General features: G+C 42.6%; 1 protein-coding gene across 1 annotated transcript; it reads left to right on the top strand.

Moving 5' to 3' along the window:
• Window positions 1–21,246: 21,246 nt before the first annotated feature.
• On the top strand, window positions 21,247–72,369 carry UMODL1 (uromodulin-like 1). The gene is made up of 21 exons (XM_010580295.1): window positions 21,247–21,322; window positions 25,964–26,206; window positions 35,154–35,315; window positions 35,722–35,828; window positions 37,784–37,976; window positions 38,906–39,046; window positions 39,839–39,958; window positions 41,696–41,950; window positions 43,379–43,491; window positions 45,627–45,846; window positions 48,328–48,465; window positions 48,888–49,622; window positions 52,787–52,899; window positions 59,489–59,702; window positions 60,848–60,985; window positions 62,601–63,058; window positions 63,732–63,874; window positions 65,042–65,278; window positions 66,143–66,302; window positions 69,380–69,464; window positions 72,182–72,369. Exons 1-21 carry the CDS (start codon window positions 21,247–21,249, stop codon window positions 72,367–72,369), a joined length of 4,239 nt encoding a protein of 1,412 aa, XP_010578597.1.
• The last annotated feature ends 50,997 nt before the right edge of the window (window positions 72,370–123,366 follow it).

Below are 123,366 nucleotides of genomic sequence, written 5' to 3'. Positions count from 1 at the left end.
TCCCCGTCGGCCCCTGCCGCCGTTGTGGGGCCGGTGTCACCGGTGGCGGTGGGGTTTGGTAGGGTGCCGCTGTGGTAACCCGCACCTCCTCCCTGGCCTGGGCACCGCGTACTGCGGGAAGGGGTGACGACCCTCTGCGGGCAGCGTTAATTTGCAGTTCGCCTAGTTTAACAGTCTGTTTCGTTGTGGTTTTTTAATTTTATTTTCTTTTAACCCATGTTTTTTCTGAAACGTAGGGGGGAAGGTGCAGTGCGGTTTGCGAAGAAGCTCGGTGTCTAGTGGCATGCACGTGGCGGCCTCGCGAGCTAGTCCACCGTGGCCCGGTATTAACAGGGAGGCACATGGCCGGGCCCTGGTGGATTTTGGCTCCGACCCTTTGTAACTGCTGTACTCGTTCATCTTGATGTGATTCGAAAAATTACAATGGACATTATCGTTGCTTTAGGCTTGCTTCTCATGGAAGTTATCCACTTTGAATTAAATACCTGAATAGGGCTTTGTGCGTCAAAATACAAGTATTAAAACAGAAATCAGAATTATAAGGTTTCTCTTGTGTTTTTTTGAAAGCTAATCTGGCCCATTATCTTTTCATTAAGGACAGCTCAAATTCTAGAGATTAACATCTAATCCGCGTACACGTTTTCAAACAGTGTGCTTTTAGATATTCCGCTCGAGTCACAAATACTCTGAAGCAGCTGCTAGAATCTCTGTAATGCGTTTAGTGCTGCATTTAAACCTTTTTGCCAAGGTCTCGTTGCAAATGGGCTAAACCCTGTGTAAGAAAAATGTGATGTACCTCACCGGGTCCAGCTCCTCTCTCCAGATGTATTTTTTGTCATTGCTGGCTTTTCTGGTGGTTTTGCAAACTTGCTAAGCTGCCTGTAAAAGGAGTGGGTTTCTTCGTTCATGGAGTTGTGCCCCTGCTGCTTCTGTCCTGACGTGAGTGTGGCTGCGTGATGAACCGGCACAAAACCCAAGCAAGCTGCTTGGTTTCATCTGGAATGGTTCCCCGATCGGGTTTGTTGCGTGGGTATGCAGACAACTGCTCTGGCACAATAGGGCCTACTGTCGTGGTAATGGGAACAAACAACTAGGAAAGCAGTTGGATCTGTTCGCATAAACCAGTTTATGCAGTGACACTGGCTGTGCTGCCAGTGAAGTGTTTGTGAAACTAACCTGAGCTCGTAAATCCAGCAAGGCCCTGCTGACTTTTTTCATATGTACTGGGATGTTTCTCAGCCAAGCAGAAACAAACTGGTCTTGCATAATGATTTTCTTGTCCACCCTTCTCCAAAAGGGCCTGTGTCACACACAGATGGAGAGCCTTCATGCTGGAATTACCCTGCTGAAAAAATTGTGTTCTTTGAGGTGTACACACAGGTGTATAAGTATGTCTTACTGTGCAGGTATTTATTATCAGTATTTTTAATTTGTCAGTTTCCCTAGTGAAAGTGCAGCCATTAGAGTAGAGCCCATGTAGTGGCTCGTATAATACTGGCACCAGATAGCCGTTATTCTCTGTAGTTCTTACCTTAAGCAGATGATTTGAGAAAATTTTGAACGTAATTCTCAAAGATTTTGTGGTTTAAAGGGACATAAGACAGTCTGACTGTACTTCATGATTGAGTCTGATTGACTTGAGGTTATTAAAGTTGTGTGGATGCCTTAATTCCCTGCAAGTCAGATTTTTCTTGGTTCTAATGAAATCTAGGCAAGGAATTCGTGCTGTAGAATTATTTGGGGTTTAAGTTGTCTCTAAGTAGGTTAATTTTGTCAAGGATACCATTCACAATTATTTGAATACTTTCTCGTTCTTCAAGAATAGCTTGTTTATGAACATTTTTTTCAAACATTTCTAATTTTAAATGCTTTAATGGAGCGCTTAGTTTGATATATTTTTCATCTACATGTGTGTGGTTGCAGCTGTTATTACCAGATGCATGTTTGTTGAGTGTAAGGTTTGTTTTTCATTCAGAGTATCCAATAGCTGCTCAGATTAACTTTTGATCATACTTGCCAGCAAGCTTAATCACTGGAATTTTTGTCAAAAACAACCCCTGCAAAACATAGAATGTAAAGCAAACTATTTTGAAAATGTGGAAGATTATACATGGACTTTGTAAGAAAATTTACATGTAAAAACTGAAACACTTGCATTGGTTGTATGTGTAAGTATGAGAAGTTACTATTTTTTGTGATGCAAATGTTGTACTATACGGCTAAGTTGTGTACTCTGAATAGTTTGGGGTTTTTAATGCTAACACTTGTTTCATTTTCAGTATAAAAATATTTGGAATAAAGTCATATACTGGAGCTAGGCTGTCTTTTTCTAGATCTGTAGTCTCATCCATTTTTTGATTTATAGACCCCTAAAAATTTTTCAGTGATGGTTTGGACCTGATGTGATTAAAACTGATGACATCAGGTTATTTTATTTTAGAGAGCTTTAGAAGTATCTCAGATACCCTTAGGCACTCCTATATTAGCAGCTGAGAAAGAGTTTTGTAGGGAAAAGCTTGGTTTGGGGGAAGAGAAGGGAGAGAGGTTAACCAAAGAAGAACGCACCTCAGAAGGAATGTCATGCAGTCTAGTTTTGCTTCGTTTCAGTGGGGGAACCTTGACCAAATATAGATGCTAAGATTTTTCATCTTGGTAAATTTCTTTGAGTCTTGTGTCCGTATAGAGAGGTCCCTTCTGTACTTTGATAGCTTTAGAGTATATGCTGCTGTGCATCCCCTCCTCCTAGGCTGCAGGGCTTTTCAAACGTTAAGGTTCTCCTGTAGCTGCTGTAATAGCAGAAATGCAGTACTTGAGGGACAGAGCGTTACGTCTTTCTTGTTTCCCACCAAAACCTCTGGAATTACACATATTGCAGAGGAAGACAATTAATCTCTAAGAAACTGCCTCCTCTCTCAGTTGGCCCTTAAAATCTTATCAGTGGAACAAATGCTAATGCTGCAGGACATGCTATGGTTGTTACCATGTTCCTTCAGATACCGGCTTCTATCCCAGAACTTCTGAGAAGTGATGCGCTGTTACTTGTGATCACAGAAGACACTTGAATGAACCAGTTCCTTTCAGCCACTATTGAATGCAGAAAATGTTTCTGGAAACACTAGAGGTCTAGCTTTATCGATTCCAAATAGTCTGCCAAAACACAGGTAAATTAATGACTTGCCAAAATACAGACACACAATTTTCTACCAGTTTCTGATTGCTAACAGCTGTGCATGGAAAAGGGTGCCTAGATTTTTATTTTTTTCTTTTTCTGATATGTTCATATGGAACCTCCCGTAATGAATGCTAGCAGGTAAAAAGAAATCTTACTTTTTCTAGTTAAAACCTGTCACTTGTCTTGTCACAAAAGTATGGACACTTAGAGACAACCAGGCAGTAAGGTACACAATGAGAATATTACAAAAATCGCAGTGTTACCGTAACCGGTGTGGAGCAAGGTACACAGACAAGACTCCTCCTGAAGATTTAAATTTCTTACCAGGAAAATAACTATAATACAGTATAATGTAAAACTGTTTTAATTCCTGGTATGGCTGTTTCTGAGTGCCAAGTCTTGAGCTTTTTTAGCTGTCACCCTCATTCTTCTGCAAATAGCACAATCTAGTTAATATTTTCCACTCAGAATCCGCATGCTTAGTGGCTTGGACAGTTTCAGATAAATGCTGCCAGACAATGACAAGAAAACGGCTAAGTAGTAGTAAACACATACCTACTTAAAAAGGCGATAGTTCCACAGGTCAGACAATGATTCAGATCAAAATACGCTACAAATATTAAGGCATGCGTTCTCTAAGCAGGCAGATGGTTATGGTACTATGATTGTTGTTTAAAAGAATAATGTATCTTCATTTGCAACTAGTAAGCCATTTGTGGGTGCTTTAAAAAACACATTGATAAAAAGCTGCAGGAGCAACTGAAATACAGAATCTGTCACAGTGCAGCAGATAAGGGTGCAATTTCATGTTATCAGTTTTCACAGCTCTGATTAACTTCAGCTGGAGTTCAGTGTCTGAGTCTTCTAAAAATAAAATCCTGAGTGTTCTGATTACAGTGGAAGTGTGTAAGACAATATTAAAAAGTGGCTTTGATGTCCTAGTTACAAGTGTGTGCATCCTGGCTCTTTATTTCAGACAAACTGTAAGTAAAGACATTCAGGAAAAAGCAAATGGAAAGACAGATGATATGGCAAGCATATTCTATAATTCTGTCCATACGCTAACTCCAAGCAAAGAAAAATTAAGCGTCTTGTGCTTGTTATAAAAAAAGGAAGGCTTATGCTTATGCTTTTGTTCATGTTTAGCAAAGTTTATTTTCAGGAAGAATAAATGGAATAATAGTGCAAAATTTTGCATTAGTACTGTAATTATGTTTATCGTCCTGTTTTCCTGTAAATGTGGCTTTAGGGATCCAGTTTCTTGGCAGAAAGCACTGTGACTGTAGCCTCAGTTCTCTAGAAGGTTTATATAAGTGAATCAGAATGAGCACCAAAGAGCTATTACTGCTATGGTATTTCTTAAAAGTCACCTTGATGCTTTAATTCCTCAGTATCAGTCAGACAGTTTGGCCTCAAACAATGGTCTTCTGGGTTAGAGATTACAGAGAGATGGATAGCAATTTTCAGAGTTGCAGCAAGTGCATTTCTGTTTGTACATTGCTAAGATGCTGGAAAAATGTGGTGTGTTGAGTAGATAATTTTTCTTTTCAGAAGATTGTATCCAAATGTTAGAGGTGATTTGTGGTAAATTCTCATAAAGGAAAAAGTGCAAGTTAGGAAGTAAACGGATAAAAAATTGTGTCTACATTTCTTTGTGTCATCGAATAGTGCCAGAAATGTTATTTCTAGATGGTATGTTTTGGTTTGTGCAGCCAAAAAGCTATTTTTTGCTTTGTGCATGTACTATACCCAAGGGTGCTGTAGTGTCACTAAGTAATTTCATATATGATGTTAACATGCTGGTTCTAAAACTAAAAAATGTGTATTTCAAGGAGAGGTTGCAATTTATAACAACTTTAAACTTACTCTCGTGCCTTTCTGTGCACTATAAAGATACAACCATGATTTTAGAAGAGGAACTGAAACTTGCTTTCAGGCCGTGAATACAGAAATACTGCCCTGTAACAACTGTGGGTCAACTTTTGCATTTCTATGGCCTGTGCAGTCTTACTGATGTCATCTCCGTACCAATTTATTCATTACTGAGTAGAAAGTTCAAGTGGCATAGCAGAAATAACCAGGATACTGAATTATTGATGCCTTTACATTCAGGCTACTGACTGAATTTATTGTCAATTCTGTGCTGTCAAATGCCATTCTTTGCATGATGAATTCAGACCCAAAATGGAATGGAGGTTTATTTAGTGAATGTTGCTTTACAGTTCTGTAGTATAGAAGCAGTGCTCTGGAAGAGGCCTTTTCGCCTGACCTGCTTTTCTGTCAGCTTGGCACTCTTCCCCCCCGTTCCCTGTGGCAGTTCATTATATATGAGCCAATTATATATGGACGACAGAGAGGCTGGTTGCCTCTCCAGTACAAGCATCTTGCTTGGGGCCTAACTGGCTGTAGCGTGTTCTATTCTAGGGGTTTGGTAGGTACATGCGTTTACACAGCACTATGTATACATGTCATTTTGAATGCTGAATGTGAAGAGGCAAAATTTGGCCATGCCATTGTACAGTTGGCTTCCTCTCCCTCAATTATACAAACATTACTCTCTCCAACGTCATCCTCTTAGTTATGTTGGCAGAGATCATAGCTCTAGACTGCAGGTGACCAGTACAACTAGAATATATCCTGGAGAACAACTAGAATATATCCTGGAGAACCACAGGACAAGTGTTTCTGCTTGAAAACAACTCTGATGGTAAAATCACACACGTGAGCTGCGCCGTTTTGTTTGCCAGACTCTTTGCAATCTGATGACATCTTACAGCATCTCCCTTGGTGTTGTCATGGGCCTTCTTGGGCGGAAAAAAACCCCACAACTTTTTTTGAAAAAGGTTTTTTAATGGGCAGACTACCTAGAGTTTTAACCAAATTTGAAGACCTGAGGGAGGTCCCTACACAGCTAGCTAAGCAGCAGGTCTCTCACCAAGGATCCTCACTTGGTGTCAGACTTGGAAAGAGCCGGGGTCAGCGAGATGGAAATGGTAGAAAGGAGGACCTCGGGCAGTGTAGCTCAGTTCTCCAGTCTGAGCTAGGGTTGTATGGTGGTGCAAATGCACGTGGACTGCACGTGTCTCAGCGCACAGCATCTAAGTGTCAATTTTGCTGAAACTGTGGACTTCCACCTTGCAATTAATGTTGTTTTGGGCAGACTGCAGTGAAGCCTCAGCATTATAGTGCATGTGACATGCATTGCCACAAGACACCGAGTATTGACATTTTTCTGCACAAATTATGAAGCTAAACAGAATCATAGCAAAAAGGATGAAGATATGCAGACAAATCTGTCTTTAAACTTTTTTATTTTTGTACTTTGTGATGTTTGTATGTGTGAAGCATTACTGTTTGTACTGCACATATGTGAAGACGTTTCACTAGCTGTGATATCTGATGGTTCAGGACTAGAGAAATGCTAGCTCGACATTGGCCCCAAGGTTGAAATTGGCTTTAAGTTGATGCAGGTGTATTTTGACACTGGATTAGAAGATGGTGGCACTTACCAGATGGCTAATTAAAGCACAGAGTGGCGTAGAAGGACCTAGCTATTGCGTTTCAGTGTATGTGGCCGTTCTTTCTCCTCTTGACGTCTCCTCCTAAATCCAAAGTAGTACAGAGTAGTAAAAGTTGTCTTTAAATACAAAAGGGAGGTTCCCTGTTGGAGACAACCTGGTGAAAATACAAATTTCCCTTTATATGTGAACGATGGAGGTAGTCCGTGGGGAAAGGCAGGGAGTGCCATGCTGCCAGGATGGCATATGGGGGAATTGCTGCTGGAACCTGACACACTTGCAGGGGAGATTAGTTCAGCATTTTCCAGGCTAGAGGACAGGGTAGGTTTGAATGATTTAGAGCTAGTCTTAAATCCTGACATCCATGGTTGAGGAATCTGACCCCTGCGGTCTTGTCAATGGACTCTGGAATTACTGAAGGGGTGTATTTGTTCCCAGGAATCTGCAGAAACGTGTGATGTGGAACAGAAGTTCTGTCCTCTCCTCTCTGGCAGGCTGCTCAGCTGCCTGGATATGTTTTTTTCCCCCTTCAGCTGAACATTTTTTCATTTAAATTAGGGTTGTAAAAGTTCTGGGATTATGTGCAGGCTGTCTGCATTGGAAACTTTTTCTCCATTGCTTCAGAACTGCTGCAGACCTACATTGCGTTGACAGTTAGTTTGTGGTCTCGTTTTATTTATTAGTACAACACTGACCTGGAAGAGAGAAGGTGAGAGAGGATTCTGTAATTCATGACATACTTGACATCCTATTTAAAAAAGTTGATAAATTGATCTTTAGATTATTTTGTATCCTTAATTGGCAGTGTCACTCTTGGAGACTGGCTGGCATGTGTGGTAGTTTGGGTGTTGCCTAGCTTTTGTGTATGAGACCTGCAGAAGGGCAGACCTGTCCATTTTAAACTATAGCTTTTAACAGATAAATTCTCCACTGTACCTGGATAAAGCTGTAGTAACCAACGCTGTGTTGTGGTTTCTGTTGGCCAAACATTTTTGAAAGATTATATAAAGATTATATCTGGAATTATTTTTCTGTTAAAGCTAAAATGACACACTTTCTTCCCTTATATGTTTCATCATTCCCTCTATTTTAAGTCAGATGATTCATCTCTGCATTACTGCTTCTGCATTTCCATTGCCTTAATTGGGTCTTTCGGAGTTATGGTCTATATGGAATTGACAAATGCTGTTTCTAACAAGATACAGATTTGTCCCCTTCCTTCCTCCCTTCATCCCTTCCTTCCTTCTTCCCTTCCTTCCTTCCTTCCCCCCCTCCCTCCCTCTCTCATCTCTGCTTTCCCTGATTCCCTCTCATCACCTTCCTTAGTCCCAGGTGGTTTCTTTCTTCTTGCCCTTACTGCACCACAGCTTTTCAGGGAGTGAGCTGGAGGGTTTTGCTCTCTGCTGCTAAAATGTGACTTTTTTTCTTTAGCCATGAGGTAGTTCAGAGGAGAGTTCTCATGACTTTTCATGCAGTTTTAAGTTACAGCCAGGTATCTACAAAAACCTTTGCAGGCAAAGGATGTCAGGAGATGTCCTGGACCACCACGTTGCTGTGTATTTCAGACACTATGTCCGCAGTTATTGCTACTCATTTTTTAGCAGCAGGTCCCAGCACACAGAGGGTGACGTGGTTGGTTTTCATCCCACTCTGACCTTTTCCCACCAAGCTGTGCCTTCAGCCACCAAGAACAGCCTTCCACCCGAGTGCATACCAACACAGGGACAGCAGTTGCTTCTGTGTACAGTGATTAAAAACTGGGCTCAACCTAATTGCATCTCCATATGTCAGTTGGGTGCATCTGGTGGTTATGGAGAGGCAGATGCAAGTGTTGTAGTTAACCATGGTTTAACAGATTAGTGCTTGCCACCTAAGCTGAAAAATCTGTCTGAAAATGTGTTTCTAACCAGTGGTGAACAAAATAAAATACCACTAAGAATGGTGAACATCAAAGTATTTAATATTTAAAAATGCTGTCTATGATGCCAAGTTGTTAATAGATTTTTGTTCAAAGATGATGTATGCATTTGCATTTTAAAGAAGGCATTTGAAAATGAAGTAATTTGTCATTACTACTTACACAGAACTCTCTGTTTGGGATTTTAAAATTCTGAAGTTAAAGAGGGCTATTACAATCATGGAATACACCTCTGCATGTAAATAGTCCACAAAGCCCTTCATTAACCCTGCACTGAATTTATAGCTTCTGGTAGAGCTTTACCTTTTCTGCTTGCTTGAAAGACTTGAACCTTTCAAAATCATCTCCTCTCCAATTAAAAAAAAACATTAGGAAAGCAAGGAGCATTTTCGCTGAAAATGTTTTAAGCAAAAAAGGTAATTAATGTTATAGCAAAACCCTGACAAGTTTCCAGGACTGGAAGCCGTAACTTCAAGAAAGAAGAAAAAGGCAGGGTTATTTTAACAGCGAGGATTATTAACCACCGGAAAAATTTGCTGAGGGTTATGGCGGCTTCCCTGTCGTCAAGACCAGGTTCCTGTCCCGAGGTTGTGCCACAGCCCGTGCATATGCCCGGTGCATTCCCGCAGGTGTGGTGGTGTGTCCGGAGCCCGTGGGAGAGCTTCAGCAGGGAGCTCGACCTCACAGGTCTTCTTGAAGCTCTGAATGGGGCAGCCTTAAGAGTAATGTTGAGTGGCCATAGCAAAAGTCTTAATTCCTGCTAAACTGCATACTGATTGTTGCCCCTTCATAGCTACAGATTTCAGTGAACTGAAGAGATTTGTTTGTGGTTTTTGATCTACTGAAATTTCTGGACATCTGCTTAGCTTCAAGTATGGGCTCATTGGAGTAAAGGCTTTGCATTGTGTCACTAACAGATGACCTAAAAATAATAAATTCAGGGCATTCTCTCAAGATATAGCAATCATTTCCTGTTGCCTGGCAATACCTCTGGCACTGAATACAGAGCTGGGAATTTATTTTATGATGCTGTGCAGAAAAATTTGTTTACAGTTTTGCACTGTGATTCCCCCAAGAGGAAGAACCCATGGCTCATACAGAGAGAGCAAACGTTAATGACACCTTCTTTTCATCTTGGCAAATGTATGACCAAGTTTCTGTTCCTCTTTCTATATTTCCATACATATTTACTGAAAGACACCCTTGTGTTTTTTCAAATTCATCCCACTTATTTTCAGTGGGGATTAGCTTGAACTTACTCTAAATAGCTTATTATAGCATAATTTAAATTTTAGGGGTTTTTTAAGTATCCTTTTTTAATAATCCTGTCTTCACATGGCATGCAAAAATCTTTTCCCTTTTCTTTAAGGAGACTTAAGAATTTTTCTGTTGTATCTCTAGATGACATTTTATATACCCATACAGTGTTCATGATTTGGTTTAAAGGGAACCTCATACACCCACAATGTCCTGCACTTGAGAGAAGAATGTGGAGACCCTAATTTCGTAGTATGCTTCAGGCAAGTAAGGGATAAGTTTTTCCTATGACCTGGGATACACCCAGTGTATGGCTTCAATCTGCATTTTGGGGGGAATACATTAACACTGGAAATAAGCTTGTATGAACTGACTCCATGAAGAAGGTCATGAAATAAATCATGCAGAGCCATTCCGATGACAGCCACGGTGGACCTATTACACATTTAGAAAAGAAATGCATGCTAAAATCAACAGTTTCAAATAGTTTGAGTTTCTTCTTGCCGTTGGTATTTTAACATGTGGTCAGTCCCTCTGATAACAGTAAACCCCCCGATCTCCTTTTATGGTAAATTCTATTAGAATGGATCCTGCTGTTGATGGGATAGCTAATCAAAATTAAGCTTAGCTGGTGATGAGCTCAACTGAGCGAGTGAGATTTTGTTCTTGTTTTTCTTTTGTTTACATGGTAACTGTCTCTTTCCTTTTCCCATACAAATAAATGTCATGTAGCATAGCTGAGACGTGCTGCCTTTTATTTGCCAGAAGAAGCTGCTAATAATTGAATCACTTGAACACTGAAATTTAGAAGGAAGACTTTTCAATGGGAAGAAAAATTAATATGCTACAAGATGAACTTTGTGGCATGTCAAGACAACCCTGTCACACCTACCTCCTAAAAATAATGAATTCTTTTATTCCTGTAGGAAAGGTGATGAAGTTGTCCAAATCATCAACATCGACTGTTCGAGTCACAGATTTTTTTGCACCATCTCAATGGTTTTAAACATAACAGCAGCAGCAGCTTCTTTTCATAGTACAGGAAAATAATTCAGACATCAAACTGATCCTAAGTCAAATAATTTTTTAAGTGAACAGATTTTTAACTGATCCTTAAACACACAAAAACAAAATAGGTTTCATTTGTTTTCATAGCAGCTAATTGCATAATGTGATTTAGTGTGAATGCAGAGAGCTGGAAAGAATAAACAAGTTAATAAGCTGCTATGGGACTTGTCTTTATGGTGCTCATGTAAAGACTTGTTCAGAATAAAAGCTTAAACTAAACTGATAGATAAAAGCTTCTAGAGGGTGTTTACAACATCCAGCTCAAGCATCCAGTGAGCAGAGAGCCGTTTCCCTCCTCACTGATTGTACACAGATGCCAGAGACTGCAATGCAAGCCACTGTTTCTACTTTTTTTCTCCTTTGTCTCATCTACCTGTGCCAGAACTGGTCCTTCCTTGTCACGACTGCTTTCTGTATAAATTGCGATGCTTGAAGAGTGTAATAATCATGGTTGAAAAATGGGTTTTGTAAGAACAAGTTTCAACAGGCCAATAGTTCCATCATTTTTAATTTAAATATTAACAGTGTTGAATCAAATAGAATTCCTCTTGCAATGGTTGTATCTTTGTACACGTGTATATACACATATATATGTATGCCTGTACCTGTATGTATCTGTTTATATATGCATGTGCATATGTTTCTGTGTGAATATAAACATACATGTATATAAAAATAAATGTATATAATGGCAGAGACTTAATAAGAAAAAACCTAAGCAAAACATTCATCTGCATTTACTATTCAGACTGGTAGAAATGTAAAAGGGGAAAGACAGAAGAGGACCTAAAAGTAAATTTTATTAAAAAGACCTTTCTGCTTGGATAATTATTAGTGCTGTTTGTAGGAATGCAGAAAAGATTTTCATAAGTGGACATTGAGTTATGTGCATAACCCTTACCCTTTTGGGAAAATGGTCCTCCCAAATTTATTTTTAGACAACTCCAGATTGAAAATCAGCCCATTTTGTCAGGGACTAGGTAGTTGCATAACGTAGCACATGACTCCTCAAAATTCAGATGTTTGCTTTTAAAAAATGAAGCTAGACCTTCCATTTTTGTACTTGGCACAGCAAAAGGAAAGGGAATACCAGCCAGTATTGTTGGAATTTGCCTTTGCCTCCTCTTGATCTTATCTCCCTTGGAGATACGGTGTTTCAGCAGCATCTTAAAGGCAAAAAAGTTCTGACTATTCCTTTTCTCTGCCCCACGGACCAGAGAATTACACAGAGCCCATTTTTCCGGGTCTGCATCGCCCTTGTGCCAAATGAAACTCCAGGTGATTTGCTGAGGTTTTGGCTGCTTTACTGTCACTCACTGCCAGTCTTCAGAGTGCCAAACTGCCCCAGCCATGCCATTTTTGACATGGAAATATTGCTTTAGTTGTTGACCATATGATAAATGCTTTCTTACTGCACCCTTTTTACCATAAAGATATACTTGTTACCATGAGGATACTTTCCTGTGTCCTTCCACAGCATGAGGTTTCCACCTTGCTGGTAAGGAAACGTGCTCACCACATCCTGGAGGAAGCATCAAATTCCAGCACTGACATCGGGGTGATTTTCTCAGACTGATGATTAAGGGTCTACCCATCTGCTGCTGTTTATAAGCCCTCAGGGCTCATCATGTGAGCTTTTCCAGTGCCTAAAGTTGTGTTAAGTATTCTTGTCCTTCTTGCTTCTGGAAGTACAAGGTCTGTCAAAACCAGATCTTTAGCAAGCAGGGAATGACGTTGCCCTTGAATGTTTTTCCTCTTAGGTGCATGATTGCTTAGAATCAGGGGCATATAGGCAAAGCATTCATTTACTCTTGTCATCAGCTAAGGTTTTGCTTTCTTAAATCCATTGCAGCTAAGGCATGGAAGTTTTGTAGACTGTCCTAAAGCCTTTTCTGACTTTGCCAGTGGGTCCTGGTCCATCCATCCCATCAGATCTCTGAGAATAAAAGAACAGTGAACTAAATGAAAATGTGCTAGATGCAATCCTATTTCATTTCCCTCCCACTTTTTAAGAAGTGCATCACATTCTCATATCTCTCATTAAACTGGTGTAACTGATGCACATAATTATATCAGCGGTACTATCTTTTGGAGGAGACTGACACACCCTTGACTCACCTTTCAGTGAGAATTTGAGGCATTAGACCAGTTCATGAGCTCCATCTCTCGAGTAGGACGATATTCAGTAGTTTTTAGAATATGATAGAAATTAATTGCAAAAATGAAGAGTGACGGAATATGCGTGCTGATATTTATACTTGGCATTTGAATGGGAAATGAATGTTAATCATGATAACAATCATGTTCTCATTATCCTTCAGTGGTAGCATTATCATTATTATATCTATAAACTGAAGGCCCTATCATTTTCAGCAGCAAATAACAAAGAAAATACTCCCTGCCCCAGAGCACTTGCAATCCAAATATCACAAAGGACAGGGTTATGTGCATCCTTAACCAAAGCCAGATGTTTGATTTCAGGGAGGGAATTAAAATCTATTTTCACTAGGGAATTTTTCTCATGCGGAAGGTCAGCATGGGAGAAAGCACGCAGGAAGTTTCCCTGCTGGCATTTGTGCTAATTAAGGGTGCAGAACAGATTCAGTAAATAACCCACTGTTTTCACAAGCCAATAAACATTTTGAAAAACATCTCCTTTTGAGCTTTAAATACCAGCTCTCAATATCTGGCAAAATTTCATTTTTTTTTTAAATTTTTTTTTTTTTTTTAGTTAAAGAGAGATTATTTTAGCTGGGGTTTTTGTGGTCTGAAAACTGGAAGGAGAGAAAAATTAAGAAAATTCTTTTCCTCCTATTTTACAGTGCATGACCACATACTTCTCTTCACCTTAGAATGCCAAAACCTGGTGTGAAGTCTCTTTGTGCTCCAAACAGCGAACCTCCTTGCCAGGCATGTCTCCTTTTTCCTGATTATGTTTGCAAAGAAGGTGATCGATTGCTTCTTTTATAGATTACCAAGCCAGTGGTGCAATATAATCTTTATTCCAAACTAAGCATTTAGATTTCTACATCCCCTTTCAGCACTATGGTATCATAGAGAAACTGCCACTGTTTGTGTCAGCAGTTGATGCTGTTAGGAGGTAGGAATGATTTTCTTTTCCTGAGTACCTGGAGAAGCAGACGGTGCTATCTAACTGAGGCAGGGGCTGCACGTGGGAGAGGGTGTAGAAAAAGCAGCAGTTTTCCTGGCATCTGAAGTGGAAATACCAGTGCTGAGAAACTCTGCTGAGCGTGGTTCTTCCCCAGTATAATGTAAAACTAATGCTCCAAGGATGGAGGCTTCCTTCTGGCTGCACAGTCCTGCAAAGTGACCCCCTTGCGAGAGACCTGTAGGCTAATACTAGACTTCCACTCTTCCATTACTTAATTCATGGGTACTGATGAAATAAATTCTGCTAGTGTGCTGGAAGACACTCTGCAAGCTGGAGCTGTGCTCTCCTCTGTTGAAGCAAAAGCTTGAACTCAACAGATGCTTCAGATGACAGAAGTCACTTGGTGGGTGAAACCATGGTGAATGTATACTTGTCAAAATGCAGAGTCAGAGTAGGATGCTAACAGCCTCCTGCTGAGTAATTCCGAGGGCGGTTTAGCCCTGTAGTGCCTTCTGGGCAAGTCTGAATATTTGTTCAGGCTTGGCTTGGTTCTGACAGACACCTGGTGCAGGGGTTCTTAAAAGTAGTTTGTAGTCTTTATTTGGGGGAAGGGTGTGACCAAGGGCGTGGAAGACCCATAGATCCTTTGATTTTAATCACACTGATGATTTACCATCAATCTCAAAACAGAAATAATTTCAAAACAACAGTTACACTTGACAGCAGGCCAGGATTTTCTTTAAAAAAAAGGGAAGAAAAAAGAAAAGCATTTCCTCACTGTATACAGTGAGATCTCTGAAACTACTGGTGAATTTTCTGTTCAGATTGCCTCAAGAGACACAGATTTGGGTTCATAACTTGTCTGGTCATTACATTTTGGCAGAAAGATTAAAACTCTTATTCTTTTTCTTGCAGCCCAAGCTTCCCTTTACCCCAAACTTGACTCCGTATTTCTTTTAATCATTTGGTGTTTTAGTCATTTGGTGTTTTTCTGTGGACTTAAAAAGCTCCCTGCCTCCTTTGTACTTAGTAATCCAGTGTTTGTCTGGGTTGATCACAATTACTGGTATTAATGGGGAGAAAAAAAAGAAACAATACACCTCCCCAAAACAACTTACTGCATTCCTCCTTCTGAACAAATCTATTCAAGTGTTTGTATCTTCTAACCAAGTTAAAATGTGCTGGTTTTTTGCAAACCTTTCCTGAAATCCTTACTCAGTATTCACATAGTAGGAGTGGGGTGCCGTCACCTGCCTTGTCTGTATAGGAGGTTCCCTTAGTCCAGCGTTTCTGCTTTGAAAGGCTTCTCTTCCTTATGAGCTTCTGTGCTTTTAATTGAGCTGGCTCAGGAGCACACCGAAACAATTTTCCTTCAGGTCCTTCAAAGTGAGAAACTTCCTATAGGCATTTAAATCTAATGCATCAATAAAAGATCTTACACAAATTGTGAAACGTTTTCTGGGGTTTGGGCTATAGATTAGCATCTGCAACAATTTAGAAAGATCTCCCATCAGAAAGGTGTGCTTGGGGGTGTGTGTATATCGCTGTATCTCTTAGCTGGAAGTAAGGGCCAAATCTTATGCTGACTAACAGCGAAAAGCAGATTGTATATTTTGGTTGGTTTATTTTATGCTTCAAATCTGCTTAACAGAGGCAGGTTTTTCACGTGTATGCAAGAGGCGGATTCACAAAGTGACTTGCCAGTTGCATACACAGTCCTTTGTCCTTCCCATCCATATTCTGGCTGTATGTCGGATGGGTTTAGGAGGAATAAGAAATGGGGAGCCATCCTTCTTCCAAGAGGAGCAGCAGTGGCCTTCAGTCAAAAATGGTTTACAAGCAGCGGCACTGGCACAAACCAGTGAAGCCTGGCCACATTCGTGGGCTGGTCGCTGGTGTTTGCAAGACATTGCCAATCTTGAGCCCTGTGGTATCGGCTCAGCACGGAGGTGTGAGACCAGTGTCGGTGCTGTGTTCCCAGCCCTTTTCTGCTGGGAGCTGATGGTCCAGCCAGCCAGCCAGAGCGGGGAGGGGGCTCCGGTCCCATCACCAAGTGCTGATACAGGCCAGACACGATACTCTTTGCTGAATGGGACCTTCAGGTGGACTTGGCCCTCGTACCCCATGGGGGGATGCTGAGCCAGGGAGCCTCTTTCCAAGTAAGCCTTCATAGCAAAGGGCAATACCCGCTGCCCAGACTGCTTTCTTTCAAAAACGCCTGGCTTGAGAGTTAAAAGCAAGAAGTACACCACGAAATGTCTTCGATGGGATTTACTTCCCTGCAGCGCTGCTAAATCATGTATGAGGTGTGATCATCAGTCTCATCTGGTACCAAACTCAGTGTTGGGAATGGGACCGTGCCATCAAAGCACTGGAGCAAACAAGAGCTTCTCTGTGCTGAGATTGCACAACCGGCGCTCGCTTGGAGGAGCAAGGCCAGGCAGAGGTTCAGCATGACCTCCGCCTGACTCATATTTTTCCTCCTGTTACCAGTAAGAACTTTTTCCTCATGAGTCACTTTAAAACAGTTTGTGCATGTTCAGGGAAAAAAAACAAAACCCGAAGATTTTCCTGAGGAACAGTTTGTTGGTGAGACAGAAGAATCACTGAGTACAGTCAGGGGGGGTTCTGCCTGCACAGTTGAGCTAATTAACTCCTGGGGCTTTAAGTGAATGGTTTTTTACTCTCATTTGTATATGTCCTTTCATCTTGACTGCATTTTTCTCTGAAACACATCAGCGAAATAAGCAAGTGTTATTATTCCACTGTTTGGATATGTGTCTGAAGGACCCCTTCAAAAAATCCCAAGTTTAGCTGTTGTCCATGCTAACATAGGCCTAGCATATGCAGGCAAAACAGTGCTTTTTCTGTTCTACTTTTTTCTCGGGTAACATAAGCAAAAGCATATTTACAGTGTTGTAGCTGTGGCTTTCAGGAGGTCTGAAATACTGGCCTTTCTGCCTCCCCATGACTTCATTGCAGTGGCACATTTGACCTGCGTGACTTGCTTGTGGCTGCACAAGAGCTCCGTGGCAGGGGCAGGGACTTCAAGTCCCTGGAATTGCAGACCAGCATTTTAACTCTGAGAACTGAATAGTTAAAGTTTCTGAGAAGTTCAGTTCTCTGTAGGGAGCGGACATTAAGGTGTCCATTATATGTATTGATTTTCAGAAGCTGGAATAAGTTTGTATCCTCATGGCAGGAGTGATTTATTTTGTTTTGTCTTTAGCCACAAAAAGGTTACTTCTGGCCAAGTCAGCCTGTTCCTCTCTTCTAACACCTTTTGGCCTTGCTGACCTATTTAAGCCAGTTTTGACAGATCAGCTGCAGGCTCAAAGGCAATTAAGTTTCTGCAGGCTTTGCAAAGATCAGGAGTGGAGAGGAGGAAAGAAACCTTAGCAATGCCCCACCAAGAGAAAGACTGGTTTGAGCTCAGCCCTGTACCAAATGTCTGAAATATCACAGCAGGGGCAGTTTTTAAGACTGCCCTGATGGTGAGAAAAAAATCACTGGGAGTCACGGGCACTAGGGGATGCAGTCATGGGGCAGAAATCAGATGGAAATCAGGTCTTATCTGAACAGCTAGCAGCATGGTCTTGCCTTTGCATTCCTGACCTGGATCAGTTTATTTCCACTGTGAGATCCTCAGGACTGGTGGCACCTCCATCCGTTCCCACAGTCTGCTGTGGCCATAGTTTGGGCTTTCTCAGACTGACAGACTGTAATCAGGTTGAAATGGTGGGGGTCTGGAAGAGGTATCTGGGAGAAATTTACTGACAGCTGATCATGAGAGGTCAGGTTAAATGATTTAATGTTTCTCAAGCTTTAGGTCCTATACATCTATGGGAAGGCTTGCTGGCTTCTGGAGTATGGAATGGCTTTTGTTAGATTCCAGTGGAGCCCAAATGCCTAGTCCTGTTTCCTGCATGCAAACCAGTCTGTCTTGAAGCGTCATGACCATTTTGGGCATCTGAAATAGTGATTACTTCATAGACAAAATAATACAAAGCAAAAAGAAATGTTCCAGCAACTGAACTTTCTGTGTCAAACTCCTAGCCGAAAGAACATCAGGATCTTCTAAGTGACTAATTAAAAAAAAAAAGTGAATCCATCTAAAGAAATAAATGGCTAAAGAAAGCTTGCTGTCAGCCATGATATTCCAATTACTGATAGTACAGTCTAGGAGAGTCAAATCCCACCTCTAAAAATCTGCTTCTTGATCCTGAAAAATTATCCATGAATGGATTTTGACATAGCTTTTATTGGCACAGCCCTTCTTTGTATAAATTGCATACTTAGGTCAATTCAGACATTACAAATGTAACTGCAGAAAATACAAACAACAGAGCCGGGAGAACTGATCAGCTCCAGGTGACTGGGCCAGGACGACTGTGATGAGTTCCTTCCAGAGCGGAGTCCAGCTCGCTACCAGCACCACACAGCCAGGGCTTTTATTCCACTAACATCTCCTTCTCCGTTCCTCTCTCCATTGACCTTCCTCACCACCAAAGCAAGAGTGAGCAAATTTTCTACTGGGGTCCTAAGATAACACCTAGTTGAAAGGAATAAGGGAAAAAAGACCCAAAATTTATCTATAAAATACATCAATGGTTACTTAAAATATAATTATATGTAATCAGCCATGCATGTACACGTGGTCATTTTTCCAAAATGATCAATAAGTCTATCTAGTTTTCCTGCAGGAGACTGTATGGACTTGTGCTGAGTAAGCGCAACTCCTTACAGCAGCTGCAGTAATATGAAGAGCGCATGCTACTGCCTGGGATGCAGGGCATCATCTTCAACTTACTGCAGTTAACTCAGTGCAATAGTATGTCTGGAAGATGTGAAAATGGTTGTTCAGGACATGGGATGCATACTTAATTGCCTGAGTGGTCTCTTCCAGTATCTGCATTTGCTAAAAAGTAGGTTGCTGTGTGCCTAAAAGATTGTAACTGAAGAAATAATGCAGATATGAATCAGAACCTCAAAGAATTTGCAAATTACAAGGTAAATCCTTAAATACACATGACTTCTGTATCCATTTCTTGTTTAGATTAAACACCCACTGACTTTTGTTTGAAAAGGGGGTTCTACATATTCTGTATTTAGGAACCGTTTCATTCACTACTGCAATAAAATTGCAACTCACTGTTAGTTGCCTCACCCTGAATGTAAGCCCGGTGCAGCTGCCAGCCGTAAGACTGAGCTGTAAATGTGCAAAGTTTTATCCATGTTTTTTCATAGTCCTAAAGATCAGTGTGTATACTTAAGTCTTTTGGAATGGGGATGTTAGTCCTTTACTGCAATTTGGAGGATCATACTTCAGTCACAGAAGTCCTCAGTGGTGAAGATGATGACTTTTGTTTTATAGCTAACTCTGGAAAGCAGCAACAGTTTAAGATATACAGCAACCCTATCCAGCAGTTTAGGATTGTAAGTGGGAGACCTCAGATGCGATCCAATCCAGATGCCAGCCTGGCATTACCTACATTTGAATTTGGCCAGGACATACGCTTCTTACAGAAGGTGCCAAGTAATTTCTAAGGGCTAAAGATCTTATTTTTGTGAGTGCTAGCTGAAAAATTTCAATCAAGATATTTTTTCCAGAAAATTTAGATGGTTTAAAAAAAATAGATCACAAAGAGAAATATTTCTATTTGCAAATTGAATTTCACTGACTCAAGTCCTCTTTTCTATTTATTTATTTATTACTGGGGGGTTTAAGTCAGATGGCATCCTTTGTACAGCCTACAGCCAGGGTCTCCCTGTTGCCTCCCTGTGCTGACAGGAGATGGTGCACCTGGGGGATACAGCCTGACTAGATATCCTGGTGTGTGCAGGAGAAGGGGTGCTAAGGCACACGTTCTGCTTAGACACAGCAGAAAGGTTTCCAAACCAAAATATATTTTGTTTTTTTTGGTTTTTTTTGTTGAAATGTTCTCTGCTACACAAAAACATTTTTCAATTGAAGTCTGGGCAAGCCTTATTTTTCCTTTTTTTCTTCTTCTTCTTTTTTTTTTCCCCTGATGAGCTTGATATTTTATTTTCCAAGCCAGAAAAACAGCTCACAAGTGCCTCGACACTACACGGAGCTCTGGCTCTGCCCTCTGCCAGAGGATCTGAACCACCCTGCGACTCCCCTGTTGGCCCCGCATGTTCTCCAGGGCCCCAGCTCTCCTACCTTGTGAGTGCCAACATGGTGATTGCCTGGCAGTGTTTTACAGAAGCACTATTACTGATTTTCTGAACATGCACAAATGAGAGTTTGTGCTTCCAGCTCCCTTACATCTGGCTCTTTCGTCCACGTGAAATTGTCTACAATAATGTAACATGTATTTAAGTGCTGGTCTGAACATATTGCCTCAGCTCCAAGAACTGTACCTGTGATTTTCCATACTTTAGTGTCAGCTCCTTGTAAATATCATACTGTGTTTGCTCCTTTTCTTTGCATGAGCCAAGTGATATTGCACTGAAGTTATTTCCTGTGTTGTAAAGCTGCAGGCACGTCAATCTTGGGAACATGCCTTCATGATTTGCACAATGAAAAGAAAGGGATTTTGGTTTCTCAAATCTCCTGATTCATGCCCTGCCTAGTAAGGGTCTTGTTTGCCTAGCATTGCTCTGGTTTATGTGATGCTGAAATTGCAATGAAATGAGGAGCACAATGAAAGCAGCTAGTGAAACAGCTTAAATTCAGGAAAAAACATTGACATAGACATTTGCTTATACTCTTAGGTTTTTTTCAAGGTACAGAATTAAAGACCTACAAAATGGTATCACTTGATGTGTGGACAGAAACAAAATTCAGGATACATATACCTGGCATTCAAGGTATGTAAATCTGGCTCCTAGCTGTCAGGTATTCAAGGTGCGAGAGGGCATAAGTGCTCAGAAGGATAAACATGGACTAAACCAGCAATTTGAAATGCCTTTTTCTCAAAGTCAGGCTGGTGGGAAGCCAAGCTGAGCAGGCAGAAGATGCAGGTTCCCCAGGGAGAGTGCGAAGGAGAGAGAATTGGCAAAATTCCCACTGGAGCTTCTTTGTTTCTGTTGCCAGTAGTTATCACCCACCTGCAAAAGGTAAAAAAAACCCAGAGCACCTTTTCCCCTAATCCGAAAGCCTACATGTAAGGACGATCAAGCTCTACCACCTTGGAAACGAAGCAGTAAGAAGGGCTTATCCAGGACGGGCGATACAATGGCCAGAATCACTCTTTTTTTTGTTCTCATCCTCTGGGCAGCCACACAGCAGGGAAGGGGAAATGAAATTACAGGTGAGTGATGCAGACTTGGTCAGAGGACCACGGTTTTTATGTAGGACAGCTTAGTTTGGATGTGGGATATCTCTTTATTTGAAATAAACCAGCCAAGGTGGCCACTCTCCAGAGAACTGGCAATGTCTCAGGGACTCTTTAAGAATCCTCTGTTGATAATTTAACAAAGAAAATCTAACCAAACCAAATTCCTAGAGATGCATAAAATTAAGCTGTAGAAGACACGTTTAACTTTCATCTATGGTATGGGCTGTAATTTGGAAAAAACCTAACCCAGTTGCTAGGATGTAACTGCTAAATTAAATCCTAATTTGCTCTTAATTCCTGGTTTGATTTATTTAGATGAGAAAAGATTGTGATTTTTGGCTGCTTTTTGTTGCATTTTTTTACTTAAGTGGTTTTGCAAGTCTCAGTTAAAATACAAACTATATTTCTTAAAGCCTTGAACACTTTTCTGTTATTCTGTCAAAGTCACAGCTGAAAAAGAGGTTTCTACAGATTGGGGGTTAGCAGAACCCCCATTCTAGTGCCATTTAAAGTCAATGGTGTTGACTTTAAAAAGAATTTGGAATACCCAGAAAAATTGAGCCCTTAATCCATTTTTCTTCATGTTTCAGAGCCTTTGCCTTTTAAAGCTGAGTTTGAATCTGCCCTCTGTGAACCTGTTCAACAGATTACTTTTAAGGTTACGTCAAGACAAGAAAGGAGCTTGTCTTTGGCTCTTGCTGTTCTCCAGCGAGAAAAGATTTTGCAGATCCTAGCTCACAGTGGCTTTTCTGGCACTTGAGCAGTGAAGTTTCCAGAATTGCAGCTAAGTCTGTGGCATAAATGCTATCAAGCATTTTTTATTGCTGATTTTTTGATCGTGCTCTCAGTTCTGATCTGGGTTTGACCTTGAGTTATAAGCAGCCTGCTCCTAAAGACTTTCCTTTCAGACTTTCCTCTCAGTATTTGTTTCTATTAATAAAGTATTTGCTTTAATTGTTTCTGCTCTTGCTTAACATAATAAAATTTATACTTTCCCTGACAGTTCTGAAAGCTGGTGGTTGCCAAGATAAAAACCTGAAGTCCAGAGATGATAGGTGTAACATAGCCCTACTCATGTCAGGTGACTGCCTTCTGCTTTGCAATTAACTTCAGCTTTATATTGCTGGAAAGAACAGCCAGTGCATTTTAATTCCATTTGATAGTGCCATAATCCCGTAGATGGGGGTAAGGAGAACAGAAAGCCAATTTGCTAAAGAGCCCAAATTGATCTAAGCCACGTTGCTCAGCAGGAAACTGCTGTCAGCAAATAATTGAACACTGTGACTGTCAAAGCTTGTTTTAAACTGTATGGAAGTGATGGATGATGGCAAGGTTGGTGGTGCTGCACCTTCCCTGTCACCTTTGGTCTAACCTCTTCCAGCAAGGGTATCTTTTTGTACCACCATAGCCATATCTCAGACCTTCTCTTTGGCTTTGGAAGCCTCATTCTATACCTAGTATCAATGTTTAAGTATGAAATATGATTTCATATCTGCGCCGACAGCTGTAGCTTCTAATAATAAACTGTGTCTAATTCTACACTGTTTTATTCTCAGTTTCATACCTGTATTTATGTTGCACATTGCTGTAGAGCCTAAGCCAGCTCAGCTGACTCTGGAATTTTTAGCTTTCCAGTGCTATGTCCTCACTGCAGCCTCAGCTCTGCACGGACAACACGAATCTTCAGTGCTCTCCCTACTTGGTTGTTCTCTTCCAGTCCTTGCTTTGCTCTAGCCATGCTAATACGTGAGCTCTGGAGAAACAGAGGGATCATAGTGATGAGGAACCAGGCTCAACTCTTCTTCCTTACCTGCCCTACCGTCCTCCAACAAAATTTTATACTATAACAGTATGATTCCTTAATACAATGGTTTCTTTTTCTCGTTTTCATAGAACAAAATTTGTCCTGCCTCTCCCACCATCCCTGATCACCAACAGATGTTTGTGCACTTTCTCCAGATAAAGGCTAGATCCAAAATGATTTAGGTGTTTTTCCATTCCACTTTGGGTATTTAGCCATTCAGGTCCCAAACTAATGAAAAAAAAAAAAAGCTGAAAAAAGATTTTTTTCTCTTTTTTCCCATGCCTACATGCCTAGAAGCATTTGCTGGGGTAGGTATTCTTGGAGCACTCTTAACAAGTGGCAAGGGAATGCTTTACAAAATGCAATGAGAGCTACCTGTTTCTTGTAAGGCACTTGTGCCTGATGTGAAGTGATAGCCGATCAAATGCGTTGGATAAAAAGCAGCCCTTGATCTCTGTTTTCTGCTCCAGAACCCACAGAGGGATGTCCTAAAGTTAACCAGAGGAGGGAGACCACCTTACTTTCTCTGGCTCGCTTCACCTTCAGTTCCCTCCTGCACAGCCACCTACGTGCCACAGCTAGGTATGGGCTTTCGTGGTCCTGGTCAGACCTCTGTCCTGGCCATTGGGGTCCTCTCCTGGGCCAGGCAGGGTGTGGGTTTCAGCCGCTCGGCTTGAGACAGGCTGCATGTCTTCCCTCCTGTCCCTCACGACCATCTCCTTTCACTCTCTTCTAAAGGACTACATTCCTGGTGCTTTTTAGGGAAGTGAAGACCTTTCAGCTGCTGTCTCTGGAGCTAGCTTCACGGACTGGACACACTGGTGCCCTGCTTGAGGCTGGGGAGGAAGAAGCAGGGAGTAGGATTTCCAGATATGCCAGATATTTCTCATTATTTTCCTGCTGACCTGCTCTAAGCAGCAGCACAGGGCTCCCTGGAGCCCGCTGACAGGTCTCTTGCCCTCACACGTCCTCTCTGTAGCATGCCCTGACATCGAACTCTGCCTTTTGTGCGGGAGGAAGGCACGATGGATGGGTAAGGCAGAGCAGGGCTGAACTCCCAGGGGCCCGATGCTCTCCCTGGGTCTGGTCAGATGCAAGGTATTTATGCTGGGGGTGGTCTATGGTCAGTCCCAGCCCTCTCTCCATCCTTCTGCTCTTCCAAAGTGCCCTTCTCTGCTGGGAGGTGTCTGTGCCTCGGTTTGGGAATTGCACCAAGCAAATCCATTTTTCTTCACGGCCTTTTGAACAAGTAAGGCAGGGGACATCTTTCAGGCTGTTATTATTTGAGCAGTAGCTAGGATGAGGGCTGGAGGAAGACCTTCTGGGTGACTTGTTTGAGCCAGCTTGAGGGATGTACTGTGGCCTGTGGTATCTATCCCATGCTTTCTTCTGGGCTGTCCTTGCACTACAAATGGATCATCCTGTTCAAAGCTCTTTTACCAGTCCTGCTCAAATTGCATGTATCTCTTCTGTTTAGCTGGAAAGCTAAACATGATAAAAGCACATGATTCCTAAGAACCTGACAATTCTTTTTTTCTTGAATTGTTTTTACATGTTTCATTTTTTCAGGCAGGAGATAAGTTGTACAAATAAGCTAAGCTGTAAGTATTTTAATTGTATGCCTGTTGTGTATACTATGTTAGCTTCAGTCTGTCTGTTGACTGGCCCTGGTTCCCTCAGAGCTCTCAGAAATAACAATCCTGCCATACTTGAATCTCTGCAGCTAACTCATGTTTATCCTTATTGAAGGTTTTTTATTGCTTTGTCTAAAGGATGATATAGGTGTTTTAATTCTAGCCCATCTATTTCCCAAAGGGGACACAGACTGACTCAGCCCCTCTGGCTTCTAAAACATCTCATTAGGAGACAGCCTGATGTCTGTGACATGGTTGTAGGTTGCTTACTGCTAATTCTTAAACTCCATCTGGTTTTGTTGCTGTTGTTGTTGTTTGGGTTTCTTTTTCTGCTCCTTCTCAAGTATTTCAGTTTTAAGTAAAGCATTTAACAAGCTCGCTCCTCATCATGACTGGTTTCAGAGATCCAGCAACTGAGTCCCATTCCCAGACCTGTGTGAAATTATGTAGTTAATGAACTTATCACTGACTTTGTTTATACTGAAGTCAATGAACCACTGCAGCTCTCAAAGGGCCTGGTCTAATACGGTCTGCTACAAATGCAGATAGGCAACATAGGAGCTTCAGGAATATGTTTTGTGTCAGATACCTGAAACTCCTTCCCAGTGACGTATGAGTACCCAGTTTTAGCCTAGGGTGATGTCTGAAGGATGTCTTATTCCAGACATCTACTGTGACTCATCTGCCCGTGAATTCATTGCCCTTTGTTCCCTTTGTAGTCAACCAAGAAAGATGAACACTTTGGCAGCATGAGCCTGGAGTGGACATCTAAAGTACTTGGAAGAGTCTGCCCTGGAAGTGCCTATTCTGCTCTACTGTTAATTTCTATTAATGTATATTAATTTCCTTTATGCTTACTTGAGTTAAATTGCCCTTTTTCTTCTTTGCACCTGAAGGCACTGAGAGCTTTTTGAATTTTCTGCCAGTCTGCATCCTTTTATGGCTGAAGTGCTGCCTATGACAAGCAGTCACTACTAATTCTTTCTTCTGTCTGTTTTCTGAAGTGACATTCTTCCTAACATCAGCCTTCCTGGAAATCATTCATCTGTGTTCGTTCTGTCACTGCTTTCTCATAACAGTATTTTTAACTAGCTACTGCAGGGAACTTACGCTCTGTGGTGACAAGTTAGTGCTGATCCCTTTCTTTCCTGTGTTTTTTTTTTTTTTCCTCCCTAGAAAAAGGCCTCTCTTTGCTAGGGTACCATCTGTGCAACTATAGCCTGACCAAAAATGTGTTTAAAACGGTTGCCTACCAAAAGTCCTATGAGAAGAGCACTTCGTGTGGAGGATGGATACCATGGATGGTGTGTCCCCGGACGTACTATAAAACACAGTATCATACTGTTGAAGTCCCTGAAACCATCACTCTTACAGATTGCTGTGAAGGATATGAACAAGTTGGACTCTACTGCTCTTTAGGTAAGTTTTAGTCAGATTAATAGTTAAAATAAATGCTTCTGGTGGAAGAGGGTTCACTTAAACTGAGATGTGTAAAGGCTTAATTCAGTTCTGGGCAATAGGTTCCTGTTCACTGAAATCAGTGAGTCTGCAAAAATCTACAGTAACCTTGGTCCAACATGGTAAGGAGTAGTCATGAAAGACTGATTCTTGCTCTTGGCCACCCCTAGTCACAAAATCACTAAAGTTCCAGGTGAGCATGAAGAAGGCACCTGCTTGGTACCCCTACAAGGGCTCATTACTTGTCCTGGTTTAGTCCAATATCCATGGCCAAGGGCAATAACTCACATAGCCTTGCTTGGTGCTGTGTCTGCTCTGAGCGTGCTTGCATTTACAGTAGGAGCTTTCTTCTCAAAAATAATTCAGGATGCACTTAGGATAACATCTCCTTTGATTTGGAGCAGAGTCAGTTCCCAGGATACAAACCCAATTTTGGTGTTAATGTAAAACAACCTGTGGCCTCCGGGCAAGCTGGTACCAACTGCTTTCCAATCAAAAGTACATTAGGGCCCATTTTCTCAGGGCTTCCTTGGTTACCTAGGGCTATGTTGGAGGTCTGGAAAAGCTGGTGAACCTTTTGATGGATCTGATCTAACTTCTGAGTTTTAATAAGACTCTACTCAGGAAGACTTAATCATCTTTGACTCAGGATGGAAGCTTTTTCCCCTTCCCACATCAGGGCTACCCGTTGTCAACACTACATTCCCAATTTTAGCAGAAAATGTAAATGGAAAGGATTTCTTGGGGAAAAGGAACTTTTTTTTTTAATGCATAAAGCCACATGCTTTTAAGCTGAACAGGGATCTTGGATTAGCTAGGCCAGCATTGGACTGTTCCAGCATCCAGAAAACTTCTGCAGAACATAATTTTGTCTCCTATTTTCAGTATGATGTTGTATTGTCTCCATTTCCCCTTTTCAAGTTATGGTCCTGGGAATTTACGTAGTCACAACACTGTCACAGAAGATTGAAAAGGAAAGGTCCTGTTGCAGCCCTGGCCCTTGCTTTGGGTCATAAGACTTGGGTGACTCAGATCTATGGGAATGTCCCGGAACTGGCTCCTGCATCAGATCATATAACGTGACATGACAGGGTATGAGCCATATGTCTTGTCATGGGATCTGTCAAGAACAATGTGTTCATCCTACTTGTAAGTTGCTTCATAACATTGGAAAATGAACCTCCAAACAATTTTTGCCATGTGTTTTCTCAACAGTTACTAGTAGAATATTGTGTCTAGCAGGAAAATGCTTTTAACAGAAAGATGGGAACGCAGAAGTGGTCGTGTTTTACTTGTTCTTAAAATGATTTGCTAGAGAAGAGAAATGAAAGCATAATTAGAAACACATCATTCTTATATTTATTGTATTCTGCTATTTTTTGGCTCTGTGGCTGTTGTGGAATGTCAGCCAGGGCAAAATTTGACCTGCAGGTTATGGTGTGTCCAGGTAATCTTGTCAGACTGGCAAAGGACCCACTGTTGATCATGTGTATTTTCCAAGCATCAGTTCCATGCTGGGGAAAATCTCCAGTAGGTCTAATTATTGTTTAAAAGTTACTTCATTAAGGTCTTTCTGATATATATGCATGTGCATACATGCGTGCACCTATGTATCAAATGACAAGACTGAGAAGCAAGTGGCGAAAATTGCTTTTTAATTCTGTAGTACAAGGAAATAGCTGTTAGTGTTGTGGTTTAAACCCAGCCGGCAAGAAAGCACCATGAAGTCACTCTCTCTCTCCTCCCATCCCCTGTCCCCAATGTCATGAGGAGGAGAAAATACAGAGGAATGCTCATGGGTCGAGACAAGGACAGGGAGGGATAACTCACCACTTATGGTCACGGGCAAAAGACAGGCTCAACTTGGGGAAAAAACAAAATTAATTTAATTTACTACCAATCAAATCAAAACACCAAATCTTAAAACACCTTCCCCCCACCCCTCCCTCCTTCCCAGGCTTAACTTCACTCCCAATTTTCTCTACCTCCTCCCCTCCAGCAGCACAGGGGGACGGGGAATGGGGGTTGGGGTCAGTTCATCCCACGTTGTCTCTGCCGCTCCTTCCTCCTCAGGGCAGGACTCATCACACTCTTCCTCTGCTCCAGCATGGGGTCCCTCCCACGGGAGGCAGTCCTTCACAAACTTTTCCAATGTGGGTCCTTCCCATGGGCTGCGGTTCTTCACGAACTGCTCCAGTGTGGGTCCCTGCCATGGGCTGCAGTCCTTCAGGCACAGACTGCTCCAGCACAGGCTTCCCATGGAGTCACGGCCATCTTCGGGGGCACCCACCTGCTCTGGTGTGGGGTCCTCCATAGGCTGCAGGTGGGCATCTGCTCCACTCTTAACCTCCACGGGCTGCGGGGGCATCACCTCCTCCAGTGTACCTCCTCCTCCTTCTTCAATGACCTTGGTGTCTGCAGAGGGGTTTCTCTCACATTACAATCTTCTCCCCCACTGCAGGTTCCCCTTCTTAAATCTGTTCTCCCAGAGGTTCTACCACCGTCACTGATGGACTCGGCCTTGGCTTGGCCCGGTCCGACTTGGAGCTGGGGAAGCTTCCAGCAGCCTCTCACTGGAGCCACCCCTTCTGCCCCTCCCTCACTACCAAAACCCCACCACACAAACCCAAAACAGTTAGCTAAATGTTGAAGAGTCACTAGCTAGCTATGGTTTGTCTCTATTTGCACAAGTAATCTTGATTTTCAAGGTGTTTCAGAACCTCTGAAAATCAAGAACATCTTCTTGGGTGGAAAAAAAAAGGCATCCTGGTATTTTTCCCAGTATAATTCTATGCCTTTTAAAAGCATCTCTAGGGATATTTTAGGCTTGAGAGCTGTTGATGAGCTGATTTCATCTAGCATTAACAAATCTGTAAATCTCTTGTAAAGCTTAGCTGCAGAATTTCCGCTCTGCCCTTGCCACGTTGTCGATGGGCACGCTGGGCAGGTTTGTCCATGAACTACTGTGGTCACCTTGACTGTTTTTCCTGTCAAAGTTAATTTGGGAATATTTTAAACCATAAAAGGATTTGTATGGCTTCTAGGTGATTTCTGTGTTTACATTATTCTGGTATCTTTGATTTTCAGCGCATTAGTCATAAATTCTGTGAATGGTAATGCACTGTCTAGACACAGTCTTAAATAAATGATGAGAAGGGAAACTGGAACTGCTGAAATTACTGCACAGCATGCTGTTGAACTACTGTTATTTTCTTCTTGATGTTATCCATGCTGGCATGCTCTCCATCCTACTAGGAGCGGAAAGGTCTCCATGACCTTTCACAGCAACCCGCTCCTGGCCGCTCCCTACCTTTTCTTCCCAGAAGAAAACATTTACCCTTGCCTGGAATATGGCAGGCCCCGCTTTTCTTAATTCTTTACTGTTGGAAGAAATGTCTAGATCATTAGCCAAGTTACTCTGGTAGTTCTCAATAGTTGCCCATCAGTTCATTAGGATAGTATTACGCACACACAAACTACTTTAACTTTTTAAAAATAAAAATTGAAAAGCTAAAGTATCTAAAAGTTAGGAAGTGCTAGAATTAATTCTAGAGGTACAATTAAATAAAACCACCTTTGCTTCCTGTCCTTGTGCCTGTGCATACAGATTAATAAACTCTTTTAATTGCCTGATTCGGCGCTGCCTTGCCCCAAGGACCACGTTTCCCTGAGGTGCTCAGGGAGGACAGAGCCCCTCTAAGGAGATCCCCAGCAGTGCGGCATCTTGGCCTCCGCATTTGGTGCGTGGTGCAGAGCTCTGCTGAGCCTCTCTCTGAATAGAGAATTATTTATCACCTCTTGAGGTGATAAACAGATAGCAATTTGTCTTCACAAAGCCTGCGGGAAGGGAGCAAGGTTCTCTGTCCTTGACAGCTGGGCAGCTGAGCTGCAGAGACACTGACATCAAACCATTTTGTGTGCCCACTCTCAGACACCTAGGGTGCAGGTTTAATTTTTTCTTAAATTTATTTTGATTTTGATTTTCAGAGTGCTTAGTGCTGCCTGTAACAACTTGCGTGGTTGGCACGCAGAGCCTCGTGTCCTCGATGGTGACTGTGAGCAGTCCCCTGATTGCTAAGCAGGTCCCAGGGCTGGCAGGTCTGGTTCCTGGACCTGCAAAACCCACGGTTCTGAAAGGTTGTCATGAGTTTGTTGTATGAAACTTTCCCAGCATCTTGCAGGATTTTTTTTTTAGGTAGAGAGTCCAATTCTCCAGGCTAGTTTCCAGCTGCTTGAATCAATGGTATGGTTACTTCTCCTGGTGAGTGGTTTGCTGCCCACCTTCCACCTTACTGCATAAGATGAAACCAGAGAGCTTCCTTATCTGCCATCTAACCCTGCTTGATACCCAGCTAGGGAGCAGAAGAGTGCATCAGCATGCGATGAAGGCTGTTTTTTAAGCACACATATACAAAAATACCTTGAAATAAGAAGGTCCAGGTTACTTTAATCCTGGAGTTTCTTGACTTGAGAACACCTGATTTGCAATGTTAAGGCCATGCTTTAATCAGAGAATGCTTTGCATAACTTCCTAAGGTTGTCAGAAAAACAACTGTAAACTAAAAAAAATGTTCATTTTAGGTGCCCAGGTAGCTCCTCAGCAGGGCTGGGACCTTCCAGAGCGTGCATGCAGACATCTGCATGCTGAGTCTAACCGGAGCAGCGGGGAGATGCGGCACAGCTGCTCCCCCTGCCTGGGCTGTCACCAGAAAGCTGTGGGACATCGGTGTCACCAGGGGCACGTGGGCAGCACCGCAACATCCCACTGGGGTGGGAAAGTGCCAAAATGCCCTACGGGACCTCACGCAGAAGCAGGTGTCTCTGGCTGCCCTGTGGTTTGGGTCCCTTGTGTGCCCTCAGCTGCTGCAGAAATGGGATGACGGGTGTCAGAGGGTATGTCTCTGCCTATTCCCCGTGGTGTTTGCTTATGGACCTCCTATGTGGGAACTGTCTTGTCCCTTTTTTGAGCCCACCGAAGCTGTCTGCCTCCACACCCCCTGTGCCAACAAATTGCAGAAGTTCACTCCCATTTGGGTATAGAAGTGTGTGCTTTTACCCATTTTATTATTGTGGGCTCTGGTGAATACCAGCTCCGCTTTCACCTTACCCTCTGCCTTTGCGATTTTGTAAACCTTGACCCCCAGCCTTCTCCTCTCCACACCAAAAAGTCCCAGCCTTTTTAGTAGTCTTTCCTTGCAAGTTATCTGCTCCATTCAGTTACTCACCTCATGCCTTTCCCGACCACGTTAACCCCAGGGGGAGCAGGGGTACCTGGAGTCGCATCCAAGCTGCGGGTTCACCACGGGTCCCTGCCAGCTCTCCAGCGACTGCTGGTGCGGGCACGGCCACATCGCAGTGCTGCTGGCAGGATGAACCCGCTGGAGGTGGCAGTGGCTCAATTTCATTAAGTTTCTTCTCAGCACGCACAGACTGGTTTTGTGCTTCAAAGGCCATGATCCCCATTGTCCAAAAGCTGTGTCCTTGCCAAATTTCAACCCATGGCTCCTGAATATGTTCTAGTGAATGACGTGGCTTTTCATAGGGAGGGGTGTTAAATATTTGTCAGATGCTGAACCAGCACACCCTGACACTGCCCTCCATCCCGATTAACCCCCAGACAGGCAATCAGGCTGGAAAACATCCATCTGAGCAGGTAAAGTCTAGCAGTGCCCAAAGACCCCCAAAACAGGGTCATATGATGAAAACTGCCAGTCTGCCTTTGTAACAGGCTTTGCCAGGGGCTCCTTCTATAATCTCATAGATTTGTCTCCACCTTCTGATGCCTGAGATGAATGCAGGGGTTTGGTCCCTGGCTCTACTGCACCCTCTGGATGAAACCCATCCCCTCCAGGTGGAAGGAGGGAGAGGAAGGGGGTTATGGCTGAGCTAGTGGTGTCCCTCAGCATTTATCTCCTGGGAGATCCCCCTCTTCTACAGTCACAGCAGACCCGGCAGTTCTCGTGTGGGCAGGCTGGTAACTGAGCTTTCGTTGCTAAGCACTAGGTGCTGCATTTCTGCTTCTGTAAGTTTATGCAAATAGCGGAGGAGAAAAGCCTATACTTTATCCAACTGACAGAGGAGTTAGCTGGCTTGCTCCCCAGTGCTGGCAGTGTTGCTTGGTAGGTGACTGTCCCCGAAGTGATTGAAGTGGAGAGCATAAATCGAATTTTCAAAGTGCGTCTGGTACAATGGGGCAGAAATGTGATGTGAATCCATCTCTGTTTCCGCTGATCTGAAAATGATGACCTTCTGATTTTAGATAAATGGCTAGTGTGGCACTCGGCCAGGATTCAATAGAGTTTTCTGAGTTTGCATGTGACTCATTAAATCTTTTACACTGCAGTTAAACATGCCAAAATAAGACCTAGGTGGAAAAAAGCTGCTTTGAACCTCAAACCTGCTTGAACTGCACCTGAATCTCAGAACTAGAGCTAGAGGCTCTGGACATGTTTGAGTCCGGCTTACCAAGATCCACCTGGTTTGAATAGTAAGGAGCACTGGTGATGTACCAACACAGGGAAATCCCTTGGTGCTTGTGTCTGTGCAAGCTCCCGGTGTGAGAGGCTGCTTAGCCTCCCCGCACAGGAGGCTGGGACAGAGCAATCGCATGAGACTGGGAATGCGTGGGAGACTCATCTAAGGGCAACTGAGGCCGTATCACACCTTATTGTGGCTTTAGACTAGAAATCAGGAAGAAGCTTTCTAGCAGTAGGGCGCGTTTGGGGGAGCGACCCATAGTGCCAGCCCCGGAGCCAGAAGCGGAGGTTCTTGGTCCATGCTGGGAAGCAGAATAGGACTACTGGGGCTTGCTGGACCCAGAAGTAACTTGAGTCAGATTGCACAGGGTTGATTTTTTTTTTTGCCTCATCCTCCCGCTGCAAACCTAGGCCTATGACTCAAAATGAACTTTGGAGGCAGAGTTGGTCCTGGGGAAGACTAAGGAGTGTAAGGGCTCTTGGTTTCCAGGCATGAAGGGGCCCATACTAGGCTGCATTAGGTAGCAGGACAAATCCTGCTCCCTGTAGGACAGCCGGCTGTTCATTGGGGTTGGGAGCAGAGGTAGGGTTTCCTAATTTGCTGCCCAGAGCTCTCGTGGGTCTAACACCAACTCTACTTGAAAGATGCTCGCAGCCCTGTTAAAGCATGTGCTCATTGACTGTGTACACACGAAGTGTACACACACAGTGTATCAAATACAATATAAAACTGTGGGAAAGTGCTGCCTCATGTATTCTGCATGAAAATCTGTAAAAATACACGTGCAAGTAACCTGCATACTGCTGAGAGGTCTCAACTCAGTGCTTTCCCTGTTTTCTAGCTTGTGGGTTTTGGCATGTTTTTCAGTAAAGGTGTGGAATCCCATCATTAAATCATGATTACTCTTCTTAATTACCTTTCAGAGACTGTTGACAAGCATACTGTGGGCTCCCAAAGAGACACAGGCCATAGTCTTAAAACCGCTGGTCTTAATAGTCTATTTCTTTGTGCAAATATGACTGTATGTCCAGTTGCAGAAGTGGCTGACAATTTTACATGCTGAATTTTCCATGCCCCATTTTGAGCTCAATCCCTGAACTGTAGATTGGTCTGGGGATTTGGAGTACTAGAAATGAGATCTGTTATGGAATGTGCTAAAAAGCTGAGGTTCTCTGCTTGCAATAGCCTCCAGTCTCCCATGGACTGGCAAAGAGGGGGAACTAGAATGTGCATGTAGCAGCAAGTTACATAGATTTAGTTTAAATCTTGATTAATCACGATCATTTACCTGTTTAAGAAGGTTACTTTGCTGAGGCCAAAAGTCCTAGATTCAATATTCCCTTCTGCTTCTCAGAAACCTCAGGTTTACTATTATTCAGAGCCTTGGGATAAGAGAAACCCCACAGAAATGAGGGTTCATGAGAGATTTATAGTTTGCTATGGACCTTTCATTTGCTATGGATTTTATTATATTGAATGTGGTTTTCTTGCACTACAACCTGTTTCTGTTGCAAGAATAATTTTCATTTTCCTGCTGGCTGACTTTAATTGCCCAGATCAAGAGTTCGTAGGACCAAAAACTTGTAGGTCCAAAATGAAAGGAAAAGAGAAATCTTTTAGGTTGATTGGAAAGACCAGAGCTGAGCATTACTTGGACCTATGTTTGAGACTGTGGGTAAAAGCAATGTTCGTAGAGCTTAGAAGTATTTCCTCTTCTCCTCCGGAGAAGAGTTATGTGCTGGCATTGAGCCAGGACTGCTGTCTGCCCTTGGCTTGGGAAGCAGTAACCTTCTGCCTTAGCTGCCCTCTCTGCAGGGCTGTCCGGCTTGGGCTAGCGACCTCCCCGGGTTGGCTAGCTGATACAGAGCGGGTGCTGCCAGGCTGCAGACCATGGGCTCAGTTCTGCTCCCCAGTCCCTCTGTGTAACCCACTGAACTGTACCTGAGAACAGCCTTGTGTCTCCGCTCCCATGTAACATCTTCAGTTCCTATAACTAAAGGTTAACTTTGTCACAACAGAAGGTTAAATGAAAGCTCCCAATTTCTAGCTTAGACATTACCTGTTTCTTTGATCATTATATTTTATTTGGATTAGTCCTAGATGACATCAGGCACATTTTCTGTTTTGCAGTGCTTTCATTTAGAAACTATCTATCTATCTATCTATCTATCCATCCATCCATATTATTAATGGAAAATTATCAATTCAAAATTTCTGTAACAGAAATGTCATGAAAAAGAGAAAAATTTGAGAACATTTGCACTCTTGAAATGAAATAATGGTATTTTAGGCTGCTATTTTCTCTCCATGAAAACCTCAGAACAGACACGCTTCTAAAATGAGGAGGAGGTGTTTGCTATAAATTAAATAGCACGATTTTATGGAAACAATTTTCTATATTTTTGTTCTCAGAAATGTTTTTGTTACTTAGCGCTCAATAGATCCAGTGTGTTTGCCTCAAGACCTGGTATTTGTCCAATGGAGAATATGGAAACATCTGATTATCCTTGCACGTTCGATACTGAATGTCCAGGGCTTAAAAAATGCTGCAATTCATCCAAAGGAGCAGGCTGTGTAGATCCAATGCCAGAGGGTATGTTACTGATAAATTCAAGGCTGCTTCTAATAGAAATATGGTTAATTTTTCCTTCTGAGGGTGGAGGGGGCAGGAAAACTGTTACCATAGCTCTTCATAAAACAAATACGGGAATCTGCTCTGGATCAATTCCAGGATATTCAGCTTCAGTACTCGCACCCGTGAGCACTGAACGGTGCGTGGGTGCTGTGGGTCCAGCAGACCTCCCTTGGCTTCTTTTTCTTCGCTGGCACCGCTGCCAGCGGCATATGGCGAACGAGGCCATAGCTGATGGCTGTACATGGGCCCTTCATATTTGCCAAGTTAAAGCTTGCTTCGGTTGCTCAGAGCCTTCCTATAGCTCTGTCGCTTTCCATAGCATCAGACCTCAGATGACTTGGCTGTTTTATTTTGTACGCTTCAGGAAGAACGTTCTGGTACAATGTGACAGTGCTTGTGAAAATGGATTTTAATGAATTAATCAGAGTGGATTCCCACCTTCTGAATCATTCGCGCCTTTTGCACTCCATGGTATGTACAAACACAAACGCTCCCCTGTGTTGCTTGTTGTGTCTATGTTTCTGTTACTCAGGAACCACCACTTGCTTCATAGTCCTCTGTGCTGGGCATAACCTTGCCAGCCCGTCGCGCCCCAGTTTGTTCTGCCACATTGATTTTTTTGGCCCTAATTTATTCCTAATTACTGAATGTCAGCTGCATCCTCAAGCAGCTCAAGTAACATTGATTTATCAGCTTCTTTAGTAAATTTTTCAGCTCTCTTCCAAGGGCAATTTAAAGACATTCTGAAATATAGGGGTTTTTCCTACTTAAGTGATGCTTGCTCCAGCTCTGGCTCAGTTCAGTTTTGGGTCTATGACTGACTGGGTCTGGATTTCAAGACCTGCAAAGCGTGATGTTTTCTGATAAGGAGCTTTGAGTTAAACCTTTCAAGAGACAAGCCTGATCTACGGCGCTGGGACCTACACGGCAGGTGGACTCAGCAGTGCCAGAAGCTTCACTGTGAAAACCCAGGCTTATGGCAGGGGGACCGTGTCTGGGTCAAGGGCGTTTCGTTGTCATTCTTGCCCCAGAAGCAGGGCTGGGGGAGACAGCAGAACGTTGCTTTTGCTGTAGGACCGAGGCTCTGCCTTGTGCATGGATTAGCAGCGGCCAGGGCACCAATGCATGCAGGGCCATGTGACAGCAGCGCGGCACATCTCTCCCTGTCCCCGACATGGCAGGCAGGAAAAGTCCCAAGAAGAACAAAGTCCTCACAGAGGCGTGAGGCACGTTTCCTGAAAGGAGGGTCTGCAGGAAGAACCAGGCTACAAACTACAGCCGTGCCCAGACAGGGCGGCTCTCTCTGTCCTCTCAGTGGTAGTTAGGATAATGGATTGATGAACTAGGATGAAGACCCTCCGGGTCATAAACCCGAAGCAGTTCCCTAGTACATATCACCATGCCATGGAGAAAACCAGGCTTGGATGTGGCCTTTGAAAGGTACCCGAGAGGGCAGGTCCCTATTTCCCTCCATTTTTATTTCTGCTCCTCCCCAGTTTCCAGCTGGGAGTGGGCAAGTAGCAAAGGAAACCCTTCTGCCATCGTCAACTGGCACTGACGGGCCCAAGAATAGAAATGGTAGCAGTAGCATGGGGATGTTGCATGAGTGTAGTTCTTCCTCCTACCTGAATTCCCCCTTCTCATATCCTAAAAAAGCGAGAAACCCTGGTCCTGTTGCTGTATAGTAAGGAGTAGAGGGCAAGGATCTACCCAGACTTTTATATCTTGGTCTAAAGCAAGCTATGGCAAAGTCAAACACTCAAGAAATAGGAAATACAAACCGAAGCTTTGCAATAAGCCGCTACTCAGAGGAATGTCTTCCAGGCCCTGTCTGCTTCACTGACTCATAATGCTCAGCCTACCACCATGTCCCTTCTCTCATTCCTGACTCACAGTTGTGATGACTTGGTCAGTCCTGGGGTCTCTCTGTGGCTCTTAGTCCCAGCTTTCTTCATCAGTCTATTGCTTTTCTTCTTTTTCTTTCTATTCCCTTTGCCAGCAGTCTTTTTAGTTGCTTAAAGTAAGAAGTGTTGGACAGCTTTATTACAGATGCCCTGTAATAGCATATCTCTTATATATTATGTCTATTGAGATTTTAGTGTTTAAGCATTACAAGCCAAAGAGACTTTTCCCATATCTTCCTGGCTTGCGTCCTCCTGCCTACGAATTTGAGATCTGACATGCAGCTCCACATCTATCTTAGCTTGGCATGACTATATCATAACTCCATTGTGAAATGTGATAATAGTAAGAACTCACCTTGCATAAATACAGGCTTAAATGTTGCCACTTTGCTATGGTTTCTGAATTTGTGCTTTCTGCACTCAGGTTATGATGATAATCCTTGCATAAGTTATGCCTCTTTGGCATACAGCTGTGCTGAGAAAGGAATGAGATACTGAAGTGTTTTTTCCCCTGTTTTCCAGATTACTGGTGCGTTACAGCCCTTGAATGCCTCCGTGCACCATATCCAGAGTAACCGTGCAGAAGTATATGCCGGGACGGTGGCCTCTTGGGTTCTCATTGGACTGCATCAGCCAGCCCCACTAGCAGAGGTTTCTTCTTCCTTGAAGGACATTGTCAAGCGCACGTATGAAGTGATTGACACAGAAGTGCAAGGTTATTATAATCCTGTCACAGGGGGAAACATTTTTAGGGGGTTTCATCCCTCTTCACTTGGGATTTCATCTATATGACTGTCAATTTGTTTTCAAAAATAACATAGTGGATCTTGTAAAGTTTGCAAATATAGCCCTAACCTTTCCATTATAGAATGGAGAGGTTTGTAGATCATAATGAGTGAATAGTTTGGAGGGGAATACTCCTGATTGCTCAATTAAATTTATTTTCTCATAATACCATAGCCCATCTTCAGATGAAAAAGCAAAAGTGTCTGTATTTGTAGCACAATCATTAGTTGTACTAAACAGGTTCTTAAAAAAAGTGTTTTCTTGGGAAGCAGATACACTCTGTTTTTATAGACATGTGTTACAGTAGCTTGCAGGAAACTAGTCGTATTTATAGTCTGTTAATTACTATAGCGCATTACCACCTACTTTTTAAATATTAGGTAAATATTTAAATATATTCAGTTTAAATTATTTTAATCTACTTACTACTGTGTGGTTACCTGAACATTTTCACTCCCGAAATGCATCGATAAGCACTGTTGTCATCACTTCTTATTCTGTGTTTACTTTTGAAAACTCAGTCCTCAGTCCAAATTTCAGTGAAATCACTGAGTAAAACTCCTTTCTCCTGTCACTGATGTCTCTTAGGTTTGGATGGCATCCTGCAACTCTAAGCAGGAGCTGCCACTAACTGTCCTCTTATTGCAAAGAATTGGAGTAAAAAGTGATAGGGTTATAACTGTTTTGGGGAAGGGCAGCATTCTGATTTCATTGCACCCCTATACATCCAGAATTTCTTCAGCAGAGTTACTGCAGATTTACACTGTATTTATCATATCCAAAGCCTGGTCTACACACATTGCAGATCAAGCTTGATGCTGCTATCAATATCTGTGCAAGTTGTGTTCCTCTTCTTAGATGTCAATGAATGTTCCTATGCGGAATTCAACGCTTGTCCTGAGAAAAATACCTGTGTAAATCTGGAGGGTTATTACAGCTGTGACCCTCAGCATGAACATGCAGATGTCATCTCTCACCAGCTGACCCAAAGAAAGGAAGGTAAGAGACACAGGTCTCACCTTGGGAAATACCAAGAATGTTTGTGGTCTATCACAGGAGTCACCTGCAAGGCAAAGATTTCTGGAACACACAGTGCCCCTTCTCCTCCTGTTGGGAGAAGATGCCACATAAGCCAGCTCTTAGCTATGTCTGACTGAAATGCAGTGTATTTATTTCACTGTTCCTTGCTGTTTCTCCTATCTGACCCTCAGCTGTCCTCACTCACCTGCCAAAATCTCTAGCTTCAGACCCTGACTGCTTCTCAGAGCAAGTCATTCATTGTCGGTACACCTCCCCAGCCTCCTGGGAAGGTGCAGTTAATGACACTATTTGTACACAAAGTCTTCCCATTTTGACCGTGTGACTGCAGCCAGGACTCAGTGGTTGTATAATCCCACCCTGAGCGGCTGCACTGCCGCTGAGTCCTCTGCTGGACTGAGTTTGGCAATGGGTGAAATAATCCTTTGTGGTACTAGCTCAGCAAAAGATAGAGGCATGCACTTACAGCCCACAGACATCAATGGGCCTGCTAATAGGCTTTAAGTTAATGAGATAGATAAGTGCTTGCAGATTCTATGCTTTACTTAAAAAACAATTTTGCAATCCTTTAATCTCAAAAGTTGAGATAATGTATTACTTTATGCTTTTGTAATAGGATAATATGTTTATTTTCATTCCTATTTATATTACTTCTACTGCTGCTTTTCAGCTGCAGAAAACATAAATGGTATTATTTTGGATTTACTTTGTTAGGAATACTTTAACTCTTTGATAATACTATTTTTCCCCTAGGCATGGCAGCATCTACTCCAAGTTCAGCATTAGATCCCATTAACACTAGCAATAGCTCTCCGTCTATAAGCAAATCAAGTCTCTTGTCCATAACTAACCAATCTACAGATGCTGGGTGCTGTAAGTAACCTTGGATTTGAATGAATATTGTCTTACTTTTAATTCAGCCCCTCTTTGATCCCTTTTTCCTGGGGCTGGCTGAGTGACAGGAGGGTGTTCACAGAAGCTGTTAATAGTTTTGGAGTGAATCGCCACCTATGGAAATGAAAGAAAGAGGCTTCCCCAATGGGACATTCAGACTGGGGGCTGTGGTGCTGTGAAGTGACCACTGGAGAAACCCCACTGTTATCCCCATGGCTACTGAAGGGAACTGGCCTTCTGGAAGTGGAGGTGGCCACAGTGGGCTTCTTGAGCCACTTGTGAGCCATTCAAGTGCAGGTCCCATCACATGGCTTGTGCTGGATGATCCTCCAGCACAAGAAGCATGCCAGTGAGCGCTGTGTGAGGCCAGCACCACTCACTCACCCTGGACTCAGCTCACTGCATGTCCTAGGCTTGTCCTGGAACAAGGTATGAGAGGATCTGCTACCAACCACCGGAGCTCCTCCTCCACCACAGCCACTGGGGGATGCTTTCGAGTCCATGAAGATGTTTGTTGGTGGGAGACATGAGTCAGGGAGGTTGGCCACAGCTACCCTGCACTGGAGTTAGCCTTTGTGAATACTCTCCCTGCAATACATTAGAGCTGTCTGAGGGACTATGATGGGAACAAACCCATTTGTCTTGATATGGGTGACTTTCAGGCAAGAGTTACCACAATCCTTTTAACAACATCCTGCTCTCCTTGTGGGAGGAAATAGCTTTAAGTAGTTCTTTGCCTAGCTCAGAGAGACAGACTGGATATTCTTCATCTTCATCCACAGCTGCTGATCCAAGGTGAAGCTAGAGGAATTAAACTGCAGTCCCTCTAGTGCAAGGGGCGGTTTGGCTTTGGGGGTATTTGGCAGCCACCTGGCTCAGAGTCCTGGAAACAATTATGTCCTATTGAAACAATTTAAGAAGACAAACTTTCTTCTCAGGCTAACCATTAGCATGAAAGAATTGAAGTTGTGGCAGCAGCATGCCATGGTCTCTAGGTTAGCGTGGGGGATGATGTTCATCTCACCTGACCCCAGCTATCTACAGGAGAGTTGTCTAGTCTGGGCTCTCTCTCTAGTTAGTGGAGACAGACAGGCTCTGCTGGAGGGCAATTCATCCTACCCAGTTTAGACACCTCCTCCTCCTCCTCCTCCTTTGAGGAGAGAAATCATCTCTGAAGGGTCCTGTCTTTTCCCGTTGACATGACAATGATTGCACTGGAGTAGAGTGGCATAAATAGGTGAAATGCTGCCCACCACTCTGCCCCCAGCCTCTATAGGCTGCGGTCTGTGGGGTTTTTCCAGGCAGAAATCAAGGCAGCCTTTGCATGAAGAGGTGCATTTTGGTGATTAAAGTGACAAGTGGCAAAGCAGGTGTCAATGTATGTAGAGTACACAGATCCACTATTCCAAACTTACTCCTGCTGCTTGAACCTGTAGCTCACTGTTTGATTATTAGTGTTACTAGACATTCAACACAAATATGTATAGTAAAAGGAAATAAAAAGAGTAAGCACCCAATTAATCAGTCTAGTGGAATGGTTCATGGATGGGGGGACCTGGTAGTGTGAGAGGGGCAGATTCTGTCCTGACATAAGGTAAAGAGGAGCTTCCCCTATTGATTGTCAAAGTGCTTGTCTATAATAGATTTAGAATAGCACAATGCTTTACAGACGTAATGTTGCTTTTTCTGTGATGACTTTTCCTGGGACTGCAATAGCTCCTTCTGCGGTTAGAAATCACCGAATCTTCAGTGTTACCAGCAACAGTTTTGAAATGTCCTGGCATGTCGCTTCTACTCTGAACCATACTTTCCAAGTCCAAGTGTTCAAGGGCAAAGAGATTGTACAAAACCTGAAGACAGAGGAAATGAAAATGGATGTGTCTCAGCTGGAGGCAGGTGTGCTCTATTCAGTAGAGATCAGCTATGAAACCTGTGGAAAAACCAGCATCTCCCGTCAAAATGTCAAAACAGGTAAATAGCCACTTTAAAATATATATACATTCTCTTTCTCTCTCTCCGCTCTCTCTCTCCATTCACTCACAGTTCACCAGTGATCCATTTGGTCCTCCCTGAACTCCATTTCCCACCTCCTTCAGCACTTTTTCTTTCCTCTGCCCCAGCATTTATGCAACCCAGATTGTCAGGCAGCAGAGCTCTGGCCTTAGCTGATAAAGCAGTGCTGGAGCTGACTCAGACTATCACAGATATCAGGCTAAGCTAGAATACTGTTTTGTTTGGGGGTTTTTTGTGCCTGGCACTGCATTCTGCTGCCATCCATCTCCCATCAAGCCCCATTTTTCCTGGTTGATGGCTGTGGCTATTGAAAAATCCAGTCAACTGGTTTGTCAAGGGCTCAGCTGAGCTAACAAGAGTGCCCAGGGGAAGGCCGGATTCAGGTGAATATTTGCGAGTGACCAGGATTAAAGGGAATAACAAGGGCTGTGTAAGAAAGCTTGCAGAATACCTGCATAATTTTGTTCAATTAGCTAGGGATGCTAGCTCCCTGTGACCCTAGTGGGTTGATCAAACATAATTTTGCTTTTCCATTATCCTTAAATTATTTCCTAAGCCTTCATGCAAATAAAGAAATCAATCTCTCCCCATTTTCTTCAAAAAGCAGGCAGTGAACTATTTAATACTGGCCACAGTGAGAATGCTGCTGTTTATGTTTAGCCGTAAGAGCCTTCCCTTTGATCAGACGAAGGATGACTCCAGTTTGGGTCAGAAGGAAATTACTCCCTTTGTAGCAGGAAAGTAGGAGATCTAGTGGTTATGGAAAGAGGGGGCTGAACTTCAGATTATAAAGTTGGAGCCCTTGAGAAAAAGAAAAGTTTTCCAAAGGTCAGTCCAAAGAGTAACAACCTCAGATTGTTTATACAGGTTAAAGTGGTTATAGATTCTTTGGCTCTTGGTTTTGGCTCACATGCTCTGTACATTATCTGTCAGGGCTTACCAGACACAGAAGTGGCATGCACTGGTTTTTGTTATTATTTTCAGTTTAAGAATATATTTACTATCCATGCTACCAAGATCAGGAAAAAAATAATAATTGTGACTGGTGGACCAGAGATGAGCTCACAGGTGATTCAACCCTGGTGTAACTCAAATGCAGGAGTTATGTAGGGTCAGGTCCACAAGGATATGTGTATACCCAGTTCTCATGCAGTTGTAATCAAGCACCGAAATATCTTTATTGTCCTGATGTAAGTGCATCTCCTCAATGTATAGGAAGCTTGTAGCAGAATATTGGCTTTATTTTCTTGGTTTAATACCAAACTCTCTCAACCTTTTCCTCCTTCTCCCTCCATCATCTGAGATTTTGGTCTGGGTACATCATTTTTGACTGAATCCTTTCCTCTTCCACTTTGTCATTGTGTATTTTAATATTGTGTCCTACAGAGGCCAAGATATTTGGTGTTACTGCAAGAATTCTCAACTACAACTTCACTGATGATTTCCATAATGCCAGCAGCTCAGCTTATGAAGAATTTTCAAGACTGTTGCTTACAGAGGTAACGCTAAAATATCTGTGGATAATATTTTTTTTTTAATTAAGATTTATTAAATGTAATGGAGGATTTTATGCCTGGCTGAAATATCCCTTGAAAATCATCATACTGTTTCCTGTGACCTTTCTTAATAATTAAAACAAAATTCAATTGACTAGACACATCAAGCCCTTGGCCTTATTAGCAATGGAGCCAATGAGAATTTTCCCCTACAGAAGAGCAAAGGAATTAAAAATGCAGGCATGCAACAGGGACTCCATTCCTTGGATCTTTAGTTTGGCAATAAACTCACACTGAATTGACTTCAGGCTTTTTAATGGATTATTGAAATGACATTGCTGGCATTCATTTCAGCACTGTCTTCTCAATAAATGTCTGACTGCTCTCAGAGCTCGCTCTTCTTTAAGGAAAAGTGACTGGGTGAGGCTTTCTTCTCCAGCCTCATTCATTGCATGATGCACACATATAGCCACTGTCCATGCTCAGGTGTAATCAGCCATAAACAAAACTTGAGTCATGAAGTCTATTACCAGCTCTCAGCTTCCCAAACAGGGGGAACATTTCAGATGCTGCAATATCTCACAGTTTTGCTGTAGAGAGCAGGGCCCATACAAAAGAATTGGGATCTCCATCCAAAATGAGACTTTCCCAAAACAAGGGGGGACTCATAAACATATGTGAATATAAAGCCAAGGAAAAAAAAATAATAATGGAGCTATACCTTCAAAGGCAGCACAGAAGAGGCATTTGCTCATGAGAAATAGCAAGTTAAACTTCCTGACATGGTTTTATTTCCAATAGGTGCAAATTCCTGCTTTTGTTGTGCAGAAGGACTTTTGTCAGTGAATCTTCTCTGAGACTAATGCAGACCTAACTGGCATCATGAGGCTGGGAAGGAAAAGGAGCATTGCCCATTTGTGTTGCTTCTGCATCCTTGGGTGTTTGGGAGCACAACATCCCCCTCTCACTTCCTCTCTCCTCTCTTTTTCTTGCCTCCTCACCCTGATCTGAACTTAGACTAGTTAAACAGCTTATTTATAGGAATTTTTGGAGCAAACTCTGGCTGAACATGAGGAAAGTTGTGTTGATTTATGGTGCTGCACTGCGTGCTTAGAGGCATGTTTTGAGGTGGATGTAGGAGCAAAAGGCTCAAGCACGGAGGTGCCTTCTATAGATGTAAGGTGAAACTGCCAACTCCTGCACAGCTCAAATATTGAACATCAGTATGCCAGCTTTAATGTTCAGAGTAACACCGTTTGTTCAACCGATGTGTCTACTTACCGGATTGGTAATCAACCATGGCGCAATTGTGATATTGCCTTGAAACTGGGCTGTCTCAAACACATTTTCTTGAAGTCACCCATCCCCAATTTTCTTGTCTCATCCTGAGATTTCTTTGTCATTGGACTCAGCTGCAGGCTGCACTTGGACTGGTGAGTTTCAAATAATTGCTGGGAGCTAAAGCTATGCCCATACTCGCAAATGAAACATTTCCCAAATCATTCTCTGGCACTGACACCAACTGGCACAAACCATCCTGTACCCATGTGGCTGGGTCTTCCAAAGTACGGTGGTCACATTCAGATTGCCTATTGGGACTGGCCCCTGGCTGATGCTAAGTCTGCCTGGGTACTGCCTGGGGGACTGCTAGCTGCTAGTAGTCAAAATCAAACCAGAGTCTGCTCCAGCAACAGTGGAGTTGACCAAGTTCCACTGTCTGGGAGTGCAGAGGTGAATATATAAGAGGCTTGGGACAAAAAGCTTATGTGACATACACAGCTAACATCAAGGGTCTGATGCATGCAGACTTACTGGGCCAGTTCAGCTCTGATGCAGGCAAACAGGGGCAGAAGGAATTTTGATCTCTTGAGCCAAAATGAAATTTGGTTTGTAAGACCAGTGGTCAGATGGGTACAATTTTTACAGGTACCTAGCTGCACCAAGGAGACTTACACTTCTCTGTGCCTCAAAAATCTCTGAAAAGTAAGATTTCTGAAACACTTTGAAACTTTTCTTTTTACAACATTTTCTATGTTGTGCATATATAAATCTTTAAAATGGTACCGCCATAGTTCAGTTTTAAAAGGAGCTATTCTTGTTGGGTTCCTAACTGTCAATGCTTCTCTCCCTTCGCTCAGCTTGAAAATTCATTTCCACCTAACATTTCTGCTTTATACAAATCTGGGAAGCTGAAAGTGCAGACTGAATCCCTGCAAGCTGGAAGCATCATTGTGAGGCTCAGAATCACTGTGCAGGATCCCGAGTTTCCAGTTGATGCCTCTACATTTGACCCAGTGCTTTCTTACCTGCACAATGGCTCTGTGCTTTTGGTGGATCAGCAGAACACTGCAGTGGAAGGTAATTTTTATTATTTTTTTTCAAACAAGAACACAGCATTTGTGTTCTGATCACACACAGTATTACCAGCATTCTTCACAAAAGGTACTTTATAGAGAGACCAAGTATGTGGTTTGTTGGAGGGAAAAACCATGACTTAAGAACTCCTCCATGGGCTTTTATCCATAAGCCCAGAAGGGATTGGACGAAGGAGCATTGGCTGTTCCCAGGTACCTACAGGAACAGCTTCCCTCCACTGTGTTTAAGGAGGAGTGGAGCCCTTGGTTTCCCTATTAATTTTCCTCCCTCTCCTCTTTGTGAGAATTTGGAAGTTTGCCATATCTTTCTTGAATTGAATTGCAGATGGGGTTACTGTGGAATATTTGTAGCCTTTGGGTACACGTGCCCTCTAAACAGTTTTGTGCTTCAAGGCTGTGGGGCTGCGTTTGGCCCAGGGTTTAAAAAAAGAAATCTAACATCGTCACTACAGAAATCCAGCCAGAGAAGTTCCCAAGGGTCCTCTCAGTGAAAAGGACTAAAGAAACACGCATGGACTTTATGTTAAACTAGGCCTTTGTTTGATCTTCAGTAATCACCATTTTTATCTTCAAAGGTCTAAGTTCTGGCTTCAGGTTTCCCAGCTGGCAGAGCCAGTTAGTGTTCAGAAAGTTGCCAAAGCCGACAGAATGGGTTATTCTCTTCTAGTGTATTGAGCCCTTAAAAGCTCATTTGCTGTGATCAGGGAAAACTCCCTTTGGAGTTGTGAAGCATATGGAGGTTAAGGAGAACAGGACAGGAAAAAAGCCAGGAAAGACAAATTGCACCTGAAGCCTACAAATGTCACAGTGGTAGCAGATACTGACTTGCAAGATGCTGATGGGTCTTGCCAAAATACTTTACAAATACTTTACAAATGTTATTGATCCTGGGACCGAAAGGGTGGGGAGGAAGAAGGCAATAGCTCTGGACTGTTACTTTAATAGCAGAAAACCAGGTGGCTTCCAGTAGCACCACTCTTAGCCAGGAGCACAGCCAACTCCTCCTTAGGAGTAGAGCAAAGGGGTCTATTTCTTAGCTCTGCCCAAACAAGCATTTGTTTGACACAAGTTTCCTAGAGTCAAATGTGGAAAATAAGGCAGAGGAGTGAAGCACATGAAGAAGAGATTTGTATAATGGGCTGTTTTGCTTCCTGGCCCCTGAGAGACCTGGGACATGCCCTTTGACAGTAAGCCTGCACAGATCCTCTTGCACCAGTGGAGCAATGCCACCTGGATCCTCTGTGGAGCCTGGCCACCAAAAGGCTAGGTGCTTGGTTTAGTGACAGTGGCAGAGCAGGGAATTCAACTTTGAAACAGCAACGGTGACGAGTCAGAAGGAATAGAACAACTGAAGGGAGTGGAACAATTGCATCTCTCTTTGAAGATTCATAAATTATTAAGTTCTAGAATGGGACTTTGTTTCAGAGAAATAATCACAGTGATTAATGTCTGCATGTTTTCAGAACAAGCACTTACGATAATGCATTGTTCAAAACAATTTTCTAGCCTCTGATCAGAATTATTTGTCCCAAGACGCAGTTTTCAGTCTAGTTTTCAGCTCTCCCTCACTTACGGCCCTGAGGCAGTGAAGGTGTATGCACAAGGGAGTGCACACAGGGAGGGTTCACATGGGATTCACCAAGATTATTCGTGTCCAAAGCATTAGCTCAGCCTTTGCATATTTGCTGGAACAGGGTGTGAACGGTAATATAAGACACCCGATCTAAATCCCTCAAGACTGAAGAGACTTGGCAATAAAATAGGTCTATAACTCCATGAAAGAAGCATCTCTAATTGATTCAGAGGAGCTGAAGTTAGACATAAGGAACACCCTTAGAGCATATTAATGCATTGATGAACCAGGATCTCTTTTCTGACACTACCAGAAAGGGGGTCATAGTTTTACAGTATTACCTTTGAGAAGAAATCTTTTATAAAAAGAGTTTTTGCCCTTAGCACTTCCTCTGTTAAGAACTGAAGAGTCCTTCCCGTGGGAGTTACTTGCATTTACCTTTTATTTGAAGCAGAAGATTATTTGGATTAAGTCTCTATTTAATATTCTATCTACTGGTAGCTAGTGGTAACAGATCTATTCATTACCTGATGTATCTGGAGGTACTGTGTGCAGAACTTGGTATAATATATGCTTTTGATATAGCTATAGTACAGACATACAATATTTTTTTCACTTCAAGTGTTTACTTCTAAAAAAAATTATTAAAAAAATCTTTACCTGGAGAAAATACTTTTCAGAGTACAAGGGCAAAGGTTGATTTTTTCTGTGAGAGAATAACAACACAGATAGCGTTCTGCATCACTCAGAGCTTGGCTGTCAGATAAATGATGAAAAAAGACCACATTCATAAGTTCAAAAACTGAAGAAAGGACTACTTTATGATTGTTTCTAGTTTAATGCAGCCAGAATGGAGGCTATCTGACTGATGTTCTGGTTTTGGTCTTACAGACTGGGATGAATGTGCTTCTCATGCTGAGAATGACTGCTCTGTGTTTGCTGAGTGTATCAATTTGATGGGCTCGTACCTGTGCAGATGCAAGACAACCATGGATACCAATCCATCCCGACCTGGAAGAAACTGTGAGGGTGAGCAAAAGACTGGCATGTAGTTTCCTGTTGCCATGAAAGGTTGGAATAAACTGTGGGTTTTTACCTCTGCTTTTATTGCACCTGTTTATATAGCAAACAATGTATATATAGACGCACCTTTGTAGTACATGAGGTGTACTTTCTCCTCTTTTGGTATGTCTGGGGCTAATTTCCTCCCACTGTAATGATCCATGGCCTGAGAACCAGAAAAGGAGACCCAGGAATCAAATATGCTTCTTTGTATAGGCATAAACCAGATTCAGCACCATAAAAATCATGTGTTAATGAAATATCCAAGACATGTCTCTGTAATGCTATTACGCGTGGCTGAGTGGTCTCAGTCCCATTTTCAGGCCAGACCCTGGTGCCTCCTCACCCACTTTGAGGTCCCATTTCAATGTGTGTTTGCTGCGTTGCAGGTGAGATTGTGGACCCTCTCACCGAAACGGTGGCTCCTGAAATAACAAACAGCACAGAGTTTTCTGCTGAAGAAGTAAGCCCTGCAGGCCCTGCTTCCCCTGCCACCACCAAGATGGCGGCTGCTGTAGGCTCCAAGATGAGCACCGCCGAGCACCTCCCTGCTGCACCGACCCTGGGTGACCAGCAAGCACCCCACGGTCATTCTCCCACCAGCGCTCCTCCAGCCCCTTGGAAAAAAGGCCTGGCACCACAGGCGGGCTTCCTCGGGGACCACAGCCCCACGGCCACGGGGGTCTCAGCCAGCAAGGAACTGGCCATCAGCGCAGAGCGACAGGCGGCCGTAAATCCATCGCAGCAAAGCTCGGCGGCAGAGGCTTCCCCCGGTGCACTGCAGAGAGCGGCTGCTCTCACAAGTGGGCCCACGGGCACGGCCGGGCAAGACCAACTCAGTTCGCCATTGCTGGTGTTTCCAAACCAAACAGCCTCTGCTACCACCAGAAGTCACACAGCTTTTGGTGTGCCTGAAGCCGACTCTCAAGGTGGCCCTGGTAGAGCTCTGCCGGCCGCGGGGGATGCTGGCGTTCCCACCCTCAATGTCACTCTTAGAGAGCACGTAGAGATGGGAAGGGAGAACAGCTCTTGGTCTGAGAAATACACTGGAGCCCTGGGGTCACCAGCTTTGCCAGGAGTCTCTCCAGCTCCCAGCCTGACGCCAGGCCCAGCCACGGACCGCAGTGAGTATGCGTTCGGCCGGGGCCTGCACGCGTGGTAATTCGGCCACACGAGAAGCAAACCTCACTCGGAGTTGGGAAAGATACACAGTTGGAATCAGTGGTCTGGGATGAAGGCATCTGAAACTAGTTTTTCTGTGTCAAAACTATTTTCTTGCAGGAATTGGCACTTTTTTCCTAAATCAGCATGTCAAAATAATTTCTCTTCCTGGTAATTTGGCAGTTAGCTTTGTCGATGTTACATTTCTTCGTCTCAAATCACGCAGTGCACTGAGCGTGGCTCATCGAAACATATGCTGCTTGTCCCTTTGCCACTCGTCTTGGTTTCTCCTGCATGCTCTGGCACCAGGGTACTGCAGCAGCAGCAGTCGCCTATGGAATTACTTGAAAGGCCTGGGAAGGCAAACGACCTGCCTTCCTCTTCCTCTCAGCGGAGGGTGGATTAGGCACAGCCCCGCAAATCCCCTGTGGGGCAGGAGCTGTGTGGAAACCTGTAAGCCACTTTTTCAAGGGCTGTAATTGAGAATAACTAGGCTGGCAGGGAGTGCTTAATCTGTTTGGGTTTGGGCAGATGTATTTGAGCTAATTGGGGATTTTTCTATTGATTGGAGCTGAATCATATTTCAAGGTTAGAATCAGATTTGGTCTTTAAATTATGGTTTTGTTTGGGATATGAATGCTACTGTCTCTGCCCATCACTGAATGTATTTTTCTTTAGTGTGTTAGTAGGTGATACCTATTTCAGTTTTGTTTCTGCTTGTCTTTATTGTGCCTCTCATGCCGTCCATATCTCTCCAATCCCAAACTGCGCTCCCCTCTGCTCTTTTCTCTTCCCCTCCTCTATGGTCTCCCATTCCTGGGGGGGTCTCCTCTCATCCAGCCCCACTTCTTGTTCTCCCTCATTCCTTTCTCCCTGGTAAACCTCTTTTTCAGCTGTGTAAGGCCAGCTCTGCTGCTTCTCCAGCCTCTCTTGTACCACCAGTCCTGATCACCAGTGCCACAGTGTCCACTTCTCCAGTCCTGCTAAGCTCTGGGCTGCCATGCTGATGCCCCTGTTCAGCTTTTGTCTTCTCTCTTCTTCATGTTGTGTCCTTAGCTCTTTCTGGCATGGGTGAGACCTGGGAACAGAGCTGGGCAAATAACTGATTTGGGACCTTGGTGGCCAAATGGAGGAAAAAAATAACTTTGGACCGAACAACATGTTGACCTGAATGAAAAAGCTCCATTTACTGCTTTGCTTTGTGTTCCCCATACCCCCTTTCAATGCAGGGAAGAGTTAAAAAAATGTGGGTTTTGTTTGTTTTTTTTTTTTTTTTTTTTTAAATTAAAACAGAAAATGTTCATTTAAAAAAAAAAATCAAAATAGCTAATTTTAACTGACAAAAATAGCAAAGGTCGTTTTCTTCCAGCTGGAAAACAAATTGAAGAATTCTACACAAACAAGTTCAGTTTATACAAGCTTGTTTTTTTCTCCTGATGAATCAAATATTCAGCCAAGTGCTTTTGCTGGGAAAGAAGCTTGTGAAGGGATTATGCCTGGGGAACAAGAGGAAGAGCCACCAAAGTGGTATCTCACTAGACCGGAGTAGGAAATTCAGAGGGCAAAAATCCGTGTTTGGTGAAGTTTAATATATAGCTCCTCCTTGCGGCAACGTCTCTGACCTGGAGGGTCAGCCTCAGCCAACTCTTCATCGCCTGTCATGTCTTTTAAATACTGATTTTTTTTTTGTTTGCTTGAAAATTGTTCAGAACATTTTCCCCTCTCACCATCAGATAACTGAATGTGGTTTATCTCCTAAGTACCTAGGCTCACGTGACAGGAGAACCCATAGCAAAAAGCAAGCCCAAATCCTTTGATCTGACTGGTGGTGGTGAGGGTTCCTTTGGGATCACAAGTATGCTGGGATAAAGGAAGCCTGCTTTGGTGGCTTGCTTTAAGTGGGCACGACTTTCTCCATTCCCTTCCAAAGCTTTACTTGATGACTATTTCTTTTCCTCTACTATCTGTCCCATTTCAAAAGATTATTATCCCCAATATGATTAGAACCAACTTTGACGTAACATGGTCCACAGAGTTTATGCAGAGCCCTGCTTTTCAATTCTTGCTGCTTCAGAAAAAGCAGCTAATATGGGAGGCTAAAACTCAGTATAGGAGTCTGACAGTCTCAGAGCTGGAACCTGGTGCCTTATATACTGTTGAAATCAGGACAGATGTGTGTAAGGAGGAAAGCAAGCTGATACACCAGAAAGTAAAGACTGGTAACTTGATTCAGAAACAATTTTAAACTGAAGCCTTAGCCAGATGATAGGGCTCTTGAAGTCTTTGGTGAAGACTATCCTATATTTATATAAAACTTTGAAACACCAGATCTTGGTATGCTAGGAGTGATGTTCTGTTAGCAGCTGGAAGGCAGCGTGAAGACAACTGGCTGGCAATGGTCACAGTATAGGGTGGTGGCAGTCAGGTTGCCTGGCTAGGCACTAAAAGGATGCTAGGGGTATGAATCATGTCTTGAGAAGCTCTTTCTCTCCTGCTTGTGATCACCTTCAGTGTCTGTAGTAACAATGTCAAAACCAGTGATTTTGAGAAATAACTTAAGACATTTGAGACTACCTTAATATGATTCAGCAGATACAACTTCAGGGCGGAAGCGTACACCCTGTTGGGGTTCATCTTATCTTACAATAGCTGTCTAAAATGTAGATGTTTAATCTCAGGCAGCTGTCTAGCCTTCCTCTGAGGGTGGAGGGAGGACCTTGGTGCTGCAGTGATTTGCCCTCTGGAGGCACTGGTGTCACCTCATTGCGTGTAGAGGGAGCTGGGACAGCTAGCTGAGTCTAGGAGAGCAATTCAGGTGCCTGAACATAGCCATGGAGCAATATTTCAGATGCCCTGGAGCATCCAAGACAGAGCTGGCAGATATAAGACCTACAGGAGGTCAGTGCCCTTATGAGAATCATCTAGGGGTCAGAGAGGGCAGACTAAGGTGCTGGATGCCTATGTTTAGGCATTTGGGGTTTTGGCTACATTTCAGAGGGCTGGCTTTCTGCTGTTTTGAGTTGATGCACACTCCATGTGGCCAGACATGCTGGTGACTGTCACACACTTGTCCATGGACTACAGTCCACAGAACACGCATTTAAATTGTCTTCTTCTTACTTTGCAGCTGTCCAGAAACTTAGTGGCACAGTACGGATAACAAATGTGAAATACTCCCTGGGCTTTAGCAATACGAGCAGTGAGGAATACCAAACCTTTGCACAGCTCTTTCTTGATGAAGTAAGTGGCTAAGAAGGACATGACCTGTTACCAGACTCAATGAAACCACGTGTATGATCTTTTTCCCATGAAGGCTGTACGCCACATGTGCGCCCCTTGACCCATCTGTAAGGTCTGAGTTCCCCTGGCTGTCTGAGACTGCAGGATGAGGGTGCAGCTGTGGTTTAGAGTGAGATCAGGATTTGGGGATTCTCTGGTACCTCCATTTCTTCTGCTTCTCATACCTGGTTATACTGGCTTATTGTTTTCCTCCAACGGTGTGGTGGAAAGTTAATGGATATTTGCAAAGCGCTCTGATATCCTTGCCCTGCACAGCAGTATACTAATAAACCATGATTGTTATTACCCTTTGTGATAGTACCTTAAGGCTGACATTTCTTATAGTTATCCTTGGTTTTGTAGCCCTGTATCTGGAAAGGGAGTGGTTTCTTGATAAGTCACCTCTGCCCTCACTTCTAATTAGAGCACAGGGTATCAAAGCACACTGTAATATCAGTTGTGCCTTTAATGCTCTCATAATTCTCAGGCATCGCCTTTGACAGTATCACTCTTCTAATTTCTTAGTTGATTTATCAGAAGTTTGTTCCTGCTGGTGTTTCCTCAAACACAGCTGTGCTTGGAAAAAGGCTGGTTATGCTGGGCTGCTTTATTGCCTTTCTTATCTCCCCTTAACTGTCTGTGTTGTTAGAGGCCTTGAAAACTATGATGATAAATCCATTGCTGACAATCGTATGAATTTTCAAATCCTGCAGAGGCCTCCCCAGCCTCTCACCATGTACAGAGTTACAACCTGTCACCAAAATACAGCTGTCCGCAGCAGATGCAGTGACAGCAGCGTGTGTTTGGGCAGAGGTCGGGCCAGCGTGGGGTTAGAGACGACTGCAAGGAGGGAAAAGCGTGATCCCTTTAGCTGTGCATGATGTTTTCTTGGATATCGAATAAGTTTCCCACTGGTTGTTACCGGTTTGCACCTTTCTGGATGTGTTAGCAGAGCACAGCTTCCTTAGACTTGTTTTGGCCCCAAGCTGTCACATCAGAAAAACAGTCACAAAATGAGAGTGACGTGGTTAGCAAAGTGAAAGGGGAGCAATTCTCCACTGACCTCACTCTCATTCAGCATCACTTTCTGCCTGAGGCTATTTTGGAATAGCATACTATTAAAATGGACTAAAATGAATATATTTTCTTCATTCAGTCAGATACCTTAGTTCAGAAAATCATGGATACAAATGTATTTGGAAAATTTATAAAACGATTGCATAAAGCAACTACAGCAAGTTTTGCGTCAGTTTTACCCGGTTCTCAAAGTTTCAGGCAGAAAACAGTCACTTACGATTATAAGGAACTAACTCCTTTTTCCAGCGCACTGGTTTTGTGGATCAGCTGGCGAGATGTGTTAGTGTTGATTCCATCTGCCGCTGAGCCACTGTATATAGGCTACTGCATATGGCAAAATATATTGTCTTTTAATATAAGCATTGTGTTTCTAGATGCCAAAGAAAAGGAAGTTTAAGAAAATAGAAAGATCTGCATATATACTTTTCAGGTCATAAGGGCCAGAAATTGATGCTTTAAAGTAAGTGAGGAAAGTTTCATGGACTTTAAAACCACTACCAGGTTCCAGTTAAATAAACTTTGCCAGAGATTTTGTTTTAAACCTCTCTGGAGTCACCATCTACAATTCAGAGGATTTATAAATCCTAATATGTATAATGCTCTTTAGCATAGAGCTGCCCCAGCGCTTAAATGCCATGTGGTTAAATTGGCAGCACAGCAAATGGAAATACTGTCCGTTAAATAATATGTAGATAAGAATGAGGTAAAAACTTGATGTGACAACTTGCATTGTCATTGTCCAGACTAGTTTCACCATCCTCCTTGCAATGTAACTGAAAAACAACACAGCTAAGGGCAAGAGAGTATTTTAGTCTTCTTGGGTTTTGCTCAGTCTGTCTTTTGCAAGAGCGAATAAGAATATCATGACAGCTAGGGCTTGTCCTCAAGAAAATGAATCAGGAAAACAAAAGGTTTGAATTGAAAATGCATTCACTGAGGTGCATTAAATTCCTGAGGGGAAAGGTTGTTTTGAATTTGGGTGTCTTAAACTTAACTGAGTGACAAAAAGTGTGAAACTGATAAATGATACTGCCTTATCAAGGTGACCCCCTCATTTGGAAGTGACATAGCCTTTGTTTGATGTAGCTTAATGCACTTAAAATGATAGCAGTTAAAGCTATCTGAATGTGGAATGAGTGTTGATACAGGGATTAAGGCAGTTTCTTATTCCAGTGTAATTTTACCCCTTTTGTTAATTTGAGTTTATCCGCAATTTGGGACACGCTTAAAGCTGCTGGTAGTGGTGGCTGGGCAGATATGTGCTCTAGTACCTTCTCTCTGAAGGTGCAGCCAAAGCACAGACAGTGAGGAGGTTTTTTTTTTCTCTTTGAGTGAAAAAACAGGCTTCATGCAGGATTGTTCAAATTAATGTACCTTTTACTTACTTATTGCCAGTTTCCAGACCACCAGTGCATTCCCTGCTCTGCCGGCCATGCAGGCTTCTGTGCAGGTACCCACAATAGCTCCAAAGAGCTGCTGACATTTTGCCTAGGACCTAGGGATGGGTGGTCCCAGAAAACCCACCAAACATGCCACAGCCATCCGTGGGGTGAGCCTGGCTGCCTGGGTCTGCCACTTTCCTTTTGCTCAAAAAACCTATTGGCCTTTTCCGTCCTGTTAAATTGGTTTTAGTGTGGCTTCCATCTGGCCGTGACTTTATTTGCCTCCTGTTTTTCTTGCCTGAGCAAGGGAAATTCCTTTCCCTCGTTGCTGGTGTTAATTTTGCTCATGTTCTCTCTTTTTCTCATGGCTCTTCTTCTGGCATACTGATTTCTCCTGGTCTGGCATTGCTCATGTTTCCTTTGTGTGCTACAGAAATTGTAGATACAATGATGGATCCCAAGATAATTTATTTGCCTAGTAAGAAAACCTTATACTCAAGGGTATTAGATATTGAATAAAAGTTCAGTCTTTCTTCTCCTTTTTTTCTAGCCCCAGTTCATCAACCATTATTTTGGTAACCTAGGGTGTGGTACCTGTTGTGAAATCATGTAGCCTTCTGGATAAAGGGTTTTGTAGTGTCACCTAGTGGCTAAATACAAATACCATGAATGTCCCTTGACACTTTTCAAGCTCCGAGTCCTGCTTTGCAAGGAAAAATACAAATAAGGATGGAAACAAAATAAACAAACAAAAAACAGACAAAAAAAAATTCCCAAGCCTTAGGTAAAAAGAAGCACCTATAAAATAAAACCTTCAGGTTAGATGAGAAGGAAATACAGGTGAAATCGGAGATGGGCTGGGAGGATGTCCCAGGTGTGCATATTTAATGTGCAGAAGTTCAGACAGAAACTATGAAAGATGAAAACTTAGGGCTGACCTCCAACTTTTCAGTACATGCTTGCGAAACAGCAGAAAGACAGAGGAGAAGGGGGCCAAAATCCCCCTGGCTTGGTGAGATGGGAGATTTGGGAGCTGACAAGGACAGCCTACGGTCTGCCCAGGCTTTCGTAGGGAAGTTAGCTCTTTCCATCCTCCCGGCTCTGCCTGCGTGCCCCATGAGGCACTGCAAGGTTTGCTGTGTGGGACTTCCAGGCATGTGGGAGCCCTTTCCAGCTGCATGCAGGGGGTTTGCTCTGTGCAATGTTACCTTGCCACTGAGTGCATGCAACACACATCAGCTCTGACGACTCAGAAAAGGTGCAGTGTGCCTGCAAAATCTGGGGCTGTCTGCGGGGCTGGATACTACATAGCGGGCAAGTAAGTCAGGGCTGGATAACACACAGCAGGCAGGTAAGTCAGGCTTGGCACACAGGTGTGCAAAAGCTGTGATCACCTAGGAGAATCCAGCACAAAATACACCAGCTCTGTGTGTGGGTGCAAGAGAAACAAGGCTGCTTCTCCTGTTGGCTCCCACCGCTGACCCTTGCCTTGCCTCTTCCCTAGGCTTTCCCTGGTAGGAGTCACTGCCTGCAGCCCTGAGCGTTACACTACTGACATAAGCTCTGCCTTAAACTCATGGCTGAAATCCAGCCCTGCTGCTCCAGATATTTCCTGCAGAAGACGTGTAGGGGAAGAAAGGGTTGGAGGTGACTGCAGTGTAGCCTCCACCTGCCCCCTTAATTCTCTGGAAATTTGAGCTAGGGAAGGAAGTGAGTGATGTACCCTAAAGAGAGGGCCTAAAGCAAAGCGAGGTGCTGGGAAAGAGGAGTGACTCTCCTGTGCAGGGCAGCTATGTCTCAGCTCTCTCCTGGGCCAAGTGTGGCTCGTCTGGCCCTTACGATGTGGTTGCTCTGCTGCTCTGTGCCTTTCTCTTTGCTGGTACCTCCTGGGAGCCTGACAGCCATAGAAGGGTAAAAGCAAAGAGCAAGTATGCAGAGAAATCACAAAAATTTAGGTGTTTCTATGGCTGTTTCCATCTCTCTGTGTCCTGCATTGAAGCTAGTGGCTGCTAAGTACAAGACAGCTCTGTGTATCCCAGGCTCAGGAGGGTTAACAGAGATGGCATGGGGTTTGTCCTTCACATGCTACTGGGAGCTGCTCTTCTACTGTGGACAGTCTCCTGTTGCACTGTTGCTGGCAGTTTTTAAGTGCAATTTTAATATCAATAGCTCAGAACAGCCTGTACTACCTGCCTGATGCAGGCTTGAAAGTTATGTCCCATGCTTTCTGTTGCTGCACTTTCTATTTGTAAGTGTGGAAGAACGTAAAAAGATTTCCCAGATGTAGGTAAGAGATATTAGGAAACACAGAGGATCTGTGAGCATCTCCTGGAGAAAGGGAGAGAAGAAAATATAAAATTTTAATGGAAAAATTCAGGACATTGATGGATGGTATCACACAGCCTGGGCTTACCCTGGCATCTGGTCTTCAGGTATGCACTCTACCTGCATTGTGGTTATACGCTGGGGGAAGACCTGGCATGCAAACCTCTGTGCATGTGTGTGCCTTGCTTTCCCTTGGGAGGTGCAGGTAGGCAGGGAGTCCAGTGCTGTCTTATCAGGCCCCTTATCTAGGTGACTAGAGGAGAAGGACTGAAGGGAGAACTTGTGGATGTTTACTGGTCTCTCTTTGTGGTTAGTTTCTCAGAAAAAGGCTGTATTTCTGTGTATAATATTTTCTCAACATGTCCTTTAAAGCTGAATTAATATTAGCCTTGTGTCTTGTCTGGGGTTGGTCCCGTGAAATGATACCATCTGACCTGTGTCTGCTCCTCCTGTGGCTGGTGCTGGGCCTGGAGATGAAGGGGAATGGTGCTGGAAACGCAAATGCTGTTGTATGTCCCCCCAGGGCTCCTGCGTACGTCCAGGTGCCCTACCCCATGGACTGCTCTCCTGTGGGAGGAGGAGGAGGAGATGTTTCCGTGGGTGGCTGCCCTCCAGAGGTACCCAGCCTTGGAGGGTGGAAAGGGAAGAGGTCAAACATACAGCTCCAGTCTGTTTATCTCTTTGAGAGGGGTTGGTGGCTCCATCTGAGCCAGTGGAGAGACTGAGCAGCCCAGCTGATGCAAAGCCTCACACAGGGCTGTGTTTTCCCATCCCGCAGAAAGCTGACCGTCCTGCTCTCCGGTGTGGTAAAGGAGGCAGCTTCTGGGGCTATCATGACTAAGGCTCAGCGTGCTTTGAAAAAGGTGGCATTTCCTTTCTTAGGCCACTAGTGAAGTCCAAGGTTACTGTGTACAGACTGTGAATGTTTATTTTATTGATTTCTCTAGACTGACCTAAGTTCAGCTGTGATTTGGTGCTGCAATACTTTGAGGGGGACTATTCCTATTCAAAATAGTGCGGAGCCATTTCCTAGCCTGGCTCTTGGACTCTTGAAAAGGACCATGAGCCAGGGTTGTGTGCCCTGATGACAGTCAGAATTTGCAAAAATAATATGATACTCCTCAGGGAAGACTTTAATGAAATATTTCTGAAATCAAACTGAAGACTAGCTTGACAGGAGTTTGAACTGTGTGGCAGTGCTGATGAAAAGAAACACCTTTCTGTTTTCCTTACCCTGGTCCAGGCATTTAAAAAGAGGTATTATTTGCTTGGCTCTGGTGCGAAATCACCTGTGAAGAAAGGCTTGAGGGTGGTCTGCTCTAAGCTGTAACGTACCTGAGCTGAGGGAGCCCTCTGAGACATCTATGCAGTGTGGAGTGCCAGGAGGCATCTCCACTTCCACTGGCAGCTCCTCCTCGAATTGGGTTGCCCCCTCTCCCTGGAGGCATTTTGAGAGGCAGAACACGGGAGCTTCCCTGCAGTCTCCTCCCTCCCTTGCTGTTACCAGAGGCAAGGACCTGTGCCAAATGACAGATGAGGTATCTTAATCGCTTAGCTTGTTTAATATTCATGATTAAATATATACCACATCCTTCAGCTGCTGTAGAGTGGAAATGTTATAAAGCAAAAGGTCAATTTTCTGCTGCTTCCCTCCCGAGTATGAAGCACAATTGTAATGCATATGCTCTCTTCTGGACAGTGTACAAAGTCTAAAATGTAATTGCTTCTATCTGTCCATCTCCACATGCATTTTGTTTTTACTCCAGGTACATAAATCTCTGCCCCTTGAGGTTCTTCAGCAGATGGATGCTGGCCTGATTAAAGTGTTGATAACGGGTATTACTAATGGGAGCACGGTGGTAAGTTTCAATTTACTGATTGCAGAAGATGTGGATATCTACTACATCATCACCACTTTTCGTGATGCCTTTGAACACAGCTCCTATTTCACAATTGACAAAAGCAGTCTCTCCATAAACGGTAAGGAGCAGCTTGTATCCCGATAGTTCTTCAGAACTAGAAAGATGATAAAGCCTTTTATTAATCTGTATTTTTTGAGGTGAAAGTATCTGCAAAGCAGAGGGATGAAAAGCCATTCTCTCTCCTTATATTGCTCCTGCTTATCCATCCAAAAAACTTTTTCAGAGAACATCAAAAGATGAAATAAGAAGTGAGGTACTCCTGATCCAATAGGACAAAACCAACTAGTCTTTTTGTCTATAGCTAGCATTAATTTTATAGAGAAGAAGGTACATTAGAAACAGTGGTCACAAATTGAGGGTTTTATAAGCTACCAGTGGAAACAGGCCCCTGTACACAGACATAGCTAGCTTTGTTTAAAATAATTTTGAACCACATTACTCTCTGCTTTGCACTGATAATTTTTCATGAGATAGAAACCCCAAGAAACAAATAAATGAAACTGTGAATCCTTCTGCCCTGGGAGTATGTGTTTTCCTCACATACCTGTGTGTCGAGAGTTCAGATGAAAGTCATCACTTTACCAAGACCAGCACAATGGCTGATTGTACAACTTCTTTTCCTTTATATGTAATTTTAGTTGGTAACAAGAAACATTAGTCTCCTGACTAACTGCTGTTGAATGCTGTTTCACAAGTTGATGTGTCATCTCTGAAAAAAATAACAATTTCTATATCCTTAACAGGATATAATTGTCCAAAGAATATTGTTATAAGCTGTCAATGAGAATCTCATGCAAAATGACTTCAGAAACATGTATAGGGTCTGTCCTGTACATTCTCTTTGCCTGTTACCTTCACAGCTGTGAATCTGGAAAGTTACATATCCCATTAATTAGTAAGATCATGACTGTCTCATGGTAGTGCTTTGTAGAGTGCCTGCCCTCTTTGAACCTGTGCTAAAACAAATGGTTTGTTTCAGGGACAGGTCCCCATAGAGCAGGTGGTTAGTCCTGCTTTTTGAGTCCCACTTATGGCTGTACATCCTTATGCTCTTCTAGACCCAGCAGCTGTCTGACACATAGAGTATCACACCTGAGAGATGTAATCCCACCGTGATGATACAACTGTGCTCTAGTTTCAGAACCATCACATTTTCATTTATATAGTCTCCACCTTTGCCTTTTGCTTAAATATACCCAACAGATTATGATGAGTGCAAAAGCGAAGAAGATGACTGCTCCCCAGATGCATCATGCCATAACACACTGGGGTTTTACCAGTGCAGCTGCAATGAAGGATTTGCTGATGTGCATCCAGAAAGGCCTGGAAGAAGCTGTGAAGGTAAAAAAGAAAATATTATCTAATGTCTAACGGAACACTTAGTGTTCTGATCTTTACTAGATCATGGTCACACTTGCCAGAGGTCTTGAAATTTTGCCAGGGATGAATTTAGTTTGTTGTTTTCAGCTGGATCCTAATGGGAAAAGTCTTGCAGCGGGCTTCAAGTATTTATGACTGTAATACTCTATGAGAGTTTACTATATTAATATTTAATGTTGTCTTTGTAAGGTTCTTTTAACAGTTCTGTTTTCTCATATTTGCCATTAAAATGATATAGGATTGTCAAGACTGTTACTTATTTTTACTAGCAGTAGCAGAGGGGACAGCAGAGATAATAGAGAAGGTAACAGAAAGCACTGGGCAGGTGGTTTGACCTCTGTATGGCAGCAGGGATGAAATGTTGGTATTACAAAATACTTTTTTGTATGAGTCAGTTCATCTAGCTTCTGTCTTTCCTTAAATCATTTGTTAGCTGACATATGATGGGTCTTTAAGCTCCTAAGTTCTTTTAGGCTTCTTCAGTAATTTATATTTGTTTCTGTAACCACGGTGATAAGCTACTCTTTGGCTGAAGTCACAAGGATTTGTCAACTGATACCAACCTTTCCTCAGTTTTGTTTAACCAAGATATTTAGCATTATGATAATAAGCTTTTGGAAAATTCAGCACTGAAAGAGCTCAGGCTTTTCTTTTTCTTCCTCTTATGTTCAAATCAGCAACTTCTTACTTTGGAGCTTTTCCGAAAGGTGGGGAGTTCCAAAAGGATATATATATATATATATATATCTGTACAGATTTTATATGTTGCTTGGGAAATAGATGTTCTTTGTATGTACAACCCATTAAAATTATTCAAGAGAACTTTTGTGTGATGAGACAATGGAATTTATTATCTTAGTGCTAAGTCAGTGGTAGATGAATACTTAGGTTGTTTCTACCAGCAAAGTGCCATGGGGTATCCCCAGAGCCTGTGTTTGATGTTAGGTGTTCGACATAAACAGTGATCTCAACCTGTGCTTCCCCTTTCCCCCTGCATGCTTTCTTCTTGAAACCATTAAAGATTGCTCAACTCCCCACTGTGTCCCTCAGGACACACATGTGCAATGTGGGTCTGCTACATGAGGTTTGTCCTGCACTTCCTCCAAAAAGGGTTTTCCAAAGCGCTGAGGGTCATATCTTTTGGGTACCAACTGGTCACCAATGGGGCCAGTTTTAACAAACTCTGCTCCTGTTTATACCCCACATCCAGAAGTGGGCAGTCTTCTACAGTACTAGGCAAAAAAATACGAACACTTGCTGAGCAGCTTACAGCTGGGTAACCCTTGCAAGCACTGATTTTCCAAAAGCTGTATATATGTGTTTTACTTGAGTACACTAATTATTGCAGCTCTCAGGAAATAAAGGACTTCAGATTTACTCACAGGCACTTTATGTATCTCTTGCACTCTTTGTTAAAAAAACCCACAGCTTTGGCAGTAAGTAGAGAGGGTTAAAAAAACAGAAGCTGGTTTCCTGCCAGTAATTGTGAGTTTCTTCCTATGGGTTTGCTCTTACCTTATAAAATCAATTTGAATCTGTAAATTACAACAGTACCTTTATTTTTGGCACTCTTCAGCATTTCCTATCAGCCAGGAGGCAACGCTGACGGATAAGAAACCTGTACACAGCACAGTTTTACCTGCAACATCTTTGCAAACTTCGGCTCATGTTTCCTTCCCTGCTTCACTGGACTTCTCTACTGCTGAACACAAAGCTCTGGAGGACACTACATTCTCCAGCATGGTGCTGCCGCCTCTCACCACGGATCCTGTGTCAACTCCCAACGTTCTTCCTCAAGCATCTCCTGTCCCCCTCGTTAAACCTGCCCAGGACGTTTCCATTAAAGATGCAGTGAGAGTGTTCTGTGAAATCGAGAAGATTGTCCTTGCTATCCAGAAGAGATTTTTACAGCAGGAGTCTATCCCAGAAACCTCTCTGTACCTGGGGGAGCCTCACTGCAACGTGAGCATCAGCAACGGCACTCATGTTGTGCTGCAGGCAGGCTGGAATGACTGTGGCACTGAGGTTGAGACTGTAAGTCCCCTGAGCCCATGAATGCAAAGAAGCACCAGAGCATTTTTTTTTTTATCTTGGGGGTGAGGTGAGAAGGGGGACAATGGCAGATCCTTAGCTAGGAGTAAAGTCTACTAGTTGCTGAAATGTTCAAGAAATTTCTTTGGAGAAAGAAAACCTCTTCCTGTGAGTAGAAAGTTACCTTGCTGTTTGGGGAAGAGAGCAAGCCAGAAAGAGAAGGGGAATCTTTGGGGTTCATGCAGCAAAACTCAAGGGCTTCTCCAAACTGAGAGTCACTCCCATGTCTCTCTGGGTTCCCTCTGCAGATTTCAGAAGCTTCTCTTTCTTAAAAGCAATTTCATTATCATATTTAGACAAGTATCCCAGTTGCTACCAGTAATGGGGACAAAGGGTGATGGCTATCTCTTTGGATCCCAAACCAAACACTATGCTCAGGCCATGCCAAAGTACAGAAATTCCCTTGTAGAACAGACTGAGGAAGAGGAGGAAGGCTGGTGGGTTTTCCTTGTCTCATTGTACAGCAAATAAGATACTAGAGGTTTAATCTCTTTGATTTTTGCAGCTAGGAGAATGGAGAATTCCTAAGCACTTGAAGCTGGTAAGCCTGTAGCTCTGTAATATCCCTAGATATACTGATGTTCACAAGTTGTGCTTTCTTCTTTCTGTGTTCCAGAACATGACTAATACGGTAGTGAAAACCATCCTTCGGAATGATGTTTCTGCTCAGGAAGTAATCCACAATTTAAAAGTTGCCAGTCCCATTCACTGTGTGTTTCAAAATGATCTCTTGACTTCTTCTGGATACACTGCAGAAGGGTAAGTAACAGCTCTCTCTGCTTTGAAACACTGTTGTGTGGCTGAGCGCTGCTGCATCAGAAAAATCCCCAGGGACCTTAGCTGCATCCAGTGACAGTACTTGCTATGCCAAGTAGTCTGCCATCCTGCAAGTCCTGTGCTCAGGTGATCCCTGCTATGGGCTTCTTTCCCTACTCCATCTAATATGTCAATAGATCCAACAGCCAGCAAGACTGGCAATTGCCTGGCTAAACCATAGATGAAAAACCTTTGGGAGCTACTGGTGCAGGTTCGGGAGCTAGAATTCCTGACTCCTCTTTGCCTTCCTCGGCAATCACCTGTAGCAATAACAGTTATTTCCCTGCTTTTGGAACATAGCAATGATGTATCTTTTCAACTGATGTAGGCATGCAGACTGCTATGTGGGTGCTGAGGATGGCAGTTTTTAACCCCCACAAATTCTTACTTGATCAACTTGGAAAAAAGAGAAGATATATAATGCAAGTACTTTTTAATGAAAGGCCCCATCTTCAAGTAAGATGGAATCAAATCCACTGTTCATAGAAAATCAAACCCATGCTCACAGAAAAAGTGGCAGCACAAGCTTTGCTCTGATGGTGAAGGTTCTCCCATCGTACAACTGCACCTCCTCTCTCTTGCCTAGCAGCATGCTTAAGGTATCATCACCAAATCCACTTGCTGTTTCCTAACCCTCCAGACATTGTATTTTCCTTTCTATCCCCCCACAAAGTCTTTGTCAGGCCCTTTCTCTCTAGCTCTATAATTTTCTCATGCCCCTCACTTAGTGTTCAGATTTGTCTCTTCTTAATTTTTTTGGCTCTTCCCTTCTTCACTAAGCTTTTGCTCTCCTTATTTTCAACTTTAAGACAGCTCATAGTCTTGTTCCCCTTCAGCTCCACTTAAATCTCTCTCTGTGCTCTATTTGTATTGCCAAGACATTCCACCCTTTGGGTTTTCCCACTTGCATTTCCCTGCTCCCTACCTTCCCAACTAAAAACTCGATGCATTTTCACCCTTTCCTCTTGAACAGTGTCCTAACATCCTGGACTGCAGATAACTCTTCACTACTAAAATGCACAAGAGGTGAAGAAACAGGCACTGATTTATGACTTATAGAAACACACAGTCAAATTTATGGTCTTTAAAGGAGGTTAATTGATGTTTCAGACTTTACACGATCTTTGAGGATTTGCATGGATCTGGACACTTCAGAACAGAAATGCAGTTGTTTATTGGAAACTCCCCAATACCAAAAAATTTCAGCGTCTCTGCCAGTGATGATGTACTGATTGAAGTGGGGATCCAGAGAGCAGACAGCAAGCTCAAGGTGGTCCTCACTGACTGCTGGGCAACTCCAACTAATAATTCAGTGGATCCCCTCTCATTTGTTTTTATCAGCAACAGGTACAGCAATGCCACTTGCAAATAGCATGTGCCATACCTTAGATCTTCCAGTGGTGCTGACTACTGATGTGTTATATTTTAAATGCCTTTTATGTATGTTCTCGTCATTCATATACACAGTCACTTAGCATTGGGACTGACTGGTCACTCCTTTTTTGAACAAGAAAGGTAAGTATGAAAAGAAAATGTTTTCAAAGGGTAATATGGTAGTTGTTTGAGTTTGCTTGTCTTCCCCATAGTTTTGTAAAGGAATTGTACTTTTGATGTGAAGAAATAGGTGGGTTTGGCAGTCAGTAGTGAAAGAGCATTTGAAAAGTGTGTGCTTTATCTATTTCTCCATGGTTCAGTTTTACCAAGAGCTTACGTGCCTCTCGTCAATGAAGACATAGGTTAGTTGATTCCTATGTGTTGTGACTCACACACAATATTAATGCAGCCTCTGGTAAAAGAGGAGGTTTGCTCCTGCCTGGATCCCTAATCTCACCCTGATGTCATATTCCTTGGGGTTACCCACCACCTTAAAATACAGGATAGTCCTTTTGCTCAGTAAGAAAAGCTATTCCTTTTAATATGGTGTTCTTTCAATTTGTGTTTAGTGAAGCCAAGTTTAAAGCCTTCTTTCCGTCACTGTTTCCCTTCTTTTCCAACTCTCCAACCACTTCTTGAATCTCCTATTTTATTTGGTTACTGTGAGAATAAAGCAGCAAATGGCCCTTTATCACCCCTGCACTGGTGGAGAGTTGCTTCACGGAGGGTCTGGCTGTGACTTTCTAAAGGAGCCTTAAAACCCGAGTTATGTGCTATAACCACAACATGCCTTCTATAGACCTAGCTGCTATGTATGTTTTTTCTCTTCTTTTTCAGTTGTCCCATCCCAAATACATATACCACACTGCTAGAGAATGGGAATTCAAGCAAAGCACAGTTTAAGATGAAAATTTTTTCCTTTGTCAACAATTCTGTGGTTTACTTACACTGCAAAATTCGTATTTGTATGGAGACACCAGGAAGCACCTGCAGGACAGTAAGTGTTTTGCTCCAATATGCTGGTTTTCTCTGACATCCCATATGCAGTCCTGCTATGGAATTGAAGGAGCAATGTTTCCAAACAGGGTTTAAAATAGCTCTTGAAGTTTTCCTTCATTGTCTGCTGAGAGCAGAGAGGAGTGGGGAAGAACTACAACCATATGGAAGAGTCTGCCTTTCTTCCTGTTCCTCGTCCTCATAGTTAAAAGCACGGAGCTTGCACAGAAACGGGGAAATCAAAGTTGGGGAACCTGAGAACGGAACCTTTCATCTCTGCATAGGGGTGGCTAGAAGGGAATGAACAGAAGTCATAATGAGATAGGCTGTTCAGAAGCACGTCAACTCAGATGGACATCTCACAAAAAAGAGATACTGGCAGTGTCAGCAGCAAGTCTGAGTAAATTGATTTGGAATGTTTTTCTGTCCTTTTTTTTCCCCTAGAGATTTGCTCCTCCAGGTGAGAGTTTAGGTGCCAGGAAAGGAAGCCCGGTGGCATTAAGTTTCTAGGGCTGTGATTCTAATAGAGTTTATTATGGCTTTTTAAAGCCCTATTGCTTTTTAAAGCAATAAACCAAGCAATGCTCTGGTAACAACTTCAGTTTCTAATTGTCCGTGCTCCAAAGCATTGCTTTGTTTCTTTTTGCTTCTAAGTGATACACGTTGCTTCATCTAAAAATATGTTGCAACCATAGAAAGAAGGAAAAATAGGTTTTGCTGATGGCTTGCTTTATAGCAGATACACAGGAATTCTCCTCTCCCTCTGCCAATCTTCCTGGCTCTTTTTCTGTTAAGGATGTTTTCATTAGCAGTTTGGTGTTCCTCCATTGTTTAACACTTTCCTCTGGCTCTAAATAACTCAGTTTAAGCCCATTATAAAGCAAACGATCTCTTCCTAAAGGATTAAGAATGGCTAGCAGAAGATACTTGTTTCCTTTCCCAAAGTATAAAGCTTCCTCTAGATTTAAAAAAAAAATAAAATAATGTAGGGACAGGAAACACAGCTGACAGATGGAAAGATGGCTCCAGTTTTCACAGTTGAATTTGCATGTTAAAAATCAGTTCTTCAGCAACCCCCACCCTATGCCCTCCTTTGGAGGAGGGGGTGCCCTACCCGAGTTCTCTGTGTGTCCTGCACAGCTGAGGAGGGACATGGTGGTGGGTGCAAAGCAGGGGAATAAGACGGATGGGCAGGACAGGCACTGTGTGGGCTGGTATGGCTGCTGTACGGAATCAAACAGTTGCTTTGCTAGGAGCTGCTGGATTTGCCTTTAGAGCAGGCTTTAGCTGTATGGATTAGTGTTTAGGAACACGGTTGACTAAAGGACTGGCTTCTATCTGAATTACAGGGGTCTGTGATGGGGTAATTCTGCTAGCCCAGGATGAGGTTTGATTGAGATTGGCATCTGCAGTAAACAAGGCACAGGAGAGTTAATCAGTGAGGCCCTCTTCTTTCATATATTCTATATTATTAATTTCTATATTATTCGTATATATATGTGATATATATTGTTCTTTCTCCTATCCAAAATTTACCCCCTATGAAAAGTTAGTGAATTCAGTATCTTAGAATGAGATTAAAATGTTATGCAGAGAAGACAAGTACTAGGCACATCTACACAGGATGACAATGGCTTTTACAAAGAAGGGAGGGGGAGCTGCAGGAGGTGCAAAGATCAAGGAAAAGTGGAGCAAGAACAGAGCATATCTGGAAATAATATGAGACGGCTGGGAAAGTGCCCAAGGTCTGGGATCTGATCCTCTGATCTGTCTGCTAATCTGGAGAATACTGACTTGCTTCAGGGCAGATTTGCTTCAGCTCTTTGCCCACAAAATTGAGACTTACATCTTGTATTATTTCTTCTTACCCAGTCTTTTTATTCCTTGTTTTCTTGGTGGAAGAGAGTAAGGTGTTTTAAAGTTTAGAGTAGAAAAAAATAGACAGACTGGTAACCAATGTAGTACGAAATGAGTAAGAAACATGACTTTGAATGGGAAGAGGAGCGATGTACCACCACCATGCGTTTGGTAGAACATGGCTGTTCCATGGCCACGTGGAACCAAAAAACCATTGACATCAGGGAGCAGGTATGTAACTGTGTTCTCTAATGGATATGCCTAGCTGGGAAAGCTATTGGAGGGTGAGCCAAAGTCGTAGCTACATGGGTATTTTTCTGGCAGCTGACCCAGCTAAAGACACTGTTGCTGACAGTGGATTGTAGAGGGTTTTCAGTGTAACCAGGCTGGTAACACTGGTGAGACATTCTTCTCTAGACAAGCTGGTAACACACCCTTGCACTTCCATGCTTTCTTTTGATGATTATAATATGGTACTGCAGTTTCTCTGTTTTTTTTGTGCACTTCCAGGAAAGCCACAGTATCTTTTGAATAACCTCAACAGGCTATGGTTCCCATCAGAGACCTTTAGGTTGTAACTTAAAACAAAAAGGTATCAGACAAACTGAACAGTGCTACTAAGGAAGCGTGCAGGAGTGTGCTGTGAATTCTGCAAGTGCTGCTCACATGAATCTAAAGCAGCTAATCCCCAACATTTCATGGGGCAGGGCTTTCAAACTAGTAGTTCCTGGATTAGTAGTTCGCATGTCACTGAAAAGTTGTGCATTGCTTCAAAATGACACACAGCTTGGCAGGGGCTGAAAGTTGCCACTGCTTTTGCTGGTGCTGGTTGTAGTATCTGCTATGCCTGCCATGGGAAGTAGAAACATTCAAACAAATATGTTTGCAAAACCCTGGCAATAGAAATAGTGAGAAGTTTATTCTCCCATAAGGTTTCTCTAAAACAAACAGAAAGTTAATGAAAAGAGATTGTGTGAAATATCTGTTCACAGCAGTGTCTTCCAGTATGACTAGTTACAGATTTTTATACTGTTGTTTCCTGAATGCCATTTCTTTTGAATTTCCATTTGGTGCTCATTTCAGTTTAACAAAGCATAACATGAGGAAACAAAAATGCCAATGAGTGAGAATAGCACTGTGCTTTCACATAGTCATCAGAAGGCTTTGTATTTTTAATTAGTAAGCCATATTACTTGTTGGAGTTTGAATTGACTGTTGCAGAGATGCCATGGGGTTCGATCCCTGAAGACTGGTGAAACCATCTCTACGCACAGAACATCCTGGGGACCCCTATGTAAATCTGCTGGTGAGTTATGAACAGATGCTTACAAAAATGGGACACAGAGTAACTATCATTTCAAGATTCTTTTTCACTGGCAAAGGAACCTGAAGACCTGTAATATGAGGTTTTCATGCCCCTCTGCATATTCTTCTGAGGAGCAGGTGTTCTTACTGAAACCATGTGGCAGTGTGGAAATGCATGCACTCTCCTTGGTGAAGTGACTGTCAGATTGTCAATGGAATGTAGAAAGGAATAGGATAAAGTGCTTTGTGGAGCTATTTGCACAGGGTAGCAAGTACAACGGCCACAAAATCAAACAGTTATTACAATTGTAAAGTGTAAAAGCAGCTTGAATCTTTTAGATTGCAATCAGTTTTTCAAGTGTTTACTCCACACTGTTGTTAGACCACAATTATATTGAGCACTGAAGTCCAAAATCAGAGGAGATAAGAGATTGTGGTGTTGTGTTTCCTTAGACTCCCTGGTATTGACTTCATTACTACCGTGAGGGAAAGTGGCAGAGCACAGCTGATGCACAGCACCTTGGTTAATCTGGTGGAGTGGTACAGTACAGGTTGATAGAAAGCGAACACCAGCACTGTGTATAAGCAAGGTCTAATTTGTTATGCATCTGCCTCTTCTGCATCTACCCCGAGTGATGTTTTCAAGGTCACCTGTGGCCTCTAACATTTTCAGTCATTTGGCCTCCTCCAGCCATTTGTGTTCATATCGTATTAGCGTAAAACACTCATCGAGAGTACACACCAATCTCAGAATTTTAACACATGGCTACTGTGAACAGACAGAAGTCAACCCCTTCCCTCCTGCTGGTTGCCTGTTCTGCCAGTCACTTAACGCTCTGCTGACTGTGGAGATGAGTTAATGCTGGACTGTTAGTGGGTTCAGGGTATTTTTTTCTGCTCTGCTGTGATGGTCACAATGTTCTTTTGGACCTAGAAACTGGCTCTGACTTAGCATACTGTATTTTTCTTCCCTTAATGCAAGTATTTGTTAGAATAGGCCTTCAGTGTTCATTTCTGAATTAGTTCTTTTTTTAAAACTTAGCAATCAATATAGCTTTCTTTGTACAGCACTTACATTAAGTAGATCTCACTCCCATTTTCCCTGGAGACCCCAGTGCATTTCTAATACTGAAAAATGGTCATTACACAAAAGGCACTCTGGTGAGGGGAGCTTTATTTGGGTTGTACTACATCGATTCCTAGGCATAGGTGGCACTACTAGATGTTGTCTCCTATTTCCAATTTGGATACTCACATCACATTTTAAGTGTGAGGCTAGACCAAGACAGTGATATGCATCTCTGTGTTGAAGGAGACATCATGAATTATGATGTCAGGTAAGCTGCTGCAGTGAAACATGAAAAAATCTTTAACTGCTCTGCCTATACTGCTTGGCCACATGCTATAGGTAAGACCACTGATACATGTCCTCAGGAAAGCCTGTCCTGTCTGTGTCTGGCTACAGGCTGCCATTTCCACTGTGCATCTTCTTTTTTATTCCTTTGTTTCATACTGAAATTCAGAAATCATCCTAAATATATTATGTAATGATGCCCTGGATGTTACGTAGCTTGGACACTGCTATTGCATACCCCTGTGGCTGCCAACAGTGCCCTTTGGCCAAAGATCTTGTCTCTAATTACAGGCATGTATGCATTAGTATTTGTCTTCTGTGCACCTCAGGTATTGCACAAGTGCTTGGCTAAATAAGCACTGTCCTGAAAATGTATGCAGACAAAGAGATGTCTTTGTAGGTGCATCAAGCATTTACAAGAATGAATTAGAAGTGTGCAAGAGTACATGTACAAACATCAATAGAAGCATAATGTTAAAGGGAGAGGGGATTCTGCTTGCAGATTTGAACAAATACATGAAGTGTCTGCATGTGAACCAGGCAAACACATTCTGTCGATGGTCAATGGAGCCTAGGGAGACAGCTGGCAACAAGGGACTTGACTCTTGCCCACACAGGCGTTTAATGCTCCTGACTCATAGTGCCCTATTCTTTCCTTCCCCTCAGTGTCTGGGTGCTATTCCAAAAGACTATAGGTCTCCTGCAGGTCCCATGCCATGTCTGCCAGACCTGTGCAGACAGGGTAGACACCCTTGGGCTTCTCAGGTGGCACTAGATGCCTATGCACAGGCTACAGAATTGAGCCCATGGTGACCACTTCAGTGTGATTCACTTACCTGCCTCCATGGATTGCCCCAGACAGATCTCTGCTGACTAGAATGGGAGCTTAGAGACCCAGCACACATGGAGAATCCTTCCCTAAATACTTTGTGTTTACAGAAGCATTACTTATGAGATAAAAGCACGTCAAGTGGTTTTTAATAATCATAGATGAACAGAGGCAGGATTAAGATGGGAGAATCCTTCACCTCTAGGGTCATTCTGAAAGTAAGGCAGCATTTCAAAAAGTCACCAGTGCTGATCCTTTAATTCTTATTTTAACAGAAAATTTTAGAGTCAAATTCCAAAGACACATCACACTTATGTCTTCAGGGACTCTACACTTGTATGTAAAAAGAGAACTTGGATTGTGGCTCACAGACCTTTCCGTGAGAATTACCCTCCTCAAAAGGCTGATTCGCTTCTGTATATCACAGCTCTGTGCTTCAACATGCATGTTGGCTAATTTGTAGGCAAGGCTTTTTTCTTACCCCAGGAAAAGGAATTTCAAAGCTTTTTTTTTTCCCACCTCTTTTTTTTTTTAGCATCTGATTTGAAGAGAAAGAAGGAGGCTGGGATGGGAGTTGGATACATCATCCTCATTGCCTTTGCTGTGTTTGGTTTTGTGCTGGGAGTTGTGAGCCTTCTTATTTTCCAGTACCAGCAAAAGATGGGAATATACAACTTCAGAATCAAGTCCGACAACTTCAGCTACCAAGTGTTCTACGATTAGCGATTTCCAGGTTACCAGATGTAAGTACTGAATTATGATCAGTTACTTTTTTTAGGTGTTTATCTCTTCCTGAAATGGTTAAATACTTGCAGATGAGCATCCTCTGTTTAAGGGTATTTGAACCTCCTGTCCTGTTTGCTGTGGGTGAAGGTCACAGAACTAAGAATGAAATTCCTACTATTCTTGCCTGTTTTCAAATGCTGCAAACTACAGAGGAGGAAGACAGCCTTCTCTTCATCTTCCTTCATGGCTTCAGTCTCAGTCAGTGTACATGACACACCACTTTAGAAGAACACCAATAAACATTTCTATTAAAAGTGTATCACTTTTGGTTTTGGATCATGGATTGGTATAATAAAGGAGACCAATACCACTCTCTTTATAAATCTGCTAATTTGCTTCAAAAGTTATCCCTTTCTGCAAAAGCTTGGGTTTAATTTTTTTTTTTTTTTGGAGGGTGTGCTTTTCAGGAAAGTAGTGGAATGTTAGACATGAAGAAAGAGCTTGAAATATTGATAATCCACAAGCAGTGCTTACAAATGCCTGCAGAGAGTCTGAAAAGACAGCTCTGAGGAGTGTTAACCACTACTACATGTTCTGCCTCTGCAACTTGGGAATTTAACACTTTTCCAAAATACCATAGGATTCAGCACTTTTTCTGTAAAATGAGTGCGTTCTAGCTGCTCACCACCATTTGTATGTTTGTCCCTTTAAGAGGAGGAGAGAGAGGTGAGAAAGCTGGCTTGCTGTAAAAGAACATCTAATACTGCTTCACAACTCAAGGATGTTTACTGCAGATCCAATTCTGTTCCTGGAAACAGGCTTATTTTACATTGTTACCAGAGTTAGTCAGTAACTCTTTCCTGATGGAGGCCTCATACATGACAGTGCAGCTGCTATGACCACAGTAAATTCACTAGACTCATCATGATGGTATTTACAGATAATTTAGTTTGCTTCAGTAAGTACAATAGTGCTTAATACATATCACAGAGAAAGGACAGGGAAGACTGTATCCCAGCTATCTGCTTCTAAAGTCTTGAATAGTCACTATTAGCTCTATTTCCCCTAGTCTTACGTTACAGAGACCACCCTCTGTAGTCATCTATGGGCAGCTCCTAGGAGATGGTTGTAGGTGAGAGTGATGCTCTGATTGCTTCCCAAGGGCTGGGCAGGGCTGCCTGTTGGGAGCACAAAGGGAAGGTACCCGGGGCTCCTTGGTACAGCTCCAGCAGCTGTACAGTTCCATTAGTGATACAGGTCCCACTAGGGAGCCATAATCCAGTATAAAGGGCATATCTAGGTCCATTAAATTAAAACCTATATGTGAAGCCTCTCAGTGTCTCCACAGAGAGAAGAATGGCTTGTCTTCATTCATCATTCTGCTCTCATGAGTGGCCACGGGTGGTTGCAATACTTGACAGTAATGGGAATTCTGGAGTTGTGCAATGAGGTTGTAGCATAAAGGATATTGTCAGGCTCACAACACTTATACATCATGTTGGAGTCTCAGCTAATGGCTCCTTTTAGATGCTGGAACTACTCAGCTCTTCTTTCCTATGTACTTTACTGTCTTCGGAAGGTAGTCGATTACCTTTCTCAGTCGTGATTAATTTTTTTTTTATTTCTCTAGTTGGATCATGTCTCATCACATGGAGAACTGAAGCTTGTCTTCACTCAGCATTTGGCTTTCATTACTCTTCACAACGGTGGTCATGACTGGTTGTAGCACTGACTTCCGAATTAATGTCACATATAAAAGCCTTCTATCCCCCCTTTTTTTTTTTTTTTTTTTTTTTTTTTTAGCAATCTGGCTCTTCCCTGGTGTCCTAAGAACTATTTGTGACTGCAGCTCCAGGTTGAAGTGAATTTTGGCAGGTTTTTTTCCATGGATAGAATAGAAGGGAAAAAAGAAAGACTTCATGGTTCCCTATTCAAGTTCAAAGATTTGGCTCTCCCACTGTGCCATGTTGCTATGTCCCCATCTTAGCAACACTTGTGCCATTACTATTGACAAGCTGCATGTTTCTATAAATATTCCAGAAAGTAAATCAGCAAACCCTTAGAGAGATCTCCTTTTCAGTTTGTAATTCACTATTTACTTAAGGTGAGGTTGAAACTTTGAGCTACAGCAATGTTGAAGACCTAATTGTGCAATGCCTTAAGTATACAGAAGCTGAAGAACAAGTCTTGGATTCTCCATTAAATAAATAAAAGGTACTATGAATCTGGGGCTCAACCTATTAAAGAATGTTCTTCAGCATGAGTTTTTGAGATTTGATTGTAAATTCTTTAATTGACAAGGACTTAGTGGAAAAAAAAAAAGAAATAAACTATTTTTGCTACTGGCAGGTCATATTTTTCCAGATAAGTCAATTGGTACCTACGTATTCTGTTTAATTAGACCACAATGATTGTGCAGTCAAGACACAGAGCGTGCTGCCCACCTACGTGAGAGCAACAGAATAGTTATAAATGTGAGCTGAATTTCTTCTGGCTGCAAGACCCTACCGTCAGTGCAGCAGCAAAGGTTTAGTTTACATGCTACATTGGATAAAACAGCAGTCTGTTCAGCTGGATAAACTGGAACAAAAATCTTTTGACGCAGTAAACTTCTCCTGCAGGACTCTTTCCCAGTGCACTCTTCTTAACTCTGCTGCCCCAAACCTCCACTTCAGTGAGTGTGTTAGAAGATGGAGACTAAAGCAGTGTGGTGACTTGTCCCCACTACCCCTTGGTTCTGATTGCTGCATGCACTCCTCCTACACAGTGATAGTCTGCTGTGTCTGGGTCACATGTAATTCAGTAATTTACAGTGAACAAGCTAATTCGTCTTTAAGCTCAATGGACACCGTTACAAATAAGTTAGTGGAAACTGGTCATTAACCTGAACTCACAAATACTGTTAGTAACCATAACATTTAGGTACTGATTTTTTGGTACAGAATAGCATTGGAAAGCTGCTTTTCTATCCCCCCTGGTCCAATTTCTGTTAGGTAATAAGATTACTGGGTAAAGGACTTCTACATTTTGCAAAAGGTCATACTGATTGATCTTAGAGGTTATATATACACCTTTTAAATATGTCAGTAAATTTCAGAATAATCATTTGCATTCTGCTTTTGATTCAAGTGAATCTATAAGGAGTAAAAATCTTTGACTTGTCTTTTCCTTGCTGAAATATCAGTTACCAGATCCTGATACAGAAGAAGATCCATTTGGTTGCAATTCATCAGTGAAACTGCAAATTATCTTTGCAATCTTAGAGTCCGATGAACATAACCATTAGCTTTTTGTTACGTAGGAGTCTCTTAACTTTTGCTCAGTTTGCTCTCAAATATATAATATGTTTGCCTTCTGCACGCAGTGAAAGGATAAGCTATTTCACTATAAACATTTTTCTAGTTTTTAGTACTTAAAATTCTGAACTGCTCAAAAGTAACAAGACTAGAGATTTAGCTATTGATTTCAGTGGAGCTATGCCATTTACAAGAACTGAGCACTAGTCTTCAGGATGAAATGCAAAACAGTAGCTTGTATTTGGTATCTTGCATGCTCAGCAGAAACTGCTGTTGTGACTATCTGAGTCTGTTTAGTGGAGTTTTGGTGTCTTAATAAAAGCACTCTTATAACCATTGACTTTTGTACTGTTATATTTTCCTTTTATGATTTAGTCACAGGTATCAAGATGTGCATTGTGTGGATGTGGCAGCTTCTGAAGAACTGTTCAAGTATCAGTATAATGTTCAAACATCACTCAAAACACAATACATGACCTTATCTAAACACCAAGGGACTGCAATTACCAAGAACTGCATAAGTACACTTACTACGGGTCTCTTTCTTCACCATTACAAAGGGCAAATGTATTTTTAGTTTCATGCTTTGCAGCAAAGACAACCAAAAGAGTATTCAACATTCCCAGTCCAATAATAGTACTGCAGCAACGTAGTGATCCAGTCTTAAACTAGTATCACACCAGGCTCCCTGCGCATTTGATTTATACAGTTCTGACAGCTGGTCCAAAAGCAGCATATTCAGAGCTTACCCTCAATGAAGCTTACCCTGAGGGCATCAGTGGACTTGTCTGGACCCCAGTGTGAAAAGCAGGGAAGAGCACCAGCACTTGCTCCAAATGCTTCCTTTCTATCCCTGTGCAAAACTGTTGCACAGCTGCCACCCATTTTCTTTATTTGTAATTTTTTTTCTGTGCTATGTTTCAGTGGCTAGTAGTCATTATTTTCTCAGGACTGTGTCCCTTTTTGTCTCCTTTTCATGCTGAGGCACAGGGCAGATTGTTCAGTTGAGGTATCATAGAATCACAGAATGGTTTGGATTGGAAGGGATATTTAAAGATCATTTAGTCCACCCCCCCCCGCCATGGGCAGGGACATATTTCATTAGATCAGGTTGCTCAAAGCCCCATCCAACCTGACCTTAAACACTTCCAATAATGATGTATTCACAACATCTCTGCAAAACCTGTTCTAGTGGTTCACCACCCTCATCGTAAAAAATTTCTTCCTTATATGCAAACTAAATCAACCCTCTTTCAGTTTAAAATCATTGTGCCTTGTCCTGTCACTACAGGCCTTGGTAAAAAGTCTCTCTTTGTCTTTCTTATAAGCCCCTTTCATACACTGAAAAGTTACAATAAGGTATCCCTGGAGCCTTCTCTTCTCCAGGCTGAACAACCCCAACTCTCTCAGCCTTTCTTTATAGGAGAGGTGCTCCAGTCCTCTGATCATTTTTGCAGCCCTCCTCTGGACTTGCTCTAACAAGTTCATGTCTTTCTTGTACTGGGGACCCCAGAACAGGATGCAGTACTCCAGGTGGGGTCTCATGAGAGTGGAGTAGAGGGTGAGAATCACCTCCCTCGACCTGCTGGCCACACTTCTTTTTATACGGCCAAGGATACAATTGTCTTTCTAGGCTGCAAGCATGCGTTGCCAGCTCACATCCAATTTTTCATCCCCATGTCATTCTCTGCAGGGCTCCTCTCAATCCATTCATACCCCTATCTGTATTGATACTGGGGATTCTCCCAACCCAGGTGTAGGAGCTTGCACTTGGCCTTGTTGGACTTCGTGAGGTTCACATGGGCCCACTTCTCAAGACCGGATGGCAAACCTTCCCTGAATCAACTGCACCACTCAGCTTGGCATCATGTGCAAACTTGCTGAGGGTGCCCTCAATCCCACTGTCTATGTCATTGATGAAGATATAAACAGTATTGGTCCCAGTACAGACCCTTGGGAGGCACCACTTGTTACTGGTTTCCATTCAGACATTGAGCTATTGACTGTAACTCGTTGGACACGACCATCTAGGCAATTCCTTATCCATCTAACAGTCCATTCATCAAACCCCTATCTTGCCAATTTAGCAGCAAGAATATTGTGGGGGACTGTATCAAAGGCCTTACATAAATCCAGGTAGAAGACATTCATTGCTCTTCCCTTGTACACTGATGCAGTCACTTCATCATAGAAGGCCATGAGATTAGTCAGGCATGATTTGCCCTTGGTCAAGCCATGTTGGCTGTCTCTAATCACCTCCCTGTCTTCCCTATGTTTTGACATATCTTCCAGGAGGATCTGTTCCATGATCTTGCTGAGCACAGAGGGGAGGCTGACTGGTCAGTAGTTCCTAGGATCCTCCTTTTTACCCTTTTTAAAAATGGGTGTGATGTTTCTTTTTCTCCAGTCACTGGGGACTTCACCTGACTGCCATGACTTTTCAAATATGATGGAGAGTGGCTTGGCAACTACATCAGGCAATTCTCTCAGGACCCTGGGATGCATCTTGTCAGGTGCCATGGACTTATGTATATTCAGGTTCCTCAGGTGGTATCAAACCTGATCTTCACTTTCAAAGGGAGGGATTTCATTCCCCCAGTCCCTGCCTTGAGGTTCAGGGGCCTAAGAGATGTGGGAAGAGAGATTACCATTGAAAATTGAGGCAAAAAATTTGTTGAGTATCTCAACCTTCTCCGTGACAGTTGTCATTAGTTCTCCTGTCTTATTTATCAGGGGGGACATTTTCTTTAATCTTCCTTTTCTGACCAATGTACCTGTGGAAGCTCTTATTATTCTTTGCATCTCTTGCCAAATTCAGCTCCAACTGTGCCTTAGCTTTCCTGATTCCATCCCTACACATCTGGGCAGCATCCCTGGTTCCACTGCCTGTGCATTTTCTTCTTACACTTTAGTTTGACCAGGAGGTCCTTACTCAGCCATGCTGGTCTCCTTCCTTCCTTTCCTGATTTCTTATGCATGGGAATTTAGAGCTCTTGAGCTCTAAGAAATATGTCCTTGAAGAGCAGCCAGCTGTGTTCAGCTCCGTTATCCCTGAGAGCAGTTGCCCAGGGGGTCCCATCCGCTAATTCCTTAAACAACTGAAAGTTTGGTCTCCTAAAATTCAGTGTCCTGACTCTACTCTTCACCTGGCCCATATATTTCAAGATTGTGAATTCCACCAGGGCATGATCATTGCAGCCCAGACTGCTGCCAGTCTTGACATCTCTATTTAGTTCATTCATGTTGGTAAGCAACACGTCTAGTAATGCTTCTCTTCTGGTTGGGCTGTCTATCCCCTAGATTAAGAAATTATTCTCTGTGCACTCCAAGAGTCTCCTGGATTGCTTACACCTTGCTGTGCTGCTTTTCCAGCAGACATCAGGGTGACTGAAGTCTCCCGGCAGGATGAGAGCCTCCAAGTATGAAGTAAGAACACTCTGTCAACAGACTCCACTTGATTGGGCGGCCTGTGGTAAACACCAACCACAAGGTTTCCTTTGTTGGCTTGGCCCCTAGTTTTTGACCCATAAGCTCTCAACCTGTTCATTGCTGTTTTTCAAAGGCAGCTCTGTGCAGTCAATCAATTATTTACAGAGGGCAACTCCCTCACCCCTCCTTCTTTGCCAATCCCTTCTGAACATTTTATAGCCGTCAATTGCACTGCTCCAGTTGTGAGATTTGTTCCACCACGTTTCAGTGACAGTGATTAGATTGTAGCTTGCTAGCTGCACAGTATCTTCGTACTCCTCCTCTTTGTTACCCATCCTGTGTGCATTGGTATAGAGGCGCGTAAGTTGGGCTATTGACCATGTCACCTTTTTAGAGGAACACACCCTAATTCCTTTGAGGCATTTCACAGGTGTTTCCTGTGAAGGAGAAAATATATGAGGTGCAGTAGGATCCTTCTGTCTCCACCATTTCACGCCATCTGCTGCTCAGACGAATTTCGATGGCTTTGGAGGGCTCACTTTAGACTGCTATGGTCAGTTTCCCACAACAGGGATCAGGCAATTTCACCAAATAAGTAGTTCTGAGACCAAGGAGGAATCTTGTAGAGGAGCAGCACTGACCATCTCCCCTTTCCAGTCTGGTGTTGCCCACCTTTTGTTCTGTTAATGAAGCACTGGCTCTAGATAACTATTTGAGAGAATGGATGAAAAATATGTAGAAATGAAAATTTAGTTTTGACTGCTTACATTGTTTCCTAAGAAGCACTTTATCCAGTGGTATGCGTGCCTAATGTCCCTATTGTTCACTGAGAACACAACACTGCTGACACTTGATGCAAAACACTTACGGTTATTCCTTTTTCCCATATTATAACGTTGCCAAAGTCTGGTCCCAGCAGAGTTGGGAAAAAGCTGAGATAATTGGAAAATTTCCTTGTCCATTAAAATAAAAAGGAGCTGACTTTTTAATGCCTGTTTGGAAAGTTTTCTTGTAGGCTGCGGAAGGAAACAAATTAAAGTAACTGAAAATGTTTAACTGCAATTGATCTAAAAACATGATGTTGGCTACAATCTGGTAGAAATCCTAGAGCACAGAGCCACCTAACGGCTTCTTTGATTTGCTCCGTAACATCTGCTCTGCCTGGGATTCTGTCCTGCAGGGCTTGTGGCAAACCTACAGCCGAGTAGTATCCTCTCTGTAAAGGTACTATCTTTCTTCAAGACCCTTCTGGGTTTTTTGCAGGTTTCTCTTCTCTCCTTGTTATCTCTTGATCCTAGCAGGCTCACTGCAGACAATACTTCAGCCTAGAGTTTTTAGGGAATCTCTGCCTGTTCCTTCAACTCGCCTCCCTCTGGCTGTGTGGACAGCTACCACCTTGTGCTAAAGACACTCTTGGGTACACAGTCTGGATGTGACAGTGTCTGCCAGGGGCTAACATAGGGGACTTGTCAATGCAGCACCTTTTCACATGCAGCAAATTCCCCTGAAAGTGCTCTCTGCCTCTCCTGCCCTTCTTTCCCAAAACAGAGATTTTTTCTCTGAAATCCTCAGGCAGAAGCGTTTCAGAGACTTAACACAGACACAAAGATTTGTACACTAAAACCAATCATAACACAAGTATAAAAGAGGAATCGAGAAGAAAACAGAACATTTGGAGATGGCAAGGAAAAGAGCAGTGAAGGACCAAAACAATGAAGTTCAAATGGTGTATGGAAGTGTCAGTAATAAATCACTGTTGTAGTTCCTGCAATGGATCCTGAAATGTCCACTCACGCTATTCTCTTTAAATCAGCTGGTGCTCAGCCCTACCTATAATGAAGACTATAAAAGTATTGGGATGGTTAGGGTAAATGTGTGTTGCTGCCTAGAAACTGGAGTTGTTCAAATAATAACTGTAAGGAATAAAAAAACACAGTAGTTTTATCAACCTACCTTTGTGTGTGTTTGGGTGTGTGTTAGACAGAATTCAGTATGTTTAGGAATACTGCAATTATACAGCGCAGAGAGCTTGATTTGATCCCACTGTTCTTCCCTTTTCTCTCCCTGTCCTTTCAGAGAAAGTATTAATGGAAGTGTTTTTTCTTATAAAATTTTCACATATAAAAATGTTTGATAACTTCTGAAAATTGCAAGTATCTGTAGGCAGAGAAGAAGTAATAAACCTTTATTTAAATAGTGATTTTCTCCTTTTCTTGCTTTACTATGGAAGTAATCAATTTCAAAAGAAAAGTGTCATTTCTCTTCCACAAACTTTCTGTTTAATCCTGTAAAGAACACCATCTCATGACAGTTGCTTTTCTTTGACTGTTTTATGTCTGCTCTTGCTACAGATAATTTTGAGGAGGGTCAGAACCTAAGGATGATGAGGAGCGAAAATATGCCCCGGTTAGTTTATTGATGGTGTAGTGAATATTTGGCACCTTGCTACATGGGACATTTTACTCTTTCCTCACCTGGATGGAGCCTTTGGGAAGATGCAAGGGAAAAATAGGAAAGCTTGATATAAGCATTGAGGAGTGCTGGGGAACTCCAAGTATGGTGGCATTATGGAGCTACTTTCACTGATATTTGGAAGTGGATCAGGCGTGCCACAGTAGGTTATGGGGTAGCAGTATTCTCAACAGGCTGACGCAAATCCATCCCAGAGCACCAAGAAACCTTGCTTGCTCCAGTATTGTGAAGGTGACTCTGAATTCCAAGAAGAGACTGCCTTTCTGCCAGAGACATTTGGGCGGAATTTTCATTTAGGTAAAATATTTCCAGCAAACAATATCATGTGCTGGCAGCTAATAACACTACTGACAGCCTGGGTTCTTCATGTCTTATATTCAGTAATACTTAAACTCTTCAAATCCACTCAGGAAATGTCTGGCTTTGCCTCTTGTGCTGCCTAGAGCTTTGATGTGAAATGTCAGACACAAACAATGCTCCCATTTATTAGCTCCTTCAGCATCTGGCAATTTGAAAGGAGAAGGAAGTGCTTCACATCAATATCTTGAACAAATATGGCTATTACTAGTATGTGGAGATAGAAGGGTCTTGTGTTTGTTCTAGTGCCAACCTTGAGAGACTAATTACTGAGTGTTGTATATGAATAGGTTTCTTAAGCTTAGTCTAGCATATTTAATTGTGGACTGTATCACACCTGCTCAGTGAGAATGTAATGTTGTCCACTGAGTTACTCAGCAAAGAATGTGAAAATATGGCTGAACTGGAAATTGGAATGGGATGTTTATTGAATCCAACTTGAATTTTACAGAACAGCTTTTGCAGAGCACAGGACCAAACTGAATGCCACAGCTCTTGTCTATGTCAGTAAGGCATGTCAGGAGTAATAGTTGAACAAGATGCTATTGGCTTCTGGAGGTGTTTTCTTTATGTCCCAGAAAGATTTTCAGCTGGTAGGTTGTTTGAGGCTACATTTTGCAGTCCACTTAAAGATCAGCTGACTTATTCGCAGGACATACCAAATACTGCTGCCAATTTCCTGAGTTTCTCAGCATTTATTTGACTCCCTGTTGTCCTCCTTTTCACTTGTTTGGCTACAGCTGTGACATCTGATTCTTAAACAGGAGGAAGGCACTGTTGTTGTCTTACAGGTGTATGAGAAGCACCGTCTTGTAAAGTTAAGTCTCTCCCCTGAAATGACATCTAACTCTCACCTGACTTATATGAAAGCCTAAGTCAGTATGCCAGGATGTCCAGGCCACAGTCCTTGTCTTATAACCTGGATGTCTTATATCCCGGACTTCTCTTATGAGACAGTACTACTGAAGACAACATACAATCCCTCTTCTGGTACTCCCTAATACACACCATTGGAAGCTGCATGGCCTCCCTGGAAAGATACGTGTTTAGTAACTTCCAGGTTTGTTATTTCTAGCACTTCCCCCAGAATTTGTTTCTTAAACTGATATTGGTGTTTTCATGGAGTAAAGCCATGCACGTCAGAGAAAGGAACACCTGAGACGGCCTGTGCTATTGACTTACTGCCTTCCTTTGTTGTAACCACAAATGATAGTGTCTTCCCATTGATATGAGCAACTGGTATTTGTACCATGTCTTGGTATAGTGCATCTTTGCTTTTACTGCTTTCAACTCCCAAGCAAAGCACCCGTGCCATTCATATTCATTCAGCTCCTGTGACTACCTCAGCCAGTTGTCACTGAGAGCAAAATGTGACATATATTGCCTCATTGAAGCCTTCATTCAGGCCTCTGCAGGCATCTGCTCAATTATTTCATGGGGGCAAATGAAATTTGAAATTAAGAGTAAGAAATGCATTTGAACTTAATGTGATGGTGCCTGGGCTTTTTGAAAGTGAGATGCTGAGGAAAAATACAACCTCCCTTTGTGCAAGTTCCCGATATTTGAGGTAAGTCTGCATGTCAGCTTCTTACTGGTGTTCCTGTTGCATTTGGCAGATGATGCATGAAGCAGGAGATCTGATAAAGGATGGAACAAGCCCTTAAATTCTTTCTGTGATTGTATGGCTTAATTTTCCTTTGTTAAACAAGCCCTGTTAGGGACTGTCAGCTGAACAAAATGTATCTGTGCTCTAAGCACACTTGCTAGGAGGTTGTTTTATTCCCCAGTCCCCATAAAGATACAAACAGAACTGTCTTTTCTTTTAGAGCTTCCTCAGGGAGTAAGATGGACCCTGCTAACCTACTTCTGACAGAATCACTTAGCCACGCTCTGCACATTTAGTGACACAGGTTTAGTTACTTGCATGTATCTAGGTACAGACAAAATCTGTGATTACAGCTGCTGTAGTTAAAAGCGCTTCGTGGTGCCCTTGGAAATGAACCTTACATTAATGATATGTCTAAGTAAAATCTCATGGAAAGTTTTACTGCATTTTCCCTGCAAACGCAGCCTTGACTAATACATTCCGCAGCGCCGGGTGAGTTAATGTTTTGTACCTGTTTCCCCTTTCTCTGTGCTTTCTCCTGGGGACGCATGGTGGTGCCTTTGGCCTCTGCTTTGCTAGGGGACAATTTCACAGTTGAGAGAAGCAGCTCCTCACAGCTATACAGTTGTATGCACCTGTTTTGAACATAAGATATACAGAGGGATTTGAATGGGCATGGACGAAGTGTCGCGCAGCTGATACAACAACTTGCTCTGAAAACAGAGGGAGAAAACCCCCACTTGCTTTACAGAGCAGTGCCTTGCCAGACAAGCTGGGTGGTTTGCTACGAATCACCGGGCGCGTAGCAGAAGGACAGGGAGACCCGCTGACGGGAGCTTGCCTGTGTCTGGATGAAAGCCAGGGACTGGCGCTGGCAGATGATTCACACCACGCCGGCGTCCCTGCCCGTGGTCCTGCCCCAACCTGCTGCCCACCCCAAAGCCAACCCCAGCAGTGGCACAGCTGCCCTCCTGCCTCCTTGGCCCCCACCTGCCTTCCAGCCCTGCCCTGAGCGCTGATGGCTGTCGATGGCCTTGGGGTCCAAGCCCTGAGCCCAGGGTGGCCTGTCCTCCTAAGATGGCGCCGGAGGTGCCTCACCCCGACGAGGGGCCCTCAGGACAGCAGCAGGGGTCGGTGTCCCTGCCGAGCAGGGCCTGCTGCAGAGGCTGGGACCGTTGTCTCCTTCCTAGCCCAGGACCCAGGGGCCGCTCCAGCCCTCCTGGAGATCCCCCCACTGAGGGTCCCGCGTTCAGTCCCTGACCCCTGCCCACGCTCAGCCGGCAGCGAGTGGCTCCTCCTGCTGAAGGGAGAGAGCAACCCCTCCTCTGCCTTCCCACACGGATGTTGGTTTTCCTCCCACCAGCAGTGTTGGGGTTTGGTTTTTTTCACCGGAGTCCTGCCATCGCTTTACCGCGCGCTGGTGCCAGTGGTGGGGGAGCACCCAAGGTGGGTGGGCAGGGTGGGCGAGCGGCTGGGGAGGCCGAGGCCCGGCCGGGTGGCTCTGCCAGCCTGCTTGGAGGGTGTCTGCTCCCCGGGGTGGGGAGGAAGTGCCTGTGGAGGTCCAGAGTACGAGATGCGAGGGGCTGCTGGCCTGGGGCAGGACGGACTCAAAAGGGTCTTTTTTGTCTCCCCTCTGAGGACCTGGGAGACGTTTTTGGGGACCTGCCCCCTTGCAGGAAGCAGGGCCAATGGAGGAGAAGTGTAGGGAGGGTTTTGTAGCAGGAGTCGCCCAGCTCACGGAGAGGCAGGGATAGGGAGAGGCCCGAGACCGCAGGCAGGGCAGGGGCAGCCTTGGAGGCCTGTGAGGTTCCCCCTGAACTCAAGGGTTTCTCTTTTCAACCATCTGCTCCACCAGGGATGCTGCACCTTGTCAGGGCCTTGCCCACAGAACTGTGACATTTACAGTATGGGATTCTACATGGGATTTTGTATCTTACGTCCCCTTACTTCGACAACAACTTCTTCATTCCAGGGACAGATTTTACCAGTGCTCATTATGAAGTAGCAGATGTAGACTGCCCAGCTGTTTGGCATTATAGCCACAAGTCCTAAAATATACGTATGCATCGCTGACAGGGTAAATCTCACCATACTACCTCTGGCAGGCCTTAAGTACCCTCTGCAGTCCCTTCAGAGGAAAATGCGAGGAGCTGATATGCTGAGCAGGGCTGAGAGCCTGCAGCCAAGTAATATGAACAAACTGGTATGAGGTTCTGCCCTTCTTTGCAGTTTGATTATCTGCGTTAGCGCTTAGTGTGAGGATCCCACATCCACTCAGCATGCAGACCCTGGGGTCTCTAATTGCAGCTGATTGTGCTGTTTTTCATAGAAAGTGGCCAGACAAGGAGGAGGAGACAGTGATTATGGTTCTAATCACTGTGACTAATCCCACTTGCAGGGTACACTAACAACCATGTTTAGAAGAAGTTAGTAAGGGGACATCTCTGAGGCTGCATTGACACAAAGTTGTAGTTAAAGACTGGGAGGGCTGTTAAAGTAGTAACCTTGCATTAGCAACATAAATCTCTTCAGCTGAGAAAGGCTGGTGTGGAAAGCATTTAAATTTCCCCTTTATATCAGCAGGAGCATAAACAAGCTCTAAAGCTCATATCTTTCTTACACATACGTTTAATTCTTGCCCTACTGTGTAACATTGCAAAGTCATATGCTTCCTTTTCTTTTCCAGATTTCATAATTACAAAACCAAGGGGGAGACAACTGTACTACACATGCTAAGCTAAGCCAGCGATGAGTTATGTGTAGAGGAAGTATTTTTGTCACATTACTTCCTTGTCATGTGATTTTGTACAGATAAATTTTCCTTCCCAGCAGAAGGTGGAAGCCGTTGAGTATCTGAAATGAAAGTATTGTTTCATTCTCACTGCAGTAGTCATTCTGTAGTGAGAACTTTCTAGTGATCTGGTGCTTTATTCCTGTTTATCTGCTAAGCAGAAGACAAAAATCTAACTAACTGTTCAAAGTAGTTTGAAACCACGCCCCAAATATATTCATCAATGCATGTTTTAATTTTATTTCCTGACTATAGGATATGGATGGTGGATAAATTAATTAATATAAATATTGTAACATTTAATACTAAGTAAAGCAGACCTTTGTTGGAGAAGTTGATCTTCCCATTTCTAACTGAGCCACTTTTTGCATTAAACTTAACAGTCACCAAGGCTGAGTATAGAAGAATTGTACTTCATAGAATCATAGAATGGTTTCGGTTGGAAGGGACCTTAAAGATCATCAAATTTCTACTTGTGAGAAAGCTGCACACCTACTAAAATCTCTGTCTCTAGATACATGTATACTTATTAGAAAGGCACTATCTGCTCTACCTTTGTATGGCCTGGAAAAATGGGGCACACTCTTAATGAGATGTTTGCTAATTAATCCTAAAAAGACATGGAAGAAGACTGTCAAAACCAGTGCCAGTTGCCTCTAAAGCTCACTTGGTAATTGCTGACAGGGAAACTGTGAGTGTTCTGACAAGCTTTACATTAACTCAGAACCCAGGAGGTGCTTAGCCCCTACATATATATTCCTGTACTGCTGAACAGGTGCTAGACATAGATGCTAAGAATACCACAGGTTACGACATTCTTTACAGGTGAACAAAAAATTGTTTTTTCTGTTGTGAACATGTTTAATATTTTCAATACGAACTACTTAAAATCTGCCAGAAAATATAATACTTTAAAACTTAGTGACTTAGCATGTCTTGGCAGGGTGCATTTATTACTGCATAATATATGTCATATTCGTTTGTACTACAGTTATATGTAAATTCTCAATGTGTGGTTTTAGCTGTCAAAGAAATTTGCAGAGCCATGCACAAGAAACTCATTATTGATAATCCATGTGTGATACAGAGCTCACACACAAAACATGTAAAGAGCTTTTTCCCTAGCTGCCTGACCTGTAACTTCCTCTTAAGTCTGTGCTGGTGGTTCTGACCTCAGGAAAGAATTTTCTCACTCATGTTTCTCAACCTCTCCTGTTAAAATAGCAACAGATATCATAATTTAGTTGTTTGCAGTTTGTTACTGCTAGCTGTGTACTTTCACCTGATAAATGCACAATGCCTATTATGGCTTTCTCTTTTTTTGTCCTGTGGCAAATAACACATTCTATACAATGCCATTCAGATCAAAGGCATTGTTCTTTACAGAACTGGATACTGAATCATTTCTATGCTTCAAGTGGAAATGGCTTCCGTAATACAGATCCTATTCTATAGCTTTAAGTCACTCAAATAACTCTTCTCTTACTGCAGCCAGTGGCACGATTTGAGCATTTATGGTCAGATGGGTTGAAATCAAAGAGGAATTGCAGCCCTCTGCAGCACACAGTATGACCTCTAGTAGAAATGAAGGCCCAAATTTTGGAGGGCAGGGGTAGTGTGAGCCTTCCTTCATATAGCTTTCCCTCTGCCATGCTCTTGAATGTATTTCCTGCTCATCTGGCTGTGACCTCTCTGGAAAGCATCTCATGGCCTAAAGAGGGTTTGAGGCCTGATGCATGTATGCAATATTTTAGCTCTGTGAACTACTGCATTCACGTATGTGGATGAGCATGTACTTTGCATGTTCCCATATTTATATGCAATAAATCATTTATTTGTCACTGATCTTTAGAGATGATGAAATGACTCATTTTATAGTTCCACTTCTCTGTTGATAACCATCTGGCAAAGCTGTTAACTGTCTACTCACGTTGTAACAGGGAATTTCCCCAGGTTAGGAGAACAAGCCAAAGAGAGGTATGAGTGAGCCAACATCAAGATTAGGTGTGTTGTTAGCTCTGTCCTACACCTGTTCATTTTTTTCCAGTTTTGAGCAGCTAGAAGGTGAGCAGGAACTTTCTTAATTAAAATTGGAATGCATTTATAGTTCTACCTTTTTGAGGTATCTTGCTGTGTTATTGCATCACTATTGAAAACTGCTTTTTAATTCCTCATTCAAAGCTCTCCCCTTTCCTCTCTTCCCCCCTTTCTCTGGGGGTGGACAGACTCCTCTACCCCTTCAGCCAGCAACAGTTTGGCTGAAAATACTTTGAAAAACTAGAATACTGAGTTTCTAGCAAGGCTGGAGTGTAGCAGGTAAATTCCCTACACCAGCCAAATGAACACACCCATGGTGGCAAGAAACCACAGTTTGGACGGTAAATCTTACCAAAACTCTCCATGGTTTTGTTCTCTTATCCACAGAAAGACACTTGGAGAAGTGAAGATTTTACTTACTTGGAGGAAGGGGGGAAAACTTTGGGATGTTAAGGGAGTTAGGGGAGCTAACCAAAATGAGTCAAATCTCAGGCTTCATGGCATAAAAGTGGGTCCTTTCTGGGATCCTATGAGAGGATGTCTTTGCATGAATAACTTAGCAGAAGGAAGACCAGCCTAAGAAAGAAAACATGCTTTTCCAGTCAGAAAATGAACCTCTAACCACCCCATCCCCTCCCACCCTCCTCTATTTCTGGATTGGCAGCAGTATTAATAGCTCTTAATTTCAAGTGACATGAGTCAAATAGGGTTTGGGAAAGTGCTGCTTCCTAGTGCTATTACACAGCAAACAAGAAAAACCAGGAGCATGTCTGTAGATATAGACAGCTAACTGTCCTGGAAAGAATAAATTTGCATGTAAACAGGAACACAAATCAGCGTGGACTAAGCAGTGTCACTGTGGATTAAAACTGTCTGTTTTAACACACCAAATCAAACAGACAATTACTGTACAAATAAAGAAGAAATATGAGTACACATTTATAAGTTCAACTCATGCATGCACTGACTGATCCAGAAAAATAGACAATTTTTTTGCTAGGTCATACCTGATCTTTGTGCTGTTGACATCTCTTCTCATAGGCTCTTTGTGTGGGTAGGCATGACTTCCACTCTGATGTCAGTCACAGGTGAACCTGGGGGAACAGGGAGGAAGGAAGGGAGAGTGGATCTCACAAAAACATGTCCAGTTGGAGAGTAATGGTGTCTGGGAAACAGTAGAAGCCACATAGTTGTTTCTGAATAGCAATCACCCAGTTCCCAGAACTTTTGATGGTCAGTGAAGACACCCACTAAGGCTTCCCTAAACACAAAAATGCCCTTTTTCTATATAATAGTGCTGTCATCTTTCTTTGTATTGGAGTAGTGAAAGCAGAAGTCCCCTGTCCAGGATGCACTCAAACTGGAATTAGTGATCTGTATGGGAAAGGACAGTAAGCTTTTCCAGCTTAAGCCACCTTCATGTTCATCTAACCACACTTTCACTGTAGGCTATCTGGGTATATCTCTTTTGGTTAAAAAAGGGACACCTTGAGATAACATCATTTGCCAGTACAAGAATAAAGCATGGGCCAGGCCTATGTCTTCCAGCAGCACAAGATGACAGTTTCCGTCTCCCTTGCCCTGTCTGAAGCACCCAAACCAAAGCACTGTCTACAGAGCTGTGGGGAAAGCACCCTGGGACAGTGTGTGAACATATTATACTCAGAACTAACTTATTGGCAGACTGTTGAGAGGACTCTATTGTGCCTATTGACCAGGGACACTCTCAAGCCCTAAAATGTCACGTGCACAGCCTTTTAACTCTCTTGGTAACCCTTTGCTGGTCTTGCTTCCATCTCACAATATCTCTTTTTGCGAGTTCCAAAACTGAACACAAGACTCCTACCACGGCCTCACAACTTCCAATTAGAGGAAACAGTTGCTTGTCTCGACCCATCTAGTCCATCTGTCCCCAGGCTGGATACAATGATGCTGTGGAAGAAATTGTCAAAAGCCTTGCTGAGGCTCAGGTTAATGACAGTTGCTCTTCTCTCCCTGTCTGCAGAGCCAGACATTTCATCATAGAAGGCATGGTCAGGCTGGCCAGGTCTGATCACAATTTGTGATCAGTAAATCCACGCTGGCTGTTCCCAATCACTTTCTTTTCTTTCATATATCTGGAATGAAAGATTTTCAGGGGAATTTGCTCCATATACTTCCCAGAAACTGAAATGCAGCCCACCAGCCTGAAGTTCTCTGGATCCTCTTCATTGCTGTTTTTTGAAGAGAAGCCTCACATTTGTGTTTTTAAATCTTGGCAGTTCAAACTGCTTACCTGGGAGTGCACAAACTCCCCCTTCACCTGCCCTCTTTATGTAATTAATTGGATGAGCTAGGACAGTGACAATAGCACACTGCAATCCACCACTCCCAAAGGAGTATTATATTATGGAAGGTAGAGGCACAGTGTAGGTACAAAATATCAGGTAACTCCTCTCCCAAAGAACACACATCTAAAGGACTGGTGATGCAGGAGGGCAGGGAGATAAAGTATTGATGAAGTTGGTCCAGGACACTGAAGCTGGGCCTGGGATGAGCATTCAATAAAGGTTTGTGCAAACCCGTAGCATATTCCAGTGCACTTGTGACTCCTTCACTGTCTCCAGTGAGGTTTCTGCTCACTAGGAGAGGTGGCTTTACAGGTCTGAGACTTCTGAGACAAGTGCTGAAGTCGGTGTGTGAGTATGTCAGCCCAGAACACAGTATGTCTAGTGTGCAGACTTCTGTTCCAGAGAGTTGCAGAGCTCATTCCTAAATGCTTGGTCGACTGAATCTCTTTGCCAGCCTGACCTTGTGGAGGCCTCCTGTGCTGCTTACCTAAGCCTGGGGATTGTTTTGCCTGCCTACCAAGAGATCTGCTAGTCCTGGGAACTGATCTGGTCCCCTGCAACCAGCTGGGACAGTGACTAGAAGCACAATTTCCTGCACGTGCTGCCATGAGAAGGGGTTTTACAAGAGCAACATTTTGGAGAGGGAAACGATGCTTTTAAGTGTCTGCACATCAGAGTAAAAAACAAAGTGCTTATAATGTGACTAGAGCCAAGACAAATTTTAGCACTCAGGCATAGCTCCAGGGTTTTGTCCTCGTACGGTGCTATGATACCTTTTAGCCTGGCGACTGGTCTCAAGATCTTAACACTTGGAGGGAGGAGATAGAGAATGACTTTGACTTGCTGTCTATCACTTTCTAGAAAACACATGTCATCTGAACATGCCAGTAGGGCATGTTTTGTCCCTCGTTGAGATCTACCCTCTTGTGCTTGGAGGAGTTGGGCTGTGACTGAGCCATGGTTTCTTCTCAAACTTCCTCTCAGGTAGCGTAGTTCTGGTCCTCTCCTTCCTCCCTCATGTGTACCTGGTGCCTGTGAAGTGCAGTCAGCCACAATATGCCACCGTAGTAATGGATGATGGGAAAAGCCCTCAACAATCCTGCTGTCAAGCTATGCCATGAGACACTTACACATGTCTCAGCTCCAGGAGCAAGGAGAAAAGAATGTACTGAAGAAAAAAACAAACACTGATCTGCAATGATATTACTGTATTTCTTTAAATACCCTGGGTGTGTAATTTTCTTTTACACTTGGATGCAAATCTTTCCCTGTAAATTTTTTTCACGTGCTTTGAGTCACTAACAGGATAAGCAGAGGTTAGAAGGCAGTTTTGACCTCACTGTTAGCACTGCAAAGTGAGGTGTGCACTCAGGATTATACAATGAAGGAAAGGCTCCTTCCTGGTCTTGTCTCACCCTTCCGTTTCACCTCACCCACCAGTGTAATTTTCCCCACCCCTCTTAGCAGAGCTGAACAGAGAGCTGTCAGCAGCTCGTTGCAAGACTAATTCAGAATCATCTGGTTTGTGCAGCCAGTTTTCACTTCCTGAGACTGAGTTCACAGGTTTTCTTGCATCTTCAACAGTAACTAGAAAAAAGGTTGATAGAAATGCTAAACAAATGTTTTTAATAATCTGTGTTACAGTAGAGCAGGGAGGGCAGATTGGCTGTGGAATCATTGCGCTTGGTGCTGAGACTTTGTAGGACATGACTGCCCCTTCTCCAAAGAGATTTCAGCGTAAAAAGTGACAGTGGAAGAAATAAGAATTAGGCAAAATACCCAATCGCTGATCTAAAAATGATTTATGTTTATTTTTAAGACATACAGTAATATGTCTTATACAGTAATATGTGTCATATCATAGAAAAGGAAGTTACCTATCCACAGCTAGTGTTCTTTGTGGTTTATATTTCATGTGTGCATATATTTATATATTTCCTATATACTTGTATACTGTAAGGACACATACGCCATAAAGACCTTAGCACTGAGGCTTTTTTATTTCAGCAACTTCTGGGCTTGAGGGAGCATTTCTGATTCATTCACACTATAGGTGCAGCACTCCCTTTTTAATCCATCTGGAGAGAAGGAGTGCATCTCAGAGTCTTTAGTGAAAGGCAATTGCAAGAACTTTCTATCAAATATTAAGTCACATTGATATAGCTCTGAAATGGTGCACTACTGGGTAAGATGAACTAAAAGTTTAACTGTCTGTGCTACACTTATACAAGTTTGCGAGCTTCTACAATGAGGCCACAAAAGTATCCTGACCTCTTCTGCAATGTGCCATGACTGCTGATTATTGATTCAGCTCAGTGATTTCATAGCAAGTGAGTCTATCATCCAGTTTGACGGTCTGAATAAGAGATCAGTATCAGCATGGACACAAACAGCCATGAAGATCCTCAAGTGGGTTTCTGTCGAGTGACCAAAGGACAGTGCTCTTCTAACATCCAGGGCCTGCAGTGATACCCTGGCTCTGGATGCACAAACCAGTGAACTGTCTGGTTCAGGTGCAACTTTTGGAACTTGAAGGGGATCCTGAAGGAAACCTTGTCTTGAAAGATGACTGTTAGAGGGATCTGCCATCAATATCTGAATTTTCCCTACTTTCCTTGCTGGAGAAATAAATGCCAGAAAAGCTGCTTCATGAAGAGAAAAAATAATTCAAGAGTGGCTAAGAGCTCTCTGAAAGCCAGGAGCTCTCATTTTAATCCCACCTTACCACTACCCTTTGGGAAGACTTTGCTGAGAGCGAACTGAAGTCAGACACTTCAGTAATCAGTCTTCCTGCACAGGGGCAGAGCTCACATACTGCTAGCTTTGTTATGGTATCATCCATTGTAATGTGATAATGGGAGTCTAGGGGCTTGTCTCTACCCATATCTGACCAGAAATTATGGGGTCTTGAATGAAATTTGTATGTCAGGCAATGTCCTGCAAAGAATTCCTCTGTCCACTCTTAGTGCAACAGGGTGCTTGTAAAGCCAAGGTTCATACCAGGACTAACAGGAATGCCATCCTCATCTTACATAAAATGCCTGAGAGAGGCAGATTCTAGTACATACTGTAACACAATTTCTGTGTTGTCAGTCATTTAATGAAATGTCCAAAATTTGAATGCATTCAGTGGAATGGCTGGTTTCACACCATGACTGTAACATACATCATAAGGAAGTGGTGCAGCTTTTTTCTCAAACCTAAACAGGCGATTCTCTTAATATAGGAATATAGCATTATTCCTAAATCTTCTCTATTTCCATTCACTTACCACGTAGTAAGAATTTCTACCTACAGCTCTCCCCAACTTGCATTCCTATTGTAGAAGTAAATAAACATATCCTCACATTGTTTAATCACTTAAATTTATTTGGCTTTTAAGCTTTCTTCAGGGAAGTAGAAAGTTTTCCAAGTGTTTGAAATTTCAACATACCAGGTCCTCGCCTCTCACAGTACCAATTGCTCTGCTGCACTCATTCACTTGAAAGCTATCCCCGGCAGAAATGGACAGATTTCTAGCCTCTAAGTAGCGGTATTCATAACCTTCAGGAGCTCTTTTGTGTAAGTAAGTACTTTGAGCCAGATGTCTAACCACTCAGTTTCTCTATTAATAAAATCAGGGAGATGAAGCTTAGAGAAACGCTTGGGGCAGATGCATTATGAAATGTAGCCAAATCGTGTTTGTAAAATGTTCTGAAAATCTCAAATGGCAGGTGATACAGAGATGCAAACGTTAAGGCTGTGTTTCACAATCCTTAGGCATTGAAGTCAAATGACTTTGCCAATGTTTATTTTTTTTTTATTTGCTAGTGATCATAGATACTCTTGTTATCCTGTGCACTCTACGCTTGAAATGTTTTCCTCACTCATGTCTGTGTTAAACTGTAATCCAGCGGTACCTGCTTGATTGTAAACATGTGCTTATGGCCTTTCCTCTGTACTTAAACACTCCAGGGCCTTGCTAAGCTGTGATCCTCAATTTCAGCTATGTGTTGCCATGCAGGTTATCTAGATCGCTGAAGTGGCTATAGCCTTATCAGTAAACTGGTATGACTTTTCAAAGTCATAGCAATAACAGCACAGGGCATTCAGTATTTCTGCTAAACTACCAATGTTTCAAAAAGCAGCAAAACGCTTAAATAGGGATTCAAGAGAAGGTCTGTAGCCATAACTAGATTCAAATACGCAATCTGAAGAAAAGTTTCAGGTATTGTGTCTGATGTTTGGTTTGCACTTTCTCAGGCTTATTTCCTTTGCAAGGCTTATATAGGAATTTGAAGATTTTTTTTTTTTTAAAGAATTGATGCTTTAAAGAAGGATCATTAGCTAAATTTGCTTGGAATAAGATTCCTTCATTTCTGGGAATATCCTTGCTAGATAAAGATGCCAGCTTATTACATATGTATTTTGAAAGCTATGGACAGATAAGGCTGGTGAAGAAGAAGGTCTCCAAAGTCAGAAGGTAGGCTAAAAATTTATTAAATTAATATATCTCTGGAGAGCAAATCAGACCAAATTAAAGAAGTGAGGAAAGAAAAGGAAATTCTAAAGAACTGAGACACAAAGAAATAACAGCAGGGGACAAATCTTAGTCATTGATCTCCCGCTGGAGTCTACAGAGGAAGATAATAACAAGGAAACAGAGCCTTCCATTATATTAAATCCTGAAACTGAACAAAACAAGAATATGGGTCCCATCCTCCTCCCATTAATTCTGGCAGGCCCCTGTAGAGTAATTTGCATTCCAGCTAAGACCTTGTTGTTGCCATATCTGATTTGCAAAATGGTTCCTCACAAATAAAGTTGGAACAGGTGTGAACAGCTAAAGCCTAGCTGCCCTTGCTTTGCAGTTATATTAACCTAGAAAGGAATTTGATGGCTTTGAGTCGCCCCAGAGCAACATCACAGGCAAATCAAAAGTCATTCCTTAAGCTAAATCGTCCTTCACAAACTTATGCAGAGCACTAAAAAATTGGCTATCCTGATTGGGATGATAGCAAGCCAAGGCTCTAAGCTATCTGCACCCTATTCACAAATGTCATCGACTTCTTGTTCCCACACCTGTGTTGCATAGGGTCATTTTTTGTGTAGCTCTGGAGTACAAAAAGGGATTGTGCTGCCATGCCAGGTACATTGAGCAGTCATTACGGGTAATTAATTTTTTTAAAAATCCACAAAGCTTGGGACTGTTATTTCATAGGGAGTAAAAAAGCACTGGAAGCATTCAATAATCCACGTACTCATGGAATTGACTTTGTCACTAATTGTAGTAATTGGCATTGACATTCTGTTGTGGTGCTGAGGATAGGCAGAGGGGTGGGAGAGTCATACTGCATATTTATATAGATGTTATGCACACCTTCAGGGTAACGCGTGTTATAATGCATATAATATTTATAATATATATATGAATCACTTATTATCTCATTTTTGTATATGCTCACTCCTTTGAAGATGTTCATTATGTGCTCATTTACCTGATCTATGCCTTCATTTACTTACTGTATTTAAGGAGGAAAGAGCAGCACAGACTTTATCTGGGATGATTCTATATAAGGGCTACCTGTCTAGAAAAAAAGGCTGTAGCTGTCTTGTTGCTACTGAGCAAAAGTAATAATTCTTTGCGAAAGAATTAAACTAGTGAAAGGAAATTTAAACTTAACAGCCTGTGTGTTCCTCTATCAGCTGGACTAGTGAGAAATACAGTGTCAGTCACTCCACCTGAATGTTTAGCAGGGAGCAGCTCCATTGCCCTTGTGCTATTTGTACAGGGGAATCCAACCCAGACTGTAAGAACTCAGCTGAATTCCAAGGGTGTTCAAACAGTGAATGTTCAGCTGCTACACACAGTTAGTTAAGCCAAAGGTATAGAGTGAATTCTTGGAAAGAAATCACTTATTTAACACAGCAGCTAATCAATGTTCAGCATTTAGTCCTCAGCCAAAAGAGATCCCCACATACCCTTAGCACGAGTATGTTTATTCATGATGGTCTCATCTTCTGATTCTGGTCCTGAAATCTTCTAGATCTTGCACATGTCAGTGAGACAATGGAAAAGGCATGATTGGAGCCTCTCACTGCAAAAATCAGAGAAAAGCTTCCGCAAATATCTTCTCTGAACAAAAAGAGAGAGCACATTCTTACCAGTAACATCTATGCTTCTAAATAAAAGTGGGCCATGGAGAGAGACAACTCACCAAACCTCTGATCTTTCACAGTACTCTTTTAGTTCACTCCCTGGTTGTCTCCAAGACAAACCTGCTTTAGAGGGATGACCTCTAAGCAGTGTAATTTTGAGCCAGCTGTTGTCTCTGGTCTTGGGGTCCAGGATCAGTCCATAACTTCTATTTAGCAATATTTGTGTTAATGGTGATCTTTTGGCACTTCCTTTTCTTTTTACACTTCCCATTTCTAGAAAAACAGACTGCTTTTCTGTAAAACCTTGGCCTTGTGCCTTCTGTACAGCCACATGAAGCTAATCACAGCTCTTTAGGAAAAAGGCAATGGAAGGCTGGAATCCTGACCCTGGCTGTGGTGGTATTCTCTTGATTGTTTTGTAGCAAAGCTAATGCTTTCTAATGAAAGGTTTGTAGGTGTCAAAAAGGGTAACCTAAGATGGAGCAAGGTTTCCTTGCATAGTCATTACCTAAATTATGTAAAAGAAAACAATCAACATAGAAGAGTCCCTGGCAAAAACCTGCTTAATTGAAAAGTCTTTAACTTTTTTTTCCTGGCTTGAGAACAGAACTGTTGAAAGAAAATATCTGTTTATGTGAAAAGAAACTCTCCCTGAGATGTACACTGATTTAATTGAAATAACCAGGGACAAGTTATTAGAACACTTCTTTCGCAAATACTATCAAATAGGCTTTATTTTGCCTTTATAATTTTGGATTTTAGATAACATTGCGATTTAATACAGTCAGGAAATCAAAGTGTTTGAACTCAGATAAAAGTCAAAACCATACCATTCAGCCTTAATGCAATCAAAAGTTTCCTTAAGACTGAAAATTTTTTTGAGAACACTTTGGTTTAGCTCACATGGTGTGCTAAAAAGCAAGTAGCTTCTCACAGTTACCTCAGTACCTATGTGCATGATATCTATAGTGGGGGAGCTACATGGTTCCCATACTCCATGAAATGCCCCTGTACACTGGTTTCCTATCGGGGTGAGGGACAGGAATACTCCTGTACCTCCCTGTCAAGGTTTAACCCCAGCCAGCAACTAAGCACCACGCAGCCACTTGCTCACTTCCCCCCCACCCAGTGGGATAGGGGAGAGAATCGGAAAAAAAGTAAAACTCGTGGCCTGAGATAAGAACAGTTTAATAGGACAGAAAGGAGGAAAATAATAATGATAATAATAACAATAATAGAATTACAATAATAATAAAATTACAATAATAATAATAATAATAAAAGAATTGGAATATACAAAACAAGTGATGCACAATGCAATTGCTCACCACCCGCCGACAGATGTTCAGTCAGTTCCCGAGCAGCGATCCGCTCCCCCCCCCCCCCCCCCCCGGGCCAGCTCCTCCCAGTTTATATACTGGGCATGACGTCACATGGTATGGAATACCCCTTTGGCCGGTTTGGGTCAGCTGTCCTGGCTGTGTCCCCTCCCAACTTCTTGTGCCCCTCCAGCCTTCTTGCTGGCTGGGCATGAGAAGCTGAAAAAATCCTTGACTTCTTAGTATAAACACTACTTAGCAACAACTGAAAACATCACTGTGTTATCAACATTCTTCTCATACTGAACCCAAAACATAACACTATACCAGCTACTAGAAAGAAAATTAACTCTATCCCAGCCGAAACTGGGACACTCCCTCAGATTGCTTTCTCACCAAATGTGAAGAGGCAAGGGGGAAATTCAGCTTGTTTCAATCAGGTCTTCCTTATGATGATTTCGGAGCAGGGACCCTGTTGGAACATGGTGTAGTGTTTAGGTCTCTGGCCAAGTCAGCTTATCCTCTTTGAATGCCTGGTGCTAATACCATCTAATTTGCTTATATCTGATTAACTTTTCATGCTCCTCAGCATTATTTTTTCTCTGGGACAATTTAAAGCCTTATGACCAGTAAGTTTTGAGTGCACATTTAAACCCGTACACTTTGAATGTTTTTGGACTTTAGTGACCAGTAGAAAATACATATCATATCTGTGCTCTTTGGAATCATACTGAATTAGAAATGCATGAAGCAGTTGCAAACAGGAGAGTTGTTTAAAAAAAAAAAATCTCTGACACTGAAATTACAAAATGAGAAGGTAGTTCTTCTAGAAGCAGTTTTGGAGAAGGAAGAACCTCACTTCTGTTCATGATTAATGAGAAAACAAACATAAAATAAAAACCTAAGAGACAGTCCTGAGTTAATATATGATAGGCTTATATCGGAACAAACCCAGAGATTTCCACTGAATAATGCAGCTTTACATTGTTCAGGTGGGCTGAACTCTCTGAAATGAGGTTCACACATTAAGTAATTGAAGAGAAAATTCAGTGATAGGGCACTTCTTACACAAGTGTAGTTGTAAATGATACAGGATGTCAGCTGGAAATGTCACTGATCCGCAGCTAGTATTAAAAAAAAAAAAATTAAAAAAAAATCTATCCCTCCAGCAAAAACCTTTTGTGACTGTAGAAGACAGGAGGGTTTGAATGTCTGAAATCCATATTGTGGCTGCACTTTGTGACAGTGCAGGTACATCCTGCTTCTAACTAAGGCTGTTTCATTTACAGGCATTACTGTATGGCAACAGGTGGATTACAGAGCTCCTTTTGTGTTGTTCTAAGAAGATGGTGGAACAGATTTTTATTTTTAACGATGACAGCTATGTGACCTCACAGACATTCTTATATATGTTGAAAGTACAGTTCCTACATAAAAAATCCTTTTTCTTTCACTCCCAACACCCAGAGAGCAATACATATCTTACTGACAGTACTTCTATGTTTTTGGAGGTTCTTAGATATGTTAGTTTGGTACTACAACACAATAAAAGAAATTAAAAACAGTATTATCCTCTCCCTCTGAATTCTGATTTCCCCAAGAAATTCTGTCTTTGACTAATAAATGGGAAAGTGAGAGCCTGGAAGTGTTTGGTGATGGCTGGCAGAAGGGAGCATTAGAAAACTGAGTACCTCAAAATGCGTTGTTTATCTTTCAGCTGTGAAGTAAGTAGCATTTCTCCCCAATATCTGGTGCTTGTGATTCAATTTGGCTGAGGTCCTTAGATGCCCACAAGAGTTTTATTTCCCTCCCCATTGTATTCTTTGACTTAATAAAAGATACTGCCTTTGCCAGTTCAGCTGTTGTCAGTATTTCTTTTAGCTTTGCCTTTTTTTTTGAGAAGCTAAGGCCTTGCTAAATATAGTTTTTTACCAACATATTCTTAAGCAGATGGAATTTAGTATCTTAAAGGATTTTTTTTGCAATATAAAGTCCAGGGTCTTTGAGCAACCCAAAGGAATGCCAAGGTTTTAACAAGTGAACTCTATGGCATTTCAGTCTTCTTATTTCCTTGTGTATCTTCACCTCCTACCTCTAGGTGTAACCTGAGTTTCCTCACAAGTTATGCAAGACATATGCAAGAAGTAGGTAGTCAGTCAAATCTTGAGTTTATAGGTTGGTGAGATGAGTCAAAAGGCATTTAAAAACTTTGGGAAGGGTCACCAGTTTCATACTGTGAACTCTCATATCTTTAAAGCTTGTGGTAAAACTTGTTCTGCATTTGCTAGAAAACAACTTTTATGGTAAACCATAAGGCAAGCTGAATTAGAAGTTCATTTGCTTTTGGGGCATAAACTGCCAAAGGTGTAAAAAGAGGCACTGTGGAATTGAGGCTGCCTAAAAGCTGCTTACCTGAACCTCAGCTCTAGCAACAGGCTGTAACTTAACAAGCAGCCACCCTGCTGTATCTATTCCCCTGAAAAAAGAGAAGTGTTTTTGTTTTTTTTTAAATTAATATGTCATTTGCTGTATGTTAGTAAAAATGAGCTTATACTACTAAATCTGAACTTGGTTTGTTCTTTTGGTTCATACAGGAGTTCTTTCATACAAGTTAAGTGTCATTGTACACTAAAAACCAGTGGTGCTTCTTCTCAGGTAGTTGACCTGACTTAATAGACTTTGCAGCCAATTTTCTATGGCTGTCATTTCATAGAAGGTGATCCTGGTTAAGAAAGGTAGGGAGTGGCATATCCTGCCTTTTCCTTGATAGGGGCAGAAGGCTCTAGTTTGCAAGAGCATTGATGCTCATACATTGTTTGCAGATAAGTAGGACCCGCAGAGGTCATGGGAGGGGATTAGGTCCAAACACTACCCTCCTGTGTGGAACGGTACCACCATAAATGCCCAAGCTGAGTATGAGTTAAAGATTGGTGTTAGGCTCACGGGAGTCCAAGAGAGAGAGGAGCCTGAAGACGCTGGCCTCCTAAGTAAAAGGAAGATGGAATTTCCAATGGTTTATGCAAGAGGAAATAGCTCATATACATTCTTTAAGCATTTCAGTTAAAGCTGTAAACAAGTCATTACTAAGAAAACATCTGACTGCATCAGGAGTTCCTACATCAAACAAGGCACAAAGCTGAAACCTGCTACCTCACACCAGAGAACAACAATACCCTTTCCTGGGTTAATTTCAAGGACTATTTGCCTTCATCTTACTTCCCTGTCAAAATAAAACCAAAATGAAACCTATTTTAGAAGACATAACTGCTGGAGCAAAATCTAGAATTTATGTAGTTATAGATATGCCAGGTTTCGGCATACCTATAAAAAACTTGAAAAAAGTTCAGATAAATAATGGTCTTCCTTCTTCCAGCCTTACTCTGCTCCACTCTTCCCCACTCCACTCCAGACAGGGACTGCAGGAAATTTAAGTACATTGACTGCTCTTGCTGTGCCAGCACTAGTAGCATCCTCCAGCGAGGCAGGTATTAACTCCCAGTGTGCTGCAGAGTACGAGGGAGCCCTTTCCCTTTCCAAAGGACCAAAAGTGCTCTGTCTGTTTAGCAGCATTCCTCTGCACACAGTGTGGCTGAAAAAAATCTCACTGAAATGATTTAATAAAGACTTTTATCAGCATAAACCGCAGGCAGGAAAGGTTATTAGAAATATGACATAATGTAAATGTTTAAGTCATTGATGAGCCCACAGGCACACAGAAGCCTGGGATTTCTATAATGATTCGTCACTGAAAAGAAGATAGGTGGGTATGGTATCGTTGGGGTAAAACTGTGACCCAAGGCAGGCCACCAGCAGTGACTGTCTGTGTCAACTGCCTATGGAGGAGCTTACCTGCTAAAGAAAATGTGGATAAACTCAGCGAAGAATGAAAGGCCTGGTTATCCAGTATTTACCAGCTAGTTCAAAGAGGTGAAGTGGCAGAGATTTACAACCACTCCAGCCTGTTTACAGTATTGGAGAACCAAAGGCTGATGTCTACTTGGCAAATTTCTAGCAATTTGCAATTCTAATACAATAAAAATACAAGTTAGAACTGAATACTTAAACATTTACTTCTAAATAATTAAAAATACAGGAAAATATGGAGGAAAAAAGTTGTATCTCCTGATTAGGGCAAGACTTTTGGACTCAAGGCTCCTCAGTTCTGTATCTTAGCCATGCATTATCCAGGCCCAAGGTTGTTAAATTATTCTGCTTATTGAATATCCTGAACAAAAAGATATTCAGGTGTGATGCACTGCTCACTGAATTCTGTCTGTCTTTCCTCTTGACTCACTAGCCTTTGGATCACATTCAGACTTTGTTCCATTCACAAAAGCAAGCATGCTTCAACAGAAAACTTTGGAATTTATTATAGTACAGGTCAGGTGTGAGAATTTAGTTACATTGGCTGTGATCCCACCTGTGTGAGGGATTAGCTGAGGCTGAGATGTAACAATGCAGCCCCACCTCTGTTTAAATTACTGAAGTCTTCGATTCAAAATGTCAGTTTCACAAAGGGGAAGAGTATTGCAAGGAGGTGAAAACTCAACATGGGGACATGGAATTACCTTTGGCGTTTTATTTTCTTTTTTTTTCTATGTAAGTTAAAATCTATTTGATTATTTACCATTGCTATATATTTAAAGGATGTCATTGAGATACATTTGAAATTATAATCTGGGGCAGGGGGTGGAGGGGGGCCGGATGGCTAAAAATCAATATAAAAAGCAGTAACATGCAATATTTACAGTTAATTTTTTTTTTATTACTCTTGAATGTGTAGTATTTTAGCAGGTATTTTATTAGGGACATAAAGCTGTAATGGGATAAAAGTACTTGGAAAACTCTCATCTAAAAGATGAAATGTGCAGTGTCTGACCGGATTTTATGACTTTTTTAGCCTTAAGCTTAGTTATGAGACCAATGAATGATCTATTTTGCCAATTTTTCTCCCCTGAGAGACTCTTCAGGAAAAGACTCATAAGAAAGCATGGACTAGGTTGTATTAATTATGCTGTGTTCTCACTGTACTGCAAGTTTTTTGAAATAACAGCTAGAAATCCAGAGGGCTGCATTATTTTATTCTTACTGTCTAGTTTCATGTCATTCAATAGAGATGAGTATAAGTTTCTTGAGTTATCAGTGTTTGCTGTTAATAATCTGAAGGATATAAGCACAGTGTCTTACAATTCAAGCTGTATTGGGATGCAGAAAATGTATCAGTCTGTAGGAGGAATTTTGTAAAATATATATTTTTACATCACAAGCTTTTATGTATACACTGAATGATATGAAAATACCACCTTGGTTTTACAGCTAAGTAGAGTCAAAAGAAGTTAATTAACGTGGTTCTTAAGAATTTGATAGAGCTACTCCAGTATACCCTCTCTGAGAATCCTTTAAGTTTTATACAGCCAAAACCAAAGGAAAATAACTATGTGTTGCTAAGGAGTAATATTAACATGAGGCAGAAGACTATGTCTGTGGTTTTAGTCAGAACAAGACCACTCCTCAAAATCAGGGTTAAATTACTTGAGCAAGTAAATCAGCCCAAATTAGCCTGAGTATTTAATCACAATGGAAAAAGGATTTGATTTTCCCTTTAAAGAAATTTCGGGAGTGTTAGAAATGTTTTCATCTTCATACTTGTGAACTAAAGTAGTTATGATTTATTTATTCTTGGAGATACAGGTAAACGCAGGAAAGCAATGTGTTTTCTCCCATGGTTATTATGATGTAGGACATCATAGACATAAAGACATGCACAGAACAGGCTTTCTCTCCTGCCTGACAGCCAGTAAATAAGAAAGACATAACTGCCTTGCAAAATAAAGAAATGGAAACAATAATATACACAAACACCTGAGGAGAAAATGATGCTGAAAAAATTATTAATTTTCCTTTTTAATTCTGTAGACTTTTTAGTTTAGAGACATCCTAGAATCATAGAATTATTTAGGTTGGAAACAACCTTTAAGATCATCAGGTCCAACCATAAACGTAACATTGCGAAGTCCACCGCTAAACTATGTCCTTAAGTGTACAAGAAATCATATTTAGAGGAAGAAAAGAACATAGGAAATTGAAGACTGTGTGGACTAGCAACAGCAAAGCATATAATAAGGTAATTTAGATCTCCAAAATGACACAGAAAAAAATTTATTATCAGGAAATCAGTAAGGTAAATAGCTCCTTAAATCTATGCAAATGAAAGAGGAAATAGCATAGAAATCTTGCGGTAGTTAAGGAATAGCAAAGAAAGTATGTAACTGAAAATGAGGAAGGAAAGGAAGAAAAAATAAGATGAGAAAGATAAATGAAATCTTCACACAAGAACAAAATTATACTTAGTAGAGTATTAAAGTACTTTATATAATTACAGGGCAAATATCCACAACCCACATTTCTAAAATGGCAACTGGTGCAGAGCCTATAATGGCATTGACAGAAAGAAGAAGCAAGCTGAGTAACAACACTCAGAACCCCATAAAAGGGTCTACGAGCAGAGAGCAAGACACCAGAACTGGCCTGGCTGCACACAGCTCAAATACTTTTATGACTGAGCCCAACACCGAGACGTCCATTTCCCTCCCTGCCACATCACCGGCGACCCGCTCCACGATGGGGATGGCGGGCGCAGAAGGGAGGACGGGTACCGTGCCCACCACCACACCAACTTGGGAAGGCAGCTCAACCGGTGTGTCTGCCGGGAGCGAGGCGACGAGACCCGCCTTCCCAACAACGAGTCTCGACGCCACTGCCACCGGCGTGGGCCCAGCGCGTGTCAGTGCTGACTCCCTGTCTCTCAGGCCCAGCTCGGCAGCGACGAGCCGCTCCTCCTCCTCCTCCTCCTCTCCGGCGGCCTCCTCAGCTGCCGCTGCCGGCCCCCAGCCAAGCAACACCCGCGGCACCGCTGAGGCGGGGTTGGCCGCCACATCCCACTCATCTACGACTCCTGCATCCTCCGCTCCCGGCGTTACGAGCGTCGGGTCGGGCGCTGTGACGGCAGAGGCCGTGACGCGCGGCCCAGCTCCCAGCGCGCCCAGACCCAACCCGTCGGCTTCTGCCTCCAGCGTGTCCCCCGCCTCAGTTACCACCGAGGCCAGGCTTTCGTCCACGCTGGCTGGCAGTGTGGAGACACAGGCGGCGTGGCTCACCTCCAGACCCCGCACGCAGGGGCAGCTCACGGTGGTGGGGACCGCTTCGAATTCCACGGGGAGCCCCTCGCCTGCCGCAGGCACAGCCTCTGGGGCTGGCCGTGCCACGACTCCTCCCGGCAAAGGCGAAAGTCCCACCGCGAACCGGGGGAGCGGCACGACGGCTGAGCCCAATGCCAAGACGTCCCTTTTCCACCCTGCCACGTTGTTGGTGACCCAATCCATGACAAATTTTAGGAAATCGACATCTGTTAATTCTTCTTTTACTGGAACTTGCTGTAAGTATTTTAATACATGATACTGAATTTCATTTTCCCTATTGTTGGAAGAATTCAGTATAATTTACTTTTGCTATTTTCAGTCAGAATTTTAACTTTTTACAATATGTCTTTTAAGCTGGGAATTTAATCCAAGAATATGAATCACTGCATCTACGTACATTCCTCAAAAGCTGCAGCTCCCATCTGTAGTTGTATTTGAAATGGCACACCTTGTGGTTATGCATTGTGCTGTGTCACAGGCAAAATGCTGTGTAGTTAAGTTGCATACTTAAAGTTATGTTAGTAATTGTTGCTGTTTATTTGAATTTCAAAATTCCCTTTTATGAAATATTAGAGGCAGTTCCTTCCTTGGAAGAATTCCATCGAATTTATTTGTGCTAAATCAGTTCTTGCTTGTTTCAATTGTAATTCTCTTCTAGCCTGTCTTCAGTTTTGGCCAAGTGGCTATCTGCCAACTTCAAAGAATACGCACTAATGAATCTTTCATCATTTTTTAATGGATAAAAAAGAAAAGCAAAGATAGAAAAGAAGAGAATGCAGCCGTTTTCTATTCTGCACCAAAAAAAAAAAAAATTGGGGATATTATTTCCATTTTTAGAGCATAATAGTATTCTCTTAGTTTGAATGCAAATCTAAGGGGTTAATCCTACCCTCATTTGGAGTCATAGTGCTCTCATGGAATTCAATAGGAGATATGCACATGCATGATAAGGTGTAACTTGGTCTTTCACAATGGCTCAATGTCCAAGTGGAGACCAGTGAGGAGTGGCATTCCTCAGGCAGGGGTCAGTACTGGGGCTGGCGATCTTTAAAATCTTTGTCAGCGACATGGACAGTGGGATTGAGTGCACCCTCAGCAAGACTGCCAATGACACCAAGCTGTGTGGTGCAGTCGACATGCTGGAGGGAAGGGATGCCATCCAGAGGGACCTTGACAGGCTTGAGAGGTGGGCCCGTGCAAACCTCATGAAGTTCAACAAGGCCAACTGTAAGGTCCTGCACATGGGTCGGGGCAATCCCAAGCACAAATACAGGCTGGGCGATGAGTGGATTGAGAGCAGCCCTGACAAGAAAGACTTGGGGGTGTTGGTTGACAAGAAGCTGAACATGACCTATCAATGTCCATCTGCAGCCCAGAAAGCCAACCATATCCTGGGCTGCATCTAAATAAGTGTGACCAGGAGTGGTCAAGGGAGGTGATTCTGTCCCTCTACTCCACTCTGGTGCAACCCCACCTGGAGTACTGCATTCAGCTATAGGGCCCCCAATATAAGATGGACATGGACCTGTTGGAGCGAGTCCAGAGGAGGGCCACGAAGATGATCAGGGGGCTGGAGCACCTCTCCTATGAGGACAGGCTGAGAGAGTTGGGGCTGTTCAGCCTGGAGAAGAGAAGGCTCCAGGGAGACCTTATAGCAGGCTTCCAGTACCTAAAGGGGGCCTACAAGAATCTCTGGATATAATTCCAGAAAGGGAAGCCTGAGAGAACCACTGAAAATACATAATTATACAAATATCAATCAAGGCACGTTCTACACCTCAGTAAAGCCCTCCTGGACCCCATACGGTTCCACTGGGTGCCTGCCTCCAGTGATAAACCACTGTGATAGGTGATTTTTCTTAATGTTATTAAGAAGCACATTTATTAAGCTCCTATCTACTGCTCTGAACTTATGATTTCCTGGTGGCATTTTAGTAATCCATCTTCCTGATGATATCAGTATGGGTCAAATAGCAGTCCACCTCAGAACACTCATCAGAGCGGCTGCCTTGCCTGCGGTGAGAAAGACTAGAAGCAAGTAGAATGTCACCCATTTGTGTTTTGGAGCCACCAAATAAAGTACATTAATGTATGATTAACATCTATAGAGCAAACAGTTTATTTCTGCTTTTGTGGGAGAATGAGGTGAAAGGCTGAAATCAGCCCTAAGAAAAGTAAAAAAAAAAATATTGGTTTAATTTGTAGTTTTTTTGCTTCAATATTAAATGTGTAGAATTGCAGAAGTGAAATGAACTGCCCTTAGCTGTATGAAACTTTTTTACTTTGCAGTGCCAGTGTCCATCAAAGTTCAGAATGTGACTAGGGAAGCAATACAGTTCAGCTGGACTGGTGGCAGGAGAGACAGCCTCTACACCATCTCCCTCATGGATGGAACCCAGGAGATAAATAGAACAACTACGAAAGAGACAAAAACTGTGTTTAAACATTTACTTCCCAGTCATTTATACACAATATCTGTGGCAGTATCACCTTGTGCTGAGAATGGCTGGACTTCAGCTAGTGTCCGAACAGGTATTTCCTCGATCATCCTGTCATTTCTTTTTAATGAATATACTCTCAGAATATCTTTTTACAATATGATTTGGATTTGATTTCATAGACCATTATTCCTGTAAGTTGTCTTTATTTATCTGACTCATCCCCTTACTTGGATAGGACTACTTGGATTAAACAGGATCTTGATGTATTGTTGAACCAGATAATTCTATACAAAAGTCAGGGTATTTTGGTTGTAAATTTAACAGGAAATATTCTGGTAATGTGAAGTTTAAGTTGTACATGCTTTTGTGAATGCAGGCAGTCCTTAATTGCCACTGTTATCTTTTTAATTTCATCCTAGCATATAGACATTAAGACAGACTGTTTAATTGTATCACTGTACTAAAGTGTAAAAAGTAGAACAAATGCTATATTTTTTCTCAAAATTTCAGATACACCTGCAAAGTATCTTTTGTGAAGTATATACTCCTGGATGCTTACATACTTTCCCTCAGCCAAATGCTTTTGACTAAACTTTTCATATCATGTACAGGGCCTCCCAGGTGACGTTGTCTTCCTTATGAGCCATTTAGGGTCTGTACATATAACCTAGATCAAACATTTTAGCATCCAGGGCATTCAACAGGACCTTCTTAGTTTAAATGTCTGTGCACTGATAGTCATAATGTCATGGGTACCTCTGCAAAATTGTTGCAGGCAGACAGGAACTTGCTTTTCTTGAGAAATCTTCCTCTGCCCACCTCTGACCGCTCAAAAGTTATATAGTGCCCTTAGAGCAGGGCTGAGCCTGAGATCCATACCTGCCTCTTAACAAGGTTTACCACAAGTGGTCTGTTAAGTATAGCTATGTAGTTATAAGGTAAAAAATATAGATGGTTCTCATCAACTCATTTCTAAGCCGTCTTGAGAGTCCTTAGGTGCATTTTCCCTCTGCTATTCCAAATAAAAAGCAGTTCCAGAACTGCGATGCTCTGATGTTCTAAAAACATATATCAGATTGCCAGCCTAAAAGTATCCATGGAAAATCCATATTCATTTGCTTTTTGTGCTGTCATGGTTTAACCCCAGCCAGCAACTAAGCACCACACAGCTGCTTACTCACCTCCCTCACAGTGGGATGGGGGAGAGAATCAGAAGGGTAAAGGTGAAAAAACTGGTTGGTTGAGGTACAGTTTAATAGGTAAAGCAAAAGCCGTGCACACAAGCAAAGCAAAACAAGGAATGAATTCCCCACTTCCCATCCGCAGGCAGGTGTTCAGCCATCTCCAGGAAAGCAGGGCTCCATCATGTGTAACAGTTACTTGGGAAGACAAACATCATCACTCCGAACGTCCCCCCCTTCCTTCTTCTTCCCTCAGTGTTATATGCTGAGCATGACGTCATATGGTCTGGAATATCCCTTGGGTCAGCTGTCCCAGCTGTGTCCCCACCCAACTTCTTGTGCCCCCCCAGCCTCCTCGCTGGTGGGGCGGGGTGAGGAGCAGAGCAGAAAAGGCCTTGACTCTGTGTAAGCATTGCTTAGCAATAACTAAAACATCCTTGTGTTATCAACGCTGTTTTCAGCACAGATCCAAAACATAGCCTCATACTAGCTACTATGAAGAAAATTAACTCTATCCCAGTCAAAACCAGCACATGTGCTAACATTGCCCTCTAGCTTAAATACTCCCCTTTCTTCCTTTTCTCATATTGTGCTCTCCCTCCCTGATATAATTATAAACTTTTCTGCAGACAGTGCTCTCACCCTTTGTTTGCTAGACTGGACAAGCCATTCTTTCCTAGTTTTCTTTCCTAAGAAGAATTCTTCTCTGCTTTGAAGGCCCCTGTGACTCTTCTCTTTGTTTCTTTGAAATAGAAGTCACCCTTCTTGAATGTGGGTAACTGGGATTACACACAGCCATCCAGTCAAGGCTGTACCAGTGCGCTTACTGTAATACTAGTATTCCCATCTCTACTGGAAATGTACTGAACTATGCGTCATGACAACACATGCTTTTTTCATAGCTGCATCACAGCTGTGATCAGCTCAGGCGCTGAAGTCCTTTTTTTTTCAATGCTTGTGCTGCCAGGTTAGAGAGGACATTTTCATTATTAAACCCCAAAGGCACAACTTTCAGGGAATGTCATCCCAGCGCTGCTGCTCCAGCCTTAGTTTCATCCAATTATTTCTGGAAAATATCTCAATTCTCCCCTGTGTTAATGACACCTACTAACTTTGTGCCATTAACAAATTTTCTGAGCAAACTCCTGTGTTTTCTGACAAGATCTATAATGGAAATGTTGAACAAGTTCTACACCTGGACTGATTCTCAAGGAACACTCCAGGTAATATCCCTCTAAAGCAAGGTTTCTTCTTCTAAAGCTACCCATTGTCATCTCCCCATTAGCCAATTCCTTTAGGCAAATCTTTTTCCACTAAAAATTTACTACTTGGCAGTGTATAATATTGCTTTTCTATCATTGGAAGAGGTCTGAAAGTCAGCTTGTTGAAGGAAGCTACTAGGTTATTTTGGCATGATCCACTTCTGATAAAACTGTATTGTCCTTTATCATACTTTCTCAGTGGCTGAGAAAATTTTCATGATTTCTTTTAATAACCTTTGAAGGATGTAACTTGACTTTTGGCAATTGTTACTTTCTGTCAGCATTTCTTGACCTCTAAAATATAACTGTCTTTGTTGCAACCCTTTTTTCAGTTCTCTAGTGGATTGCCTGATTACTCTCAAAATCCTTGTATGGCAATTATTCTAGAAGTTAAATGTGGGGTTCCTTCTTATGGACTTACCCTCTATCTTAGGCTTTAGGACCACAGAGCCAAGGAATTCTCATCATAACTTCCATTTAAATCTTTTGATACTTCAGTCCACTGGCTTTCATTTATTAGTTTCCCTATTTAAAAAAAAAAAGATGTTTTGTTTCCTTTTGTAATCTGAAGTCATCTGCCCTACCAGAAAAGTGTTTGTGAGCTAATTAAAAGAAGTAATAAAGACCAAGTCATCCGGATTTTACGTGGAGTTAAAGATTACGTTCAATTCTGTGAGAATTAGAGCTATACCCAATAAGCTACCTGTAGAAAAATTCAGTACCACCCTTTACTACTGTTTCAACCCATTATAAATTATTCAGATTAGCCAGTCCAGACAAGCATACTGAGGTTTTGAGACTCCATGATGCATATTGTTTTCAAATGAAATTGCAAGTGACTTTTACTTCTGAAAACTCTATCTAGTTTACCTGAGTTGTACAAGCACGTAACAGCACAACCTATATCTTTAACTCTCATAAGAAATTAGAATTCTCAACATTATTTCAGTAAGGTTCTCAAATACCACCTACACACCCACCACCTGCCTCTCTTTTGATACGCTTCATTTTTACAATCTGCAGTTCTAAATTCTCACTGGCAAAAGGAACTGCTGCCTAGGTGATTCCTTGGCCATGATTAAATACTTTCACCTATGTCATCATTTTCTTACTAGCAACAATCATGCATGCACAGACACAATTGTTTTGATCTTTTAAATTTATTTTACAGATCCTGTTTCCTGTTTCAACGGAACTGAGTTTTGCTTGCCACGAAATACTGGCTGTCCTGACTTAAAATATATTGTATGCTCATGTAAGTTTTATAGAATTTTAAAATTTGTTTATTCATAACTATGGGGTATTATTTTACAATAGAGTGTCTTTCATGAGTATTTTGCCATCTGCTTTATTATGTCAATTCACATAACATCTGAAGTTCACACTTTGATAAGGAAGCTGCCTTCATCAAACTTCAGCGTCAGCTTCCAGCTCTGTTTTTAGTCTGGACTTTTCTGTGCAAAATATACTTTTGGCTCCAGGCTCATCCACCTACTCAGGAGAGTTTAAACATAGTGCCTTGCAAAATCTAATAGACTGATCTTGCTTCTGCTGAAATCCATGGGAGAGTGGCTGTTGAATTAGGGAGTAAGATGCACCCTGAATAATATAGGAATAACTAACAAGTTGTGAGGATTGTGATGGCTGACAAATTTGAAAAGGAAGAGATTCAACTCTGAAGGTTCAGAAGCCAGTGCATTAGACACATGATACACTTTCTTATTATTTGATTAGTTTCTGTTTTTATCAATGCATATTATAAATACATGAGATAATAAAGTCCAGAAAGAAATTGTGGAGTGACATCCTGGAATTCACCTAATTGTTTCTTTTTCTTTTTTTTTTTTTTTTTTCCAGATTACCAAGCATTTGCCTGTAGCGTTTCGTTAAAAAGCCAGACATTTAATCAGACGCTTTATAACTCTGATAGTGAAGGCTACAAAACAATGTCAGAAAGTATCAAAACAGAAGTAAGTTGCTGCAATCTTCTTTGTCATCATGAATGAACTAAGAAAAGTTTTGTGATTAGCAACATCAGTCTCCTAGATTCATTATTTAATCAAGATTGTGACAGGACAAGAAGATAATCCCTCCTCGATAAAACAGTATAGGAAGCATGAGAACTGTCTTGACCGAAGGACAGAAAGCATTTTGTCCAACAAGGGGGGGTATGTTCCCTGAGTTGTCCTCAAATGTAAGGTATTTAGTGGAAGGCACTTTAAAATTCTCTTTTTATAAACACAAGGAACATCCCATTCTGTTTATTTTCTCCCACCTTGCTAAACAGATGCCTGTGGAGATGGAAAAAGAATAGTGCTCAAAAATAACATTTCAACACACATTTGGAAATACGGGACCTTTACAAGTGTGTACTGTTAGTCCCGATCATTGCCAATTTGCTCCACAGCAGCAGTTGCAGGACTGGAGAAAGTATTGAGGGGTCTATATCAGGGTGGAGCTGAAGAGGGAAAGTGGAAACTTAGAGACAGCGGGTGAGCCTAGTAAGGCTGGAATGCAGAAGCAGCAGCCTGCTGCTCAGCTGTCTTTATCAGGTACTTAAAGAAAAGGACTGATAATTTACACACCTCTCAGGAATCCTGATATATATATATAAGCCTGTTGGAACGGTAAAACTACTGCAAGATTGGGGTAGACCGCTTTTAAATAACTAACATAGAAAATTATTTTTAGTGTGATTATCATACTTTTTAGCTAAGAATCTCCACAGATTTCATAAGCAGTAATTAATTTGTTCTCACAATGCCAACGCAGAGGTAACCTTGTCTTATGCCTGCTATCATCTCCATTTCATGGATAGAAAATTTACTTTAGTGAATTTAAAAGGCTTCCTCCAACCTGACTGAATGCAACGGGAATCCCTTTACTGTCTTTTAATAAGCTTTTACTCAGGCCTTGTGCAACATGTCAGCATGACTGTTATCATACTTTTCTTTAAAAAATGGCAAAATCAAAGAAAGGCTGTACTAACATGACTGAAAATGTAGTCAATTTCTGTGTTGGATTATTTTTTACAATTTGAATGTTGAGCTATTTCTTTTAAATTCCACAGTACTACCACACTGTAGTCGTAGTTTTCAAAATTTACACTTTTGCCTGCACAGGCCAAGTTTCTGATCTAGACTGCTCATTGTGGTGAGGAAAAGAAAAGCATTTTTGGAGTTTATGGCCAGAGAACTTAAGGTGACCTGTAGTTTGGGGTGGGGGTTTATCCCACAGAGAAAGATGGAGGTAGACAACTGAGCAGTGACTCAGAACAAGGTACATTATCATCTATGAAAAATAGTAATCTTTCAGACATTTCAGGTAAAATATCGTATTTATCCACAGCAAGAAGATACCTTTTTCTTAGTGGGTTGAATCAAACACCTAATTTGCTGTAAAGATTAGTCCTGACAGAAATGTTTCAACCAGTTTTACTTAGAAGGGAGGACTGCTTGTTCTTGCTCTATATCCACATGAAAGCGCCAGGCAAGACTGTACTTTTGGAGGCATCAGTGTAAACCTGAAATCATTCCAATTGGTGTAATGAGATTACATTTAATTTATGCCAGAATGATTGAGAGTCAAATCAGACCCTTGTCTCTTTGCATAGTTATTCTGTAACATCATGATTTTGATAATCCAGTGACAAAAACATTTTATCTGTTCTAAACCTCTAATGCCAAGTTCTGCACTGGTAGTGTGTGCATGACCATGCTTGAAGTTTAGTTGTACATGTTAAAAAAGCTAAGGGACACTGAAGATAACTTTAGAAATGTTAGGTGCACTCTGTAGATTCCAAATTTTGCACAGTCGGGGTCCCATATGGGTTTGTAGCCAGTGGAAGAGAATAACTAGTTTCAATGCATTATTCACTGATAACTAGTTATACAGATTACTGCTTGGGAAGTCAAACTTTGATGTCATATTTTCAATCACAGACCATGCATTGTTCCAGAATCCTCCTTCAGTAAGTTTTTTTTAGTGGTATAGACAAAAATTACTGTCATTATTCATTTATTTGTTATTCCAAAGCAATTACCCTGAAAGAATGAGAAGTGCAGAACATGAATATCCTGGTGTGTGTATGCTGATGTGTGTATGATGAGTGCATTCCTGCTCTGCCTCAATTGACTGACACATGGAACAAGTATCAATTTCAATTCACACAGGTTGTTAGAGAAATGCGCATTAAACTGCAAGATAATGACTTTGACATCGTTATGCTTGGATTCAGACCTGGGAGCGTGATTGCTTATTTTACTTCTCTACTGCAAAAACAAGAGCCCATCGATGTGGATGTTATGCAGGCATACTTAAGTCAAATATTAAAGAGCAAGTTTGGCAACAAAACTGAAGTAACTGTACAAAGTAAGTGATATTGAAACAGCTTCTTTGTGATGGTGTGAGGATTAAAGGGTCAGATCTCCTGCTCTTCACAAAAGCTAATAAATCAACTTATTTCTATCAAGAGATTCAAGTATTTCAGATAACCTATTTAAACATTCACAGAACAGATAGTCCAGATATCATGTAGATTATGGATCTATTTTAAAGACCCACAACACATACCCAGTGCCAGACTCAAAAGATGGGTTCTATTCACATAGAAGGAGGGCTAGGTGAGCTTCTTGTTGCAGTGTGTATCACCTTTGTACACTCCATGCTGATCCTAAAAAATTGGCTTTCAGTGGAGAAGGGGATAAGGTGGTTTCCTCTGTAGTGGCATCTGCAATACTTCTCTCTGGATAGAGATGTGATGGAAGGGTTCACGTCTTCTGTTGGACAAACCTTGAAAACCTTTGGCCCTTGCTTCCGTGGCCAGAGGTGGTGTGGATTTAGCAACATAAAGTACTGCAGAGAGGCTGAGAGGGGAAGTAGAAATAGTACAGAAGGATATTAATCCATAATACAGTATCTGTCATGCTCATGGTAGTGATAATGTGCTTATTGCCTTGAACTCCTGAGTTGGGGGCTCTTCATGCAGCACAGATGCTCCTTATTCCCCAGTTAATACCCTTTCTTTGTAAAATGCTGGCTAGCACCATAATTTAGTATATGTGCCTTGCTACCATTAATACATGCATCTTTACCACAGAGATGAGGTATGCTTACAAGTGCTACGGGCCTTTCATTGCCTTATCTGTCAATCAGGAAGCCTCCTGGTTTTGGCATATCAGTTTAGACTTTTGGTTTCAGTAGACTGTCTCATGGAGCAAGACATGGGTAGGTGTGAGTAGAGCTGACAGACCAGGTCCTGGTTAACTTCACAAAGTTGCTTGAGGAAATATAAGGAGGACTGTGAGGGTTAAATTACGTACACCTCCATTTCATGGCCCTTTTTCACACCTTGGAGTGATTCTTTGTTGAGGTACAGACTGGAGTTCTCTCCTCCCAGAACCTTCCAGATACTTTCCACCAAGCAAATCCTCAGAGCTGCTGATTATGGATGTCACCAATAGATCACAAGGACCTTCAGAGAGAGAGTGGTCCATAAAATTTTCTAGTTCACAGATCTTTACTACATACAAAAATATTTTTAATAATATTCAAAAGTTTCAAAGCTGCCAAACAGTAAAATGCAGCTGTCACTTAGGGCTCCAAGCTTTCTTGCACCTACTTTTTACTGTTTCTAGATAATATTTCTAAAATGTGTTTTATATTTCCAGCTCTGTCTGCTCAGTCATCGACTGGAAAAAATTCCGGCTGGAAAGTGGCAGTGATTGTCCTTGGAGTTTTACTTGGAGTTGCATTTATGCTGATTCTTCTGATAATGTTGTTTTATATCTATATGAAGAAAAGAAGGGCTGAATATCAGGTTGAACCTAAAGGACTCCTGGAAAATTTTGTCTACAGGGACTTATAATATAAGCCATCAGTTTCATTTACATATTTTGGGTAAGGGGAAAAATTAATATATTCATCTTAAAACTTTATGTTAATTGTTTATATTAACTTAAGATAACTCTACATTCTCCTTCCCAATCTCCATCACTAAATTCCTGAGCTCCTAACAACCTCCAATGAATCATCCATTTAACACTGGTCTCAGGTATGGAGTGGGGAATTTTCCCCATTGTACATGTGGTAGAGTGAGGCACAGAGAAACTTCTGTTCAGACTATCCACTATAGGTATTGCAATGATTCCTAACCATTGCCTATAAAGAGAGACAGGATCCAAACTGCTCAATACTCTCTCATATTTAGATGACAAAGCCAACGGAGTGACTGATCTTAGTACCTATGGCAGGTCACCTGCATACACAGCTGAGCCCAGGGTCATCCTGTTGGGCTTTATGCACTTGGCCAAGGGTGCTTCACCTCACCTGAGATTTTTATCACCACATGAAGATGCTTCTTTCTCTCCAGTGACTGCAGATTGAGCATAGGGCAATTAGTATTCTAGCATATGTGGGTTGGTTAGGAGTCTGAAGGGAAGTGGGATAGATCTGGGCTATATGGACTTGCTGTAGGAGTCTCTGGTGGAGAAGGAATTTGATCTGGAGGCTCTGAATTCAAGGTTAGTTTCTTTAATTGTTGGGCTATGAAGAAACCCTTATGCCTTTATGTGACAAATGTATAGCATGCTAAATACAGGTGTGGTTTAATAGGAAATCAGTAATTGCATAGCTGTAACGTATTACTAGATGGGGGAAGGGAGACAAAAGGTAAATTTGGGCCAAAGTATTTTACTCATCTATTTTTGCCTGTGAAAAATGATTGGTTTGTGTATGGGGTTTGCATGGCAAGGTTTTGGTAGCAGGAGGAGGTTACAGGAGTGGCTTCTGTGAGAAGCTGCTAGAAGCTTCCCCTGTGTCCAACAGAGCTAATGCCAGCCGGCTCCAAGACAGACCTGCTGCCGGCCAAGGCCAAGTCCATCAGCGATGGTGGTAGAGCCTCTGGGATAACATATTTAAGAAGGGGAAAAAGTTGCTGCGCAACAGCAACTGCAGCCGGAGAAAAAAGGGGTGAGAATATATGAGAGAAACAACTCTGCAGACCTCCAGGTCAGTGAAGAAGAAGGGGGAGGAGATGCTCCAGGCACCGGAGCAGAGATTCCCCTGCAGCCCGTGGGGATGACCATGGTGAGGCAGGCTGTCCCCCTGCAGCCCAGGGAGGTCCATGGTGGAGCAGATATCTACCTGCAGCCCGGGGAGGACCCCACACCGGAGCAAGTGGATGCCCAAAGGAGGCTGTGACCCTGTGGGAAGCCCGTGCTGGAACAGGCTCCTGGCAGGAGCTGTGGCCCCGTGGAGAGAGGAGCCCACGCTGGAGCAGGTTTTCTGGCAGGACTTGTGACCCCATGGGGGACCCACGTTGGAGCAGTGTGCTCCTGAAGGACTGCACACCGTGGAAAAGGACCCATGCTGGAGCAGTTCATGGAGGACTGTCTCCTGTGGGAGGGACCCCACGCTGGAGCAGAGGAAGAGTGTGAGGAGTCCTGCCCCTGAGGAGGAAGGAGTGGCAGAGACAACGTGGGATGAACTGACTGTAACCCCCATTCCCCGTCCCCCTGCACTGCTGGGGGGGTAGGAGGTAGAGAATTCAGGAGTGGAGTTGTGCCCAGGAAGAAGGGAGGGGTGGGGGGAAGGTGTTTTAACATTTAGTTTTATTTCTCGTTATACTACTCTGATTAGATTGGTAATAAAGGAAACTAATTTCCCCAAGTCGAGTCTGTTTTTCCTGTGATGGTAATTGGCAAGTGATCTCTCCCTGTCTTTATCTCGACCCACAAGCTTTTTGTTATATTTTCTCTCCCCTGTCCAGCTGAGGAGAGGAGTGAGATTGGCTTTGGTGGGCAACTGGTGTCCAGCCAGGGTCAACCCACCACAGTGGGGCATGGGTGTGTCGTATAGTGCCATTTTGCCTTGCTCTTGATAATCCCAGAGTAGAGTCTCCTAAAAGCAACCTGAAGGATCCTGTAGCATTGGACCAGACCTTGTGCTTCAGAGCAATGAAGAGAAATGGCCTTTATCTCTTTTCACCACTTTTAGCTGCAGTGCTGGTGAAGTTACAGTCTGTTTCTCCTGTGGTGTATTTTTTCTGCTTGGAGCATGGTGTTGAACAAGTGATAAAGGGCAATATATTGCTGTGCGTATTTTCGGTAGGATTTATGTATTTCATCTCAAACCAGTTCTCCCTGTGCTTGTGTAATTTGTCTGTATGCCTATGCTCAGCATTCGTGTTGAGGCACTGAATATCCTGTGATGCTGAGGCCCTGGCTCATGCCCCCCAAACAGTTCAGGCCTTTTCTCTTTGTGGATTGTGTTACGGTTAGTTGGCACAGGAGGTGTCCAGAACTGTAGCATGTTGTGGGACATCAGCCCACAAAGGACCTCAGCAGAGTGGTGGTGCATAAGCAACTCTGCTGTCCTCTGGCTGCAGTTAGTGTTTATTTTTTCTATACCTCCTTTCCTGTGCTACAGTATAGGTCCTGGAGGAACCTTGCTGAGGACCCTGGTTAAGCAGAAGGGTGAAGCCATCTTATGCTCTGGCCTTACTGCAGAAAGGCTGATTTAGTTCAGGCTGTATCATCGCCCTGATGAGGGAAGTCACATCCAGCCTTGTTCCTCTGTCCTTGGCTTAGCAGCAGTAGTGTCACTGTGTGAGGCCAATGGGCTGTGCTGGTTGAGAAAGGAAGGCTCTGTGAGTACCTAGGGCATCTTTGCACACAGAGTTGTGTTGGTGGTTTATGTTCCTGTCTGGAATTTTTTTTTTTTTTTTTTTCCAGGGACCTATGAAAGAGCAGTCTTGCATGACTTGCTCTCCCTTTCCTTCCATGTAGTGTCACCTTGGCTGTCCTGCTCTGGTCTGGGGTACAGAGTCACAGCCCACCTCACTGATGGAAAGTCAGTGTGATTAATATTTGTTAAAGTTATTTTATGTGGGTTTTAAACATAGCTAGCTCTGGTGCTATATTCACTGAGCAGTCTCTTGACAATGTTTTCTGCCAGTAAATATAAGTTCTCCAGTGAGCTATGTGTTGAAAATACAAACGAGCGCTCTTGCTTATGTTAATACTGTTTTCTTTCTTTTTTTGGGGGTCTACTTTGAATAGCAAACTCTCATTGTTAGTAAAGCTTTCTGATAACATTATTTGCAAGGATGAAATAACTGATGAGATGAGACTCAAGTCTTCTGTTGATTTTTAAGTAATTTCCCTTTTCCACAATTTATTATTCCAGTTCCTGAAAATAACCAAAAGCTTTGCTCCAGCTTCATGAGTAAGTTATTAGGCGTTGTGATGAAAATGATGGTGCTATGAAACCAGGACCACACTCAGCTGTTGCACTGCATTCCCATGGGCACAGGCAGTTTGGGACTGGATCTAGCCATGCTGTGGAAGAGCAGGTTGTGCAGTCACCATCTTCTATCCAATTGGGATTATGTGGGCTATGCTAGGAATTTCCCTTAGTGCCCTTATCATTGTAGACTTGTGATGGAGAGTGGGAACTACACCTTCTTTAAAAAGGAGGAGCAAAGCAATAAGACATGCTCTCAGACTGAACAAAAGATGCCTGGGAAACACCAGGAATGTCCTCTCTCTCCTGCTGTCCTCCAGCTGGTGAGCCAGGTGCCAGAGGAACAGAAGGAACTGGTTGATCAACACAGGGAAGCCACCAGGCCAGAAGTTTCCACTGTAGGGAGCTGGCTCTACTGCGTGCTGAAATAAACAGTGAAGTGAGACACTAAAGGATCTAAAGACACTCAAAATACTAACAAGAGGGGTCAAAGTTGGAGATGATCTAAGCCACTAGCATAGTGATGTGCCTTACCCAAGCTTACCTGCTTGCTTACCTCTTCCCAAACAGCAAGAGAATGCTGTAGGACTTCAGGATATCCTAAGCATATATTGACCTATAGACTAAGGAATGCATGTATGCACTCAGCATGGCCTGGAAAAATGAACTGCAGGATTTGGGTCTGGGTAGGACCTTGGCAGCTGGTGCCAGGAAGCATGCACAAGCTGCAGAGATATCAGCCAGCCAGCCCCTCGCATTACCTGCACACAATATTGCCTGGCTTGACTAGGGACTGCAGCTAGTCCTTATGATTGACTTTGTAATAAAAAACCTGCTGACATCTGCTTTAAAGTGTAATAGTGTGGAAATAATCTACCAATAGAAATATTACCACTGGTAATCCAAGCAGACCTGCGTCATTTTTACTCATCTTTACAAAAGCAGGGCTGTCCTAGGACATTGCATTCTGGGGACCCAAATCAATAACATACCTGTTTAGCTGCCATTAACTGGATCAAGCTGGTGCATCTGCCTGCTGGGAACTCAGTTTCCATTTTATGAGCAGAGCCAGACAGCACTGCTGCTGAAAAGGGGTTGGGTTTAAACATTTTAGCTGTACAAACATGCCCATCTGTCAATCGTGTCCAGTGTTAAGTAGTTCTTTTAAGTACTCAGTTTCCAAACATTTGAGAAATTTAGGGCTGTGCTCAATTTGTGGTCAGAAAGCTTGCAGTGAGAAAATGGGATTTGGCCATCTCATGTCCACTTGGCTGTCTCATGGCCCCAGTTAAAAGTTTGCTCTGAGCAACTGAAGCTCTTTTGTACTGTAGGTCCCATCTTTTTTCAATTATTCTTGCTCTCTGGGGGACACTTGGTCTTTGCATCATCAAATACATGTGAAATTGTTCTAGGAATTGTAGCAATAATAGATGTTTTAATTCAGAGAAATATAAGCTTTTGTTACTGGTGTTGTAAATGCCCTGTTCTGAGTTCACTATGATCCTGTGCTGACAGCAACATTAATGCAGGTTAGGCAGGATTACAAACAACTCAGAATGCTTTTAGGAAGACTTGGTCCTGCCAGCGGTTCAAGACATTGCGTATATGACCACTCAAGTCACTGAAGACAAGCTCAGCTTACTTTTCTGCAGTTCTGTGCTCTTCCAGTTCGGTTCCAGTTGTTGCAGTGAGTCAGTGCAGCTGTGTGATCCCACAGCAGATGTGCACAGTCAAGCAAAAAAATCTACAGGGTTAATTAGAAAAGGGTGTGTGGCGGGGGTGAACTTCAAAGCTACTTTAGTGGCAATAATTCCTTCTGCTACACTCCCAATGTCATAAAGAAAGAGCTTTTTTAAAATTATGAGACTGGATGAGTATAACGCTACACCTGAGCTTCCAAAAATCTCGTTAATACCTTGATTAGACACGAAGGGAAAACTATCCATTCATGAAAGTATCAGGTCAAGAAAATGCTGCACTGTGCAGCAGTAGCCACCAGATGGTGCTCCCTGTACCTGTATCAGCTGCTCCAAGACCTGTTTGCACTAAAATCTTCAATAATTCCTGAATTTTTGGCTCAGTCTGCGGGACAGTGCAGCCTGGAAACTCACATCCCTTTCAGTGGCCTTTGCAATGCTTAATTCCACTTCAGTCTTGCCTTAAGCCATCCAAGTGTCTTCTTTTCCAGCACGTGAGATGGCATAAGAGTTGGGAAATGAATAAATTTCATCACTCTGAAGAGGCGACATGGAGCAAAGAGATGCTGGACAGGCAACGGGAGCTTCTGCTGCTTGCAGGTCACCTTGGCTGTGCCCTGGCAGCAGACTCTGTGGCCATGCTGTCACAGGTAGGAAGAGCTATGCAGCTCTCTACACATGCAGTTAAGCTCATGGGGGAACTACAGTAAAAAAGAGAAGGGATAAAGGTGTCTGTGGGAATCTCAGTGTGCTCCTACCTGTCTCTTTGAGCACCTAAATATCAGCTTAAAGCATAGTCCTGAACTCTGTGAAAACACTCTAATAAAAAGGGTTTGATTTGTTTCCGCCATGCACTCCTCTTCTGCTTGCTTTTGTATCTTCTGGGTTGGTGCAAGGTGAAGTGAGAACGGAGGGCAGCACGTCGGCAACCCGTGAAGCCAGTGCAGCAGTCAGGGAGCAAGGAGCAGTCACTTGCAGCCTGAGGCAAGGGACTGATGTGTTTGTTGGGCTTTGCCACTGCTGTCGTGGCTATGCAAATCACTAATTTGTCACTGTGGTCTGGTATTGATAGCAGCTCCTAAACTTTTACTCATCTCATTGCAACAATAAGCATCCTGTTCTTCTGATTAAAAGGTTAATTGTACATGAAGCACATTCAAAACCTTAATTCGACTTCTCACATTCAGAAGGCTTATGCAGTGTATGGACTCTTCATTTTTTTCAGCTGTTCCTCGTGGAGATTTTTACATTGGATTCATCGAATCAGCAACTTAAGTAAATTAATATTAAAAAATATATAATTTTACGAGCATGGCCAAATTATCTGTGTAAAAAACACCCTATGAATCAAAAATGTAATTAAATATATGCTCTCAGCTAATTAAAAAATGTGATATTCCAACTGTCATTTTCTTTAACTATCACTAAGGTCATTTCATATGTCTAATCATTCCTCTTGTCTAAGGAAATAGATAGCTGCAGAGTGCCAGCTATCAGCGAGCTTGCTTGCTCTTGAGTATCACATACAAGAGCCTGAATATTGCACCATTAGTTTTTAAATCCTAATCAGTGTTTAAAGAAGAGATCCTTTTCCTTCACTTCTGCTGAATGGTGCCTAAATCCATGAGTGGTACTCACTGAAGTCACCCCTGGAACAAGGAAATAAGAATGCATGACTGGTAATATAGGGCAACAGGAGGCTATCTGCTTGCCTCAGGTTTGTCACTCCTGTGTCACTCAGCCTATAGGGCAAGTAATATGCTATAACCCTATAGCCATGCGCTAGTGAACAGTCCTGCGGGGCCAAAGGGATGGGCTGTATAATCTCTCAGCTCTCCTTTTTGTCTTTCTAGAAGAAGTGGACTTGGGAAGAGCAGCTTACCCTTGGTCAGGGGTGGGGATGGGGGGCTGCCACCTAGCAGGGCTGTCTGGGAGGAGGGAGCCCTCCCTGCAGGGACCATGGCTTTGTCCCTTCCCAGAGACGCAGCTGTATTTGCTGTGTAATGCTGTGACAGGGATGAGGCCATTTGTCTTGCCTCGGGCTGGCCTCTGTTGTCAACAGAGAAAAATGAGCACCTTCAGGACATGATTCATCCACCCTGTTTTAGGTGTCTACTTCAGATGAGATGAAATCACCCAGAAATGTCTGTTTCTCTCCATTGACTCTGAAGGGAACTGAAAGCAACACTAACTCAT

Source organism: Haliaeetus leucocephalus, unplaced genomic scaffold (assembly GCF_000737465.1).
Source record: "Haliaeetus leucocephalus isolate CR32 unplaced genomic scaffold, Haliaeetus_leucocephalus-4.0 Scaffold702, whole genome shotgun sequence".
In the NCBI taxonomy this organism is placed as follows: Eukaryota; Metazoa; Chordata; class Aves; order Accipitriformes; family Accipitridae; genus Haliaeetus; species Haliaeetus leucocephalus.
The sequence above is the reverse complement of the archived record's forward strand: the minus strand, read 5'-3'. Positions and strand labels throughout refer to the sequence as shown.

Bases quoted from the DNA above. Each gene is read 5' to 3' on its own strand.
- UMODL1 (XM_010580295.1), top strand. From the start codon at position 21,247: ATGGCCAGAATCACTCTTTTTTTTGTTCTCATCCTCTGGGCAGCCACA. The intron at 49,623-52,786 runs GTGAGTATGCGT...CTTACTTTGCAG, and splicing joins AGGCCCAGCCACGGACCGCA to CTGTCCAGAAACTTAGTGGC. The intron at 63,875-65,041 runs GTAAGTAACAGC...TTGATGTTTCAG, and splicing joins TCTGGATACACTGCAGAAGG to ACTTTACACGATCTTTGAGG.